Source organism: Dipteris shenzhenensis, chromosome 10, assembly GCF_047967505.1.
Source record: "Dipteris shenzhenensis isolate YYH24624 ecotype China chromosome 10, Dip_SZ_1.0, whole genome shotgun sequence".
NCBI classification, from domain to species: domain Eukaryota; kingdom Viridiplantae; phylum Streptophyta; class Polypodiopsida; order Gleicheniales; family Dipteridaceae; genus Dipteris; species Dipteris shenzhenensis.
Genome location: NC_141605.1, coordinates 13,682,592 through 13,826,770, shown reverse-complemented (window position 1 = coordinate 13,826,770; position 144,179 = coordinate 13,682,592).

Here is a 144,179-nt window from a genome sequence, read left to right as displayed (position 1 = left end):
TCTTCTATACAAAACACTAGCAATGACTAGGAAAGGTCTGCTTTGTAAAACAAGTTTCTTTCTCTGATCCCTAGTTAATGTTTCAGGGATCAAACCATCCGTAAGAAAGAACAACATTTTATCATACCAATTTGGTGGTTCTTCAATTCTTACCATGAAAATGCCTGCATCAAGAAGTTCATCTGGTATTCCTATTAGAGCTTCTCATGATAGCAACTTGCTCAAGTAATCAGCAATGGCATGTTGCTTTCCAAGCCTATGCACAATACTGTAGTCAAACTCCTGCAACAAGAGCATCCATCTGACCAATCTTCCTGTTAATTGCGTTTATTCACTAAGTAAATGAGAGCTTGATGATCCACATGAAAATGCACTTTGTTGCCCAATAAATAATGCCAAAATTTGTGCAATGCATAAAATCATTCCAAGTGCTCCCCTTTCTGTGACTGCATAGTTCTTTTCATGCTTGGTTAAGATTCTGCTGGCATAGTAAATTGGTCTGAACTACTTAGGTGTTGTTTGTTGCATAAGCACTACACCTATTGCTATTGCATTAGCAGCATCAACAAAAACCTCAAATGGAAGAGTCTAGTTAGGGGGTTGTAGTATAGGTGCTATCATCAACATTTTCTTCAGGATATTAAAAGCATATTGCTGTGCATCACCCCAAATGTATGGCTCAGTCTCCCATGTGAGTTTTGTGAGAGGAGAGCATATGTAAGCAAGGTATCTAAGAAATTTGCAGTGCCATTTAATCTGGCCTATAAATCTCTGAAGCTGCTTAATGTTTTTGGGTGGTTTGCCATGTTGAATGGATGACACTTTGTTTGGATCTATTTCCATGCGATCTTGTGAGATGATGTGTCCTAGGAGAACTCCTCTACTTACAACAAATGCACATTTGGCTAGGTTTAAGCTTAGACTAGCCATTCTACACTTGGCAAAGCATAAACTCAAGTGTTGTAGATGTTCCACTCTTTTCCCAAATACTAAAAAATCATCAAGGAAGACTTTCATGAAAGATGTAAGATACCCAGCAAATACCTCTTGGATGTACTTTTGAGAGGGTAGCATATGTAAGCAAGGTATCTAAGAAATTTATAGTGCCATTTAATTTGGCCTATAAATCTCTGAAGCTGCTTAATATTTTTGGCTGGTTTGCCATTTGAATGGATGACACTTTGTTTGGATCTATTTCCATTCCATCTTGTGAGATAATGTGCCCCTAGGAGAACTCCTCTACTTACAGCAAATACACATTTGGCTGGGTTTAAGCTTAGACTAGCCATTCTACACTTGGCAAAGCATAAACTCAAGTGTTGTGGATGTTCCACTCTTTTCCCAAATACTAAAAAATCATCAAGGAGGACTTTCATGAAAGATGTAAGATACCCAGCAAATACCTCTTGGATGTACTTTTGAAAGGTTGGAGGAGCATTCTTAAGACCAAATATCATGACATTAGAAGCAAATACTCCCCATTCAGTGAAAAATGTTGTCTTGTCTTTATCTTTGGTGCCATTCTTATCTGGTTGTAGCCACTGAAACCATCAAGAAAACTATAGATTTCATGACCTGCTACATGATCTAGTAAGGAATCACAAAATGGTAGAGCAAAAGGGTTAGTAATGGTTGTAGCATTGAGCTTTCTGTAGTCCACACATATTCTGAGTTTTCCATTCTTTTTGGGCACAATGACAATAGGTGATAGCCATGTAACATGGGTGAGAGGATATATAAAACCAACTCTCAACAACTTATCAATTTCCTCTTTGACTTGTTTTGCATAGTTGGGATTCCTTCTGTATCTTCCTTGGATCATTGGGACAACATCTTGCTTTAAGTTGATCCTTTGTTGATAGAACTTAGGGTCTACTCCCTTCATATCAGTATAATGCCAAGCAAAGAAATCCTTATACTCTATTAATAAGTCTTTTAATGCCATTTTGAAAGGTGGAGGAAGACCTGTACTTACCAAAACTGTCTTGGGGTTTGTCTGGGTCTCCAAGGTTCATCTCTTCCAAGTCATCTTGTCGGACTTTGACACTGCATATGCTCTTAAAATCGAGTTTTAGCTTCTAGGATGGCATGTGCATCTGATCTATTTTTCAACCGTGGTGGGATGTAGGTTGGGTGGTTTTGTTTATTGATTTGAGCATGTATACCGATCAATGATTTTGATTACATAAATTTCAAATATGGGGAAAATAGTAGGATTTATCCTAAGGAAAATTTCCTCCTCATCTTCATAAAATTCAACTGTCATGTTGATGCCCTTTGCTTGTAGTGGCTGAACTTGTTTTGGGAAGCTTCTCTTTGAAGAGAGATTGATTTTAAACTTCCTTTGCCACTCATGATTGTAATTCTTTCTGATCCCCAGTCTTGTTTTACTTTGGCAGCTCTCACCCATGGCCTCCTAATAACATGGAATAGGCACAATCTCTTTCCTCCATTCTGAGTACTACAAATGTAACTGTGAAGGATAGTCCCATAATGGTGATCTCCTATCCTTTGAGTATTCCATGAGGTTGTATCCTTCTTTGGTCAGCCATTCGGATTTGAAATGGTGCCGGTGCAAGTTCATTGCAACAAAATTTCTTAAATAGATCCTCATAGAGGATATTGACTCTTGACCCTCCATCTACCAATACTTCTGGGATCCTTTACCTTTTATAATCCACATGTTCAATGCTTGATGTGTAAATGTTGGGTGTTTCCTCTTCATCATCACTCTATGGGTGAGTTGTTGGTTGAGGAATGCCAGTAAAATGCAAATTCTGACATAATTGATTTTTGAATGTTGCAACAGGATTCAGAAGTTGATCCAACGTTATTTGAACTTTGGAATCCAAAAGCTATTTAAAGAAGAGCGTGGGGTCTTCATGTTCATGTTTGGCCTTATCTTGTATGTGACTTCTGTTCTTCAGTGTGGTGTCTGCAATTGGAACGGCTTGCTCCTCTTTAATTTCTATCAGCTTGACAATGTCACCACTATTTTTCTATTCTACTAACTCTGATCTGGTTCCATCCAGCAAATCATTTGTTTCTTTTGGAATATATCTCCAATTGGAAGAAGCTTGTCATATTGTGTGTGTATCTAGAGCCTTGTTAAGTTGTTGGATGTTGCCTTGCTAAAGTTGATTAGCTGTAGGTTGACGTTAGTCGTTATCTGTCAAAAGACTATCGAACTGTGTTTGGAGTTGTTCGAGGTCGAACGAGCTGAGCCTTACCCTTGTTTTGGAGCTGTGATGTTCTTGCTTTTGTTCTTGCATTATTGTGTCAAGTATTTATTGTAGAGCTTTATTTTTAACCTATGCTTGATTAGGCCAGTTCATTGGTTTTGTTGTCATTCTTGGTGCATCTCCAAGGCCGGGCATGGGCTTTGTAGCTCTAGATCTGGTCACTACTAGTGCATGTATATTACCTTGACTTCTTTGATTTTGTTGATTGTCATCCTCATTTATAGGATCCAAGTACACCATGTGAACACCTGGTGGTGGTTGCTGCTTCTGATTTTAATTACCTCTTGGATTGTAATTGATGATGTGGATTCCTCTTTCTCCTCTGTGCTTGCACCAAAGCTCACATTGAGGACCTTGTCTGTGGCCTTCCATGCCACATGCTTGATCCTGGTTTTGTTCTTGTTGATTTCCCCTATCCTGTTGATTGGGTCTTCTTGGTGGTGCATTGTTGAATATTTGTTGTCCTTGCCTCCCTACTGCAATTTGATTACCTGCCACAGGTGGGGTTTGGTTGTTTGAGTTTCGTACATGAACAAGAACTCTCCCCCTATAATTTGGATTATACTAGCATCTCTCTTTCTCATGATTGTCCTTCCCACAAAATTCATAAGTAACTTTGGGCGGGGGTATTTTTAAAGTTTCCAATTGCTCCTTAATCATTTGCTCTAACTTAGAGAGCTTGTTTGTTTTCTTCTTGCCTTTTGATTTTTATTTGTTCTTGCTCTGTCTTTTCTTTTTCTTTGAGGTCTCTTCCTCTTCACTCTCATCATCTGATGTGTCATCTTCTATAGCATAACTTTCCTCGTCTTCTGCATCAGTATCTGTTTCTATTTTAGAATCTGTGTCAAAGTCAGAATGCCTTTTCTTCTTTTGTTTTTTAGACCTTGACTTTGTGTTGAGTCTTCGTTTTGCTCTTTGTGCAGCATCAACCATGTTGTTAAAATCATTTACTCCTCCAAGTTGATCTTTGCTAGCTACTGCTGTCCATAATTCTTTGTTTAGTCCCTTACAAAAATAATCTCCCAACTGCTCAGCAGTGGGTTGCTAATTGTTTTTCAAGCTCCTGTTCAGAATTTTGAACATTTGTGCATAGTTTTTAACCAACAGATGTTTTAGTTTCATATTGGAAGTTTCTTGAGTATGTGTTTTGGAGTTTTTTCTTTACAAAAACAACTTACAAATGTAGTTTTCAATTCATCATAAGATGCAAAATGAGCTACACCATATTGAGAGTGCTCTCAAGAGAGTGCTCTCAACAGAAGCAGAAAGGAAGAAGGAGAGAGAGAAACAGAGAGCCACACAAGTTTTTGGTGGGTGCAGAACACCCTAATTTTCTTTTTCATTCATTTATATATGTGTTTGAGTATTGTACATAACTGAGGTAAAGGCAGAGTGACCTTTAACCCCCACAACCTCCCACTTAAAAAACAATGTGCCTTTAAGGGAGAACAACTAGTGAGCATACTATCCAATGCCCATAAATGCATGACAATACTTAAACCACTGACTAGGTAAACTGTTCGTCAGCATATCTATAGGGTTATCGTCTGTATGAACCTTGACAAGCTCTATGCGCTTGTCCTCAAGTACCTCCTTGATGAAATGGTACCTGACCTCAATGTGTTTGGTCTTTGCGTGAACGACCAGATTCTGTGCTAGCTGAATAGCACTCATGGAATCACTATGCAATATCGGTACACCTATATGAATCCCCAAATCTCCCACTAGCCGATCAAGCCATATAGCCTCCTTGCAACCCTCTATGGCTACAATAGACTCAGCCTCTGTGGTAAACAAGCAATGCACTTCTGTGCACGAGACATCCATGACACTGCACCACCTGCAAAGGTTAAGACATAATCCCTACTATCCACATGCCTTGGATAGCCTGAATCTATGTACCCAAGTACATGCATGTCTCCTCTACCAAAGTAGATGCACATCTCCTTGGCACCCTTCATGTACCTCATGATGCACTTAACTGCCTCCCAATGCCTCTTTCCTGGATTAGCCATATACCGGCTAACAACTCCCACTGCAAATGCAATGTCTGGTCTAGTAGCTATCATAGCATACATCAGACTCCCAATCGCTGATGCATAAGGAACCTTGGCCATCATGGCCCTCTCCTCATCTGATTTGGGACTATTTGTATGACTTAGTTTCACATATGGAGGCAATGGAGTACTCACTGCCTTTCCCCCCTCCATATTAAAACGTTGCAATACTTTTGTAACATACTCCTTCTATGAAAGCAAAAGGAGTTTTCTACTCCGATCATGCGTGATGCGCATACCAAGAATATGACCTGCAAGTCCCAAATCCTTCATATCAAAGGCCTCATGCAACTTGGCCTTTAATGCATCTAGCTCATAAGTATTCTTGCTAGCCAATAACATATCATCCACATATAGTGCCAGGAGTATCAGGCTATTATCCTTAGCCCTTTTAGTGTAGAGGCAGTGACCAATTTCACTCCTTCTAAAACCCTGGGACCGAATGAAAGCATCAAACTTCTGATACCATTCTCTAAGTGCTTGCTTAACTTTGCCCTTTTCTTCAAAGCCTTCTGACTACACCATGTAAATTTCCTCATGCAGATCCCCATGCAAGAAAGCTGTCTTGACATCCATTTGCTTAAGCTCCATATCCTCTGCTGCCACTAGGCCAAGCATGCATCTAAGTGTGGCCATCTTCACAACTGGAGAGAATATCTCATCAAAGTCCACACCCTTCTCTTGCTTGAACCCTTTAGCGACCAATCGGGCCTTGTACCTAGGCACATCATCACCTGCGACCTTCATCTTGTAGACCCATTTACATGGCAATGCTTTCTTTCCATGTGGCAAAGAAACCAAGTCCAAAGTCTTATTCTTCATAAGTGAACTCATCTCTCATTGCATAGCATACTCCCACTTGCATTGATCCTCGTGCATCATAGCCTCTCTATAGTAAGAAGGCTCCTTGCAATCAGTAAGCATCACATAGTCTACCCTTGGAACAAACCTATAAGGCGGTCTAGACACTAGATGATTTTCTGAAGGGCATTTCAGCTTGCTGTCCCACCTGCATATCAGCCACATTTGGCTCATCATTTCCACCAATAGATGATCCATCATCTATACTTGATTGTATACCTATGGGAGTACTGGGTGGTACCATTTCTTGCACATTTGGTGCATGGATAGCTTGCTGTCTATCAACATATGCAAGTGGATTCACATCTTGGAAAGTGATTCTCCTCATTTCCACATCCCTCATGGGTGCCTTATGCATCTTCTTCTCATTAAAGGCTACATCGTGGCTACGTATGATCTTCTTTGCTTCTAGATCCGAGAGACGATAGCCCATCTCTCCACTTTCACCATAACCTCGAAAGATGCATTTCCTAAACTTAGGATCTAGCTTCTTTCGAAGCTTTTTTGGCACATGTGCGTATGCCTCACACCCAAATATACGCAAATGAGAGTAAGAGAGCTTCTTGCCACTCCATGCTTCTTTAGGAATACCACCATCCAAACTCTTACTAGGTGATCTATTGATCACATGCATTGCCTCAGCCCAAAAACCACCAAAAAGACTTGCATTGGAAAGCATACATTGAAACCTTTCTTGAATGGTACAATTCATCTTTTCTACAATTGGATTTTGCTCTAGAGTACGAGGGGATGTGAGCTCCCTCTTAATCCGACGTGTATCACAGAAATGCTAAAAGTCATGAGAGAGATACTCTCCACCATTGTCAGTCCATAGGCATTTAAGCATTCTACCTGACTGATTCTCAACCAAGGCCAGACATTTCTGAAATACCTGGAACACATCCCTATTTTGAGCTATAGCATAAGCCCACACTTTCCTGGTTGCATCATCAATGAATGTCACATAGTATTCAGCCCCGCCTAATGACTGTGTGTAGGCATGGGACCGCATCCGTCTGAATGCACTAAATCAAGCTTTTCAAACTCTTTCTTTCCCCTTCTTTTATGAGCTGATTTAGTCTGCTTCCCATAGAGACAGTGCTCACAAAATTTAAAATCAGAGAAACTCAAATGCGGTACATAACCCAAACGGCATAAGAGTTTCATCCCATTTTGGCTCATATGGCCCAACCCGCAATGCCATAAAGAAGTGCTTGGTTGCTTGGTTATTGCAACAACATGATCAAACACCCCTGATACATGTAAGGGATACAAAGTCCCACACTGGGCACCCCTGGCCAAAAGCATAGAGCTTTTTTGAATTTTCCAACTCCTAGAACCAAAGATGGTATGAAAACTAACATCATCTAGCTGACTCGTTGAAATGAGACTCTTGGTCAGCTTAGGCACATGTCTCACATTTTTCAAAATAAATGCAAACTCATTTGCAAAAGAAAACTTTATGTCACCTACTCCCACTATGTCACATGCATAGTCATTTCCAAGATGCACATAACCTGTCTTTCCACTGTCATAAGTGGAGAACCATTTCCTATGGGGAGTAACATGGAATGAAGCACCAGAATCCAAAATCCAATCCTGGGAATATGCATCATCCGAAGTGGTAAGCAACTCTGTAGATAAACTAGACATGAAGAGAATGTCATTGTCACTATAATGTGTGACTGCATTGATCTCCTTGATCTTCACTTTTTCTTTGTCCTCCTTGGACTCTCTTCCTTCTGATTTGCACCCCAATTTGCATTCTTTTTCTTATCCTTTGCTCTCTTTTAAGCTTGTAGCAATCCTTTTTCATGTAGTCCTTCTTGCCAGAATAGTGACACTCAATGTTTTGTGCCCTGGACTTGCTACAAGACTTCCCTCTTTCTTGAAACTTCCCCCTGGACTGTGATCTACCCCTTTGTAGATTTAAGGGTGCATCCTGCTTGTTGATTTCCATTGACTTCCATCTAATCTCCTCGGCCAACAAGCTACCAACCACATCATCAAAGTTCAATACTACACCAGGTGCAGAGTTACTGATAGTAGTACAAAAAGTATCCCATGATGATGGTAATGAGCATAAGAGAAATATTGCCCTCATTTTTGCATCGAAATTCAGCTTTTGAGCTTGAAGCTGACTAAAAATGATATTAAATTCATTCAAGTGCAAAGATATGGATACTCCCTCCTTCATGTGCAGCTCAAATAATCTCTTCATGAGATAGACTTTGTTTGAGGCAGTCTTTTTCTCAAATGTAGCACACAACTTTTTTTATAAAGCTTTCGTAGTCTTTTCAGTGACTACTGTGAAATAAACTGTCTCCCCAAGATAAAGTCTAATGGTAGACTTTGCCAATGCATCCAACTCATTCCATTCATATGTGGACATAGCAGTAGGCTTAGCTACAATCCCTAGCAAGGGTTTTATCTGCTTCTTTTGAATAAGCACATCCCTTATCTATTCTTTCCACAAAGAAAAGTTTGTCCCATCAAACTTTACAATGCTAAAAAACTAGACGTGGAAGAGGATGCCATGATGCAAATAAAGCAAAATCCCAAATGCTAGTGCCTACAAGAGAGAATCACACCAAATACCAGGTGCACCAAAATGTGTATGCCACAATAGAGTGAAATATCACCAAAACTCAAAGCTTAAAGCATCAAAAGATATAGCTGACTCATGTGCATGTACTATGCATCCATATGAGCAAATCTGGCCCAAAAGAAAATGCCAATTGCAATGGCATTTCAAAATGCCAATAAGTGCTAAATGGCTCAAGAATAAATACCATCCATGGGCATATGCATCAACAATATCTCATCCAAGAGAGCATAACACTATCAGTGCATCAAGTGCAATGTGTCAAAGCTGTCCCTCAGCATAAAATAGCATCCATGTGCAAAGCGTCCATAAAAGTAGCATCCTACAAGGAAATCTGGGCCTATCAGTGCATCCAATTAGGATCACAATGCATCCAAATGGCTTATAAATCATCCATTGCAACCCAATACGGAGTCTTTGTCATCGAACGGAACATGGAAAAGCTCAAAAACGACTTTTTCTTTGAAAACACTTAACATGCTCTCAAAACCACTTCGCAAAACCAAAGTGACTTTTCCAAAGGTTCATTCAAGGTCTCTGTTCACTCGGATGCAAGTAAAATCACCCATAGAGCCTCCCACAGAGCTACTTCTTCCTCCCACAAAGTTGCTGAGCTTCTAGGAATTCACGCATGCTTAGCTAGATCACCTGAGCTCTAATACCAGTTGAGAGTGCTCTCAACGAAAGCAGAACAAAAGAGGGAGAGAGAGAAATAGAGAGCGACACAAGTTTTTGGTGGGTGCAGAACACCCTAATCTTCTTTTTCATTCATTTATATATGTGTTTGAGTATTGTACATAACTGGGGTAAAGGCACAGTGACCTTTAACCCCCACACATATTGCATAAGCCAAATCATTGCCTTACCATTAAAAGTTGCTGCAAACTGCTCTTTTTGGTGAGGTTCGGAAGTTGTTCGAATTTGCTTGCAATCCACCTTGTTTCAAATTGTCTGACATGATTGTTTGGATTTTGTCCTTTCTCAATGGTGAATTTAGCTGACTTCACCAAAGGATTATGCATTCTTGGTTATTGTTGTTGTCTTTGAGCTCGAGCTTGTTGTTTCTTTTTTGGAGGTGGAGGTAGAGGATTAAAGTCGAGTTTCCTTTGAGCCTAAACAAATAAGTGTGCTGCAAAATTTGTCACAATACTCCTCTTGATTAATTCTTCAGTAGGTGATTGCACCATCAATTTGCTAAATTTGATTTGAACTACACTTATTTCCATGCCATGCACAGAGTTATGAGAAGGACTTTTTCCACTCGATGTGTAATCTAGATTGTGGAAAATGTCATCTTGATCATCTATTTGTAAGCTTGCTTCCAATCTAGCATGGTTTCTTGCGAAATAAGCGTAGCCAAATCGGCAAGGTGATGTTTTCTCCTGAGAGTTATTTGATATGGACCATAGAAGTTCTCTCTGCAATATGGTCTTTGCAATAATGCGTCGTTGTGGATTTGATTTTCTTGGAAGTTGTTGCGTTTGCTAGTCTATTTTTCTTGTAGCAATTGTCGATCATATAGTTTTCACTCTTTTGCAGAATTGCTATGTGTAGCAACAACCGACAGTCAGAGTTTGAACGCAGTAGAGGATCGCCAATAGTGTTAGTGGTGTCTCCAAAAGACTGGAAAACACCTATACATATCCACTTCTAGCAATGGAAATGCCAAGGTCTAATGTTGGAAAGAGGAAAAGATAGTACAAAACATACAAAGAACCGAGACAAATGTTTATAGAGTAGAAATGTTGCTAATAGTTTGTATTTTAGCATATCACAACAACAATCCTCATGTAGGAGACGAAGATCAACTTATAACATCATCTGACTTCAGTCGCGTGACAGTTAGAAATAGACATAGTTCAAAACATGATGTGGTGGTTGGATAAGGCCACTAGTACTGGTTTTTAGGGACAGCTATAACTGTCCCTACAGTTACAAAATTATCCACTACTCACTAATGTAACTTCCCTTTACTAGGGGTCTGCTAACCCTCCTTGGGTGAGGTCCACGTGGGTGGAGAGGTCTCCCTCAACACACAGCAAGCATATGAATATCTTAGCAAGCCTCCCCTTGACTAGGAGCCACTAGTTTATGATCTTCCAAAGGAGAAAACAAGCCTTCCCTAAGACACATACCTTCCAAATTTCCTTGAATCTCTTCTTCCACCAACCTAGACCTCTTCTTAGATCCCATTTCTTATTTAGATCAGCCACCATCAAACTAGAACCCATAAGACAATGATAAACCTACCTCGACCACACTTTACAAAGAGGAGTATTCCCTTCCAGCCATTGATTTGTGATTCATTCATGAGATGGAATGCAATTAGTCGGCCATGATGGTGGAACTCTATCCAAAATTGCTCAAATCAAATCTATCTCACCTTCATTCATCAAGTACTTCAGTTTAATTTGCATGTGTGCTTTGTAAATATCATGCAGTCCAAAGGGTTCTCCTAGCCTACCAAGAGGCTTACCCCACCAAATCCCATCCAACAGACTCACAAATCCATCTCCTCTAAGGCGTGTCTCCCTTTCCACTTGATAATTCCACAACAACATTTCCAAGCGGTGACCAAACCACTCACTGGATCCATGATCCTGAAGTTCAAAGAATAAATTAAAGAAAATCATGTCATACCATGAGAGACTACTCCGTCCACCTGCACCTCTACTTTTACCTCACTCAATGATGAAAATAACTATCTCAATCCACAATGCACTCCCCCCAAAGAGTTTGGGAAGCTAGTTACTAATCAAGGCACAATTCTTTAACCCAACATCAAGGCTCCCCAATAATTGGGATCCTTCATGGGCTCCTAAGACACATAATGCATCCACTCACCACTTTCCTCGATCCGCACAAAAGCGCAAGAGAGCCTTTAAATCTCTTGCATGAGTCCTATGGAAGTTCCAAACAGAGGTGACAAAGGTTGTAGAAGTGTTAAAGACATGTTGCACCACTAGAAGGTAGGAATTCCAGCCTAAATTCATGCCATGCCAACCTTTCAACTTAGCCTTCACCTTTTCTTTATGTCGCTCAGACCATTGTCAATGTGTTAAATTTGAACCAAGAGGTGCCCCAAGGTACCATATGATCTCACCTCTTAACTAAACTTGATTTGCAACTCACTTACCCATGGAGGGGGAGGCCCAAAGTTTGCTTAAGGCAAAGGACTTAGGTGTGTTGCATATGGAGCCCAAGACACCCTACATAACTTTTTGATTGTCGCCCAATAGTTAGCAGACCCCTTCATTATCCTCTTGAGAATTTATGCAATGCAACCATTTGTAGATGGTTGGGAATTCAACTTCTCTCTTGATGGAAGATTTATCGTTTTGATCACCCCTTTTGATCAAATGTACCAAGAGAACTATACCTATGGCAAATAGTAATGGGGCTAGGGGGCATCCCTACCTCACTAATCTTTTTAAGCTAAAATTCTTGACTGCACTGCCATTGAAACAGAGAATCATGGAGGCATTCCCAAAGAGACACCTGACTAGATTGTAGAATCCAGATCCAAACCCCAACTTGCTCAAGACTATCAAAAGGTAATCCCACCATTTACAATCATACACCTTATCAAAATCTATACCAAGGAGAACCACTTGCTATCTACAAGCATAGGCATAATCAAGAGTTCTTGAGATGCTAAGAATATTCTCAAATATGTATGTTCCCTTGACAAAGCCATTTTGTTCTATGTTTACCACAATCCTACAAACATATCTAATCCTAATGGCAAGATCCTTTGTAACTATTTTGTAGGATGTGATAAGCATAGTGATATGCTACCAGTCTCCAACCTAAAGTTGATTTTGACATTCTGAAAACAACTTCATGAGGCCTACATTCACATTCTCTGATAAGAATCCTATGAAAGTAGCTACATTGGCCATGTTCGTTAAATCATTTCCCAGGAGATCCCAGAAGGCTTAGTAGAACTCCGCAGTAAGGCCATCCGATAGGAGCCTTGTCATTAGTAATGGCATTTAAAGCATTTTCAAGTTTAGAGCATGTAAATTTCCTAGCGATCAGTTCCTTTGGTGCTCAAATATACAGTAATCCAGGCCATGCAGTTGAAGACACTTGCCATTCGCCAAAAGTTAGTGACTAAGTTCCCTTGGCTATCTTCCACTCAATCTATCTCCTCACGCTGCTACTTCCTTTTCAAATATCGAAGAAAAACCTTTGATGGGAGGCCACCCACCTCCAACCACCATAGCTCTACTTTTAAGGAGAGCGGCGTCTACCTCCTCTAGTTTTCATCGATGAATGGCTTCTTCAACTTCCAAGTGGAGCGTTGAAAGGACAACATTCTGAGAATTACTAACAAGAACAACACATAAAGATTTCCTAACCCCTCCAAGAGCAGTAAAGGTCTCTTTCCATTGCCGCTTGCCATCACAATCCCACTCCCTAGCTAATAAATGGCAGCATCCCACAACTAACATGGGTCTACCTTTTTCAAATCGTCTTCCCTCCAGGATTTCCTAACTTGGTAGCAAATTTCTTTAGAGGCCTGATTTTTTTTTGAATTTTAATGGAATATCCAATCACCTGCCTGACTCGTCCAACAAGGGATACAAAAGCATCATATTAGTGGGGTATGATCAAACAAATAGGTTGAGTGTAAGCATGTCCCCCCCATAGGCCCCCTCAACCACCATCCTTCTTCTGAAAAATAAAAACGATCCAACGTAGCAGCACAGAATTCCTCACTCAACCTACCATTGTTCCATGTAAAACACTTTAAACCTCCTTCATCAAACTTTGTAGCATCCACTGTCCTTGATTGAGGAATAAGTCATCCCATGCTTCCCCTTTCACATTAGCATCATGTGCAATTACATGAGACATGTCCTCCATAATCGTCATGGAGTTCCACTTTCCCCCAAGTATCTAGTGCTCACTTGCCATCACATCTAAGCATTCAAAAATCTCCAACACCTTGCCCTTTCATGCAATACACATCTTTAAATAACTTAAACCTATTTTCCTTACCGAGATTGACCCCTAGCAAACTTCTTAAGCTACTTGGAGAGACTACAAGTTGCTGCGCTTAGCCACCATTTTTGATATGTTCTAGAGGATGCCTTCCTTGTTTCTTGTCTTCATGCACTCGCTTCCTATGGTTCACATCCAGCATCACTTCCTCACGGGCCTCATTAGAAGTACCTTGTGTGAGTTGTTGGGAGCCAGCCAAATTACTTTCCACACCAACATCCTGAGCCTCAATAGACTTGGCTGAGGATAGAGGTACCTCTCAAACCAGTTGGACTCTGCATGTCGATTTGAGATGACCTTGTCCTCTTGTCCTCTAAGATTCCTTCCTAGGGGTCAAATCATCATGCTTCATTGGTACGGGGGTCTGGCACCCAACACCTTCCACCCACAAAGAAGTATGAGTAGACAATTCCTAGGAGCCCTGGTGCATGCTGGATCTCTACTTCAGACCCAGACCCTCTAGGGACTTCCATAATCTTTGGCCTTTCACCTTGTGCGAGGACAGTATTCGTGGCCTTGTTCGAACATTGCCTTGCAAAATAGCCAAGCTTCTTGCAAACAAAACGTGCATCGGGAAAGCGTCCAAACCTGACTTGTTGCATAATTACCGAACCTCCCAAAAAACTAATCTCCACGAACTCTGGAATTGTCTTTAGGCTCCAATCCCAAAATATCCACGCCCTACTACAATATTGATCAGCTCACCTAGATGGAGGCACCAATAGAACTATCCCCAAAGATGAAGTGATGATGTAAACCTTCTCCCCAAGACCCTTTGGAAGGTTGGAAAAGTCGATGCATACTAGGCAATTGTGAAACATGAACTCATCCCATTGAGAAGGTTGGGCTCCATGGGATAACTAGAATAGAAGCACCCACAAACATGAATGAACAGCCAAGAAACTCATCCTAGACCCTACCTCGGACACACATTGGATACGGGAAACCCCTTTCTCAACAAACCTCACAGTGTACTAATTGCAAGAAGATCACACTTGTATTCCATGAAATGCTCAAGCTCAACCATAGAAGGGACATGTCTACACACTGCTTTTTGGGTTCCTTGACATCATCCAGTTGCAATTCACATACCATCATGTGCCTCTTTCCAGACTCAAACTATGGCTTACATTCTATTTCTCTACACCAGATTGCCACCTCTGCATGGAGAATCTTTTCATCTCCTCCTGAACGAGGAGGTAGTCAGAAAGCCGAGCTGCCAAAAGCGAGCCAAGTAGAAAGCCGAGCCACCACAAGCTATGTATAAGCACATAATAAAAGTTTTGAGCCTTTTCATTATTCTCAAATTCTTGCTATTAATTGTACTTCCTACCAAATTCATTAACTTCATTGATTGAATTAGTAGCATGAGTGACTTAATAAATTACGTTATTATCTTCATTCCCATATCATGAACTTCAATGAATTAACAAACTACTTGAGTGACAATATATTTCATGACTAAATTCTATGCCATAACAGGGATATACAACCATAATACTCAATAAGGAGATTAATGAGAACCAAAAAATGTCTTTCAATAGGACAATTTTAAATATTCATCAAATAAAAACTTTGTACAACGTCCTTTGGAAATCAAAGCAATGAAATTGTTTCAAAGAAGCCAAAATGAGATGTTTTCTAATGAGCAGAAGGTGAGGTATGTGCTACACCTCAAAGCATTCATCATCTATGAACAAGCATTGAACAAATTTCTTGTCTTTTATCCTTCTATGATACTTGCTACCTACCTCCATTTGCTTTGCCATGTCTTCCGCATAGAATGGTAGGAAGCTACAAAAATCAACATAAGAGCCCAAGTCAACTTGACATTACAATAAGCACAAGCTTTCTTCAAGTTATGGATTATCAAACTACCAATATAATCTTCTTGCTCACAAAAAAAATTACTACAAATTCTTAAGCACTATCAAGACATCATATCACATATAGGCCATATGGATTTGCCACTCTCAAAAAGCATATTTTACTTTTTTAAAGTTCTCAAAATATGAAAAGAGACAACATTACTTCAGAGGTCTCAAAATATCAAAAAAAGAAATATAGAAAAATGTTTTATCCAAGTAACCAGTGTCTCACTATGAGTCATCATATGGATTGGTGGTAGGCATCATGGCATATTCAGACTCATCCCCCTCTTTAGTACCTACATCCAATCTAGCTCTCTTTGCACATGATGCCTGCACAAGGGGATCCACAATGGAATGCATGACACTACTATCACTATCAAAAGAAAAGCAAGAACGACTAGTAGCCTGGCATGCTCACATAAGTGGTGCTATTCCACATCCCATCTCCATGCAAAGTCCACCTGTAGGACATAGCAAGCTCAAAGTACAACCCACAAAACTAGTGGACCTCTTCACTAATCCTCTAGCATGCCTACTCAATGAAGATCCTGCCATCTTCTCTGCATCTGGAAGATAGCCCATGAGTCACTCCTCTACTTGATGTGAAGTTTGTTAAATAATATTTGGCTCTCCTCGTAGAACATGAGTGGTGTGGATGATGACCCACACGTCTATAAAATACAACCATGAAGGAAAGAATCTACATACAAACAATAAAAGTTTGAATACATCTAAACTTTTCTTACACATTGTGATAAATGCAAACAATAGAAGAAAGAAAACCAACCACCAAATCCTCTCCATTCCCCATGACATGTCCATAAGGCACTCTGTCCCTCACGACTACATGCCATGCAACCTCCAAGCCTTGAACATGAATGTATTTCTCCAACTATGTAATGCAAGTTCCTTCAGACCATAGATGATGCCCACATGTTAGAAAGAACAAACTCAAGCAAAATCTCATTCAATTGAGAGAGTATGTTTAAATTTCTTATACCTGCAACAAGAGGACAGAAGAGAACTATCCATTAACATCACCGAGTGTAGCAGCCCTGTTAAATTACATGGTGCAGTGGAACAAAAACTGAACAAAGAATAGAGAGTACACAGCAAACTAGAGACGAGAACAAATTTTTCCTTCAATACTGATGTAGTATAGATGATGGTTCCATCCCCCTGTGCGCTCCCATAGTGGAGCTTAGATGGCGATCTAGATAGTACTAGGTGAAGAGCTACTAGCTAGAAGATCTGATACAATGGACTGGGAAGGTCACCTCTTTATAGCTATGAGGGCGGTAGTTGGATCAATGTAGTCGGTGGAGGTGACCAGTCAACCTAGTTGGTGGAGCCGACTAGTTGACCTAGTCTAGTGGAGCCGACTAGTCGTCCATGGAATATTTAGGGAATATTCCCTATACCTTTGCCTCGAGGGCTCTTGCCCCCGAACCCCCACCAAAGGGGACACTGGCACCCCTGGGACCCTCCAGACCCTAGCGAGAGCAAGGGTCTCCCACACAATCAAGACAATGTGCCTTGTACTACCAGCTTACCTACCCTGACTAGTCCATAGGCTAGACTTACATAGATCACCTTTCTACCATCAACGGTCTCATTGATAGACCTCATCTGACATGCAAGTCTGGATCCATCTAGTGTCTTAGGCTCACACATGTCTTCTCCTCATATGGGGGCCTTACAACTTGAGCAGCTTGGACCACTGGTGGTTACTAGGAGGTGGGACATTGAGCATATCTAAGAGCAACTGCTACACTAATACCATATCTAACATGGTCCTTTGTAACCTTATTCCATGTGGGAATCCCAACATGTCCCTCCATTGCCAAACCTGTAGGGAAGTCTAGTAGTATAAAGTCTGCAGCCCATTTTACTTTCCTACCCATCCTAGTATAATCCCTCCCTTTGCTAGCAACTCCAAGAAAGAACTCATGTACCTTTGTGTAAACATCATTCTTCTTGGCAGTTACAAAATCTAAACCCATGTTAATGTAATCACCTATTACTGAACCAAACATAAACGTGTCCCCATGGCCATCTAAAAGTGATGGGGGGTGATATGCAAATGTGATAAAATCTTTTACCAATTTCTTCTTTCCTGCAATTAACTCAAATGCTTTAGTAATAATCTTCACACTTTTAAAGAATACAAAGTTGAGATTTCTACTTGGAAGATAAAACTCAATGTTTGGTTCCTCATCTCTAGCCTCACGAGGTGGAGTTTCCACATCCTCTACTTCTACAAAGTAGAGATTCCAATCTTTTAGAACTGTAACTTCCATAGTTTTTTTCTACCAACTAGGCTACAAAAAATTGATGACATACCTTTCTCTTTGTTGTTTGTTTAGTCCGACTAGAGGACATTCTCTTTGGAGTATCTGCTTTACCAGTATTCTTAGTTGTTGAGTGCTCAGCAAACATATCTCTCTCATGTGTAAGTACTTGCCAAGTTGGAAAGTCAATCCACCATGGGCAGTTACTAAGCTCCCACTTAGACAATCCATGCATCGAACTAGGGTACATGCAAGTGCTGGGGTTCCCTATCTCAAGCTAGCACTGAGTAGGCATCTCAGTCAACTTATTCTCCTTTGCAAGGTGCTTCAAGTACCTTCAATGTGGTAGAATTTTATTACTTACCAAATGGACAATATATAGTTCTCTCTAAAAGACAACACTTATAGATCATGCACAAGTACCTAAACACAACTCTTTGTGCAGCTTGATTGATCTCTATCGTCTTCCTTGGCGCATGTCCATCACCTCTCTTTGAACCTTTGATAGGGGATTTATTGTCACGTGCCTTCAAAGAGGAGAACACATGCTTCCTACCCTCTAGCTTGATGTCCTCCATGTATTGTTGGAGTGTATAATATGGAGGCAATACAAGTGGATTGGTCATGGTAGTAAGGGCACACACATCCTCAAGTGACATGAAAGAGCGTGTCTCTATCTTCTCAAGGAAGATATCCCTTGCATAAGCCACCTAAAAATGATGCACAAACCAATAGTCACCATCTTTCATTACAAAACAAGACAAGAAATTGAGCATAAAGAAACACATTAGCCTCTAAAGTTGTTGTCTCGTGAGGGCATGAAATACATATCACTCCCTTATGTTTGCTTCAAGAAGAGACAATATCATTAGTCTCTTCTCCAGCCTCATATTTGCATTCGCTATACTCATAAGCTTCGCCAAAGCTACACTAGAGTCATGACTCTCATATCTCATGTTGAATACTCTTGTCTTCCACACATCTCTTAGTTTGGGATCTAGACAATTAAGCACCCACAAAAAATTGAATGGAAGAAATTTTATGAAGTACAACACACACCAAGAAATTAAAATCAAAAGTTCACATACCATTCCTATCATGTCATAAAGCTTCTTATGAATTCTCCCTCTTTCCTTGTGTTTTGCTTCTCCTCTACTTTCCCTTGGTATTGTTTTTGCCACATATCCAATGCTTGCTTTAACTCAGTGGTGAAGTCCACCTTCAGTAGAAAGAAAAAGTGTGAAGATTTCACATGAGATTAAGCAAAGTAATCATAATTCTTTTGAATGAAATGAATTTTAAGTACCTGAAAGACAAGACGAGATAGAATTCCTTTGGACAAAGGAAACCATTGCTTCTTCTCCAATGCATCCCTTGATTTGGACTTTTTAATCATTTGTTGTTGCTCCTTTGTCAGACTATTCATGAAGAATGTTGGATCACACTCGTAGATCTTATCTTTATTGATAAGGGTATCACAAAGGCTTGGCTTAATGATTGCATGCTCATTCAATCTAAAATTCAAGAAGGAAGAAAAACATTTTACTTAAACATGAATCCCAAAAAATGAAAAGCAAGTGCATCCAATCTAATAGTCCACAAAAAAGGAATACATTTCAATGGAACATGAATCCCAAAAAAATGAAATACAACTCTAAGATCCCAAAAAATCGAAACATGAATCCCCAAAAGTTAAAAGATCACTTACGAATTCATCCGTTGCAATCCAACCAACAATGCAATTTCAGATGTCCTCCAGGGGTCTATCAATGTGCATATCACTCTTATGTGTTTGGACCTTGTCTCCATGTAAGCCTCAATATAAGCTCCATCCATGTAGTTGTCCTATGATTTCCCTCCCATACATAGAACATGTTTTTGGGCATAAACTTCCACTTACTCTTGCTTGCAACCTCCTTCTCAAATTCACTATCCACCTCCCTCCATACTTGTGACCATGTATTCACAATCACATTTGTAATAAGACTCTGCTCTCCTATCACACTTGCACAAGGATACAATGAATGCCTGTTTCTCAGGCAAGTAACCCTCATACTGAAAAGCACTCTTTAGTGCAGATACGTCACTTCTCAAGCCCCAAACCTGAGCATATGGAATCAACCTACAAAGGGGGATCCTAGGAACTTCATTAGACCCAATAAGTCTACACTTTCCAATCACATCTCCACCACTTACTATCTCCATGTCCATCTCAGTAAATTCATCCTCATCTTCTTTTGCTTCACCTGAATTCCCAACCTTTGCAATTGAATGTTCTTGAGACACTTTTTTCCCCTCATTTACAAGGATATTAGAAGGTTGAACACTTGAGCCCATGAGAACTTGCTTCCCCCTATCGTCACAGCATGAGGTTGAACATCTGGCTCTATAGGATCATGTCCTAGTTTTAGAACCCTCTTTCTTGTACCTTTGGGTGGCATTGTTGCAACATGTGTAGAAAAAATGAACACAAATCTATCAGCAAAATGATTAATCAAAGTATACCAAAATATGAACCAAACATGAATTGGGGGTAATGTATAGAAGTCAACACTACTTTTCCTACATTTGGCCTTCGTAATACCCTCTTAACAAAGCTACTTTATTAGTAATGTGTAGAATAAATGAACACAAATATATCATGAGTGATGATAAATTAGAGTATACTTAAACCAATGAAAGAACAATAACTAAATAAAAATTACCATGAACCAAATATGAGTTGGGGATAATGTATAGAACTCAACACTCCTTTGCATCCATTTGGTCAACACTACTTTGCACCCATTTGGCGTCAACACTACCTGGCCTGTTTTTGGCCTCATATCAGAAAAGTACGTCTTTTCCATCTTGGTTTGTTCATTTGACATTAGGGCCTCACTTATTATTTAGAACTTTAGTGCAATTTATACATTCAAACAATAATGCTCATATTATTGCTACATCCTTGCTCTACTAGAGGCCAATTTACCAGAATTGTGGAATATTCTTGTGACTTAAGTTTATTCTACTAAATGTTCAAGGCTAACATGCATAGGATTCCTTCTAGAGCTCAACAAAGCAGGAGCACTGTTGGAACTTGTGGACTCTGACAAGCTAGGCTTTACATCCCTAATAAGACTAGCCATCATCTAAGACACATGAACTCATTGCTTCCTACTCTTTTTTCCAAATAATAGCATCCCCAAAGCATAGTCTAGAAATTTGTCACATTGAGAGACATGGAAGTAGCTTAATTGTGTGCAAAGAAAACTTCTAGGATGCTTGGGCAAGAACATGCCAAAAGCATGCTCTTTGCATGCTTTTGGACCACGTGTTAACACGTAGTCCAAAAGCATGCAAAGAGCACGCATTTGGCCCAAGATATTGTGGCATTCATGGTCATGCTCAGGAGCAAATCATTGGGAATAGCTACCATCGAGTAAATGCCCTATGGCCTAAAAGTATATGTGAGATGTTTATAATGGTTAGTATGGTGCCATCACTGAAGGTGTAGGTGATAATATTGTTGAGATATCGAGCTCCACTCGCGATATGCCAGGGTGACCGTTGTGCATTTATGTCACCGACTTGTTAGCTATAGATGCGGTTGGTACACCGCCCATGAATAATAGCTAGATGATAGCTATCCTTATCTACACTAGTTCGTGGCTCAGTTAGTATGCCACCTTAGTTAGTTGAGTTTGGTTTGAGACCCACATATAGGGTTCTTCTATTTCTTTATACTTGAGTTCTTTTTGGCTTTCACAACTAAGACGAGGAAAACTGTTTTCAGCCTCCACCTTTGTGTGTATTCCCCCATTGTGTATGTGAGAAAGCTGCAAGTGAGACTCCTTCCCTCTCTCCCACTATCTTCACATGGTATCAAAGCCTTGTTCGTGGTAAGGAGCTCAAGAAAGCAAACCAAGTTCGCAGTGTCCTGGTAAGAGGACTAGTGTTGCTTTCCTTTTTCGAGTTTGGGAGCAAATCTCTGTAGGTAGCACAGCCGAAAGTGCAAGAGTGCACTGTCTCAGATTGAGACGCCCTTCGCGGTGTAGCGAGAGGGCATTATATGCTGCAGGAGATGGCAAAGCCCTTGGTGACTTTATTTTTTTGATTCGAGGTCATTTCGGGGCCCGTTTTGGAGGCGGAAGTTCTCCGCAAGCACTCAGAAAAAGGCCCTATTTTTGCTGTGCGACCACTGTTCTGCAGGTTGGTGAAAAGTTGCCGCAGAAATTACATCGTATGCCTGTGCGCAGAGATATTGGGAGTTGCAGAATCATCCTTATTGCCTGTTGATGCAAAATCGTCACTAGGAAGTGACTGTGTGGTAAAAAAAAACCACTTTTGTTAGGTTTGCAGATTTGCCCTTGGGAGGCAAAAGCTATGTTTTTTGCAGTGACAGAATATTTTGCAGTGTTTTGTAATGGCGTCTGATTCTCTTTCACAGATTGTCACTGAAAAGCTTGCCAAGAACAACTTCCAAGCATGGAAGATTAGAATGACGAATTTCCTTATGGGAAAAGGCTACTGGGAGTTCATTACAGGATATGAAGAAGAACCAGTTCTTCCTAATGTTCCCAATCAATAGGAAATGTAGGCATTTAAAGGATGGCATGAGAGAGCCAAAAAAGTTATGTATTGGCTGTCTATCAGTATTTCAGATTCAATGATTGTGCATATTCAGGATGCAAGTACGCCAAAGATGGCATGGGATACTTTGGCTAAAATGTACAGCACAAATACGCAGGCCAGGAAAATGCAGCTCAAGTAGGAGCTGCACAATGTGCAGAGAGAAAATATGAGCATCAATGACTACCACATGAAGGTGAAGAAAATTGCGGATGCACTTGCTGCCATTGGGTCGCCAGTGGATGATGACGATTTAGTTTCTGTGACCTTGAATGGTCTAGGAAAGGATTATGCACAGTTCCTGACATCCATTGCCGTCTGTGAAAAATTTCCTGATTTTGAGGAGTTGATTGCTCTTCTAATTTCTGAAGAGCAGAGAAATGGTGGTGCATCTTCTTTAGGAGGAACCTCAAAAGAAACTGTCTTCTACTCAAATGCTAGAAGGGGTAGAGGCAGAGGTAGAGGAGGCCGATCTGGAGGCCGTGGTAGAAATCAGAATATGCAGCAAACTCAAGAAAACCAGTCCTATGCAGGAGGACGTGGTAACTCTAGAGGCAGGGGGAGCCAAAGAGGTCGTGGTGGATGGCAGAGAGGCCAAAATGCAAACAGTAATGTTGAATGCTACTACTGTGGTAAAATTGAGCTAATAGTTTGTTATGATTAAATAAGCATGATTATGTGAGCTAAGAGTTTGTTATGATTGCTTTGAGGAGATTCTCCTGATCTCAATCTACCTATCCATGGCGAAGTATGTGAAGCACTGCTAGAGGACACTGTAGGTCCACTGATATTTTGTGATTGCTGCTGTGAATTTTGTGTAGCATTACCATTTTGTGCATCTACATCAATCATCACATTTACTCATTTATAACAGCTGCTCATCTCATCAAAAACAACATCTCTGCTCACTGTGAACTTACGTGTAGAAGGGTTATAGCATCTATACCCTTTCTGCTACAGAGAATAACCAATAAAGATGCACTTCTCAGCCTTTGGATCCAACTTGGACCTCAACTCATCTGGCACATGAACATAGGCAATGCAACAAAAAATTTTCAAATGAGAAATGTCTGGTTTTCTACCAGTATACATCTCCTCTAGTGTCATGCCATGTATTGCTGCAGTGGGAGTCCTGTTCATTATATAAACTGCTGTAGCAACTGCTTCAGCCCAATAATAATCTGGTAGATCTTTTTCATTTAGCATGGCCCGAGATACCTCTCCAATATGCCTGTTTTTCCTTTTTGCAATTCCATTTTGCTGTGGGGTATGACTGCATGAATATTGCTGCTTTATGCCATGCTCCTGCAGGAACCTTGCAAACTCATTTGAGAGGTACTCTCCCCCTCCATCTGACCTTAGGCATTTTATTTGCAGGCCTGTTTCTTTTTCAACCATAGCTTTAAAAGCTTTGAAGTGCCCAAACACTTCACTTTTCTTTTTCATAAAATACATCCAAAGTTTTCTGCTGAAGTCATCAATTAATGTGACAAAATAGTGACAGCCTCCAATAGATGCAGCTTTAGTAGTCCACACATCAGAGTGGATTAATTCCAATGGCTTTTTACTCTCTTGAACATGCTTAGGAAATGGTTTCCTTGCCTGTTTTGCAAATTGACAGGCTTCACACACCTTATGCATTTCTAAAACCTTGAATTTAGGCAATCCTGCAACAATATTTTGGGCCTGCATTGATTTAAGTCACTGTACATTAACATGACCAATGCGTTTATGCCAAATATCAATATCTGCAACTACACCGGTCCCATGTGCAAACATTGTTGCACTCAATTCAGGCATGTCCGCATCCAGCGTAAACATCTTGCCTTTCTTCTTTCCTTTTGCTATCAAGCGACCATTATTTTTCATATCCTCAACAAAACATCCATGAGGATTGAATCTGACCTGCAAGCCCTGCTCAACCATTTGACCAACAGAAACCAGGTTCTTGGTGATGTTCGGGACATAAAATACATCAGACAAGTATTTCTTTTTCCCATCCTGCATAGACAAAGGAATTTTGCCAATCTGCACAATAGGATGTGCAGTATCATCACCAATCTCCACAAAGCCTGGTTTTTCCATTTTCCTTGCATCCTGCATCCATTCAGCATGACCTGTCATGTGGTTTGATGCACCTGAGTCAACATACCACACATCATTGCTTTCTTCTGCACTTGTCACAAAATTTGTCATATGCTGTACCATAAACAAATGTTCATTTCTGTCATCACCCTGTCTACTAGGATAGTGGTACGCAGGTATCACGAAAAGGAAAAGAGAAGGTAGATCAGCCCACGTTTGATGTGAATGCAGGTCACTCTTATGTGGATGGTGAATCCAGTGGCTCAGAGCAGAGCATTAATGATGAGTTGGGTATTCCTTCTGTTGTTACACCTGGAGTAAGGAAGACCAGGGATGTTTTGAGAGCACCTGGAAGTGAGCCTATTTTGCGCAGGTCTACCAGGGTTAGGTATCCTATGGATAGGCTGAAATATTATGGATTTACAGCCATTCACTATGCCTATATGGTCAAAGTGATATAGGAACCAGAACCCACTTCTTTTGAGCAAGCCATGGGAAATGAAAAATGGGAGAAAGCCATGGATGAAGAAATGGATGCCTTCGATGCAAATGCTACATGGGAATTGGTGCCTTTGCCTAAAGACAAGAATGCAATTGGCTGTAAGTGGGTTTATAAGATCAAGCACAATGCAGATGGTTCTGTGAATAGATACAAGGCAAGATTAGTTGTCAAGGGGTATGCACAGACATATGGCATTGATTATGAAGAAACTTTCAGCCCGGTTGCAAGGATGGCAACCGTAAGAGCAGCCATTGCTATGGCTGCATCAAAGGGATGGTCTTTACATCAGATGGATGTAAAGAATTCCTTCTTGCATGGTGATTTGCAAGAAGAGGTCTTTATGGAGCAGCCAGCAGGTTATGTTCATGCTATTCATCTTGAGTTTGTTTGCAGGTTGAAGAAAGCCTTGTATGGCTTGAAGCAAGCCCTAGAGCATGGTCTGACAAGATAGGATAGTATCTTGTCAGTATTGGCTTTCAGATTTCCAAGGCAGATTTCTCACTCTATGTGAGAAAAACAGAGAAAGGGATTATGCTGCTTGTCATTTATGTTGATGATTTGATCATCACAGGTGATAGTGATGAAGATATCCTTCATGTGAAAATGCTATTGAGGCAGAAGTTTGAGATGAAGGATTTGGGAGAGCTGCGTTATTTCTTAGGCATTGAGGTGATTAGATCACCAAGTGGGATACAGCTCTTGCAGAGGCAGTATGGACTGGACATGCTGTCCAAATATGGGATGACAGGCTGTAAGCCTATTTCAGTTCCTTTGGAGCAGAATGTGAAGCTGAGCACAGATGCAGGTGAGCTTCTGGAAGACCCTACTATGTACAGACGCATAGTAGGAAGTTTGATTTACATGACTATTACCAGGCCAGATTTGAGCTATGCTGTTGGGTTGGTAAGTCAGTTTATGCAGGCTCCAAGGAAACTGCCTTTGGATGCGGCTAGACGCATACTCAGGTATGTGAAGTCCACATTGCAGTATGGACTATTTTATGAGGCTGGGGTTCAAATACAGTTGCATGGATACACTGATGCTGATTGGGCTGGTAGTATTTCTGATAGACGATCTACCAGTGGATATGTGCTCTCTTTTGGGAGTGCTGCAGTCACTTGGAGCAGTAAGAAACAGCCTACAGTTGCCTTGTCGAGCACAGAGGCTGAGTACAGGGGTGCAACAATGGCTGCATGTGAGGTAGCTTGGTTGCATAAGCTACTCTATGATATGCATCAGTCTACAGATGGGCCAGTTGTCATTGATTGTGACAACATGAGTAGTATACACTTGGCAAATAACCCAGTCTATCATGCTAGAACAAAGCACATTGAGGTGCATTATCACTATGTGCAGGAGAAGGTTTTACTAGGTCTTATTGATCTAGTTTATGTCAGCACAGAGGATCAGGTAGCTGACATATTCACGAAGGCATTGGGTGCAGAGAAGCTGCCCAAGTTTAGAGACCTGCTTGGTGTGTAGGAATTGGGATTGAGCTCGAGGGGGAGTGTTGAGATATTGAGCTCCACTCGCGATATGGCAGGGTGACCGTTGTGCATTTATGTCACCGACTTGTTAGCTATAGATGCGGTTGGTACACCGCCCACGAATAATAGCTGGATGACAGCTATCCTTATCTACACCAGTTAGTATGCCACCTTAGTTAGTTGAGTTTGGTTTGAGACCCACATATAGGGTTCTTCTATTTCTTTGTACTTGAGTTCTTTTTGGCTTTCACAACTAAGAAGAGGAAAACTATTTTCAACCTCCACCTTTGTGTGTATTCCCCCATTGTGTATGTGAGAAAGCTGCAAGTGAGACTCCTTCCCTCTCTCCCACTATCTTCACAAATGTATGCTATGAAGTCTCGGGCAAAAAGTATGCTCCTTGCATGCTTTTAAACCACATGTTAACACGTTGTTCCAGAAGCATGCAAAGAGCATGCTTTTGGCCCAAGATATTGTGGCATTCATAGTCACGCTCAGGAGCAAGTCATTGAGAATAGACAATATCGAGTCAATGCCCTATAACCTGAGAGGTTTTTAATAGTAAGTATGGTGTCATCACTGAAGGTGTTTGTGATAATATATGCTATGAGTTCTGAGTACAAAATCATGCTCTTTGCATGGTTATAGATAGTGTGTTAACATACAGTCCAAAGGCATGCAAAGAGCATGCTTTTGGCCCAAGATATTGTGGTATTCATGGTCACGCTCAGGAGCAAATCATTGGGAATAGCCAATATCAAGTCAATGCCCTATGGCCTAAAAGAATATGTGAGAGGTTTTAAATGGTTAGTATGGTGTCATCACTGAAGGTGTTTGTGATAATGTATGCTATGAGTTCTTGATCCAAAAGCATGCTCTTTGCATGCTTTTGGACCGCGTGATAACACACAGTCCAACCTCGCCTCTCCTCGCCTTCGCCCTTGCCCTCGCCACGCTCTCGCCTCGCCTCTGCCTTTACTCGCTGCCTCGCCTCGCCATCACCCCCTCTTCTTTTGCCTCGCCTCGCCTCGTCTCGACTTCTCCTACTCCATCTCACCTCGCCTGCCACAGCCTCGCCACAGCCTGCCCGCCTCGCCCCGCCTCGTCTCGCCTCACCTCCTCCTCCGCCCCGCCTCGCCTCGCCACTACCCCCCCGTAGCCTCACCTCGCCACCGCTTCGCCGTCACCTCGCCTTGCCGCTTTCTCATCCACACCCAGGCTCCACCCCTCGTCTAACTCCTCCCTCAAGCCACCTTGAGTAAAAAAGAGATATTCCAAGCATTGTCCCGCATTCCTTGAGGTTTAGTTTTGGAGACTGTACTTTCATGATGGTCAATAGAAAATGGAAGTGCTATTATAATAATCCTTTTTCCATGAGGATTTTGAACCACAAAAATAGTATTTTTTTGAAGACTGAACCTTCATGATGTTGAATACCATGATGGTCAACAGAAAATGGAAGTGCTATTATAATAATCCTTTTTCCATGAAGATTTTGAACCACAATGTTTTTCGAGCCTTTTGCATTTCTCCTTGTGTAAATTTTTGGTTTGTTTCTCTACTTGTTGATAATTTTGGTAGGACGCTTTGTAGGATGATTCTGCAATCACAAAACTTTCAATATGTCTTTTATGTGATAAATCATGTCTTCATTTATAGTAATGTAGGTTGGAAACTTATTTGAAATAACATGAACTCAACACAACTTGTAGCAAAATACCAAACTATGAGTAAAATATTGACTGAAAATTTGGCAATATTTGATACATTTCCTTTTGTACCTTGGATTGGATATTAGAAATCCTTTTTTCCATAAGTAATTTGAACCACAAGGATAGTGTGCTAATTATTCTCCACTTGATAATTGTGGTAGGACATTTTGAAGGATGATTTTACATCACAAAAGTTTGAACATGTCTTCTATGTGATAAATCATGTCTTCATTTTCATTTGCATAGGTTGAAAACTTATTTGAAATAATCTGAACATGTATTGGAATATACAACAAATAACAAAATAGAAAATATTGTGAGTGTATTTGACTTAAAATTGGGCTATATTATTTACATATTACTTCGATGGATAGAAAAGATGATATTTTTGGTCACCAAGCGAACTTGAGTACAAAAGAGATCTTCACAGCACTATCTTGCATGCCTCAAGGACTGGTTTTTGCAGATTGCACACCTTCATGATGTTGAACAAAATTTGAAAGGACTATTATAATAATACTTTTTACCATGGAGAGTTTGAACCACCAAAATAATGTTTTGGAGTCTTTTTCATTACTCCTTATGGAAACTTTGGGCTATTTCTATACTTGATACTTGATAATTATGAGAATTGTGTTGGGACACCTTGTAGGATGATTTTACAATCACAAAACTTTGAACATGTCTTTTAGGTGATAAATCATATCTTCATTTGTAGTGATGTAGGTTGGAAACATATTAAAATTGTCAATATAGAATAATTAGAAAACTATGAGTGGAAAATATTTTGACTTAAAATTAAGCTAGTGTAACAAAGATGCAGAATACTGAATTTTGCTAAGGTCGAATGTAATCTTTTTTTTTTTGTGGACTATACATCCCTTTCAATCAAAAAAGGAGTCTAGCAACTTCAAGATTTGTTTTTTGGTTATTGGTTGTTGTGGTTTATTAGTTTACAAGGATAACCACTTCTTTTATTGAGCAATATGGACCCTTCATTTACAAAATGGTTTCATAATCATGGCCTCATTTCATGAACTTCAAGAGTTAGAAAACTTATTTAGTCAGAAATGAGGATATCCATTTCTTTTCTTAAGCGATATGACCCATTTATTCACAAAAGGGGTCCATACACTTGGATTGTTTTCATAAACTTTGAAACAAAAAAACTACATTCTGGTCCAATTTGCTCAAATGCTCAAATGGTTTTGCTAAAAAATTAGAAATCCCCCCGTTTTGAGAGCGTCGAGCTTTTTCTTCTTGGAGTATTTCTCGCCGACCACCGGCAGGTTGAAGGCTACCCGTACCACATCCTAATTGATTTGGTAGTGGTGGGGATTGACTATTGCATCTCGCAGGATGCCAACATTGGTGTTGCTAATGTCTAGGTGGCATGGGAGACGGCTGGCCACTCTACTCAAGCCTGCAAAGCTGAGTGCCTCCTCCACTACTAGTTCCTAGAAGGCTATGTATGCTGCTGCTATATGGTAGTGGAGGGTGTATTTGTGGCCCTTGTATGCAAAGCATGAGTGTATAACGCAAGCATCCAGTACTTGGAGCTATGCTTCTCCAAGTGGTGAGTGTGCTTGGGAGCACACGACCTTGTACTCGCTTGCTATTGGCACCGAGGCGCGCTTTCTTGACCTCGAGGGAGACATGCTTACCGCATTCGAATCCTCTTGAGTGGCCTACCTAGTGGATGTTTCTTCGCCTTGCAAGTTTTCCAAGGGGATTTTGGAAGGCATGCGGATCATGGCAGACGGAGTGCTTTGGGAGTCCAATGGCCTAGTGGCTTCTAGGATAGGGTGAGGGTGGAGCCCCAGGTTTGTTTCGAACTCAAAGAACTCTTGTTTTGGCTCCATCAAAAATAGGGATGGCAATTGAGTGATGAGGGAGTCAGTGGATGAGGAAGAGCAGGAGGACATAAACAGGCTTTTCAAAGATTGTCAGAATTTTGGGCAAATTTTGCAAGATTTTGGGGGCAACTACTATGGCGACAATCAGATGGGATAAGCCTATTTATATAGATTTCCTATCCCCCCAATCGACGAGATATGGGTATGGTGATGGTCGGTACGATAAATTGAGGGCGGCGGCCAGTGGGGTATGGCCAAGATTACGACCAGCAGGGTTTGAGATGGTAAAGGGCGGCGGGATGTTGGGATCATGACAGTTAGTGGGATACTTCGTTGGCAATGACTAGTGTGATTTGTTGATGGCGATGATTGGCGGGATGTTGGGATCACAACGGTCGACAGGATACTTCATTGGTGATGATCGACATGATTTGTTGATGGCAATGTCGATGATTGACGGGATGTTGGGATCGTGATGGTTGGCGAGATGTTGGGATCACAATGGTCGACGGGATACCATTATGGCAATGACTGGCGGGATACTGACTATGTAAGATGAGTAAAATAAAGAGGGAGTGGTGTGTGTGGGGGGAAAAAAAAGGCTGAGTGAGTCGAGTGCACTTGTATGGTGTAGATGTGGTAGTGAGGTCAGCATGCAAGATTATGAACAAATGCAAAAATGGATTCTAATCACCTGGTGCAGACCGTGTGTGTTCGTGTGGTGTGTTTGACAGGGACTATAGGTTGCGGGTGTGTTGGGTGAGATGCCTACTGTACTAACTCACCTAGACCTGGACTCGATGATTATGATGAATGCGGTGTAGGCGGATGTCGTACTATGGCATAGCATGTAAGGAGCCCTGTAGAATACACGTCCAGCTTGATTTTTACCATGGATGACAGGGGCATATTTGGGTTGGACTTCGTTGTTGCAGCATGGTCTGTCTTCTTGGGAGAAGCAAGCTTTTGTGAGTCCACCCATGGGGCTGACCCTTGCTCTCATGCGTAGGATGGTACCATTGGAGTGGGTACATTCTCCATTACCTTTGAGTGTTGGTCCCTAGAGGGAGGTTCTTGTGGAACTCTTCGTGGGGGAAATCGGTTCTTGCAGAGTTCCTCGACTGGTTGTGGCGATACTTGTGTTGAGTCGAACCATTCATGGCACTGGTGCATATTCGGTATCTTGGGGGTGGCCTGCTTCGTTTGGTTTGTCGGTAGGTTCTTGTGCTGTAGCCTTCGATGCCTTCAGGGTTTGCACTATCGACTTCTGGACCCATGCGACTTTCTTGCCTTGGCCGCCCAAGCAGGTGGTGTTGATCGAGTTGTTGACGATATGTGGTGGTGGATGAGGTGGGGGCACGGGCAGGCGGTGTGCCTTTCTTCTTGTAACGAATGGGTTTGGAAGAGGTTTTCTTGAGGCGATCAGAGCATTCGTTGTTGCTACTTTAACGTTCTCTGGGAGTCGGGTTCGATCGAAGCGACGTTGGGCATAGAGGATGGCATCTTGTACTTGTAGCTCACGAATTTCTTAGGCAGAGGATGGTGGTGTCAGTCGAGCGAGCAATGGTATTGGTTCACAACTATGGCTAGCTTTCTTCCCCTTTCGATTTTAGACCTTAGGTGGGGCGCTAGTGGGAGCTGGGGCTTCTGGTCCACCCTATTGTGCAGCTTCGTTATCATGGATCGGCAAGGTCAGAACTGAAGTGGGGGGGCTTGGTCCACATAGTGGAATTATCACCGTTTGGCCACCATTGGTGAGTGAAGTAGTCCAGGCATGCTAGTCAATTTGACAGTTTACGGCATAGCATCAGGTTCTTCCTAGCATAATCTGTTCTTCAGTTTCTTTTATGGGGAGAACATAAAATTGTATATCCATTTCTTGGCAAACAACCATTAGAATTAAATTCACAAAACCCAAATTTTGTAGGAGTTGGCTGTTTATAGCTCTTATTGAAGCGACGGTGAGGGTTAGGGGTACCGGTAGCTTTTCCCATACCTCTTGGGAGAGGAAGTTGTGGCTCGCTCTTGGATCTAGGAGTGCTTTGATGCACAGGCATGGGATCTACAGTTGAACAAGCAACTTGGATAGCTCTACTGTTAGCTCATCTGTTAGTTGCACCTATTCAATCATTGCCTTAAGAAGTGTCATTTGCCTATGTTGTCACAACTTGGCATTATAGATTCTGGCTTCCTCGATGGCGTTTCATCTTGGCCACCTCGGCCTTGAGTTCTTTTTCTCTATGCACGGCTTGAAGGGTGGAGAGAGTGAGTGGTCCGTAGTATCTTTTTAATTTGCTCCCATTTAGGTAGCCATCCATTTTTGTCCCATCAAGGGTGGCTATTCGGCATGGCCCCTGGGGAGTGATCTCAAGTACATGGTAAGGACCCATACCTTGGTACTTAAGCTTGCATTTAGTATTACAGACACTATATAGGAGCACCAAATCTCCTTCTACTAGGTTCTTGTTCTTGAGGTTGCGGTCGAACCACTTTTTACGTTGGGCCTTTTCTACCGGAGAGAGTAGGCTAGGGGATCACGAGTTGGATTCTCTTATGCATTGCATGTATCAGGTGTCCAAGATAAGATGCTTATGATTAGTAAGTAGCCATTAGTTAGTTTATGGTATGCCAGACTTGGACATATGTCTATTGTAGGTATGGAAGCCCTTACAACATAGAGATACATTCCTGTTATGGATGTCTCTCAAATTTTATGTCATGATTGTGATGATGATCAGCAGCCAAGATCCTATTTTGTGAGAAAGACCATCAGTGAGAGGTACGTTGAGCCATTGCAGTTGGTTCATAGTGCAATTTGTGGGCCTATGCCTACCGTTTCACTGGGTGGTGCCTCTTACTTTGTGACATTTATTGATGCTGCTACAAAGTACATATGGGTATATCCGATTTGGCAGAAGCATCATGTATATGATAAATTTCAGCGCTTCTTGGGTAATGCTGTAAATCAGTCAGGAAAGAAGCTATTGAGCTTGATGACTGATGGTGATGCAGAGTTTACTTCTTCTAGATTTCAGCATCTATGTGATACACTTAGTATCAAGAGGGTGTTGACCACTCCTCATTCTTTTTGCTCACGATGCCTTGGCAGAAGGCATAAATCATATTGTGAAGATTGTGGGAGAGAGGGAAGGAGTCTCACTTGAGGCTTTCTCACAATCACAATGGGGGAATACACACAAAGGTGGAGGCTGAAAACAGTTTTCCTCTTCTTAGTTGTGAAAGCCAAAAGAACTCTAGTACAAAGAAATAGAAGAACCCTATATGTGGGTCTCAAACCAAACTCAACTAACCAAGGTGGCATACTAACTGAGCCACAAACTAGAGTAGATAAGGATATCTGTCATCCAGCTATTATTCGTGGGCGGTGTACCAACCGCATCTCTAGCTAACAGGTCGGTGACATAAATGCACAACAGTCACCCTGGCATATCGCGAGTGGAGCTCGATATCTCAACACTCCCCCTCGAGCTCAATCCCAATTCCTGCATACCAAGCAGGTCTCTGAACTTGCGCAGCTTCTCTGCGCCCAATGCTTTCGTGAAGATGTCAGCTACCTGATCCTCTGTGCTGACATAAACTAGATCAATGAGACCTAGTAAAACCTTCTCCCACACATAGTGATAATGCACCTCAATGTGCTTTGTTCTGGCATGAAAGACTGGGTTCTTTGCCAAGTGTATACTGCTCATGTTGTCACAATAAATGACAACCGGCCCATCTGTAGACTGATGCATATCATAGAGTAGCTTATGCAACCAAGCTACCTCACATGCAGCCATTGCTGCACCCCTGTACTCAGCCTCTGTGCTCGACAAGGCAATTGTAGGCTGTTTCTTGCTGCTCCAAGTGACCGCAGCACTCCCAAAAGAGAACACATATCCACTGGTAGATCGTCTATCAGAAATGCTACCAGCCCAATCAGCATCAGTGTATCCATGCAACTGTATCTGAACCCCAGCCTCATAAAATAGTCCATACTGCAATGTGGACTTCACATACCTGAGTATGCGTCTAGCCGCATCCAAATGCAGTTTCCTTGCAGTTTCCTAGCCTGCATAAACTGACTTACCAACCCAACAGCATAGCAGCTCAAATCTGGCCTGGTAATAGTCATGTAAATCAAACTTCCTACTATGCGTCTGTACATAGTAGGGTCTTCCAGAAGCTCACCTGCATTTGTGCTCAGCTTCACATTCTGCTCCAAAGGAACTGAAATAGGCTTACAGCCTGTCATCCCATATTGGACAGCATGTCCAATCCATACTGCCTCTGCAAGAGCTGTATCCCACTTGGTGATCTAATCACCTCAATGCCCAAGAAATAACGCAGCTCTCCCAAATCCTTCATCTCAAACTTCTGCCTCAATAGCATTTTCACATGAAGGATATCTTCATCACTATCACCTGTGATGATCAAATCATCAACATAAATGACCAGCAGCATAATCCCTTTCTCTGTTTTTCTCACATAGAGTGAGAAATCTGCCTTGGAAATCTGAAAGCCAATAGTGACAAGATACTGTCCTATCTTGTCAGACCATGCTCTAGGTGCTTGCTTCAAGCCATACAAGGCTTTCTTCAACCTACAAACAAACTCAGGATGAGTAGCATGAACATAACCTGCTGGCTGCTCCATAAAGACCTCTTCTTGCAAATCACCATGCAAGAAGGCATTCTTTACATCCATCTGATGTAAAGACCATCCCTTTGATGCAGCCATAGCAATGGCTGCTCTTACGGTTGCCATCCTTGCAACCAGGCTGAAAGTTTCTTCATAATCAATGCCATATGTCTGTGCATACCCCTTGACAACTAATCTTGCCTTGTATCCATTCACAGAACCATATGCATTATGCTTGATCTTATAAACCCACTTACAGCCGATTGCATTCTTGCCTTTAGGCAAAGGCACCAATTCCCATGTAGCATTAGCATCCAAGGCATCCATTTCTTCATCCATGGCTTTCTCCCATTTTTCATTTCCCATGGCTTGCTCAAAAGAAGTGGGTTCTGGTTCCTGTATCACTTTGACCATATAGGCATAGTGAATGGCTATAAATCCATCATATTTCAGCCTATCCATAGGATACCTAACCCTAGTAGACCTGCGCAAAATAGGCTCACTTCCAGGTGCTCTCAAAACATCCCTGGTCTTCCTTACTCCAGGTGTAACAACAGAAGGAATACCCAACTCATCATCAATGCTCTGTTCTGAGCCACTGGATTCACCATCCACATAAGAGTGACCTGCATTCACATCAAACATGGGCTGATCTACCTTCTCTTTTCCTTTTCGTGATACCTGCGTACCACTATCTGCATTGCTTTGAGGAGATTCTCCTGATCTCAATCTACCTATCCATGGTGAAGTATGTGAACCACTGCTAGAGGACACTGCAGGTCCACTGATATTTTGTGATTGCTGCTGTGAATTCTGTGCAGCAATACCATTTTGTGCATCTACATCAATCATCACATTTACTGGTTTATACCAGCTGCTCATCTCATAAAAAACAACATCTCTGCTCACTGTGAACTTATGTGTAGAAGGGTTATAGCATCTATACCCTTTTTGCTGCAGAGAATAACCAATAAAGACGCACTTCTCAGCTTTTGGATCCAACTTGGACCTCAACTCATCTGGCACATGGACATAGGCAATGCAACAAAAAATCTTTAAATGAGAAATATCTGGTTTCCTACCAGTATACATCTCCTCTGGCGTCATGCCATGTATTGCTATAGTGGGAGTCCTATTCATTATATAGACTGCTGTAGAAACTGCTTCAGCCCAATACTAATCTGGTAGATCTTTTTCATTTGGCATAGCCCGAGATACCTCTCCAATATGCCTGTTTTTTCTTTCTGCAATTCCATTTTGCTATGGGGTATGACTGCATGAATATTGTTGCTTTATACCATGCTCCTGCAAGGACCTTGCAAACTCATTTGAGAGGTACTCTCCCCCTCCATCTGACCTTAGGCATTTTATTTGCAGGCATGTTTCTTTTTCAACCATAGCTTTGAAAGCTTTGAAGTGCCCAAACACTTCACTTTTCTTTTTCATAAAATACACCCACAGTTTTCTACTGAAGTCATCAATAAATGTGACAAAATAGTGACAGCCTCCAATAGATGCAGCTTTTGTAGTCCACACATCAGAGTGGATTAATTCCAATGGCTTTTTACTCTCTTGAACATGCCTAGGAAAAGGTTTCCTTGCTTGTTTCCCAAATTGACAGGCTTCACAAATCTTGTGCATTTCTGCAACCTTAAATTTTGGCAATCCTGCAATAATATTTTGGGCTTGCATTGATTTAAGTCGCTGTATATTAACATGACCAATGCATTTGTGCCAGATATCAATATCTGCAACTACACCGGTCCCATGTGCAAACATTGCTGCACTCAATTCAGGCATGTCTGCATCCAACGTAAACATCCTGCCCTTCTTCTTTCCTTTTGCTATCAAGCGACCATTATTTTTCATATCCTCAACAAAGCATCCATGAGGATTAAATCTGACCTGCAAGCCCTACTCAACCATCTGACCAATGGAAACCAGGTTCTTGGTGATGTTCGGGAGATGAAATACATCAGACAAGTATTTCTTTTTCCCATCCTGCATAGACAAAGGAATTTTGCCAATCTGCACAATAGGATGTGCAGTATCATCACCAGTCTAAACAAATCCTGGTTTTTCCATTTTTCTTGCATCCTGCATCCATTCAGCGTGACCTGTCATGTGGTTTGACGCACCCGAGTCAACATACCACACATCATTGCTTTCTTCTGCACTTGTTACAGAATTTGTCATATGCTGCACCATAAACAAATGCTTATTTCTGTCATCACCCTGTCTACTAGAGGATGCATAATTGCCTTGCTGCAATTTTCCATTCATAATGTCATTCTGCTTTTTATAGTAGTCCTTAGCCATATGACCCATTTTGCCACAATAGTAGCATTCAATATTGCTGTTTGCATTTTGGCCTCTCTGCCATCCACCACGGCCTCTTTGGCTCCCCCTGCCTCTAGAGTTCCCACGTCCTCCTGCATAGGACTGGTTTTCTTGCATTTGCTGCATATTCTGATTTCTACCATGGCCTGCAGATCGGCCTCCTCTACCTCTGCCTCTACCTCTGCCAGCATTTGAGTAGAAGACAGTTTCTTTTGAAGTTCCTGCTGAAGAAGATGCACCCCCATTTCTCTGCTCTTCAGAAATTAGAAGAGCAATCAACTCCTCAAAATCAGGAAAGTTTTCACGGACGGCAATGGATGTCCGGAACTGTGCATAATCCTTTCCTAGACCATTCAAGGTCACAGAAACCAAATCGTCATCATCCACTGGCGACCCAATGGAAGCAAGTGCATCTGCAATTTTCTTCACTTTCATGTGGTAGTCATTTATGCTCAAATTTTCTCTCTGCACATTGTGCAACTCCTGTTTGAGTTGCATTTTCCTGGCTTGCGTATTTGTGCTATACATTTTTGCCAAAGTATCCCATGCCTCCTTTGGTGTATTTGCATCCTGAATATGCACAATCATGGAGTTCGAAATACTGATAGATAGCCAGTACATAACTTTCCTGGCTCTCTCATGCCATCCTTTGAATGCCTGCATTTCCTGTTGACTAGGAACATTAGGAAGAACAGGTTCTTCTTCATTTCCTGTAATGAATTCCCAATAGCCTTTTCCCATCAAGAAATTCGTCATTCTAAACTTCCATGCCTGGAAGTTGTTCTTGTCAATCTTTTCAGTGACAATCTGTGAAAGAGAATCAGATGCCATTACAGAACACTGCAAAATATTCTGTCACTGCAAAAAACATAGCTTTTTGCCTCACACGGGCAGATCTGCAAAACTGACGAAAGTGGTATTTCACCACACAGTCACTTCCTAGTGACGATTTTGCATCAACAGGCAATAGGCATGAATCTGTAACTCCCAATATCTCTGCACCTAGGCATACGATGCAATTTCTGCGGCACCTTTCCACCGACTAGCCGCGCAGTGGTCGCACAGCCAAAAACAGGGCCTTTTTCTTAGTGCCTGCGAAGAACTTCCGCCTTCAAAATGGGCCCCGAAACGGCCTCAAATCAGAAAAAAAAAGTCACTGAGGGCTTCGCCCCGTCCCGCAGCATATACTGCGCTCTCGCCACACCACGAAGGGCGTCTCAATCTGAAACAGTGCACTCCTGCACTTCTGGCTGTGCTACCTGTAGAGATTTGCTCCCAAACTCGAAATAGGAAAGCAACACTGGTCCTCTTACCAGGACACCACGAACTTGGCTTGCTTTCTTGAGCTCCTTACCATGAACAAGGCTCTGATACCATGTGAAGATTGTGGGAGAGAGGGAAGGAGTCTCACTTGAGGCTTTCTCACAATCACAATGGGGGAATACACACAAAGGTGGAGGCTGAAAACAGTTTTCCTCTTCTTAGTTGTGAAAGCCAAAAGAACTCTAGTACAAAGAAATAGAAGAACCCTATATGTGGGTCTCAAACCAAACTCAACTAACCAAGGTGGCATACTAATTGAGCCACAAACTAGAGTAGATAAGGATAGCTGTCATCCAGCTATTATTCGTGGGCGGTGTACCAACCGCATCTCTAGCTAACAGGTCGGTGACATAAATGCACAACAGTCACCCTGGCATATCGCGAGTGGAGCTCGATATCTCAACACATATTCTATTGGACAAGATTGGTAGCATGCTACGGTATGCAAGTCTTATCGAATGCTATTGGGCTGAGACATGTAAGACAACTGCATACTCGCTTAATAGGTCACCGAGGAGATCTTTGAATGGTAGAGTGCCATTTGACTTCTTGACAGGTAGGGCACCATGTTATGAGCATTTACGTGTGTTTGGCTACGAGGCTTATGCTCATGGTTCCCAATCAAGGAGGTGTATCTTCCTTGGATACAGTGAGTCCAATAGGGACTACAGGCTATGGGATTCTTCAACTAGAGAGTTGATACGCAGCCATAATGCTATTTCAGAGAGGATGCTATGCTTGGACAGCCTAGGACTATGGATAGCAGGAGAGTGGTGTTCCAGGAGGGTGTAAGTGCATTGATACCTCCGAATTCTATGCAAGGTCGGTCCATATCCCTTGGAGTGGGAGGTTTTTCCCACAGTGAGTAGGTTATAAAGTTGGGACAGCCACGATTACTTCCTGATTTTGGTCAGAGATGGTCAGATGCCTCTAGTATTCCACAGGTTTATACTCCTATAGAGATTGTTGATGCATCTTCTATGGACAGTTACAATTTACTCCCAGGATGCGGAGTGCCTCTTGCAGATGAGGATGAGGCTATGCAGGGTGAGGAGGATACCTTGGCTAATGATGCCTGGTATGATCCATTGGCTGGTTATGCTAGGACAAATGTGGTTTCTGCAGTTATTGACTCGGGTCATATTGCGCATGGGCAGGAATCATTGATATGTTTGCTTCGTAAGTGCCTCCATGGCCAGAAGCAATCCCCTCGAGCTTGGCTTCATAGGTTTGATACCGTTATGAGAGCTCAGGATGTGATGCACAGTGAGACAGGTTATGGTCTCAATATTCAGGAGATTGCTATCCTTCTGAGGTTACTTGCCATATGGTTCCTTATGGACAGGGATGCTTTGCAGTGGGAGCTGCAAGGTCTTGATGATGTTTGTCAGATACTTGGTTGTTTCAGTATGGAGAGGGGGAAGTTACTGAGTACTCCACTACCTATATTGGCTTTATACTTGAAACACTACAAGTTCGACGATCACAGATCAGTTGAGTAGCAAGTTATGGTTGATATGGCAGCCATAGTACTTCATGCATCCATGACTGTGTTGAGACTTGGTTCTCACATGTTTGCCATTGGGGCTACACTTTTGGTTCTTGCTTCTGTTGCAGTGGGAGTTAGTAGCATGATTATGGCAGATTTTGGCAGTAGGGAAGCGATTGTGGACATCAGGTCCTTATGCTTCTAGGAGCAGCATGCAGGTGATGCAGGTTGGGGAGACCAGTAGAGCTCTATTGTAGGGCATGTGCTCTTGGTCACAGGTGGTGTAGAGACATTTTCTTTGCACAGTGACAGTTTGGTTGCTATGGACTTAGCACAGGAGCACGTGGTGGTGAGAGTTCACTCTCCCAGTGAGATCTGGCATGAGATCTTGGTTGACAGGCATCTACAGCTTGTCATTTTCTATCCTGCAAACCTGATGTCTGCTAGCAGCTTATCCTCTATGCACTTTGCACATTGTAAAGTGCCGATGGGCATAGGATGACAGTCTGGTCATCTTGTTTTTCAGCCTATGGCTGATTGTATTATATGTGTACTATACTCCATTAAAGACACACTGCCTTTAAGTGGGAGGTTGTTGGGGTAAAGGGCAGTGTGCCCACCCACTTGTATAGTGCCCATGTATACTCATATATATATGATAGAGGAATAAGCTAGAGTAGCTTTTGCTCCACCACTTTTGGTGTCTCCTTAACCCTTTATGTGTGCTCTCCTCTCCCACAACTCCAACTATTCCCCCTGACCCTTTTTTAGCCTTGAACAGACCTAAGAGAGGATTTCTTATGCACTTTCAATTTGGAAAAGTTTGAACATATGATTGTTCAGGAGTTGTCCAACTGATACCATGAAGCCTGGTGAAAGCATCTCGAAGATGTACACAAGAATGAGTGTCCTGGCCACGAAGATGTCTGTGACACCCAATGATGCTATCATGAAGGGGTGGTTTTTGAAGGCGTTACCTTCCCCCATTGCTATAATGCTAGTTGAAAAAATCCCTAAGTATGCCTCACTACAAGACTTCCTGAGGGAAGGAGTGAAGATGGAACGGTCCCAGTTAAGTTTTTCCTCAACACACACTTTGAATGCCCATCTTCCCAGAGAAGAGGGCTCACCGGCATGGCAGCAACTCAAGAAGGAGTTAGAAAAAATCAAAGAAGGTCTGAAAGACAAAACAAGCGTGGATGGACACTGACCCTTTGAAGATTAGATAAGAAGTGGTCTATAGTTCAAGGGTTATGGCCATGGCTACTGGGAATGTCCCTCGAAGCATAAGATCCACTTCGACCTCCTTTTGCACATTTTGTGAAATTTATGGACATGATACCTCCGAGTGTAGGTATCTTAAGGTGTTGAGGAAACTTCTACCAGAGTATCCGACTTGGGAACCCATGGTGGCTACACTCATCAACAGAGCTACCTTGACCACTTCGAGGCCAATGCCCCTAGTTCTTGCCCTTGTGAAGGCCCTACCTCTCCTACCATTCCTTGATAATCCTAATTTTCTCCAGCTCTTGCTCCCAATTAGATTGGGGCTCCATACTTCTATCCTCTGCCCTACTATGCACATTATCAACAACCACCTATGTTAGAGGGGTGGATATGGATCCCCTTATCAATACGGTCGATGGGGTGGGTCTGAGGTAGACGTGGAGGTGCAGGTAGAGGTATTACTTCTGCATACCCATCATGTACTACAGATGTGGATAATATGGCCACTACCAAGATGATTGTACACAACCCTTTGGGGGACCCTCTTGTACACAATGCAACACAAACTACCACTAAACTAGAGATTGTCCCAATAAAAGAGGGGAATCAACATCTCAAGTCAACATGGTTGACGTAGTAGTGGTGGGGGAGGTTGCCAGATCCCATTTGATTGGTACATCATCGAGAGTTGTGATAAGGTCAAAAACAAAAGGTGACAATAGTAAGGTGACTCAACATCGACATCAGAGACCTCATCACCCACCAATTACAACGTAGTGACTAGAGGTGCATCTCTACCTCCTTCCTCCAAGGTGGACAGCGGGCCTAGGAATGCATCACCCTTGTCCTCTTCTACTAATGGATCATAGAGAATCCGAAGGGCTTCACAACCATCAATGCCTATCACTAGCTCTAAAAGTACTTCAACTCCAAGTGAGCAATCTATGCCTTCAAGGTATAAGGAGGTGGTTAAGAGTGCCACCAAAGATCTTCAATCTAGTTCTAAAGATGAAGGCAGCACACCTCATTTTCCTTCGCGCATGTTGAGAATAGTGAGGTTTGCAATGGCGGTGACAACTCTAGGATAGAAGTGTGAGAAGGAGGCACAAGCAAATCCATCCAATTTCTCCTCAACAAGCACACCCAACAAAGAGAAAGAGATGGGGGTGAGGCCCAGTGGTGCTCAGGAAAAGGGGAAGTAGGTGATGGAAGAGACACCATAGGAGACACTAGTTCATAATTCAGAGTTACATTCTCTTCCTCACGTGAGCTTTCACCCTCGACTAGAAGCTTAATGTGGATGAGGGCACAAAAGGCTACTACTTCTGTCTAGCCCTATTCTTCGATTGAAGATCTGATGGACTTTAGGCCCAACATCACCCTACGACAACTTTGTCTACTGTCTCCACAAATCAAGCATGAGACTATAGCATTCATGAATCGCATGCCAAGAGGTCAACAAAGAGGATCTGTTCAAGGCAGACCCACACTAAATACAATACCTGTTCATGACGGGCTGATGCCAGATCACTGCTCAACCTATGCTGCTCTCACGTATGAACAAAGTCCCAAGCTCATGGTGGAAATCAATGGGGTGGAGCTAAGAGAAGCCTTCTTGGATGGTGGGGCACTTGTGAACATCATGCCAAAATGTACGCTCCAACAACTAGGTTTTAAATTGACAAGTGACATTCATTTTCAAGTGTGCATGGCTGATCAAAGGAAGGTTAAACCTATGGGAGCAGTCAAAGGTTTTCATGTGAAGATTGGGGAAGTTACATTCCTGTCTAGTTTCATCATACTTGACATGATGGAGGGTGAGGAGACATATCCTCTACTTCTCGGTAGACCATGGTTGCGGTTAGCAAAGTGTTGAAATATAGACCTTAAGCCCCTTTGTACCCCTTGTGGAAATGTGCAGATGAAGGGCTTTGGGCACTAGATTGCACATGTCATTGGTGGAGCTATCCCATATGCAAACTGGCATTGGTGATCTCCTTAGATATAAGAAGGTACATAGACCCCTCTCCCATATCACACTGGATCTTTTTGGGAGTGGGAGAGGGCATGCATACACTATGGGGCCATGGTGTGGGACCCCTCGTACCCCGTGCACACAACATGGACATGTGGCAACTTCTATGCACCAACATGATATTAGAGATGTTTTCCTAGTGAATTGTGCACTGTCATGAGATGTGACAAATCATGGTGGCTTTTCGTGCTATTTTTGTGATCTATGCTACGAAGATGTCATGATTTGCGATAGACTATAAAGTGCAACTCTACTACGAGGGGTCGTGATTCATGGCAGACATTTTAAGTGCGACTTTGTGTGGTGGCGGCTACATGCATCTGCCTCATTGTCACTTGTTTAGCACTTTGGGAGGAATTTGGTTTGTCCTACCCCATGCGGTTTTGTGGCCCCCAAGTTTGTTGGTTAGATTGGCCTTTGGTTTGGTCAACTCACCTTTGATGGTGCTTAGCCTATAGGGGGTGTTGAAATATGGGCCTTAAGCCCCTTGGTAGCCCTTGTGGAAATGTATCAATGAAGGGCTTGGATGACATGTGTCATTGGTGGAGCTATCCCATATGCAAAGTGGATTGGTGATCTCCTTAGATATAATAAGGGACATAGACCCCTCTCCCATATCCCATCAGCTCTTGTACCTCATGCACCCAGTGTTGACACGTGGTGCCTCCTGCGCCCCAACACAAATGCCATTCAACATTGGTCAAGTGATGAAGTTTGGTTGCCCTTGGGATCCACATACCTGGAAATAGATATGGTTATTGGTAGGGCTCATCTAGTGGAGCTTGGAGAAGAGGATTTTGACGAAGAGGCACGAGTAAAGGAGGAGCGATTGGCACCTGTGGATCGGCCCATACGGAAAGAAGAGTTGGTCTACATGGAGGACTCACCCTTCCAAGATAAGACCTATGCAACAAAAGCCCAAGATGGTGGTGAGAGCTTGACGTACTTGTTGGAACATGTGGGAACAGACAAGGAAGAAGCTGTCATCTTGGATTGGTGGATGGGGGCCCAGGATCCTTATCCATCAACATGGTGGAGTTATGCCCACAAGAGGATCTTGAAGCCCATTTTGGTACTTCATAGTGGATAGTGCAAGAGGTAAGCCATGAATAATACTTGGTTTGGCTGATCTAATGTATGAATGGATGCCTTTTGGTATTTGTAATAATGCCCACATGTATTAGTGGATGATGACCACAAGTACTAGACAAGGTGGTGGAGACACACGACATGGATGCCTCATACTAGGAAAAAGACCATGGTGCAAGAACAAAGGAAGAGGAATCTAATGAGACTAATAGTGCTATACAGGAGAATGATGATCTCGATGAGCACATTTATGGTACTGCAAGAGAGACTCATGGTACTGCAGGAGACAATGATGGTACTATAGGAGACATTCATGGAACTACAGAGACCACCAACCCATGGGATCCCTCTGATACAGAAGAGGATGACCACATATTGATTGATGTTACCCAAAGGCAAGTGGTGCCAAAGATGACTCTTGGAAGGATAGTTGACTCCATTATGCATACTAACTAACCTAGGAGGGTCCAGGAGATTGGACAACTTGGAGGAACCATTCACACACACTGAGTCTAGAACTTTAGATGTGACAGGCAAGCCCACAGAATACAAGGAGAAGAAGATGTCACATACCTTGCCCTACTCGACTTAAAGTTGTCAGAAGCTAACCTTCCAATGACACAAGAGGTTCCCAAAACTACATACGAGGTGTAAGGACTACTATAGAGAGGAATGATCAAGCAAGCACAAAGAGGTAAAAAGAAGATGGCTCCAAGTGCTGCCTCCACATCTCAACCATTTCAAGAAGACAACCATCCGTCCTTTTCATGGTCTTGGATGGAAGAAGTAGCGGGGTATTTTCCTTTGGTGATACTCCTATGCACCAGGAAGTGGGAGCAGAAGAACCGAACAACTCCACATCAATAACCGTACCTCCGATTGACCATGCCCGGGATCTCGGTGGTACCTCAACGTTGGGGCAGAGGACCCCAACCGTGATATCTCAAGGTAGCTAGTTGGGTCTAAGAGTATGATTTTCTCCTTGCTACATTGTCTGACCTTTTTTTTAAAGTATGTCGATGTCTTTGCGTGGTTAATAAGGATTTAAAGGGAGTCCATGCTGAGTTCATGGAACATCGCATCGATAAGTATTCGAAAGTAGACCTGGTTATTAGGGGACCATATCACATGAATCGTAACTATGGCAAGGCTTTCCAAGCTGATATTTAAAAGATGGAGCAAGCCGAGTTGATCTACCTTGTTAACTACTCAGATTGGGTCAGTGGCATTGTAGTGGTGCCCAAAAGAGGGACTGGCAAACTCCATGTTTGTGTCAACTATAGGAGTTTGAATGTAGCCACATATCAAGATAAGTTTCCTCTCCCCTTCACTGATAGGGTTAGAAACTGTAGTAGTTGGTCATGCTCTATACTCCATGAATCGATACAATGGGTACAACCAGGTTCTAGGTTCTAGTCAGAGAGTAAGATCAGTTAAAGACTACCTTTGTCACCCAATGGGGGATGTATGCTTACCGGATGATGCCCTTTGGTCTATGCAATGCGCAGCAATATTTCAACGTCTTGTCACCAAACTTTTCCAAGAGAACATCGGGAAGTTTCTTGAGGTATTTGTGGATGACTTCTCGGCTTTCAATGGTAGGAATGCATCTCACCTCGAACCTATTGTTCATACTAATCACATCAATATGTTGAGGTGGGTTCTTGACAAGTGCAGAGAAGCCAGGTTGTGCTTAAATCATGATAATTGCTTCTTCCTTGCCTTGCGAGGGGTTCTCGTTGGCCACATTATCTTGACTGAGGGAATGATCATGGACCCAGTGAAGGTGGAGGTGATATTGACCTTGCCTATTTCTCACACACCTTGAGAAGTCGTCCTATTTGAGACATGTGGGTTATTGAAGAAGACATAGTAGTGCATTGACAGAACTCCTTCACCAGGAACAGTCCTTCGTCTGGCCACACCTCAATAACTAGAGTTTGACAATCTCAAGGACCATCTAGTGAAGGCACCCATCTTGCGGCAACCCCAATGGGATGTAGCTTTCCATGTACATGTAGATGCAAGTGGGCTGGCAATTGGTGCAATATTGGCCCACCAACCAGATGAAGAGCACAAAATGGACCTACCTGTGTACTTTGTGAGTAGGCAACTCCCTTGGTCACCTTGCTGTCGGCCCTTATTGATGACCCCTTGTTCACATCTTGGTCACTCCTTGTTCACCGATGTTCACCCCTCTATCACCCCTTGTTCACCCCATGTTCACCCCTCTGTTCACCCCATGTTCACCCTGGGTCACTCCGAGCTAACCCCTAGGTCACCCCTTGTTCACCCCTCTATCACCCCATGTTCACCCCTGGGTCGCCTCTTGTTCACCCCATGTTCACCCCTCTGTCACCCCTTGTTCACACTAGTTCACCCCTTGTTCACAACTAGGTCACCCCTAGTTACCCCTTTGTCACCATGTTCACACCCAGGTCACCCCATGTTCACCCTTGTTCACCCCTTTACCACCCTATATTCATACCCACATCACCCCATATTCACCAAAATCCATCACCTCGTACATCCTGCCACCTAGCTATTTTTGGTGAGGGCCTTGCTATTTTTGTAAGCCCTTGGCTACCCTACTCCAACCATCCATCTCGTACTCCCACCTACCAAAGTTATGTGGATCTTGTAGACCTTATTCCCAAACACTATTTTTGGAGGACTGTTATTATTAGCCATCCACCCCATCTTTCTTCCTTGCTGCATTTGGATTGCTCCTTTTGTGTTTCTATTCATGTGCAAGTTGGCCAATCTCTTCTACTCCAATTGCCACCACCTCCTTGCTTGTTGCCTCTAGTCTCCATGCACTTGCTCCCATGCTCTTGGTATGGTGCAGATCGCCACCCCCTCGGAAAACCTACTGCATATCAGTGCCCTCAATTGCCCCCTCCCTGAAATGAATCACCATATCTCCATCCTCTTGGTTCCGCTGCTACAAATCACCCTCCCTCTTGCCCACACTCTAATATAAATCACCCATGCACTAGGTGCACTGCAAATTGTCACCCTTTTGGTCAACCTGGTGAAAATCGGTCCCCTCATGTGCCTACCCCCTGCTATGAATTAGCCTTTGCAAATCGCCACTCTCTGGTCCCTCCTAGTGTAAATCGACCCCCCTCTTGCCCACACCCTACTTTGTTGTGCCCTTTCGTCCCCTTCACTAACTGCACCTCCTATCTTGTTGCGCCAACATGCCCTCCTCTCTTTAGATTTTCCCACCCTTCTTGTGCACTCTCCTTCTCTCCGTCCCCCTACTTGCATAATTTGTTCTTCAAGGATTTTCCCCTCTTGTTGTCACAATCAAGGGACTCCCCTTCCCTTTGGCCATCCCTCCTTGCTCTCTGCTCCAAATTGCCACCTCTACCTCCCTACTTACAAATTGCCTCTACCATCCATCTCCCCTTCTCAACACCTCACCTTACTTTGCCCATCAAGTCCTCTTCCTCACCTGTGCAAGTACTTCTTGCTTCACCATTAGGTCCCCTCCTTTCTCAACACCTCTCCTTGCTTCATCATTAACATTGCCAATATTCCTTGCCTCTCCACCATCAGCTCCCCCTCCATCAACCCCCTAGTGCTTCGCCACCATCAGCTTCTCTCCTCTCGTGCATAAACCTCCTTGCTTCACCATCAAGTCCGATCTTCACTTGCTCAGTTTGCCCTGCCCCTTTTTTGACCTAATCACCTTGGTTCTCCTTGTTTGCTGTGATACTTCATGCTTGAGAAAAGGCACAAATATAAGCCACATTCGCATAGAGATAAGCTTTTTGCCCCTTTATATACCACCATGATGTCACAAGAAGCCTCTACAATGGAGATACCTGTTACTAAGTCTACAACAATGGACACTTCATGAGTGGTGCCTCTAGCAACTTAGGGACTCAGAACAAAAGGTGGAGCATACTCATCCTAGCCTAGAAGTACCTTAATTAATATGAAATAGTGGTGCAGTCTCGAGTTGAAACACTTTTGTAGAATCTATTTGTTCTATAATATAAATATATTTACCTTTATTTAGATTCAACATGTTGGCAAAAAAGTTGTAAATCGGTGCTTGCAAGATTCAATCTTTTGTGGGAGTGTCCACATGACACATCTATCTTGTTGCTTAGTGAAAGTGTTTCCCTCCTTGAGGCAATTGTATTTTATTTTTTAGCATTATAACATGACATATATTCTCACAAAAAAAATCTACGCACGATTTAGTCAAAAAAATCAATTCATATGATTTATTATTTGTCTTTCATCTTGCACAAATCAACACGACTCCTTGAACTGTGCATGCAATTTCAAAATGTGTTGGTCAGCATGAAACTAAAGCTAGCCAAAAATTTCTTTGAGGTTGCATGTGTGCAATGGAGGCACTATGCTCCAATGGATAGCCTAGATGCATGGCAAAAAATAATTACAAATTCTTGGAAAGCTACATTGTCCCCTAGACTGAAATTCAACTTGTGGTGATTGATCCATGCTAAGTTCTCAATCCATGAGAGAGACTAGGCAAAATGGACCAAAATTACCTTGCTATGTACGTGAGAGATTGGTGAAATGGGCTTAAGAGACGAAAACCCGGTTTCTTTTGTTAGAATTAATGTTCTCTAAGTTTCAAATCACTTTATTAAGAAGGAAGCTATTTATCAGGTGTCCTTTGTTGCTGTGATTTTTGTCTACTTCACTTTATTCTTTAAGAGAGCATTTGATGTAGCTACCTTTACATTCATTAATATATCATGTTCTTTCACAAAATAAAAAACAAATTGTAAAATGCATGGATATGTCACCAGCATTCATTGGTGGCTATCGATTTGTCTTGTGTAGCCATCAATAATTTACATGAACCACAAGATTTCAATAGCTGTCTTAGGTAGTGCTTGGAAACATAAGGCTTGATAGTGAAACCTATGTATCCTAACTGTTATAGAAGGAGCATAGCTTCCTTCCATTACATGGAGATATTCCAACATGACACATATTCGCTAGACCACATAACAGTGTAACATCTATTTTAGGTACATAATATTGGTACCCATTTTAAGATTCCCTAAAAAATTCATTAAAATATAACTTTAAAAAAAAAATCTATATTTTGCGTAGTCAAAAACTAAAAACTTATTGAATTCATGCATTTTTCAAACATCATGCCTACAAATTAAAAATGACCTCCACTATATCGCATTATATCTTTTGATTTCTCTATTCTCAAAGTCTTAAAGTTTTTTCCTCCTCATGACCTTTGTATTTCTCTCAAAAAACAACTTTTATTATCTTAGCTTGTTGCACCTAATAGCATGTTCTACTCATTATTATCCAAATGAGACTTTTCACTCTCTTTTTAAATCAGAATGGAAAACTTTTGTTTGAGTGAGCCAAACCTCTAAATTATTTGAGAAAATTTCAAACTTTCTTAATATGCATAGTTTGAAACTTTTGACATCATAAATGAGCTCAGAATGCCCCAAAACCCTAAAAAAGACTGTAATTTTTTGAAAAATCCCAGATGGGAAAGCATGTGGCCAGCTCTCAATTGATGATATCATCAACTTGCCACACATTTGGTCGATGATATCATCGACCACAAACACACTGTGACAAAGAAAGAGTTGTCTACCATAAAATAATATGCTACACTACTCCATATGCAATAGAGCCGAGCCATAATCTTTATCTATCATCTAATAGATTCCTCTAAATTTTTGTCTTCAAGAAGACACACATGTCATGGTGATGCTGGAAGTGTGCCAATGGAGCTCCTCACTCCTGTTCTACTCCTTGTGGGAGCCTTGCATATACTAAAGCCTTCACTCATGTCAGTCGAGTGCCTACCAGATCGTTGTAATGGGGTTTCCACTGAGAAGAAGAAAGTGAGAAAGAGAGAGGGAGGGGGAGGGAAGAAGGAAAGGGAATGGATAAGGATACAAGGGTTAAGGGGAACTGTGGCAAATACCAAAGGAAAACAAGGAGAGAAGGCAAACCTCAATCTCAACACATGAGCAAGAAGAGAGCTCGTATTTCTCAAAAGTTGCATACAACAATGAAGACAAAAGTCAACTACTTGGCCTTTTATACAAGTCACCTTTTGAAGGGAGGGCCGACCCTATTCCTTATACCACTTTCTCATGCCAAATACAGACAAGGGTGGTGCAAGTTGAGTACCCCCCATACCTTGCTTCTGGCGGGCTACCTAGATGTGCCAAGATGTAATGCTGAAAATTGTCTAGGGAGAGCCTCAAGAATGTTCTAGTGATCCACTCCAAGTTTATGAGATAGACTTGTCTCCCCTCTTCCAGCTAGGCCACCATATTTCCTTTGGGATAAGGGTAGCTCTAGAAGTAGGCCTCCGTCGGCCAACAACCATATAAAATAGGAGATCTTTCTCAAGTAAAGGCTAGTCTAAAAACTAGGACCAAAATTAGTGAGGCCTCCAATATATACTACATCTCTGCCAAATGCAAGTGGTATATGAAAAGAACTCCACCTCCGCTTTCCTTTCTAAGCTCACCATCCTAGGCCAAAACCACTCCCCAGGATCCTATTAAGTTCCCAAAGCCACAAGCACCACTGAAAGAACTCATCTATACCGTTACGGTAGCTCCTTCTTCATCTCCCAACCATTCTAATTCTCTAGCCCGTAGTTCTCTCTCTCTCTCTCTCTCTCTCTCTCTCTCTCTCTCAGTGGCATCTTACCTTGCATGAGGGCCTTAGGCACAACCCTAGGCACACCTAAGGATCTCAAATCTAGATGCACCTAAGGTACCTTCACCCTCATCTCCAACCCCCCTGTTACAACCTCTAGCAACCACCTCCTTCCGCCACAGTTTTTCAATGCATCTAAGCAATAGGACAACAGGTCAAACAGTAGCAGTTGGACAAAGTAGTAGCAACGACCACCTTCCTCCCCCTTTCTCAAAGTTGTAACACTAGCGGCAAACTTAACCCTAAGATGGGTTCAAACCCCTTGCCCACCTCAAGGGTTAGTTAGCTTGAGGTCCAACACAATGTTCTTGATGGCTGATATCATCGACCAAATGCACACCAAGTCGATGATATCATTGACTTGGCACATGGGTGCACACTTTCCTATCTGAGGTTTTTCAAACAATCATTTGAAGGTACCCATGTTTGCAATCATGTTTAGGATTTTGGAGTCTTGAGAGCTCATTTATGATATCAAAAGTGCCAAAATATGCATCTACAAAAATTGGTAAATTTTTCTCAAATAATTTAGAGCTTTCAAAGGTTTTGGCTCACTTGGTCAATGATATCATTGACCAAGCATATAGCTTGGTCGCATAAAGCTAAACACCTTTGGAAGTCTAGCGAGTCTTTATAATGTCCTATTTCTTTGATAGCAGATACCAACTTCTCAACCAACCTACTCATCATGATATATTAAAAAAACTTAGTGTGTTTATTATATAAGATACATAATATAGAAGTAACAATAGATTAATAGAATACTTATATTTGCAATGAGCCATGAAAGCCTGCAATCGAGTTGACAAACCAACAATAGTTGTCTTTAGGTCCCAAACCACTAGATCCAATGTTCCCTACACGAATAATTAAGAACCATTATTATTTAACACAATGTTGCCAGTATAAGATGAAAATAAAGGTTGCGATGATACTTACATCTCGTGATATGCCATAAACACGGCTCGCATGCCATCTAAATGTAAGGCTGTAACCATTTACAAACATCGGTTGTCGTCTTACTGCTATCGCTAAGTATAGGAGAAAGGAGGGAATCCAACATATACACACAGTTTTGTAGTGATCTACAAAATCGTGAGATAACTATACTGCACCAACAAATAAATGAATATTAGCTTATTAGATTTAATCAAAATATTGAATTATCAAGCGTAGAAAAAGTTTGAATAAACCTGAGAATGTCCATCATAACATTATTATTGACCTCATTTGAAGCTCCAGAGAGGATTGAAATCTCCTCTCCACCAAATTCAAGATATTGAGGTCTATGTTGAATCATAACCCTAACATTAAAAGAGCTTCCCAATTCTTCCAATGAAGCCACATTTGTAGAGTTGAGGTCTTCTATCTCCTTTGACTCTTTGACAGCATTCATTTCACACTCCTTTGAGCCCATTATCTATTTGACTTATGGGAGGGTCCATAATGTTACCCTTAATGATTTCTCGAATGGTACATGCTATAAATGCATAGAGATGAAAGTCCATATATGTTGACAATGTGATGTCATTCTGTATCTCAAAAATTTAATCGAGTGCCAAAAAGAAATTGTAGCCCACCCTCCATCCACAATTGTAGATGTGGCTATCCTCTTGATGTGATACCTGACATGTTATATACTCTATTTGTTGTGCCAAGCCACGTTGCCACATTACTAAGTTGATAGCACCTACCAACTTTTGAGCCGATCTACACATCAAAACATATAACAAGAGTGAATATGTGCATTGCATATCAATCTACATGTGAAGAAGTGACAACAAGTATAGTCTATACTTACTCTAACACAGTGCCATGGACAAATGCCATTGAGTTGGCAAAGAAGCACTTCTTGGAAAAGATGTCCATGACCACCAAACTCCAATGTGAGCTGCATTATTAATAAAGAATAATTACTGTGTTTGAGACAATTCTAGCAACGCAATAGAAAAAACAAGTAGGGTTTGCTGCTTACTTCTCATAATATGCTGTAAAGATAACTCATGTCTCATTCATAGGAACATGCTTCAATCACTTGCAAACATCCTCTATGGTATTTTTTTTATTGCTAAGCACTTCAAAAATAAGAGGATTGAGCATATATGAAACTCTTCATATATTTTGAGGAAAATCTGCTATAACATTACTACCAAAAAAAAAAAAGTATTAGCTTATTGGGTTTAATCAAAATACGAAAGTATAGAGCCAAAGAAAAGGTTGCATCAAATCTGAGGATGGTTGTATTGACTTTGACATCAACATCTTTCTTAGGATTCAAGAGGATTAAAATCTCCTCTTCACCAAATTCAAAAGTATGAGGTTGTTGTCGAATTAACAACATAGTGTTGAATGAACTTCCAATCTGCTGCAATAGAGTCATATTTTCATGACTCATCTTATTAAGAGAGTGGTCCACATCGTATTCTTCTTCACTTGCTATGTCTTCTACATCTTCCTTCTGTTATAAAAATATAAAAAAGTTATGAGATTTACACATCCCAAATAAAGGCTTAAGAACATCCTTGAGAGAATAGGGAAGCCCAGTGAGAAAAAAAACCCATTAAGTATTAACAAGAGCGTGGACACACAACAGTTGCACAATTAAGCTAAGGTGGTAGGTGAAATGCAAGTTAACATATGTTTGGAGTAGATTAAGCTATCTGAAAGTCTCTACACTGACATTGGGCAGCTATAGATACTAGCTACCAGAATGGCAAAGAATCAGATGAGGGCAGTGGGCAGAGAGCTACCTAGTAGCACTAGAGAATATATTGGGCATAATACTTGGGTGTAATAGTGGCATACATATTGCCTAAACTACTTTGTGAGCCGATTGCGAGAAATAGTTTTTGGGATAGGAATTTGTATTAGTTGTGTCAATCCAATGCGAATGTGGAATGCAAAATGAGGGGCAAAATTACAATTCAAGTGCAACATATGGCATGGAAATCCAATGCAGGAATGTCAAGTTACAAAATTTTTTATGTTCTTGAAGCCATTACAGATGTCTTTATAGAAAATATTTACCAAGAAGATGTTAGATCCCTCTTGGGAGGGGATTAATGCTTAGACTAATAAGGGTAATAATTTTGGAAACAATGTGTGTGTGTGTGTGTGTGTACATATACATATACATATACATATACATGTACACACACATGCACACACACACACACACACACACACACACACACACACACACACACACACACACACTTTCTTTTGTGAGAATACACACACACACACACACACACACACACACACACACACACACACACATGTGCATGTATGCATGCATGCATGCATGCATGTATGTATGTATACACTTAGTCAATTTTAGGGACATTGAAAAAGAATATTAAAAGGATTACAAATGTAGGTAAGAATTAAAAAAAAAAAAGCGATGGTGCTATCATACAGGTAAGATTAAAAAAAAAAATTGAGATGGCGCTATCATGGTTGAGATACTACAATGCATAGACTACATCATGCTTGAATAGGAATACTACCTAGGACCTTAGACATTTTCTATTTCTAGGATATAACATAAGCTAATAATGACCATGGTTTATAATGAGGATAGACTATACTACAGGGACTTAGGACAACAAGATACTTGAGATCTTGGTAAGCTGAGGGGTAGCGAACTAGACAAGTGGCAAGAGAATGGGTAGCTAACTAGACAGGCTTTTGTGCTTTAAACTTGAGTCAGTTTATGTTTCTAATACAATGTTTTTCTTTACAGCATATTCTTTACGCACATGCACCATGGTTTGTGGAGCAATGGGGCCCTCTGTCCAATCGGAATACTCAAGAAATGGAGAAATCACACTACAGAGCAAAGGCAACATACTTCAAGAATACAAGGCATGGGGGTAGTATTGTGCAAAGCAATGCACTACACGAAATGTTTGATTGGTTTTATAGATGTCTAGAGGCTAGGACTCTCAAGCGCGATAAGGTAGAGGTCTCAAGTCTCGCAAAAGCGGTTCAACATGTCAAGAAAACAAGGAGATGTGTTGCGCTTTGGTTGCAACGTAGAGTCAGATAGGGGAGGCGTTGGGTCCTAAGAAAGCCCCAAATGTAAAATGTTTGATGAATAAAGTTAACACTATTTTGAGTCAATTATAGATTCCCAAATTCACATATTTGTTTGGAAATTACAGAATTGCATGTGTGACATGGCAGGGCAGAGGGGTGAGTGGGTTGGGAGGGAGGGTGGTGAAGATTAAGTATTACCGAACTAGCAACAAAAGACTAGGGGGGAGGAGGTGCACTCAAAAAAACCTAATTTAAAAGAAAAACCCTAAAGTGCTTTAAAAAAGACTATATAAAGCACTTCAAAACCCTAAAATCCCTCATTTCTATGGCACGATTTAAACAAACTGCTAGACCCACTAGACGCCGTTTAGACGCTACATGTTGTCCTCCTCACAACGCCATGGCCTCCGAACACACTACAAGCCCCAGTGGCCAAGAGGGCAATGATCACCAAGGATTTGAAGGCGGTTCTCCTCATCAAGAGTCCAAGCAACGCGAGTCCCCACCATCCGACTCTCATGGGGGATCCCAGGGATCTCAGCACCATGAGGAATCCCAACACGATGAAGCATCCAAGCATGATGAGGGGTCCTCTCAGTCCTTCCACACAACTAATCGTGGAAGTAGAGAGGTCTCCCGAGAGGGGAAAAATAGTCCACTCAATCCTGATCAACTGCCCCTCCCTCCTCCGTGGGGTCCTGGCGTGGAGCATCTAGACCAACAAGGGGAGCAAGAAAGGCAAATAGAGGAGATGGAGAGATTACAGGGGCCACAACAAGAGGAAGTATTTGGTGGGCTCGCAGATATAATGAACCTTGGCCCCAATCCTCCAACCAAGCAGACCGCACGGAAGAGCACCATCAACCCTCTGTGCCTCAAGATGATTAGATATGAGGAGCCTCTAGTACGAGCTGAGCACGAGCCTCAGCCTACTGTCTCACAGCCTCATGAAAAGGAAAAGAGACCAAGGACAAAGCAGACCCCTAGGCGCGAGAGGCCACCTCGAATGACCCAGCAGACACAGGAAGAGGAGTCTGAAGAGGTGGTTGCAAGGGAGGAGAGGCGAAAGAAGTTCAAAGCAGACAAGCGGCCATAGAGCCATGTCCAAAGGCCAGTGCAAGGTCCCCCAAAGATTAAGAGGTGCAAAAAATCAGGAGTGAAGGTACTTCAGGAGAACCGCAAGTTCCAAACCACTGTGAACAATCTCATTCCCTGTGCACCCTTCCAGCGTGTTGTACGTGGAATAGCACAACATTACAAGAGTGATGTGCGTTTCACTTCAGGCGCTATGGGAGCAATTCAGAAGGCAACGGAGCAGATGACAGTAGGTCTTTTTGAAGACGCAAACTTATGTGCTATCCATGCCAAAAGAGTAACAGTGATGGACAAGGACCTTCCACTCGCCAAGCACATCTGCTCCGATCCCTGCCTTAGGCCCTAGATGTTGTTTAGATTCATTTGATGTAACGTGAATCATTTTGTAAATATCTTCCCTTTGAGGCCAATGAATAAAAGATATTTTTATGTTCTATTACTGTTCCCATGTTATTATACATGTTACGTGATGCTTTCCATCAGTTTATGCAAGTTCAGTGTGAATTTGAGTGGTCAAATGATGTTTTTTCACCGTGCAACAGAAGGAAAATGTGTTTGGCATCATGCGGGGAGCCCAAAAAAGGCAAAACCCGCTATCTTGGTCAAACAGGTCCCATACGCACCATAGCGGGTTTTGCCTTTTTTGGGCTCCCCGCACGATGCCGAACACATTTGCCTTCTGTCGCGCGGTGAGATTCTTATTGGATTGCTCAGAAATGACCATTAGAAACAAATATTTATATGATCGCATGCTGTTGAACAGAATAGTGAATGAAAATATTAATGCCAACAACAATTGAAGTTACAAAATACAATGACAGTATAAAATAAATTTTGTAAAAGAACACAAAATGGGGCAATGTATAAAAAGTATAGTTGTATCCATATAAAATAAAATTTCTATACAATAAGGCTCCAGAGCCTTTCTCTCTTCTCTAAAACACTAAGAACATTTGGCTTTGAATTCCCAAATACACTCCTAGCTCTAAACCTAGTCGATAGAGAGTCATTGCTATTGTCGTTGCTGGCCAGGGACATGGCTGCTGCCGTCAATGCGATACTTTGAAAATTGGTTCCAAAGGCATTGAGGGCAGCCATGCGGTTCACCAAAATGACCTTGTCAGCATTGTGATTGATGTCAGCATGACCAATCACTCTTGACAAGGCCTTGTACTTCAGAATGTCATCAATGGCATGTGGAGAAAACTTTTTGTGGATAACCACAAAGTGCCCTTTTGCTTGGCCAAGGTAATGTGCCAGTGAGTGATCTCGACCGAAGCTACTGCGAACAAGGTGTGGCCGAGATGAGAATAGGTCGACCTCAAATGCCTCCTGCAACAGTCCAACATTACATTAGAATTCCATTAAAGCAAAAGTATACCAAGAGAGAAGAAATTTAAAGCTCATAGTTTCTTACCACTATGGAGTCATCATGCTCAATCCCTTCCTCTTTGTCAATGAGGATGGATCTAGAGGCCTCCTACTGTCTGGAGTGAGATGTGGAGGCTTCTTCTAGAACATCAGGTAGGTCGGAGTAGATTGATGTCTCTGCATCTTTGATTTGGGCCAGTGTTAAAGCAAGAACCTCTTCTATTAAATCATCTGCTCCCAAAAATCCAGGTTCTTGCATAGTCGTATCCACCTCGTATTCACACAGGATACCAAGATCTTCATCCTCTCAGAGACCAAACATAACCTCTATGTCATGGAGAAAGAGGTATTGTTCTCCATTGACAAGAAGGGGAGCAAGAAACCATATCATTGTTGCGGAGTCAACAGAGGTGGTGCCCAAGGTGGATGGAATTTGAGAAGTAAAATGGGGTTCAGGAGGTCACTGGAGCACTTCGAGGGCCAATGCAGCTTCCCGCTCCTCAGCTTCTTCATCTATGGGCTCTTCATTGTAGATGTTGGGCTCATCTACAGAAATAAGAGGATTGGAAAGGGCAGGGGCAGGGTCAGGGCTTGAGGTTGAGGCCTCCTCTTCCATTTGTCCCTCCTAAAGAAGGAAAATAAAGGTCATTTCCCAGGATAGGAACCTATTTCCTGTGTTTCCAATGACTCCACATGCTAGGAGGTCATCAGTGTCCACCTCCCTAAACCCTAGGGGTGTGAGCTGGGCTCGAAAGCGATCTAAATGCTTCACGAACTTGGGTTCTTGATTGAACAAGTACTTCCAATAATCAATTGGGACCCATCTTTTTGTAGACTCATCAAGTTGATATGCAAAACTCGCGATGTAGTCTTACATGTACTTGATGAGGTCCTTAAAATCATCTCGGGCTCCCAAGTAGGTGCCTAGGACATCTATGCTCTTATCAAAGACTGGAAATAAGTCCTCCTCTCTATCAATTAATGGAGTACGGGAGATGAAATCATGGAAGGCAGACTTAGCATAATCCATGGTAGTTTGGTAGCTAGGAGAACTATGGCTATTATAGTGAAACTTTGAAACTAAAGTAACTTTATAACCTATATATACCCAATGTTCTAAATATAAAAAATAAAAAGAATTATAAAATTTTTAGGAAAAACTTGACATTGACATGAAACAAAACCATTCAAAACATCAAAATTAATTGCACCACTATTAATTGGAAAATGTCAAAATCCACAATTGTTCCACACCACATTTTCTAGACAATCTTCAATATTGTAGGAGGGATAAAAGTGGCATTGAAACATACATGGCATACATGGCATATTGTTCTCACATACATGGCATTGAAACAAATCACCCTTTTATTCACTTGACTTGCTTTCCTAATTCACCCCAAGCAATTCCTCAAGGGCATTCTCATGTAGGCACTTGCATGACCACATGGTTTTTGTTCTGTGCATCTGGATATTATGAAAACAAGAAGCAAAAATGTGCAGAGGCATAAACCAAGACAACCTTACCCATTTAGAGCCAAATGTAAACTTCATGGCCATGCCCACATCCTTTGCAATCTTTTCCTTGTATGATTGCATTGTTCTTATGTCCACCATGCTGTAATCCATGTCTTCAAGTTGTGGTGTTGCAATGCATTGAAGATGGCCATAGCCTGATGCCGTCCTTGGAGTAATGTACTTGGCATTATACCAATAGATATTTCTATGTTTCAAAGCAGAGGACTTCTCTCCAGCATGCATTTGCCTTCCTAAATCCTCATGAATGGCAGTAAACTTACCTAAGAAGCACTCGACTGGTTCCCACTCCTCAAAGTCTGAAGGAAATACATCTGCTATGCACAAGTGCTCTTTCAAAATACAAATTCGAACTGACTCATTACACTGGTTCTACTTCAAAATACAATTTCAAGCTGACTCATTACACTTCAAAATCTTACACAAAATGCAGACTTACAATGCAATGGTATTGTCGATTGATTGCTTAACGGAGGAAGGCGCATGTCCTTCCCCATGTAGATGTGTTGCACCTTTGCAAGCAATCCTTTCTTCCCAAGCTTGAACTTGATGATGCGGCCCTTCCATTCATGCAAAAGATCACCTCTTTTGCTCTTGGGAAGCTTATGTGGACCCTTGGCAGATCCTCTCATGATATCCAATCATTCAAGTTGTAGGTGCAAGGCACCCGTTCACCCAGTGCATTTTTGCTCCTGTGGGACACAGAGTACATGTATGGTCTCCTCACCATGCTTGTACAGAGGTCACAACAGCAATAGTGGACTAGAAAGTGTAGCTTGGAGGGAGAGAGTAGCTCCGATAGAGGGAGAGAGAGGGAGAAGGTATAGAGGGTGCAACTGAAGCTTGAGAGAAGCTCCAAGAGGTACTGTAGCTAGGAATGGAGGGAGAAAGAGTAGAGGGGGATGAGCAGCTACTCCAGGAGGTGTTGTAGCTAGGAATGGAGGGAGAAAGACCAGAGGGGTATGAGCAGCCACTACAGGAGGTACTGTAGCTAGGAATGGAGGAAGAAAGAGTAGAGGGGGATGAGCAGCTACTGCTGTAGAAGGTGTTGTAGCTAGGAGTGGAGAGAGAATGAGTAGCTGCTACAGGAGGTGCTGGAGAGGGAGAAACACAGTGGACCAGAGCAGGATGGGGCAGAGAAGATGCCAAATGCATTCCCACATTTGAAAAATGGAGGGAGAATGGAGCTGGACTAGAGAAGAGAAGGGGGCAGGCCTGTAACAAGCTGAGAGGGGGGAAAAATTCACCCAGAAGGCCCGCCTCTTGAATGACTTGTAGGTTTGTTTGGGGGAGGTGCATATGGGAGAAGGGTCAAGCATGGGTTGAGGGGGGGGGATGGTTTGAGTGGTCCCCGGTGTAAGAGGAGTAGCCAATAGGGGCTGTTTGCAGGTCTGCCCACCCTCCACCTCAACATGGCATTGCCCCACAAAAAGGAGCACTCCCATTGGTACACCTCAAATACCTCACTAATCCCTTGAAATTAGGAAACACTAATTGGGGGCCCTTTGGAGATCCCAATTCTCCCGTAATGTGTCCTTGCCACATACTTGGGATGTCACGTTGGATTGGGTATGTCTTCAATTATAGCAGTTTGCTCCTGTTTTGGAAAGCATCAAAAGGAAACTTATCTTTTGGAGTACTCCTAAGCTAGACCTTGCTTCTACTGTGGTGGTTGTAAACCAAGTGCTTTTATGTATGTTCTTGTTGGTGCCGGTCTATGGATTTGTATCACTTAGCGCAAGAGACCTATCAGAAATTTCTTATGGAGTGAACTAGATGGTACAGCAGATACCACAACCATAGTGGCTTGGGATACTTTGATTCCTCCTACACAGGAAGGGGGCCTAAATATTATTGACCGTGACTTGCAATGCAAAGCTTTACTTTGCAAGGTTGTGGTGAGAGGACTTATGCTTGGGCAACCCCTCTTATACCTTGGTCAGTATTTGGACAAATAGTATTCATACATTGATGGCCATTTGGGCTAGCATGCAAGGAGACTCACGGGCTGCCACTTCCAAGAGAGCTAGTTTCCTTAGGGAATGGAGGGGATCCCCCTTCTTTTCTATATCTTCTACAGGATTGAGATAGCATTTCCGACCACAATCTTGGTTATTTACTCCTATAGTTTCAGTAGTTTTTATGACCTGTTTAGGTCTATTTCCGTCTGGAGTTCTCTCATACCGGGTTTCTTTCATACTTAATAGAAGTCTTTTTCATGAAAAAAAAAAGAGGCAAAGAACAAACTCAATCCATTACCTCTCAAAACTTACTCATGAGGTAAGAGATAGCTCTCAAGACCCTCACAACATGTCAACAAAAACAGAAAACAAAACTTGCAAAGACTTACACAAGGGGAACCAATAACCTCCAACGAGTTGTACCTTCCCCCCACTTTCCACCAACGTGAAGAATGAGCTTGAAACCATTGAGGTAACAAATTATAGTCAAGGGTGTAGCTAAGTGCCTTAGCACATGGATGGGGCTAGCATGGGTTTAGGATGAGAATCTTTTTGTCATCATTACTCCCATCCTAGACCAAGTGGTCTAGGATGGATTTAGAATGGAAGTAGTCACTTTCACTCCCATCCTGGACCATGGCCTCTAGACCTTGGCAACAAGAATGGGTTCCCCTTTTTTAGGGATTCAAAAACGTGGACGGATGACATGGGTCCTTGTCCCCATGAGGTCCCCACCTCCTAAACACATGAAATAAGGCCATGTGTCCTCTTCCACCTAAACCCATCCCTAGTTCTTTTTTGGTTAGGATGTGGCGAGATGGGAGTAGGATAGACATATGAGTGGGACAACCTGGGACCATTCCCATCCTATTTCTTCCTGTGTGCTAAGCCCCTAAATGAACTGCTCCCCAAAAACCTCAAGCCAATATGGTGATGGGAGTGGTGCTGCCCTCCAATGTCACAGCCCAAGAGCATTAGCAAGAAGAAGAGGGCAGCATCTTAACACCTAAGAGTAAGGCTGGAGAAAAGGTAGGTTGTTGCCAATCGACAAACACCTAAGAGGAACGTTGCAACCACAGAAGGGGAAGGGGGTGGCTCATGCTAGATCTTGGCTGTGGTGTTGTGCTATGTCAAGGAGATCACCTGAAAGTGACGTGTTGTTGGAGGGGAGAACGGGAGCATTTGATCAACGTGCAAAGTAACCGAGTAGCAACACGTGCATCCACCAACTAAGCTACATGACCAGCAACCACGATTGTGGGAACATGGTGAAGGAGAGCTGTTCAGCTGAGTGAAAAGATGCACAAAATCTGAGGCAAGCTGAATCTTGTTTTTTTTTAAATGGTTGAATACAAGCCCCATTTCATAGACTGGGCTCAATCTTATCTTCTCACACAAAAACTCATACTTTAAGGAGGTGGCACTAATGGCTCGTCCACAAGGTACACTCACGCCCACACATTGTAGAACACGCTGGGCCTAGTGTTCCCACACCTTTGTAGGAAACTAGCAAGAAATTGCATAAAAGCAAATTGCTATCTATGATGAAGCATATCCAAAACGTAGATATTTGAGCAATAGTATTCCCAAACCGAAAATCTTGGAAGATACTTGCAATTGAAATAGAAGCGTAGGCTTGGAAGGAACTCACAGAGATATCATTCCAGAGAAAACGTAAAGTCTGTTGTAGAAAAGCAAGAAAACAATCATGGTAGATCCATGATAGTCTCCTCAGGCATACGACGAAGTCCTCTGCGTAGGAAAGGATATAAAGCCACCACATACTGTGTAGAAGAGGAATGAAGTACCACCAGGAGAGGTCGCCATAGAGGAACGTAACTTTCCAGTACGAGATTCATGCTAGATAGATCCAACCACTCCACCTAATTGATCCTTATCGAACTACTACACCTAATTGATCCTTATCCATCCAAGCATCCTACATGAAAAATCAACACACAAAACCATCTACTGGTTTGCAATCACCAACAATCCCCCCCTCAAACTAACGATGGGGAAGATCAAACAAAACTGATATGAACCAAATGACTGCCTCTGATACAGCTCCAAACAAAGGAGCAACCAAAACAGAAACAAGTCCAAAGAGTGGAGACATAGAAACTGAAAGCTTTCTCAGAGCAAAAGAGAGTTGATTTCCCAAAGTAGATCTACCCAAACTGCCATATCAATAGCCAAATGATTGCATCCTCTACCACACTCGAAAAACAGGAAAAACTGGAAATTGAAGGAGTTCAGAACACAAAGTCCTTGCTCCCAGCTTCACCTTCAACCTGCAAACTCTTCAGCAACCATATTTGCATCATCCTTCTTCTAGGTTTCTTCCTTCTTCTCAGCTTTAAGCAAAAGCTCTCTTTGTGCCCTGGCTTGCCACAGTAGTTGCACTTGAATTCATTGCTCTTAGTGAGATAGGCCCTCTCATAAGGTACAGATCCTTGTCTCCTGTCTTCATCTAGCAAAGTGCATATCATCTCATTGAGACTCATATCCCTGCTAATACGAAGCACTTTCAAATCATCTTCATCTACCTGAACTCCAAGATCAGTCAACTGCTTGGTGATAGAACGACGCTTGTTGAGATGCTCACCTAGCTTGATGTCTCCAACCATTACCTTTGAATTCTTCAGTCTTGAGCCAAAGAGTGTCTCCAAGGCCACCCAGTTCTCGCTTGCCAGCTTTGTCAGATCGAGATGATGGTTGTATATGCTCCACAGTGCTCTCCCAAGGATTCCCAGGGCTTTGTCATTCTTGGCTTCCCACAGATGAATCTCCTCGCTTCCCTAGTCGTTGCTTGGCTTCTTCTTTGTGCCTGCAACCACTTGCCACAAGCTCTTCTCCATGAAAAACAGTCGAACCGCCAATTGCCATGCTGGGAAGTTAGAACCAGTGAACTTCTCAATCTTGGACGAATTCTCTGAGGTAAACTCCATGAGCTCTGATACCACTTGTAGGACACTAGCAAGAAATTGCATAAAAGCAAGACGAATTGCTATCTATGATAAAACGTAGATAATTGAGCAATAGTATTGCGAAACCAAAGACCTTGGAAGATACTTGCAATTGAAATAGAAGCGTAGGCTTGGAAGGAACTCACAGAGATATCAATCTAGAGAAAACGTAAAGTCTATTGTAGAAAAGCAAGAAAGCAATCGTGGTAGATCCATGATACAAAGCCACCACATACTGTGTAGAAGATGAATGAAGAACCTCCTGGAGAGGTTGCCATAGAGAAACGTAACTTTCCAGCACATGCCAGATAGATCGATCCTTATCCAACTAATCCACCTAATCGATCCTTATCCATCCAAGCAACCTGCATGGACAACCAACACACAAAACCATCTACTGGTTTGCAATCACCAAAAACCTTCGGCTACGAAATGTCCCAACAAAACCCCCTTCGGAGCAGAAGGTGGTGTGACTGAAAGAAAACCATAACAAGGTCTACGATTGGTCATCGGATTGTGCAATGTAGGAACTAGACATGGCTCCCATTCTAACTCAGAGGCTGAAGTCTGAGCATGGTTCAGAGGTCCGACTGAGCACTCTCATGGATTTACGTCCCAAACAAGACTCAGAGGCTCATGTCTTAGCATGGATGCATGACCAACTCAGAGGTCTAGGGGACTGCACCAAGATTCTGGGAGTCACATGCTAGGCCTAATAGAGGAGAACCATCCACAACCACAAACCAGTTTCTCTAGTCTATCCCCCCTTACTCTGAATTGGGTAAGGCTCACACAAGAAAAGAGAAAATACAATCATTTGAGGGGAACTTCCCAGGAAAGAGTACTCTTATTGACTCAGTGAAACATTCATTTTATGCATAGTAAGGGCAGAGAATCCACTCACACAAACTACATAAATGACAAAATGTATATCTCTCAAAATGAAAGATGTTCTTCGTACAGCTTCTGCATACTAAAGTATGCACATCCTGCATCCGAATGTCAGTGAAACACTTGGCACGAATGTCCTCGAACGATGCGTTAGTGAAGTCCATAGGAGCAGCTGCGTGAGGCAATTTTAGCCCATGGCTCTCAAAATGTTGGGTTGGTAATCACCAATGCCGGGTTCCATGATTTAATCTCCCATACTCCATTAATTGATAGAGAGGAGGAGTTATTTCCATTCTTTGATAAGAGCATAGATGTCCTAGGCACCTACTTGGGAGCCCGAGATGATTTTGAAGACCTCATCAAGTACATGCAAGACTACATCACGAGTTTTGCATATCAACTTGATGAGTCTACAAAAAGATGGGTCCCAATCGATTATTTGAAGTACTTGCTCAATCAAGAACCCAGGTTCGTCAAGCGTTTAGATCGCTTTCGAGCCCAGCTCACACCCCTAGGGTTTAGGGAGGTGGACACTGATGACCTCATAGCATGTGGAGTAGTCGGAAACACAGGAAATAGGTTCCTATCCTGGGAAATGACCTTTATTTTCCTTCTCCAGGAGGGACAAATGGAAGAGGAGGCCTCGACCTCAAGCCTAGACCTTGCACCTGCCCTTTTTGATCCTCTTATTTCTGTAGATGAGCCCAACATCTACAATGAAGAGCCCATAGATGAAGAAGTTGAGGAGTGGGAAGCTGCATTGGCCCTGGAAGTGTTGAGATATTGAGCTCCACTCGTGATATGCCAAGGTGACCGTTGTGCATTTATGTCACCGACTTGTTAGCTGGAGACGTAGTTGGTACACCACCCATGAATAATAGCTGGGTGATAGCTAATCTTTATGTACTCTAGTTAGTGGCTCAGTTACTATGCCACCTTAGTTAGCTGAGTTTGGTTTGAGACCCACATATAGGGTTCACCTATTCTTGTGTACTTAGAGTTCTTTTGGCTCACACAACTAAGAAGAGGAAAACTGTTTTCAGCCTCCACCTTTGTGTATATTCCCCCATTGTGTATGTGAGAAAGCTGCAAGTGAGACTGCTTTCTTCTCTCCCACTCTCTTCACATGGTATCAGAGCTCGGTTCGTGGTAAGAAGCTCAAGAAAGCAAACCAACTTCGCGGTATCCTAGTAAGAGGATCAGTTAGATTGTCACTGAAAAGCTTGACAAGAACAACTTCCAAGCATGAAAGTTTAGAATGACGAATTTCCTTAAGGGAAAAGGCTATTGGGAGTTCATTACTGGAGTTGAACAAGAACCAGTTATTCCTAATGTTCCCAATCAATAGGAGTTGCATGCATTTAAAGGCTAGCATGAGAGAGCCAGAAAAGTTATGTACTGGCTATCTATCAGTATTTCGGATTCTATGATTGTGCATATTTAGGATGCAAGCATGCCGAAGAAGGCATGGGATACTTTGACAAAAATGTATAGTACAAATACGCAAGCCAGGAAAATGCAGCTCAAGCAGGAGTTGCATAATGTGCAGAGAGAAAATATGAGCATCAATGACTACCGCCAATGGAAGATGATGATTTAGTTTCTGTGACCTTGAATGGTTTAGGAAAGGATTATGCACAATTTCGGACATCCATTACTGTCCGTGAAAAATTTCCTGATTTTAAGGAGTTGATTGCTCTTCTAATTTCTGAAGAGTAGAGAAATGGTGGTGCATCTTCTTCAAGAGGAACTTCAAAAGAAGTTGTCTTCTACTCAAATGCTGGAAGAGGTAGAGGCAGAGGTAGAGCAGGCTAATTTGGAGGCTGTGGTAGAAATCAGAATATGCAGTAAATTCAAAAAAACCAGTCCTATGGAGGAGGACATGGTAACTTTAGAGGTAGGGGGAGCCAAAGAGGTCGTGGTGGATGGCAGAGAGGCCAAAATGCAAACAGCAATGTTGAATGCTACTACTGTGGTAAAATGGGTCATATGGTTAAAGACTACTATAAAAAGCAGAATGACATCATGACTGGAAAATTGTAGCAAGGCAATTATGCATCCTCTTGTAGACAGGGTGATGATAGAAATCAGCATCTATTTATGGTGCAGCAGATGACCAATTCTATGACAAGTGCAGAAGAAAGCAATGATGTGTGGTATGTTGACTCAGGTGCATCAAACCACATGACAGGTCATGCAGAATGGATGTAGGATGTAAGGAAAATGGAAAGACCAGGATTTGTGGAGACTAGTGATGATACTACAGATGCAATTGTGCAGATTGGTAAAATTCCTTTGTCTATGCAGGATGGGAAAAAGAAATACCTATCTGATGTATTTCATGTCCAGAATATCACTAAGAACCTGGTTTCTGTTGGTCAAATGGTTGAGCAGGGCTTGCAGGTCAGATTTAATCCTCATGGATGCTTTGTTGAGGATATGAAAAATAAAGGTCGCTTGATAGCAAAGGGGAAGAAGAAGGGCAGGATGTTTACGTTGGATGCGAACATGCCTGAATTGAGTGCAACAATGTTTGCACATAGGACCGGTGTAGTTGCAGATATTGATATATGGCATAAATGCATTGGCCATGTTAATGTACAGTGACTTAAATTAATGCAGGCCCAAAATATTGTTGCAGGATTGCTTAAGTTCAAGGTTGCAGAAATGCATAAGGTATGTAAAGCCTGTCAATTTGGAAAACAGGCAAGGAAACCATTTCCTAGACATGTTCAAGAGAGTAAGAGGCCATTGGATTTAATCACTCTGATGTGTGGACTACTAAAGCTGCATCTATTGGAGTTTGTCATTATTTTGTCACTTTTATTGATGACTACAGCAGAAAATTTTGGGTACTTGGGTTTCTGGGAGGAGATGATTCAATAGAAGAGGTTCTTGCTTTAACACTGGCCCAAATGAAAGATGCAGAGACATCAATCTACTCCGACCTACCTGATGTTCCAAAAGAAGCCTCCACATCTCACTCTAGACAGCAAGAGGCCTCTACATCCATCCTCATTGACAAAGAGGAAGGGATTGAGCATGACGACTCCATAGTTGTAAGGAACTATGAGCTTTGAATTTCTTCTCTCTTGGTATACTTTTGCTTTAACGGAATTCTAATGTAATGTTGGACTGTTGCAAGAGGCATTTGAGGTCGACCTATTCTCATCTTGGCAATGCCTTGTTCGCAGTACCTTTAGCCAAGATCACTCATTGGCACATTACCTTGGCCAAGCAAAAGGACACTTTGTGATTATCCACAAAAAGTTTTCTCCACATGGCACTGATGACCTCCCGAATTGCAATGCCTTGTCACGAGTGATTGGTCATGCTGACATCAATTGCAATGCTGACAAGGTCATTTTGGTGAATCGCATGGCTGCCCTCAATGCCTTTGGAACCAATTTTCAAGGTATGGCATTGATGGTAGCAACCATGTCCCTAGCCAGTAACAACAATAGCGTTGACTCTCTATCGACTAGGTTTAGAGCTAGGAGTGTATTTGGGAATTCAAAGCCCAATGTTCTCAGTGTTTTAGAGAAGAGAGAAAGGCTCTGAAGCCTTATTGTATAAAAATTTTATTTTATATGAATACAGATATACTTTTTATACAGTGCCCCATTTTGTGTTCTTTTACAAAATTTATTTTATACTATCATTGTATTTTGTGACTTTAATTGTTGTTGGCATTAATATTTTCATTCACTGTTCTATTCAAAAGCATGCTATCAGATAAATATTTGCACTATAATGGTCATTTCTGAGCAATCCAGCAAGAATATCACCTTACGGCAGAAGGCAAATGTGTTTGGCATCGCGATTGGAGCCCAGAAAAGCAAAAAACGTATGGGGCCTGTTTGACCAAGCCAAAAAAGCAAAAATTTGCTATGGCACGTATGGGGCCTGTTTGACTTGGTCAAACAGGCCCCATATGCGCCATAGCGGGTTTTTGCTTTTCTAAGCTGCCCGCGTGATGTCGAACATATCTTGGTCAAACAGGCCCCATACGTGCCATAGCGGGTTTTTGCTTTTCTGGGCTCCCCGCGCGATGCCGAACACATTTGCCTTCTATGCCACGGTGAAAAAACATCATTTGACCACTCAAATTCACACTGAACTTGCATAAACTGATGGAAAGCATCACGTAACATGTATAATAACATGGAAATAGTAATAGAACATAAAAATATATTTTATTGATTGGCCTCAAAGGGCAGAGATTTACAAAATGATTCAAGTTACACCAAATGAACCTAAACAACATCTAGGGCCTAAGGGAGGGATCGAAGCAGATGTGCTTGGCAAAGGTAAGATCCTTGTCCATCACTGTTACTCTTTTGGCATGGATAGCACATAAGTTTGCGTCTTCAAAAAGACCTACTATCATCTGCTCCGTGGCCTCCTGAATTGCTCCCATAGCACCTGAAGTGAAACGCACATCATCCTTGTAATGCTGTGCTATTTCACGTACAACACGCTGGAAGGGTGCACGAGGAATGAGATTGTCCACAGTGGTTTGGAACTTGCAGATCTCCTGAAGGGCATGCACGCCTGATTTTTTATGCCTCTTAATCTTTGGGGGACCTTGCACTGGCCTCTAGACATGGCTCCATGGCCGCTTGTCTGCTTTGAACTTCTTTCGCCTCTCCTCCCTTGCAACCACTTCTAGTCCCTCTTCATGTGTCTGGTGGGTCCTTCGAGGTGGCTTGTCATGCCTAGGCATTTGCTTTGTCCTTGGTCTCTTTTCCTTTTCATGAGGCTATGAGATAGCAGGCTGAGGCTTTTACTCAGCTCGTATTAGAGGCTCCTCATATCTGATAATTTTGAGGAACAGAGGGTTGATGGTGCTCTTCCGTGTGGTCTACTTGGTTGGAGGATTGGGGCCAAGGTTCATTATATCTGCGAGCCTGCCAAATACTTCCTCTTATTATGGCCCCTGTAATCTCTCCATCTGCTCTCTTTGTCTTTCTTGTTCCCCTTGTTGCTCTAGATGCTCCATGCCAGGACCCCACGGAGGAGGGAGGGGCAGTTGATCAGGACTGACTGGACTATTTTGCCCCTCTTAGGAGACCTCTCTACTTCCACGGTTAGTTGTGTGGAAGGACTGAGAGGACCCCTGATCGTGCTTGGATCCTTCCTCGTGCTGGGATTCCTCATGGTGTTGAGATCCCTGGGATCCCCCATGAGAGTCGAATGGTGGGGACTCGCGTTGTTTGGACTCTTGATGATGAGAACCACCTTCAGATCCCTCTTGATCATTGCCCTCTTGGCCACTGGGGCTTGCAGTGTGTGTTTGGAGAGGCCATGGAGTTGTGAGGAGGACAACGGGTAGTGTCTAAACGGCATCCAGTGGGTCTAGTAGTTTGTTTAACTCGTGCCATAGAAATGAGGGATTTTAGGGTTTTGACTTACTTTATATAGTCTTTTTTAAAGCACTTTAGGGTTTTCCTCTAAATTAGGGTTTTTTGAGTGCACCCCCTCCCCCCCAGTCTTTTTTCATCGCCAGTTCGATAATACTTAATCTTCACCACCCTCCCTCCCAACCCAGTCACCCCTCTGCCCTGCCTTGTCGCACATGTAATTCTACAATTTCCAAACAAATTTGTGAACTTTGGAATCTATAATTGACTCAAAATAGTGTTAACTTTATTCATCAAACATTTTACATTTGGGGCTCTCTTAGGACCCAACACCTCCCCTGCCTGACTCTACGTTGCAACCAAAGTGCAACCCCTTGGCTCCCTGTTGAGGACTTCCAAGCAGCACATCTCCTTGTCTTCTTGACAGGTTGAACCGCTTTTAAGAGACTTGAGACCTCTACCTTATTGCGCTTGAGAGTCCTAGCCTTGAGACATCTATAAAACCAATCGAACATTTCGTGTAGTGCATTGCTTCGCACGATACCACCCCCATGCCTTGTATTCTTGATGTATGCTGCCTTTGCTTTGTAGTGTGATTTCTCCATTCCTTGAGTATTCCAAATGGACAGAGGGCCCCATTGCTACACAAACCATGGTGCATGTGCGTAAAGAATATGCTGTAAACAAAAACATTGTATTAGAAACATAAACTGACTCAAGTTTAAAGCACAAAATTTCAACCTAAGGAGGATTACCATGTAACATGTAATATGTGACTCCCCCCATGCTTCTACCATCAATGATATGAATTCTCCCAATGCTGTCCTGAATCTCTCATAATAAAGCTCATCTGTTTGACCTTGTTTAAGCAACTTTATAAATGCATCAAGCTTTGTCCACAATTTTGCTCTCAAAGTAGTACTTCGTGGATGTGAAGCTTGATTTGTAGTGCACTCACACAGCTTTCTAGTACTCCCAACCTAGGGTGCTTTGAGCCAATGTATGTTTTTCTTTATTAGCATTGTGGTTGGACAAGAACCTCCTTGCCTTTCCTCCACCCATGGACACTTTAGCAGGAAGATTTTGTGTCTTTCTTGATTGTTTCTTGTCCTGCTTAAGCTTCACATTGCCTCCGTGAAGTCCCATTAGTGAGAGTAGTTCTTCAGCTTTTGCAATGCATTGTGTAGATACTTACTGTGGCCTCAAATTCCAAGCATAAACTAGATGGAGATAGAGTAACTTATCAAGTATACACAGTTGAGCATGCAAAGTACACACGTGTACCCGCTCCAATGGAATTGGTAGAATGGGATCCCACTTAGGATCCTTTTTGTGACAATTTAGGGCTGCACTTTGGTTGCAAGAAAGGATGCCATTTTCCCACTGTAGACTTCCCTTTTGCATTTTCTAAGAGTGGGTGCAATACAAGCATGTCCATTTTGCATCTGCACCTGTATCACAACCATACAAGCACTTGAGGGTCTTCAAATCACCAGCTAGATGCTATTCAACTTGAAACGTTCCATGCCCATCCACTATTAATGTTTGCCTTGCCTCTTGTCTTTGAATAATCGACAGGATGCCGGTTCTCTCCAAAACCCACTTCAATGTCTCGTGGCACTCCTTTGGGGTCTGAAAGGCTGCAAGCCACCATATGTCTTTCTCAGATTGGACTGAGAAACCTTGCTCATCCACTTGAGCAAAATGCAAGGTGTCGTTCATAATACAGATGCTCACCCTCTCTAGCTTGTGCTCTTTTACCAACTGAGCTTCATCCATTTTTATAACAAATACTAGCTTGCCATTTGTACAATGAAAGAGAAATAAAGTAAGGATATAGAAATGAGAAGAAATAAAGTTGAATATGAAGAGGGAATTTCTCTTACCTTCTTCTCTCATCCCATAGAATTTGACCATGGCTCTTTGCAAATTCTCTACATCCACGTAAACATTATTGAAAGCATTCATCTCAAACGTTTGGATGCCAGATTTCTTTTTACTCTTCCAAGCCATTGTGCCACTTACACAATGGTATCCTCCAAGCTTTTCTCTAGCACATTGGTTTGTTTCTTGACGTGCAAGCCTTACAGACCACGGTGTTGGCAATGGCATTGTAGATATCTTATAATTTTTCTCCATAGCAAACTTAAAATTTTTAAAAATAAAGTTGTAAGCTTCATGACTTACACCAGCAGCATCACAAGCTCCAAGCACCTCATTTGCTCGCACGAGGCCCTTGAAATCCTTCATTACCTCTCTAGCAACTTGTTTACGTAACCCTTTTTGGCTAGGGTCCTTGAACACTTCCATGACATCACTTGGCTTTATTAAACTTCATACAATATATGAAGGATCACTATCATCCATTTCCATTGCTCCAATCACATCCTCTATGAAATTCCTAAAGTAGACTACAAATGAGTCTTAGTGGAAAGAATGCAACGCTACAAATATTTTGGAGTAAGAAATTTCATTGAAAATTTGGGAAACTAACCTTGCAGCCCGTATTCTCCTCTTTCAGGCACCACTATTGGTTGACAATGCATCCATAGATTGCAATTGTCTTTTCCTCTCCTTCAGTCCCAAAGGTGTTCTCTTCAACTTTTGTACTCGTTCTATCGACTTCTCTCGTTCCTTCTCCACAGCACATTGAACTTGGCCATAGATAGACCTTTCCAAATCTTGTTTACTTTTAGTGAGCTTGTGGATTGATTCTTCCAATTCATGTCGCTCCAAGTCCAATGCATGTGCTTTGTCACTGAGTTCTTTGTTCTGCAATTGGAGATCCTACATACTATTATGCATTGCCACAAGAGTAATATTTCCCAAATGTGGAAGTTCTTCTACTTGGGCTCTCTGCACCTCGCTTGCTTACATAGCCAATGTCTGAGAATGGTTCAATCAATTGCAATAACCGAGCAATCCAGCATGTCCCTTGCCAACAAACCGAACAACATCATGCACTGTATGAAAAGGAGGACTCTTTTGGGTGGCAGGGTCTAAAGGATATAAGTTTCCATCCACCCAAAGGTCAAGATGCTTCTTCCCTTGCAATCGAAGACTATGGAGCACACTTTGAGGAGTTCCACTATATCCCAAAGAGTGTATGCTTGCATATTTTGCCTCCAGTTGTAGGTTCACATGGTACTTGTTGGATATGTCCTCGAATGGTGCCATGAGTACTCAAAGAGAGGTATCAATGATGCAGGCTAAAATGTAGGGGAGAGCTGGCAAAGATGGAGCAGTGAGAGAGAGAGAGTAGAAAGGAAGAGGGAGGAGGAGAAGCAAATGAGGGAAAGAGGAAGATGAGGAGGAGAGTGGGGTGACAGGTGTAGAAGGGAGGGAAGGAGCTGCTACAGAAGGGAGGAGGAGGGGAGAGATGCTATAGGAGGGCGGAGGAGGGGAGAGATTCTACAAGAGGGAGGAGCAGAGGAGAGGGAGCCTGGGCAGCTGGAGAAGGAGGGAAGAGGAAGGAGGGAGGAGGAGCCAGAAGGAGGAGGAGGAGGAGGAGGGGAGAGGGAGGAGTAGTTGTACTTGAATGCATGCCCTGCTGAATCTGCCTCCTTAACATGTGCATTGCCAGTTCTTTTTTCTTTGATCGTGGCTCCCTCAGCAGATGTTATGATCTACATTGAGATTGCATCCTTATCCCCTGATTCCATCAACATCTCTATTGAGCACAGTTATGGTGTTTGGAATAGATGTCTATTGTTCCTTTGTGCCACTAGTTACTCCATCATTGTTCTCTTGATCCGGCTTACACGATGCTTCATCAACCCATGTCTTATCTTCATACATGTGGTTGATCATGTAGGCTTCAGTCCTATCATATTTATGCCACCTATTTGAAATCTCGTGTGCTCTTCTATAAATTAGATTTCTTCTACTGGAACTACACCATCTATTGAGGTGGTAATTGGCTCACTAGCTGCAAAATTGACATTTCAGGACATACTTGATGCATTAAAATTTTGGAGCTTTTCTGATTTTTGCCTTTTCTAATCACAATTGAATCTTGCATGATGTAAATATTGGGGCTTTTGTCAAATTAGTACAAATTCATTAGTGATTTGTACATATACTTCGGGATTTTGCTACAATAAGCAAAAGTGACCAAATTTGGGTCTTCTAAAAGGGGAATGGGCTCCTAACAAAGAAGGCTTGACCGAAGTGGAAGTGAGTAGCATTATTCACTATTAGAAATCAAGGATTTGAACTATGAAAAGAAAGCATGGATACAATGTGGAAAAATGCATCACAATTCCAGATAGTAGCTTCAATTATATCAAGTATCATTTGAACAGGCTTGATTCATGCCAAAATGAAATATCAAAGCACATCTCTTCTTGGCATAACATTCCTTTTGAAAGTGCCAGGTTTGCCACAAAAGTTACATTTCATTTTGCTCTTTCCCTTGAAGTTGCTTAAGTTGCTTCTAGCCAAATATGCCCCTTCTTTGTAATCGCTTCTTTGTTTGATCTTTCTCTCCTCTTCCAAGAGTGATGCTTCAATTTCTACCAGACTTATCTCTGGAATATTGGTGAGTGGTTACAATAGTGCCATATTCTTCACTGAGACTTCTAAGTAAGATGGCAATTACAATATCTTCATCAAGGTTGAATTTGATGCTAGATAACTATGTCAAAATGCTCTTCATTGAATTTAGATGTGAAGAGATGGACTCCCCTCTATCCAATTTTAAGTCAAAGAACTTGATAAGCAAGCTAAACTTAGAGCATCTTCCATGTGCTTCAAACACATGCTCAAGATGAGTCCATGTAGCATGAGCAGTCTCACATCCATCAATGTGATGAATAAAGAACCACTCAAACCAAGAGCAATTATAGCAAGTGTTTTTTCATCTTTTGGAAGCCATGAAGATTCTCCTTTTCTAGTTGTAGGTTTAGTTTCTTTTCCATTTGCTACCTTCCATATTCCCGTTTTCATGAGAATAAACTTCAGTTTTGTTTGTCAAGTGTGGAACCCCTCTCCTTCAAACTTATCTATTTTTAGTTTGGAAGCCATTTTGGGAAGGTCTTACCAAATCCAATCCCTTTACAAAAGGTCAATCTTTTTGAACAAAAAAATCACCTTCACCATATAGATGCAAATTGCAAGATAAGAATTCTGAAAAACCTAATTGTTTGGCATAGTGTCTAATCCCTTTACAAAAGGTCAATCTTTCTAAACAAAAAAATCACCTTCACCATATAGATGCAAATTGGAAGGGCGCCCTAACTAGGGGAATCTACACCTGAAAGGGCTGGAGTAATGGTGGCTTGTAGGAGGAGAATGAGCTTAAGGAAATTCATGGAAGGAAAGAAGAAGAAAACTCCGTTTGGGGAAGAAGAGAGAATCTAGAGGGAATCTTCAAAGAATATCTTCAAAGGCACTAGGATCTTCAGCAAGCTTTGATACCACGTGTGAATCCATGGAAGAAGCAATGAGGCACAAATGTAAATCTTTATTCCAAGAGTGGTTACGTATATAGGCAACTGCCTCCATGTAGGTAGATCCCAGATCCACATTCATCTCCCTGATTATCTCAATCAATCACCTCCTATGATCACTTACTCATCACACCAACCTGACACACCTAACTAGAACCTTGTAGCATACCTACACTCACACACTTCTTGCATAGGACTCAAAGCCCATAGGCACACACACACACACATCAATTTGCCCCTTCAGATACATTTCCAACAAATGGATCTCAACATCTATCACAAATAGTAAGAAGAACACACTCAACACAAAGCAAAGGTGTCATAGCTCAAGTTGAAAGAGACAATGCCTGCAAGGAGCTCAAGCAGGAACAAGAAACAAGAAGACTGCTTGAGGCAAAAGTTTAGCAATATTAAAGTAGTGAAGCATCACTCAAGCTCAAGGTCAAGGACCTTGAGAAAACTACAAGGAAGTAGACAAAAGTAAGGATCTTGAGAAGCCTGAAGCAGATACAGGAAGAAAATGACAAGGCCACAAAAGACATCGAGGAATATAAGAACAAAATCAAAGATTATGATGCATTCCGGCATGCAGGAGAGAAGGACAATAAAAGGATTTTTTAGTTGGTAAAGGAATTTTGAGGCATCATCACAAGCAAGGACCAACAACGACTACAAATACACTAGGAATTAGAAGTAGCAAAGGGAGCCCCTCCATCGACCCTGAAGAAGAGACTTTGTACAAGCAAGAACATGAAAGGCTACTTGCTTAGGCCACTGAGTTGGTGACACAAGCTCTAAACCCATGCATAGTAGAGCAAACACTCACGTGCCACTATAACTCCATCATAGCTGCATCAGTCCAACATGACATCGATCTCACCATTCCCTTCCAACTACATAGATCCTGACACTTCTTGAAAATCATTATTATTACACACATCCCATATTAGCCATGGCATATTATAATGGTGATTATTCTTTACAAGATCTCACTAGTATCTACCATCTTCCACAACACCCCATAGTATTGAACTTCAGAGCATGGTGTCAAGTCATACAAGAGTCATCTCTTTTCCAAACTCCAACACGATTTTGAACCTAGCGAGCCTTTGCTTGCCTAGCCTTGCCATCTTGATGTGCTCATTGAGAGCCATTTGTGGTTGCAAGAGCATGGTCGATAGAAAGCTATACAAACAAGAAGATTTTTGCAATACAATCAAGTCACCCAATATCACCCTAAACACCAAATTCAGAATTTTTGGACTTTTTCTATTGTTTGTACTTTTTTCCCAACTTAGTCACCTCAACCCCTATTCACCCCCATACACTCAAAAATTGGTAATGTTGGCACACTACATAGTTCTACTTTGTGCAAAAATAGCATGCTAAAACAATCAAAATGGGAGGTTGTTGGAGAGAGTGTTGAGGGGTGCAAAAATATTTTATAGGCATACTATTTTGCAAAAATAGCCCACTAAAACAATCAAAATGGAAGGCTGTTGGGGAGAGCGTTGAGGGGTGCAATAATATTTTGTAGGCATACTATTTTGTATATTCAACTTCACATTTTATGAATTCATTTTCTTTTTTCTAATCTCTCTCTCTCTCTCTCTCTCTCTCTCTCTCTCTCTCTCTCTCTCTCTCTCTCTCTCTCTCTCTCTCTCTCTATCACCTTGCCTAAAATATAATGGTTTGAATAATTGAAATAACATTTTCTCATTTAATAATTCTCTCATTTTATTTCTTTAATACAATTTATTGATATAACACGAGAGTTGTTCATACCAACATAAAGGTGGTGTAAAGATACATCATTAGTTTCAAAGGGGGACATGAAACCTTTTCATATGCTTCACAGCCAATCTTGTTGAAAAAATAGAAATTGAAGAAGAAGAAGAACCAGAGAATGTCAAAGCTCTCACTGCTTACAACACCCAAGTCAAATCTGACAAGGGTAAGGATCCATATGTTTTCTAAGTTATGTGTGTGTGAGGTTAGTAATGGTTCTCTGCCATGGATAGTCCATCCTTAAAGATTGTTAGTCTTTTGAGATTTTTTCCTTGTTGGACTCATTGGGCTTTACATACATAGTCAATGTCTATCTCCTAGTTGTAAACCAAGAATCCTAAGAGCGAGTCGTAGGTTGGGGCCATGAGTGTTGCCACATGATGGTGGGCAAGCGATGGAGCATCCCATGTACTACTGTTGAGGGATGAGGTCATCAATTTGTGGGGGGGAATGAGGGGCAAATTGATGTGTGTGTGTGTGTGTGTGCCTATGGGCTTGGAGTCCTATGCAAGAAGTGTGTGTGTAGGTGTGCTAGAAGGTTCTAGTTAGGTGTGATGAGTGAGTGATTATAGGAGGTAATTGATTGAGATAATCAGGGAGATGATTGTGGATTTGAGATCTACCTACATGGAGGCAGTTGCCTATATATGTAACTGCTCTTGGAATAAAGATTTACATTGTGCCTCATTGCTTCTTCCACGGATTCACAATATCAGAGCCTTAATCAATTGAGATTCATTTACCTCTACCTTTTCCCCTTATTTCTTTTTGTACTCATGATAGCCTTAGTGAGAGGTGTAATTTTCACTCGAGCATGCCACTACCGCTTTGAGTGACTTAAATGCATTGGGACCTATAGCTTTAGGGAACATCTTTCCTTCACCTCGTATTGATGTGAGCATTATTGCAGCAAGGGTCTTATGTGTCACATGTGGCTTTGGTGTGGTTGATGTTGTAGGTCCACCTCTATATCAAGTAGATCTTGAACTTGTTCCTCTGGCTCTTCTTGTGGTTGAGGCTTGAGCTACTCCTATAGTACTTGTTCTTGTTGCTTCTTTGTTCTCCTCTCCTAGTTTTGTTTTTCCTTGCAATGTTCCTTTACAATTTCATCCCTTTTTCTTTGGATTCCTTAGTCTCTTGCATCTTTTCTTCCTCTATCACTTTGCTTGGTTTTGTTTCCCCTTCAAGTGTCCTTGTGTCTTGACTTTGGGTCTTCATCCCTTCATGCTTAGTACCTTCTTGTTTGGCCTTCTTCTTAGGCATTAACGAATCTGGTTGTCTTGTCACCATTAACGAATGTGGTTTGATCTAGTTTCCATGCTTCAAGATGATAAATTAGAGGCAGCATGAAGATCATCAGATTCATTAGCTTATCTTGATGCTTCATGAATGCACTCCTTATTGCATTACATAAGAAACCTACCTAGTTGATCTTTTGTTGTTTGGGCTTGTGTAGTTGGGCTGGTAGAGATGGGTTGATGACATTATGATGGTCATAAGCTCAACCTGAGTGAATAGTTTAAAGACCCTTTTGGTCTCATAAGTTCTGGCTTAAGGATGTCCATGAAGGGAATACCTCCCTTGTGCTTTTGTCTATCATACTTCAATGATCCCCATGAGGACCTTCTCAAGCTATCTTGTATTCTTGTAAGGTTCTCTCACCACTTCAAAGTTGTAGGCATTCCTTACTGCATTGATATCGACTATGAACTTATTTATCTCACCCTATTCTCCCTCGATGTAGGTCTCATTAGTGATTTTATTGAAATTCCCTAACTATGCCACATACTTCATGTCAAACATGGTAGCTTGGGAGTTAAGCTATTGAGATCAAGGCCTTTTAGATGATTTTGGATATCAGATTACTATAGAACCTTGTAATAGTTGGCACTCTGGCCTAGTACATAGACTGTAGGGGTCCTTGCTGAAGAGGTTTGGCTACTTATGGGAGGCTATTTAGTGGGATCTTATTGCTAGAAGGCTGATTCAGTGAAGGTCATTTTGCCGATTTTGGGATCAAGGGTGACAAGGTTGGAAACCGAGTGATCCACCGATCCCGATGCCATTTCTATTGGTTTGGTTGCAGATTAGAGTGTTCATGGAGTGTTTGCAAGTGGTTTGGTTAATTTAATGCTTAATTCAAATTATTAAAAAATTGGTAGAGTTCTATTAAGAAAGGTAAAGCGGCATCCTGCCATCTGCTACTTTCTAGGGGTTTGGCAGAATAAAACAACACTCTGCTTTACTACTTAAAGCAGTGGCCTTGAAGAATCATGTCGTTTTGGTCCAACTACTAGCCAAATGACATCACCTATCCTTCATTTATTGCCTTAAAGTGCTTTCCAAGCTATGCATTGAGGCTCATTACCTTAGATCATGTGCCAATTGAGAGTAACTTTGCCTTAGTGCTACGGTAGCAAAGGTGTTCCATTCTGATCTAGATGATGGTGAGAATATCATTCTATGAATTGTGGGTCCCATCAGTTTGTTGTCAAAGGATTGACTTCTGGTTTGACTGATACCTTGAAGCTTAAGGCGATGCTCTATTGGAAAGGTCTCCCCGTGGTGGTCTAGCTGTCAAACCCATGTTATAAATGTTCCATTGGGTTGCCATCATCCTGTTGTCAAAGGATTGATTTTTTGTCTATTTGATGACTTGAGGCTTAAATCAATGCCCCATTGGAAAGGTCTCCCTGTGGTGGTCAAGCAGTCAAACCAATGTTATAAATGCTCCATTTGTATACTAACTACTTGTTGTAATCCTTGACATCATCTTGATAAATGAAAATTCCATGAGATTTCCACAGTATCGATGCCTTAGATAAAGCATTAACCTGCTTGAGGTGCATCTACAACATGATCCTAGTGATCAAGATTGTTCCCTTTGGTGTTTCGTACATATATGCTTGTGATATATGCCATCTGGGTGTTGATTTAACCTCCTACTAAAGCAGTGCACTACTTTAGCAAATGTCCTTATTGATGTTTGCTTTAGTCGAGAAGTGATGTGTGGACTCCTTGTGATGTAAGCATGACACTCTAAAGATCTAGTAAGATTTGAAGTTGTGGAACCTGACTTTTTTGGAGGGCTAATGACTTAGCCCCTATGGCAATACTGTGTGCATTTTGATCTCTTATTGCATGGATTGAACCACAGAGTGATAACTAAGCTATGTGATAACATATTTTGTGAGTGCTCAGACTCTTGGTTGGTTTATATTGGATTAGTGGCATGATGAATCCTTCAGACTGTTGCCATATGTTTAAAGCAACAGTGTAGTGGTTTAATGACAAGGACATTATTGTGCATGAGGTAAGGATTTCACTGTATCTAGTGGGTATATTGAAGTCCTGGCATGATATCTTTTAACTACTAAATGAAGAGTGTCAAAGTCCCTTTTCAAGCATGTTGCTACCATAGTGTGCCTTAGTGGTATTTGACCTATTAGACACTAAAGGTGGTAGACACGTGACGGCCTAGGCTTTGACTTTGACCTAACTAGGACATGGACTCATTTCAAGCGATTGAAATCTTGACATTGAGGTTATTTGCATGACTTAATTCTCATTAGACAAGAGTGGTGTAGCTTGAGTATAGCCATGTTGAATGCTTTTGCATTGATTCCTCGGCTTGATGCTTCACCCATCCTTGTGTTGCTGGAGATAGAAGCTTGATGGTGAAGTCCATCAAAATTCTTTTGGGTACCCAAATTGATCCAATGGTAGGTAGTACCTATTGATAATCATTGCTCACTACTTGAGAGGTAGTTTCTTGTGGTTCTATTCCATTTTTTGGAATGGGTTCTTGTGGCTCTACCATTCGAGTAGATCAACGTGTTGTTGATGTGGATAACCCCAATTGTTGCTTCTTTTGCCAAAGTATTTGCCGTGATTGGCTATCCGATTCTTGAAGTGAATTATGCAAATTTTTTTCCAAGGTAGGTTCTTGTGTAGTTGTCTTAGAAGCCATATTTGGGAGGTTCTTGTGTAACTAATTTTCCTTCATCAAAATGTTTTGTCTTGGATTTAGGGAATCGAGATACTTCTTAAATCACCTTGGACAATGGTAGCCTTGATGATTGTACTGGAACTCAAATAGAGGTGTTACCTTTATAATAGCCTTGAGTCTTCAACATCATTTTAGGGATCCATCGTCAGTTGAACTTGAGGGATTATTGACTCTCCTTGTGTTACCATTTAGTGACTTTTATCATACAATTTATAAAAGAAATCTAAAATATGGCTCAGGAGGTAAAATCAGTTGGACAAATTGTGAAGGACTGACGACAAGATCCCTTTAATACTGATGTGAACTATATACAGGTGAAATACAATACATACTAAATGGATGGCAACAAGTAAGTTGAAATCTATCCTAATATGACAGTAACAATAGGCCACAGCTAGAAAAGTAAGTCTAATTATAAACTAGTATGAAACCATTTTATGGAATGGTGCCATAGCTAGCTACTACTGATTCACCTCATTAACTCAAGAAACACTCGATTCTATGGAATGGTTCAATATCCAGCTATTGATTCACCTCACCAACTCAAGAACCACACTTAAGAGCAAATGGGCATGGAATGAAGAAACCCCTTATTAATCAGCATTGATTGCACTTTCTTGATATCTCCATGCTAGTTAACTACTAACAATACTAGCTAATCTACTAACTATTACTACACTAACTATACTAAGTGACTACTATAATGATTGTTAGTATACTAACTCTACAAATAGATGCTATTGTTACTAATATTTAGTATACTGACTGAGTTAATATACTAATTGATTGCCATACTAAAGACTCATGTAGTAACTATACGAACTAAAGTACTAGTAGCTGTGTACAATGATCTTAACTAATAGTACTTGTACTATTTATTTAGTATACTAGCTATTATTAACTATTACTATTCTAACTATTAGTATATTGATTGATCTACACTAACTTAATATATAGCAGCAGGTATATTAGTCGGTTATTAGTAACTCTTAGTACACTAACTAACTAGTAATTCTACTAAAACTAGCTATACTAACTTACAATATACTAACCGATTGAATGGTTACCATAGTACTCATTGCTAGAAATAGTGTGTAACCTGTGGCAAGCCACGGGCCCCGCATTCTTGTTTACATCGCAACCTACATACACCTTAGCAAGATCTCTGGGGAGAGTGGAAGTGGCATGACATTTGATGTAGTTTATCTGCAAATTGGATTGCCATGGCTGATGATGAGCTTGAGCCGATCAATTAAACACATTGAAATTAGATTTTGACTCAGATCATTATCACGAGTACTTACCTCTTCAACTTTTGGTACTTCTGCATCTTTCAAAACTTGTTTGATGAGGAATTTTACATATATTTGTAATACTTGGACGGCCCATTGAAAGTGTTGGGCTATGCTCTTATACCAATTTCTTACCTATGCTAGCTGATCACGCTACAACAATCGTGCTACAATGCCACACCACAACAACGATCTTTAACCGCTTCTCAATTAGACTCGTCATTCATAACGTTCATGCTCTCAGTGTTTTCAACTCAAAGGAGTGACACATGTAGCTACCTCCTAGTCATTTGGCCACCTCTCTTCTATATACACATGATCAAGACAAGCAAAGAGACTCTAGCACTGGCAACACAAGTAGAGAGACTATTCCATACGATGGCTGTGACACAAAGGGAACACATGGACAGTCCTCGACTCTACCCTATCTGCACTTTGCAAAAAAGCTAATAGTATGAGTCCTAAGTCATAAGGTACAATCGTTGGAACTTGGACATGTTATCTTAGGTATGTATACGGTAGTACGTCTCTGTGTATGGGAAAGCAAGAGATGGTCATAAGACTTGTATTAATTGTGGGGTCTTAAGGACCATCCATGCAAATGAGGGTTGCCCCAGAAACCCAGATGCTACCTCCAAATGCTTCAAAATTTGTGAGAGATTTGTAGAGGAACACCCATGATGGAAATTCTATCTCAAACCACTTAGCCTAATGAATTGCACTACGCATAATACACTTGCAATTAAAACCATCTGCACAATTTCATGTCTCCCCACTCCAGGTTGACGAACCCACATTAGTAGTCTCAGAGCTCTAGCTATGGCCCTCCTCTTCTTGGCTTGCTTCTTCCTCTTCATCACCCTTTCGCTTGCTAGTTCCTCCCCCCCTCCGGCTTCATCCCACTCCACTTCCTTCTCCACTGCCCATGTTTGGCCGGTTTGTTTTCTTTTGGAATATAAAATTTAGACGTTTTCTTGGACTGCCAGCTTGCATCTCCAGCTGTTGATATTATGCCTGAATGCATGCACTCATTTGCTTTCCCATTGTAGCATCTCTGCTTCTATTACAGAATTGTATTTTTGATATTTCTTGCTATGGAAATTATTTTATTTTAGTCAAGTGTGACTATGGCAAAGTATTCCATAGGAGTGCACCGGACACGACATGGGTCCTAGTGGATGCTTTGTGGGGTTTAGTTGGGGATGCCTAACTACTTGTGTTTTTGCCAAGCTAGATGGTTAGTATTGTGGGTGATTCCATGTTAATACTAATGTCGCAAGTGTTATTGGTGCTATTGCAATTGGTCGCAACATGTGTATTTGATGTCTGTATATCAAGCATACAATTGTGTTGGGATTAGTTGGTATGATGATTCATCAATTGATTGTAATAACTAATGCAATTGGTGGATTGAGTACAGATGATGAGTTGGATAACAAGGAACAGAGATGGTGAGGGTGATTTGGATTGATCGAAGTATCTACTGGTTATCAAAGGCCATGGGCCATTTTGTAAAGTAATAAAATTTAAGCCATGGGCTAATTTATTTTATTAATTGTGGATGAGGGCATATTAAGGCTTGTGATATTTTAAGCTCATGGAGCTATGTTGAGGAATCCCTCTAATTATGGACAAGGGATGCTTTTGGATGTACTATTATTGGCTCTTTGCTTTTTGGAATTACAATTATAAATACTCTAGATGGGAAGCAATAGCAACCATCTAGGGGGGGAAGATTGGACCCCATTTAGTGTCTATCTCTCTTTCTCTTCTCTTCCCCACTTGTTTTCTTTCTCTTGGTTTCTATGGTTTTGGTAAATCTTGAATTTGTGAGCATGTCTGATTTTTAAAATTTTTGTAACAGTGGTATCAGAGCTTGGCTATGCTCTAGCTTGACTGCGGGAGGCAAGTGACATCATTTTCTCCAATCTGATGACACAGTCATTCTCATAACGTTCTTTCTGATTGTTTTGACTACTTGATTGCTAGGTTTTGAGTTTGTATGCAAAAGTTATCAAATATGCTTTGAAATGTGACGGTACAGTTGCGATTGACAAAAATGGTTTGCATTGGCTTGTTCAAAGGGTATGCACTAGTTTGTTTGAGTGGTTGGATCAATATATTCTGACTTCAAGTAAGAAATTTATGGTTGTTTATTTTCAGTGCTTACTGTCAAATGAATTGGTAGAAGCAATCTTTGGATATAAAGATGAACAGCCATGACCAAAGATGACTTAACGTTATGGCATGAGGACAATAAAGATTCATATGCTTATAAAATTAATGATATTTAAAGTAATAGTAGCATCATGATGTGATTTCAAGAATGGAAGTCGTATGAAAATTGCAACCCGGATGTTGCTCCCCTAAGGGAAAGACCATGGCTATTTAATTTGGAAGAAAGCAATAGGACTAAATTAAGAATCGAGAGCTACAGATATAACAAGTACAAATAGATGCACTCTATGCAGGTTATTGCTTCGATAACAATCGATAATTTCTCTTGTCAGCTTAGTAGACACAATCAAGCATACAAGCATTGTGATGAGACAACCAAGGCATCTCTTATACTTCTTTTATATTTCTTCTTTGCTTTACTTAATTGCTTTTCTTAAGTTGCATATGATGAGGTCACTATGAAAGAGAGACTCTATAAGGAATTTCTTTTGAACCACAAAGTTACGACGATTGAACGGGAAGCAAAAGAAAGTTGATTGGGGCTCAATCAAGCAAGCAAAGATTTGGAAGGACAAAGAAGATACGTATCTATTCTCATATTTTTGTTTTCCTATATTTTTATTTTTCTTACTCTCATAGAAATACTTAGAGACAAGAAAGAATGGTGTGGCCATGGAAGGGAATAATTGAATTTGAAGAAGAGTGATAAATCATATTAAAGTAGCACGAAAAAGAGAATTAAATATGATAACCTATATAAGATATAGGATAATCTAAGTAAGATAAGAGTTTTTTATGATTAAATAAGCATGATGATGTGCATTAATAAGGATAAGAAGATGTACATTCTGTGGTACGTATGAAATAAGAAATACAATTACTTAGAGGTCTTGATTCCTCATAGCTTGCTTGAGTAGATGCCAATCCTAGCTTAATTGTAGACAACAAAACTATTATTGTGCGATACATATGGTATGCTTCAATAAAGTGTGTTTTACTAATGTGAACTGAATTGAAGAAAATTAAAGAGAAGAAAAAGCATATGACATTTTTGCTAACCAAGAGGGAAGGCACGATTGCTCGGTGGTGGCAAGCTTTTTGCTTTAGTAGTTTCTTTATAGAATTGCTTTTATAGATAATGAAAGACAATAGGTATGTCAGATAATATCTTCTATGTATTTTTGAGCAACTGAAGAAAATACATATTAGATTATTACTAGCTACCAACCTAAATCAGAAACTTTGATGTGTGATTAAACAATGACGTACATATACCCTTCTATTGATCACAGAATAGTATATGTCACTTATTGCTACTCACATCAAAAGAAAAAAAGAATTATGCTTTGTATTTGTTATTATTTCTCAATATGATACTGGTATGGGATAGTATAGATATTGAGGAATATGACAAATATAATGCTTGAACCTGTAAACCAAAACATAAGCAATGAATAGATGTGGTATAGTAGTTTCTCTTGGTACAAGATAAGAATAAAAGTAATCTTTCATAAGTCTTGAATTGGCTAAATTCATTATCTCTTGGTCAATGAGAGCTTAAGATCTCTTGAAGAAATGTTTTTCCATGATGATACTTGATGAATATCCAAGAGATTACTCTTCACATCTCTACTCGTTGACTTCGAAAGTCAAATACACAACTGAGGTCAGTTGCAATCCAAGCAAGAGGGATGTTACAAAATTGTATTTTTGATATATTTGCTATGGAAATTATTTTATTTTAGTCAGGTGTGACTATGGCAAAGTATTCCATAGGAGCGCACCGAATGCGGCGGGGGTCCTAGTGGATGCTTTGTAGAGTTTAGTTGGGGATGCCTAACTACATGTGTTTTGGCCACGCTAGATGGTTAGTATTGTGGGTGATTCCATGTTAATACTAATGTCGCAAGTGTTACTGGTGCTATTGCAATTAGTCGCAAGGTGTGTATTTTGATGTATGTATATTAAGCATACAATTGTGTTGGGATTAGTTGGTGTGATGATTCATCAATTGATTGTAATAACTGACACAATTGGTGGCTTGAGTATAGATGATGAGTTGGATAACAAGGAACAGAGATGGTGAGGGTGATTTGGATTGATCGAAGTATCTAATGGCTATCAAAGGCCATGGGCCATATTGTAAAGTAATAAAATTTAAGCCGTGGGCTAATTTATTTTATTAATTGTGGATGAGGGCATATAAGGCTTGTGATATTTTAAGCTCATGGAGCTATGTTGAGCAATCCCTCTAATTATGGACAAGGGATGTTTTTGGATGTACTATTATTGGCTCTTTGCTTTTTGGAATTACAATTATAAATACTCTAGATGGGAAGCAACAACCACCATCTAGGGGGGGTAGATTGGACCCCATTTAGTGTCGATCTCTCTTTCTCTTCTCTTCCCCACTTGTTTCCTTTCTCTTGGTTTCTATGGTTTTGGTAAATCTTGAATTTGTAAGCATGTCTAATTTTTAAATTTTTGTAGTAGCTTCAATTGGTCGTCTATCCTGGCTTTCATTGCTAGTTTCCTTGGGGTTGCATTGGGTAGCGTAGGTGGGCTGGGGGGGTGGTTCCACTTTTGTTCGCACGACCAATCTCATCATCTATCATGCAAGAGACTATGTCGTAGGTGTTTTTGCAATGTACGTAGGCAGATTACAATTCTTTGACAATGGCTTATGTAGCATATTTCAACGTCATGAGTATTTTCCAGTAAGCGAATAATATCAAAGCAAACTTGGAACTTGCCTTACCTTAGGCGTATGGATTGTTCCATTGCCCGTACTTATTTTTTCTACAACTTCTTGAATTCTTGTAGAGCCACAAACCTTCAAATATTACGATCATTCTCCTCACATCCACCATCTCATGGCCGATTTCAAGAGTAGATTTTTGGCTTGCTAGCTCGCAATTCCTTCTTTGGAGACACCATGCCATCCACAAAAAATTGCAAGAGGTCCAGTTCATCGTCTTCGGCCTTCATCTCAAATCCATTAGTGTTTGAATACATGAGGTTGCAAGATTCAAGTCTACAACCATGGCTAGAAGGGATTGGGCATTAGCCATACAAATCATACAATTAGAGCCCAGTGAGGAGTCAAGAAACTGCACGCGATGGGCCAATTAGAATTAGAAGTAAAATGGTAACTCGTCGCACGCAATAAATGCATCGAAGGGTACCCAACACTTTTATTGAATCTGACAATCAATATTCTCTCCATGGTCCCATTTAGTATCCTTAATGTACTATAGATAGTAATAAAAATTTTGTTAGCTTGTTGTTAGTTTAGTTAGAATAATAACTATTGTTTGAATACAAACTGTTAGTAGCTAGTAATAACTAACAATTAGTAATCCAATTGTTAGCAATAGTTATTGTTACTATTGGTTAGAGACTTCTAATAACATGAGTAGTTAGTATTACTTAGTGTCAGTGTAATAACTATAGCGATAATACTAACTAGCTCTTAGAATAGTTATTATACTTCTTGCTCGTATACTAACTAGTTGTTAATGACTATAAAAAATTTCTTTATATGATAACTAACTAGTATACTAACAAACTAACTAACTAGATATACACCTAAGTACAATTAGTAAACTAACTAAATGGATTTGTAATTTACTTTTGCTTGGGGATCTATTATGTCTTGTATATTAGAGATCTGATATGATCCTTTAATATAATCTAAATGCTATAGCTAGAGGCTAAAGCTAGATCTACATTGAGCTTTAGCAGAGGTAAGGCATCTTGGAGTTAGTGTCTTGGGATCCTAATATAATCAAGCCATCTTGTAGTGCTAGCTAGTTGTAGTCAGTAGTGAGGAGTTGAAACAACTCTCACTCTAATTCTTCGGCAACCTGTGCCTATATTTGCATGCTTCATGCATCTTTGTCAGCCCACCAATCATTCAAGGAAAGACATATTTTTTTTCCTAGAAGTATACTAGCTATACTAATAGTTTGCATAGATACTAATTGCTACTAACAATACTTGATACCAACACTAATAGAATACTAACTATACTACCTATTACTATAGCAATAGTACTAGCTATCTCTTAGAATAGTTATTATACTTCTTGCTAGTACATAACTAGTTGTTAGTGACTATACAAAATACACTAACTAACTAACTAACTATACTAACTATCAATATAATAACTAACTAGTATACTAACAATGTAACTATACTAGCTGACATTTAAGTATAGTTAGTAAACTAACTAAATTGCTTTGTAATTTACTTCTGCTTGGGGATCTCTAAATGATGCACCTATAGGCTAAAGATACATCTGTAGTGAGCTTTAGCAAAGGCAAGCCATCTTGGGGTTGGTGTCTCAGGATCCTAATCTAATTAAGTGATCTTGCAGTGCTAGCTAGTTGTAGGTAATGAGGAATTGAAACAACTCTCACTCCAACACTTGGGCAACACTAGCTTATATTTTGCATGCTTCGTGCATCTTTGTTGGTCTGATTTCAGCCCAGCAACAACCATTCAAGGAAGGCAAGAGATTTTTCCTGGGAGAGGCCGTGTCAGTGTGGCCTCTCTTAGGCAAAAATTTTTGCCTTTCCTTGGATGATTGCTGGCCTGAAATTGGGCCAAAAATGATCCAAATAAAGGTAAATTTTTTGCCTAGGAGAGGCGATATATTTCAAGAAAGAAGGCTTGGACAATCCAACAACAACCTTGAAAAACTTGAAGTGGAAGATGCAAAGAATGCCTGATACCTTCTTGCTTTTGAGCTTCCATCTTTGGGTAGGAGAGATGAAATTGTCTCAAGCACAGTTACAAGAAGGCACAGTGGAGATGGAGGAAGAAGGGGGCAATTTGGAGGAGGACGTCCTAGAGAAGAGGATGACAATTTGGAGAAAAGGTGACCTGAGGAAGAGGAGGGCAACTAGAGTGGGGCGATTAGGTGAAAGAGGAGGTTGAGAGGAGAAAGAGTAGGGTGACCTGAAGACTCAGGGTGATCGGGAGGTGGGAGAAGAAGGAGGGCAATTTAAGTAGGAGGATGGTTATGAGGGAAGGTGGAGGGTTGTGAGGGAAGAAGCAACAAAGTGAGAAAAATGGATGAAGGAAGAAAAATAAGAGAATGTTGAGAAAATTAGGGCAAAGAAGGAAGAGGGCAATGCATGACATGAAATTTCGCATTGAGTGGAGTTGAGATTGTGGGGTGATGAGGTGGTGCCCATCATTTCAATTAATGATTATGAGGACAAATATTAATGATAAGTGATGGCATGTGAAAAAGGAGTTAGGCATCATGATATATTGGTATTTGGCCTGAGCCTCACACAGTGAGAAATTTAAGGCAGTTAATGTTATTATGCCAGGATCCTCTGGTTGCCATGTTAAGGGACATGGACATCACTTTAGTAATTTTGGATAGTTAGGGATAGCTAACCCAACCCACACAGGAAGTTGGGGTCTTGGAGCGGGGAAAGTATATCCCGCTCTACAAGTGTTAGCACATGTACAATCATTGTCATTGTAGTATAGCTCCCTACCACCATAAGAACATGTCTAACTCGTAGTTTATACATGCCACAGGGGTGTCAATGGGTATCCTACAATGGTGAATTCCAAGCAATGGGTGAAGCTATAATGTGGTATCAATGCCAAGAAGGACATACCATGAGGGACCCTCGGCCAACATCCTCATCAAACTTGCTAGTCACAAGGAGAATGGTAAGCACTGCATCTCTCTCGATCAAATGCATTGGGGAAGATGAATCATCCTCGATGGGAATAGCGTACTCACGGAGAGAGAGAGGGACATTATCCATGGCCCTACCTAGTGTCTTCTTGAAGTTAGCACTCTGGTCAAAAGAGCTCAAAATATCCAATGAAACCCATTGGTGAGGGGAGTTAGCAATCACGGCAGATTGCCCATGGATAAGTCTATCAAAAAATTGAAGAGAGGGATTATTAGCAGGATAAACCTGATCTGTAGAGGCATGGGAATCAGTGGATGAAATCCACTAGTCAAAAGCCTCTCTAGGGGAAGCCATGAGTGTAGGAGGATGCTCGAGAAGACGAAAGAGGAGGTTGTGGAATGCAAGGTTACTCAAGAGTGGGAAACTGATCATTGAACTTTATTGTGTGCAAGATGTGCAGAAGACATCATTCCATTTCTTGTAACACCATGCACAATCACATTTTCAAAGGCCAAGTTTACAAAGGAAGTGCCATGCCAATACTCCAAAATCTAATTGGACAATACCACAAGGATGTAGAGAATAGAAAAACAAGAGGACTTGCTCTTTGCCACATCGCATTAAGACATAAGATTGCAAAGATATCAAAGGATTAGATTTTACACACTTGACAGTGGTGAATTTACAAAGGGGCACCCATTTTGGCCACAGTACTAGTCTAAGCAGCCACATAAGTAGAAAGAGAGAAAAATGAAGGGGACTTGCTTTTACAGTTTTGCTTTTGGATGTATGGATAAAAAGATATAACCAATTGAAAAATACCATGTATTGAAAGTTCATAAGCAAAATCCTTCCTTGAAAGGGCCTAGGGAAGTGCAAGGCCGGGGGTTTATGAAAAAATAAATCAAAATGCTAATTTTTTGGTTTTTTTTACTTGCCACATGGTGAAAAGCTGTGCACCCATAGATTTATTTACGCTTTTGCCACCGATATCATTTTTCTAAAACTCGCAATATTTTGTTGTCCGCATCTCCACTCTTTCATGATGCCTGCTCAAGATATGTGCTCATCTACTATGCATACTACTTGCTCACACTACAATAAAACTCTTATAAACAAGCTCTCCTCTTTTTACATCCCAAACAGGCTCCGAATGTCTCAATATTTTACCATAACCATATCATGATGTACAAACAATGCTTGCCAAGAAGCTACAACTGCCCAAACGAGAGAATTACATCATACTTTCCTTCTCTACACCTCCATCAAGGCTCCCTTCTTCTGTGAAACAAATTTGCTTAAGTTTTCTCTACATTAGCATGGGGGTAGGTGTTTTATGCAAGGAAACAAAGTGGATCCCAATAGAAAAGCTAGCTGCTACGAAAGGCTACAATAGGGTGTGAAGAGTAGCCCTATCCCCAAAACCACACATGCCACCTCGGAAACCACATATCCACACCACCAAACCATCCATCCTCCACCATGGGATCTTGGTGGGCTATGGATGCTCACCATGTGGCCATTCCCTTATTCTCAAAAAACCACTCTCCACAACCTCGAACATCAAGACAAAAAAAAAACGCTTTTCTCTCACGCTTTACGCAGAGCATCTGTGCACCTGTAACTCGGAATCTAGTGTGAAAAAAATCAAAAGTGTCCACCATAATGAGAGATCCACAAGCATGGCTAATGATGACTCATGCTACTGTCATAAAATCCACATCACTGTTGAAGTGTGAGAAACTATAACCTACCAAATATAGCCATGCTCTGACACAACACAAATCCCAAGAAATCTCCACATCCGAAGGTCGGATCAATACATAATGAAAAGCAAAGCTGATGCTCTCTGAGTGCCCCATGTAATGGTCACAAAAGCCCCATGAACAAGGTTGTTAAAATGCTGCTAAATCAAACATCTACCAAACTTGGAGACACCTTCGCCATGTACAAATCCTCTTGTACCTCCGCCAAAGTAGCTTAGATTACAATGTGAAAAAAAGCCATATCAACAAGCTCTATAAGATCCACATAAATGCAATTAAATCCCCACCATATAGGTCTCTGCCATGTGGTAACATAAAAAACCCTTCGAAAATGGCTTGAATATCGATGTGACCATGCCAACCCGGCACCAACAACCATACCATCATGAAGACTACTGCAAAGTACATCTATGAATCACATCACGCACATAAGATCAAAGCTTAAGATGCCCATATACCAGCCATAGACCATTGAAAATAACATGGCAATCAATGGCAATACAAGGCATCATAATGCATCATAAATCCGCATGCCCATGCATGGCATCAAATCATGGCACCCTGCATATCTGCATGGCAACCAGCAACGACATCACATCAATAAAAGAACTTGTTAGAATACCATGCCCTACTGCCATACTACATAAATCCACAACATCAAGACATGCATAATGGCATAAATGCATATCTCCATAACTGCATCCCCACATCATCCAAGGCATAAATCAAAGCATCTGCATATCTCAGCTGAATCCACGTATGATCCATGTACCCATTAGCAGCCACTACTACATCAATCCTAGCAAAACTACTAAGGTCTCAATCACACATGTGAAAAAGAGTAGAACCCAAATCGAATAATGCAAGCCTATGCACACATATGCATGCAATGTTCCCTAAACAACATGAATATGATATGCCCAACCAAATGAGAAAAAGCCCCAGATCATGATGTGCATTGTGCATGAAAGAATGCAATCACAAGGGATTATGCAATGCAATCACAAGCAATCATGCCTAATGTAAAGAGAGTGTAAAGAGGTATCAATGAGTGAAAATGCAAACATATAGATTGTTGTTGATGTCGTGATGTAGCCCACTCCACTCATCTCACCACACTCGGCTACATATGTACAATGGATGTCTCAAGATATCACCCCATATGCTTACCACACTCATCTAGTAGGTTGAGTCACCCATAACCTCACAATCATGGCTCATCTGTCTCATTCACATGAGATGGTACCTCTTTAGCATAATATCCAGATAGGGGTGATGTATCAAAAGAAAAAGAAAAATGTGCATGTGAGTGATTGCATATGGCAAGTCCTCTATATGATGGGTCTAGTAGAGACCAAGACGAAGTCCACCTTGTCTCTCCCATTTGGAGATGTCCAAGAAAAACCATGCAAGTGAGTGCGCAAAGAAACACTACAAATAAAAAACATAGAACAACCCTTCCTAAGGGAAACCCAAACTACTGCAAATGTCAGCAAAAAGTGTTTGGATCATGCAAAAAGAGTGCAAAGTTGACATCCAAAGGACTTGAGGCCCCGTTCTAAACTTAAGAAGAAAAGTAGGTACCCTTTCATTCACAGTGTCTTGTTTTCCCAGGACAATTAGCTACTGTTAAGCATCAGCCCCATGCATTCAAAATGTCCACCAAGGGTCCTGGTAGTGGATTGGACCTGGTTAATAGGATGAGACCAGGGGGAAATTTATAGAAAATGTGGGTGCATTTTGATCATGTTCAAAGAGTCCTTGGCTGGCCAACAATGTCAGTGCATGTTTATGATCCTTATGAGCATGAGCTTTTGAAAATTGTGACGTGTGAGTTCGAAGTTGAAGATATATTTGCATAAGCTGAATTTTAGAGGATGCTCAATGATGTGGTTAAGAAGAATGGGTTTGTAAAACCCAAGTTTAGAGGTTTTATGGGCATGATGAATCTAATGCTAACTAGCTTGTAGTGCGCACTGTGTACTTTGTAGGTGAGAAAAAAAAGATCCAACCGAAGAAAGAATTTCAAATTGTAGGAAATGGAGAAATGCCCCATTTGCAAATGCTATTGAGGTTTTCAAGAATGAGGTCAAAACATTTTGGCATGTAGGTCAGGCCATGTAGGCAAGATTCTAGCATTGGAAACATGGTTAGCTTGGTGATATATGAGAACTTTCAATTGGGGCTCTTGTTTTGCTTCACAAGATGAATCTAGTGTATTTGTCCCTACTACAAGCATATAGAGGATAAGCATGCGAGCTTGAGGGCAAGTGTGGGACACAAGGATCCTATTTCTCTATTCGAGGCTACAAGTGACAATTTGTCATTACCAATCTTTTAGAGTGTTAAATATAATGCATATCTCAAAAGGGTTAGATATGGTTGAAGCAATATACTTGTTATTGTCTAATAGGTGAGGTTTAGACCATCAGGCTAAACCATCCTGGTGGTTGAAACTATGAGAGTGTCCTAACCCATCTCAGTGGTTGAAATTGTGGCTGTCCTAGACATGTCCTAAACCAACCTGGTGGTTGACTATCCTAAACGTGTGCTAAAAAAACCTAGTGATTGAAATTGTGGCTATCCTAAACTAGTGCGATGGTTGAAAATTATTTTGCTTCATTATATACTTTAATTAGGCTATGTATATAATGAAATCTGATGGTACTAGTATAAAGGGGGCTCATTGTTCTATTGTTCATGCATGTTGGGTTAGCAGACGAAGTTGTATCTCAAGTTTGTGGATGAAAATCCGAACATTTCGATTGGGCAGAGGAGCTTTGAGCATTGTAAGCCTTGGTACGTCAGGAAACTCAAAGACAAGAATGTTTGTTGTTGCAAAACACACATAGACTTTGACTTGGCCAAGCAAGCTATGAATGACTTGAGATCTGGTCATGTTGGAGCATTGCTCCATGGGGATCCCCTCCCCAATGAATGCGTAGTCTATAAGCCACCTGGATCCTCATTAGGTGTTACAAGGAAGGGCATGTTTTGTAGCCTGTGGCCTGTGTGGGAGCTAGTGGTTTGTCCAAAGGGAGACCGTGAGTGGCACAGGATTGAATGCATTCACGGCACATGCAAGCATTGCAGTTTGAAGTTGAAGAAGAAGACATTCAATGTTTGTCCAAATTAAATGAGGGAAGACAACCACATTGCTCTAAAATGGAGGAGATTTGAAAATGTAATGTTGAAGGATCCAGTAAAAAGAGATCGCTATTATCATATAAGAGCACCCAAACAATGCCCTTTAGACCGTTTATCATTTGGTTAACCGTCAGATTTCATCCCATGCGTGCTTTATATCCCAACAACCACAACACTAGTTTTCCATAACGAATCCATTCATCTTGTAATAATAGAAGCAAACCATCACATTGGGGGCTATTCATATCCTAGTGCAACCAACCACCATGCTGACGATAACTTATCCTGCACTACTACCATGCTATGCTACATTACGGCCATGCTATCCTAAAATTTGTTGCACAGTGCTAGTGCCCTTTAGACTGGTTATAGTGAACCGTCAGATTTCAACCACCAGGCTACTTAAAACATTTAAGTACTAACATGGAAGCAGGTTGATACAAAATTAGGTATTACAAGCACCATGAGAATATCCACAAGTTTAAGAAATGCGTGCAAGATTTTTATTATTTCAAAACACAACATTTTGCTTTTTCAAGGAAATTCTAGACTCCCAACTATCTAATCAGCCTCTGTATAGCAAGCATCTCCTAGCTCTTGAGGCTAGTCTATTGCACAATGGTAGGCCACTTCACACACTTGGATTACACACTGCTTGCTTGACTCTATCGACTTAAATGCCCATAGTAACTCCTCCTTTTTTTTTGTGATCTATACATCTTTGTGCCTCTATCATGTCCTACCAAAAGAAACCTACATCATGAGCTTGACAAGTACCTTAAAGGAGCAAGAAAAACAAAAGCCAATTAATATTCATCGTCTGTGCTGACTCCAAGTAATACACACACCATCGAAGCATGTCCTCCTTGCAACTATTTTCCTCCTTCTTCTCTGCGTCTGTTTCTATGAGGATGCCATCCAACATCATTTTTAGATAGAACAAAAGCATTCCCAAGTATTTTGGGTATGCCATAGATTCACAGTAGGTGGATTGGTGTACAGAGTTTTGGGCTAGATTTTGTAATGGGCTCTTAGTTGTGTCTACACTGCACTTAAATAGGGAGAGAGTTCATTGAGCTCAGCCTTCTCATTCTTCAGTCTCATGTTAGGTTTCTAATCTAAATCTTTCATCTCACATTAGTTGTCTAATCAAAATCTTTCACCTCACATTAGTTGTCTAATTGAAATCTTTCATCTCACATTAGTTCACTAATTAAAATCTTTCAGTCTCACATTAGTGATCTAATCGAAATATTTTAGTCTCACATTAGTGATCAAAGAAATATTTCGTCTCACATTACTTGTCAAATTGAAATATTTCGTCTCATTATTATAACCGCACTGGCATGGATTAAAGGACACTATCTAGTCACATAAAAACATTGCCTAAATAAACTTTAGAGAAGATTAAAAATTCAATAGATTACACACATATTACATAGATTACAATCTCAAAGACTCCTTTACTTAAGATTACATCTCAAGGAGTCCTTGTTGAGCTCCCAATTACAGGCTCAGCCCTCCTTGCTCCGTTCGAGAATGGGGCTGGTTCCTTCATGCAGGGGCCCGGTCCCTCCCTTCATGCTGCTTCCTCTTTCCTTGATTTGAGCTTCTTGGTTGTAGGCTTGACCCTTCTTGCTCCTTTCCTGAAGGGTGCTGGTTCCTCTCTTTAGGCTCCTTTTCCTTGCAGCTCGATCTTGGCCTTCTTCAATTTGAGCTCCTTGCCTTTAAGATCTTTTGCCCAAATGGCAAATTGAGCTACAGCTTCTACTTTCTCGTTGTCATAGATAGTTGTGGCAGGTAGGCACACTTGATCTATCCATGACCTGGGCAATGGCAAATGGCATTCTCTATATAGCGATTTTGTATGCACAAACACTCCAAAGCAAAAAACGTGCACAGGGTGGTAGCATGCAGGCCATCGGATACAACACTCATCTATGATGGGGGTAAAGAAGCAAAAAAGAAAGCTAGAGATATTCACCTCTTCTACTGAGTTCAAATCAAGCAGCCATGTGTGTAACATATCCTCGAATGATTTTCCCTTCATGGGTCCATACAAAAGGGATCTAAGACATAATTTGAGTTCAATAAATGAAGTCATGTAGTAACTAGCCATTGTCTTAGAGGGAAAGTGAGAGAAGGAGAGTGAGGGAGTGATAGTGAGGGAGCCGCCCCTCCTTCAAGAGTGATAGAAAGTGAGGGAACAGACAATGACGTAAAGTGAAAGAAGAATACAAGTTAATGAGAAGGACTATGATGTAAGAAATAAGAGAGTGTTTGTGGAAGGACTAGGATGGAAGAATACAAGTTCACTAACGCACGATGTGTTCACCATGATAAGGATAAGGGTTGGAATAAAGTGAGTGAAGCATTGGGAATGCTCTACTTTAAGTGAGTGTAGATAGTCCAACTGACATTTTAACCAATAGTGTGTAATGAAAGGTTTGGAATAAAATCTTGCAGAGCATTGGGAATGATGTACTTTAAGTGAGTGGAGCATTGGGAATTGATACTTTGAAGTGAAATATTACAAATAATTATTATGTTCTTCTCATCACACATTTATTTTCAAATAGTCACACATTCATATCATAATTCTCATCACACAAGGCTATATTTCCAAATAATCACATCATCACACATTCATATCATAAAATTGTGTGCATGACACAAATATATAAATATCATGAGTAAATGTAATAAGTCACAAATTGTTGTATAATCAACAAAAGCAACATCGCTGCTAGTGGAGGCTGTGGTGCTCTAGGTGTACACTGAGTCTCTACTTCTTTTGTAGTGTGTACTTCTTCTGTAGTGTGTAGTGCTTTTGGGCTAGACTCGGTATCCTCTTCCTTAAATGCAAGCAGAGGCTATGGCAACTCTTTTGATGCTTCCAGTGGAGGCTGTTTTGCTCTAGGTGTACATTGAGTCTCTACTTCTTCTATAGTGTGTAGTGCTTTCGCAGTACACTCAGTCTCCTCTTCCTTAAATGCAAGCTCTGATATTGCTTCACTTGCATGTTGTATTCCAATGGCAGCAATTAGGTCTCGAATAATTTCAGCCCTAAACAATTGTGTATCCTCCTCTAAATATTTGAGCTCCAAAGAATCTTCCGATGAGACCTATGGCTTAAGTGAGAAAATTTATTTGAAAATCAACATGCAGTTATAGGCAACTCTCCACCCACAGCTATGTCCATCTTCCTGCTCTACTACTAAACGCCTTTGGAAGTCTAGCAAGTCTTTATATTGTCCTATTTCTTTGATAGCAGATACCAACTTCTCAACCGACCTACTCATCATGATATTTTAAAAAAACTTAGTGTGTTTATTATATAAGATACATAATATAGAAGTAACAACAGATTAATAGAATACTTATATTTGCAATGAGCCATGAAAGCCTACAATTGAGTTGACAAACCAACAATAGTTGTCTTTAGGTCCCAAACCACCAGATCCAATGTTCCCTACACGAATAATTAAGAACCATTATTATTTAACACAATGTTGCCAATATAAGATGAAAATAAAGGTTGCGATGATACTTACATCTTGTGATATGCCATAAACACGACTTGCATGCCATCTAAATGTAAAGGCTGTAACCATTTACAAACATCGGCTGTCGTCTTACTGCTATCACTAAGTATAGGAGAAAGGAGGGAATCCAACATATACACACAGTTTTGTAGTGATCTACAAAATCGTGAGATAACTATACTGCACCAACAAATAAATGAATATTAGCTTATTAGATTTAATCAAAATATTGAATTATCAAGCATAGAAAAAGTTTGAATAAACCTGAGAATGTCCATCATAACATTATTATTGACCTCATTTGAAGTTCCAGAGAGGATTGAAATCTCCTCTCCACCAAATTCAAGATATTGAGGTCTATGTTGAATCATAACCCTAACATTAAAAGAGCTTCCCAATTCTTCCAATGAAGCCACATTTGTAGAGTTGAGGTCTTCTATCTCCTTTGACTCTTTGGCAGCATTCATTTCACACTCCTTTGAGCCCATTATCTATTTGACTTATGGGAGGGTCCATAATGTTACCCTTAATGATTTCTCGAATGGTACATGCTATAAATGCATAGAGATGAAAGTCCATATATGTTGACAATGTGGTGTCATTCTGTATCTCAAAAATTTAATCGAGTGCCAAAAAGAAATTGTAGCCCACCCTCCATTCACAATTGTAGATGTGGCTATCCTCTTGATGTGATACCTGACATGTTATATACTCTATTTGTTGTGCCAAGCCACGTTGCCACATTACTAAGTTGATAGCACCTACCAACTTTTGAGCCGATCTACACATCAAAACATATAACAAGAGTGAATATGTGCATTGCATATCAATCTACATGTGAAGAAGTGACAACAAGTGTAGTCTATACTTACTCTAACACAGTGCCATGGACAAATGCCATTGAGTTGGCAAAGAAGCACTTCTTGGCAAAGATGTCCATGACCACCAAACTCTAATGTGAGCTGCATTATCAATAAAGAATAATTACTGTGTTTGAGACAATTCTAGCAACGCAATAGAAAAAACAAGTAGGGTTTGTTGCTTACTTCTCATAATATGCTGTAAAGATAACTCATGTCTCATTCATAGGAACATGCTTCAATCACTTGCAAACATCCTCTATGGTATTTTTTTTATTGCTAAGCACTTAAAAAATAAGAGGATTGAGCATATATGAATCTCTTCATATATTTTGAGGAAAATCTGCTATAACATTACTATCAAAAAAAAAAAAAGTATTAGCTTGTTGGGTTTAATCAAAATACGAAAGTATAGAGCCAAGGAAAAGGTTGCATCAAACCTGAGGATGGTTGTATTGACTTTGACATAAACATCTTTCTTAGGATTCAAGAGGATTAAAATCTCCTCTTCACTAAATTCAAAAGTATGAGGTTGTTGTCGAATTAACAACATAGTGTTGAATGAACTTCCAATCTGCTGCAATAGAGTCATATTTTCATGACTCATCTTATTAAGAGAGTGGTCCACATCGTATTCTTCTTCACTTGCTATGTCTTCTACATCTTCCTTTTGCTATAAAAATATAAAAAAGTTATGAGATTTACACATCCCAAATAAAGGCTTAAACAAGCATAGATGTATGAAGATAAGATTTCATACATGCTGCAATGTAGTCATATTTTAAGGTAATGCTCAATCGACCATGCAATGAATATCTGATGGACACAATACTTTACTTGCACCTCAACCTAGGTGGTATTGAATTTTTTGCAAAGATGCACACCCATCCGATAAGTACTTGGTCAAATAACACACCTAAGAGCGTGTTTTTTACGGATGTGCATAACACTAAGGAAAAAACGGTGTATAATGCGTGGTCAACCATGCAAATCATATCCGATGTACATAATACTTTGCACGCACCTCAATCTAGTTGAGCTTGATTTGGGTGCAAAGTGGAGCCCCCATCCGATAAGTACTTGTTTGAATAACACACCTAGGACCGTGTTTTTTTATGGTTGTGCATCACACTAAGGCAAAAACGGTGTTTTATGCTTGATCAACAATGCAAAGCATATCCGATGGGAACAATAGTTTTTGCACACCTTAAACTAGGTGGAATTGACTTACATGCAAAGTGGTGCGCCCATCCCATAAGTACTTATTTAAATAACATATCTTTATGGTTGTGCATGACACTAAGGCAAAAACAGTGTATAATGCGTGATTACTTATGCAAAGCATATCCGATGGGAACAATACTTTGCATATGCCTCAACCTATGTGGTGTTTAGTTTCATGCAAAGTGAGGCACCCATACCATAAGTAGTTGTTTGGATAACACACCTAGGAGCGCGTTTTTTGACAGTAGTGCATACCACGACGACGAAAATGGTGTATAATGCATGATTGACAATGCAAATCATATTCGATGGGCACAATACTTTGCACACACCACAAATTAGTTATTATTGACTTGGGTGCAAAGAGGTTCTCCCATTCGATAAGGCAATCATGCATTATACACCGTTTTTGCCATAGTGTCGCACAACCGTAAAAAAACACGATCCTAGATGTGTTAGTTGAACAAGTACTTATGGGATGGGCGTGCCACTTTGCATGTAAGTCAATTCCACCTACTTTAAGGTGTGTGCAAATTATTATTTCCATTTGATATGATTTGCATTGTCGATCAAGCATAAAACACCGTTTTTGCCTTAGTGTGATGCACAACCATAAAAAAACACGGTCCTAGGTGTGTTATTCAAACAAGTACTTATCGGATGGGGGATCCACATTGCACACAAGTCATGTTCAACTTGGTTGGTGTGCATGTAAGGTATTGTGCCCATCGGATATGCTTTGCATGGTGGATCATGCATTATATACCGTTTTTTCTCTAGTGTTATGCACATCCGTAAAAAAACACGCTCTTAGGTGTGTTATCTGGCCAAGTACTTATCGGATGGGTGTGACTATTTGGAAACAAGTAAATACCACCTAGGTTGAGGTATAAGTAAAGTATTGTGTCCATTGGATATGCATTGCATGGTCGATTGAGCATTAAATACCATTTTTGCCTTAGTGTCAAGCACATCCCTAAAAAAACACGCTCCTAGGAATGTTATCTGATCAAGTACTTATCGGATGGACACGCCGCTTTGCATGCAACTCAATAACACCTAGTTGAGGTGCTTGCAAATTGTTGTGCCCATTATATATGCTTTGCATGATATATCACGCATTAAACACCATTTGTGCCTCAATGTCATGCACAACCATAAAAAAACACGCTTTTAGGTGTGTTATTGGACCAAGTGCTTATCAATTGGGTGTACTACTTTGCATGCAACTCAATACCATGACTTTTGAGGCAAATACAAAGTATTGTGTCCATTGGATATGCTTTTCATGGTCGAGGAAGCATTAAATACTGTTTTTGCCTTAGTGTCAAGCACATCCGTAAAAAAACACGGTCCTACACGCACCTTAAACTAGGTGGAATTGGCTTACATGCAAAGTGGTGCACCCATCCCATAAGTACTTGTTGAAATAACACATCTAGGACCGTGTTTTTTTACAGTTGTACATGACACTAAGGCAAAAATAGTATATAATGCATGATTGCCTATGCAAAGCATATTTGATGGGAATAATAATTTGCATATGCCTCAACCTATGTGGTATTGAGTTGCATGCAAAGCGATGCACCCATACCATAAGTACTTATTGGGATAACACAACTAGGAGCGTGTTTTTTATGGTAGTGCATAACACAAGGACGAAAATGGTGTATAATGCATTATTGACAATGCAAAGTATATCCGATGGGCACAATACTTTACGCGCACCTCAACCTAGGTGGTATTGACTTGTGTGTAAAGACATGCCCCCGTCTAATAAGCACTTGTTCGAATAACACCCCTAGGATCGTGTTTTTAGATGGTTGTGTATGACACCAAGGCAAAAATGGTATTTAATGCTCCCTCGACCATGCAAAGCATATCCGATGGGCACAGTAATTTGCATGTGCCTCCAACAAGGTGGTGTTGAGTTGCTTGCAAAGTGGTACACCCATCCGATATGCACTTGGTCGGATAACACACCTAAAAGTTTGTTTTTTTATAGTTGTGCATGACACTGAGGCCCAAGCGATGTTTAATGCTTGATATACCATGCAAAGAATATCTAACGGACATAATACTTTGCACAAGACCCAAAATATATGTTATTGAGTTGCATGAAAAGTGGCGTGTCCATCCGCTATTTAATGCTCAATCGACCATACAATGCATATTCGATGGGCAAAATAATTTTACCATGCGTTAACCTAGGTGGTATTGACTTGTTTTCAAAGAGGTATATCCAACCGATAAGTACTTGGTCGGATAACACACCTAAGAGCGTGTTTTTTTACTGATGTGCATGTCACTAGAGAAAAAACGGTATATAATGCATGATCGACCATGCAAAGCATATCGAATGGGCACAATACTTTGCAAGCACCTCAACCTAGTTTAAATTGACTTGTGTGCAAAGTGGAGCCCCCATCCGATAAGTACTTGTTTGAATGACACACCTACGACGGTGTTTGTTTATGGTTGTGCATGACACTAAGATAAAAATGGTGTTTATTCTTTATCGACAATGCAAAGCATATCTGATATGCATGATACTTTGAACACACCTTAAACTTGGTGGAATTTACTTACACGCAAAGTGGCACTCTCATCCCTTAAGAGCTTGTTTGAATAACATACTTAGGACCGTGTTTTTTGATGGTTGTGCATGACACTAAGGCAAAAACGGCGTATAATGTTCCCTTGACCATGCAAAGCATATCCGATGGGCACAATACTTTGCATGAACTTCAGAAGTTTTGGTATTGAGTTGCATGCAAAGTGGTACACCGATCCAATAAGCACTTGGTCGGATAACACACCTAAAAGCGTGTTTTTTTATGGTTGTGCATGACACTGACGCACAAACGATGTTTAATGCACGATATATCATGCAAAGCATATCCGATGGGCACAGTAATTTGCATGCACCTTAAACTAGGTGTTATTGAGTTGCTTGCAAAGTGGCGTGTCCATCCAATAAGTACTTGATCGGATAACACACCTAGGAGCGTGTTTTTTTACGGATGTGCTTAGTTAAAAATAGTATTTAATTCTCAATCGACCATGCAATGCATACTTGATGGGCACAATACTTTACCTGCACCTCAACCTAGGTGGTATTGACTTGTTTTCAAAGAGGTACACCTAGACCTAAGGGTGTGTTTTTTTACGAATGTGCATAACACTAGGAAAAAAATGGTGTATAATGCGTGATCGACCATGCAAAGCATATCCGATGGGCACAATACTTTGCACATAGCTCAACCTAGTTGAACTTGACTTGCATGCAAAGTGGAGCCCCCATCCCATAAGTACTTGTTTGAATAACACACCTAGGACCATGTTTTTTTATGGTTCTGGATCACACTGAGGCAAAAACAGTGTTTTATGCTTGTTCGACAATGCAAAGCATATCCGATGGGCACAATACTTTGCACATACCTTAAACTAGGTAGAATTGACTTACATGCAAAGTGGCGTGCCCATCCCATAAGTACTTGTTCAAACAACACATTTAGAACCGTGTTTTTTACGGTTGTGCATGACACTAAGGCAAAAACGGTGTATAATGCATGATTGCCTATGCAAAACGTATCTGATGTGCACAATACTTTGCATATGCCTCAAACTATATGGTGTTGAGTTTCATGGAAAGCGACACACCCATACCACAATTACTTGTTTGGATAACACACCTAGGAGCACGTTTTTTGACAATAGTGCATATTACAAGGATGAAAATGGTATATAATGCGTGATTGACAACGCAAATCATATTCGATAGGAACAATACTTTGAGTACACATCAACCTAGGTGGTATCAACTTGTATGCAAAGAGGTTTCCCCATCCGATAAGCACTTGTTCGAATAACACACTTAGGACCGTGTTCTTTGACGGTTGTGCATGACACTAAGACAAAAATGGTATTTAATGCTCCCTTAACCATGAAAACCATATTTGATGAGAATAATACTTTGCATGTGCCTTATAAGTGGTGATATTGAGTTGCGTGCAAAGTGGTACACCCATTCGATAAGCACTTGGTCAGATAACACACCTAAAAGCATGTTTTTTAATGGTTGTGCATGACACTAAGGCACAAACGGTGTTTAATGTGTGATATACCATGAAAATCATATCTAATGGGCACAATACTTTGAATACACCTCAAACTAGGTATTATTGAATTGCATGCAAAGTGGCGTGTCCATTTGATAAATACTTGATTAGATAACACACCTAGGAGCATATTTTTTTACACGTGCTTGACACTCGGTGTATAATGTGTGATCGACCATGCAAAGGATATCTGATGGACACAATACTTTTCACACATCTCAAAATAGTTAAACTTGACTTGCGTGCAAAGTGATGCCCCCATCCGATAAGTACTTGTTTGAATAGCACACCTAGGACCATGTTTTTTTATGGTTGTATATCACATTAAGGCAAAAACAGTGTTTTATGCTTGATCGACAATGCAAAGCATATCTGATGGGCATGCAATACTTTTCACACACCTTAAACTAGATGGAATTGACTTACATGCAAAGTGGCGCACCCATCCCATAAGCACTTGTTCAAATAACACATCTCGGACCGTGTTTTTTTACGGTTGTGAATGACACTAAGGCAAAAACGTGTATGATGAATGATTGCCTATGCAAAGCATATCTAATGGGCAAAATAATTTGCATATGCCTCAACCTATGTGGTGTTGAGTTTCATGCAAAGTGTTGTGCCCATACCATAAGTACTTGTTTGGATAACACACCTAGCGTTTTTTGATGATAATGCATATCACAAATGAAAATGGTGTATAATGCGTGATTGACAATGCAAATCATATCCGATGAGAACAATACTTTGAGTACACATCAACCTAGGTGGTATTGACTTGTGTGCAAAGAGGTGTCCCCATCCGATAAGCATTTGTTTGAATAACACACCTAGGACCGTGTTCTTTGACGATTGTGCATGACACTAAGGCAAAAATGGTATTTAATGCTCCCTCGACCATGAAAAGCATATTCGATTGGCACAATACTTGGCATGTGCCTCAAAAGCGGTGGTATTGAGTTGCATACAAAGAGGTACACCCATCCGATAAGCACTTGGTCGGATAACACACCTAAAAGCGTGTTTTTTAATGGTTGTGCATGACACTGAGGCACAAACAGTATTTAATGCGTGATATACCATGCAAAGCATATCCGATGGGCACAATATTTGCTGTAGCTTGCTTGCAAAGGAATCTCACACAGGAGATGGCTATAGATTTTGTTTCAAGGATGGATGCGATTTTATGTAGCAAAAGAGAAGTAGTTGCATTTGCTACAATCCATGATAGTGATCCCAATTCAGTTTGCCACTTTCAAAGACTTGGCGAAGATAATGTGGCAGTTACTATATCAAAGATTCTTAGCAGGGACATGTTGAGCTAAAGTATAAATGTGGAGATATGGAAAAACTTGGAGATGTTATGCCCTATAATACATCCAACAAATCATTCATAGCATGGGATAAAGATGAGACTTATGCAACAAACATTATCAAGAATACAAAGTGCACCACCTTGGATTTTACTATACAAATGAGGTCATTTGCAAATAAGAATGTAGCAGAAGGTGAAGTATTGGGATTTGAACAAGTGGAGCAATGGTCATTTGCACAGATGAGGATTCTAATAGTCACTGATGATGGTATGGTTGATAACATAACATCCTTATGTGATCCCTATTATGGGGTAGGCAAGAATATGAGATGGAGCATGCAATTTTTAAACATGAGAAAGAGGCACATGGTTTTCAATGATAAAGATAAGGTATACTACAACATCAAAGGACCTAAAAAGCATGCCCATGTGCCAAGCTCTATCACTTCAAACGTGGATGATTTCAATGTACTTAATTATAGAAGTGACATCTTATCTCGAGTGGGGATGAGTTCATTGGTTCCAAGAAACAAAAATATATTAGAACCAAAGCCTTATTTGGGGTGGATGAATTCTTGCATAGTGAGAAGGGCAAAGGTTTTAATAGCGATATCTTGTCAGGTGTGAATGAGTTCATGCATATTAACAAACTTGGTGTTAATCAAACTTGTGGATTTGTGAAAGCCATGCAAGATGTCCCAATGAGCGATGCTCTCTTAGGAGTGGAAGAGTTTCAAGGTTCTCAATACTCTCATAGAATATTGAATTCATTGAATGGCCCTAAGAGTATGTTAAAAATGAGGATGAGATCAACAGAGGATTATTTAGTATTTAACTTTGATTGTGATATGGCCAAGGATGCAATGACCAATCATGGATGATTGGTTACAAACAAACGTGAGGAGAAGAAGTGCATAAATACAGATAATAGTTGTTAGTTGCTCGGTGAGCTCCCCCTTGCTGCCCGTGGTGGCCTGTAGGCTACTCGCGGCTCCTGGCTGCTCTGCCCGCTATCCTCTCTTCTTTGTCACCCCTCCTCCTTGCCTCACCCTCGACCTCACCCTCACTCTGCCTCGCCCCTCCTCCCTCTCCACTCTGCCCTGCCCTCCCCACTCCACCTCTGCTCCTTGCCTTGCCCCTGCCCCGTGTCTCCTCCCCTCGCTGCTCCCCCGCCCTACCTTCTCCCTCGCCCTCGCATCAGTGCCCCTTTCTCTAGCCCCTACTCTGCCCCTGTGGCACTGCCCCTTGCTCCGCCCCTGTGCCATCGCCCCTTTGCTCTGCCCCCCGCCCTTCCTTCTCCCCTACTCCACCCCTCCTTCTGCCTCCTTGTCTCCCACTCCTCCTTGCCTCTGCCTCCCCCCTCCTTCTTCTTCTCCTCTTCTCCCGCCTCTCCTCTCCCTCCTTCCTCTCCTCCCCTCTACTTTCCATGCTGCCCTCCCATTCTCTCTCCTCTGCCTTTCTACCTCACCTCGCCTCGTCCTTCTTTCTTTTCCCCTTTTTCATTTGCCTCCCTGCAACGGGAGCATTTCTGTTTGTTATCGAAAAAGAAAATCTTGGTTAGGCGACCTTTGGTCTGGCCAGAGGGACTCTATGGCAACACCCTCGACTCCCACAACCGTCAAGGTTCTTCTTTCCCCAGTTGACAAACAACAGGTATAGCAGGTACTTCAGTCCCTCCAGGACAAGGCGCTTGTGGGCAGAATTGTGGGCCTCACGCCTACACAGAGATAGGTGCGAGAGTGGATCCAGGCGAGCTTGATATTAGAGGACGACCACATTCAGGAGGTCACCATCTATGGACGAGGCATTTTTCTCATCCAGCTAAACTCCCCTATCACCGCCTCGACACTTGTGGAGCAGAGTCCCATACTCCTTGGCCCACACCTTGTCTACCTTTTGCCTTGATATCATGGGTTCATAGTGGAGGACATGGATATGACACACCATGTTCCACGGCTTCCAGTTACAATCTGTTTCCCAGGGCTCCCCAAGGAGTATCGAGCCATCCTCTCTTCCATTGGCCGGGCATTTGGCATGGTACTAGAATCCCGCTAGAGATGACCACCTCCGTTCTAGCAGATGATGGAGTCCCCAAGATCAGATTGGTGGTGGATAGCCCGGAGTCCCTCCCAGAGCTGATCCTTCTCGAGACCCTAAAAGGGGGCACACTTTGCCAGAGGGTGGAGATCTCTGAGTTACCAGGCTAGTGTCTTCAATGCAGACATATGGGCCACCTGGTCAGAGATTGCCCCCGTGGCCTCCCTCACGCGCCTCCTCCCCCTCCTCCACATAGTAGGTAGAGTCAACAGGATTGAATTCATGCCTGAGTTCAGTGCCTTGTTAGGCAAGAGTAGTAGGAGTCTCAAACCCCATGGGTTACCCCCTTGGAAGGGAACTGGACACAGGTTCAAAAGAAAAAGAAAACAAGCAAGTAGGCTTGCAAATGCCGCAGATAGAGGGCCAACTGCAGGGAGAGGGATAGGGTTGACGGAGAGGCCTCGCAAGAGGAATAGCAAGAGCCCCCCTAGAAGCTGGAGCCTCCGTCCATCCAGTCGATCCTCCAGCTTCAGAAACCCAGCCATGGTATCCACCCTTGCAGGCAATAGAGAGCTCTAGGAGCTCTAGATGCAGCAATGGTGGAAGCCACAGTCTTGCTAGCCCTACGAGGACTGTGGAGGAGCTGAGATCTAGAGCCCCGACGAGCCTGATCAGTAGGGGGGATTGAGGTTGCCCTTTTCCCTCCTCCTCCTCCTCCCCCCTGCCTCGACCCCTCCCCTTCCTCCTCCTCACTTCCCCCTCCCCCTCCAGGGTTCCCCCCGCCCCCTCCCCCCCCCTCAACCCCCCCTCTGATGGTCACTCTCACCACCTGTCTCGACCCTCTATCCCAGGCATCCCGACCTCCCTCTCTCACCACTCCCCTCTCCGCTTCAGTAGCAGATTCTTTCGCTTTGACACCCCTGCCATCAGGCAAGGTAACGACGATGATGCCCCCTTCTACCTCCTCATTGGAGCAGCAGGTCCATTTAGAGAGGGATCCTAAGAGACGAGGCTTGTCCTCTTGGCCAGTAGCTCCCAACCTCCAGCCTGTTCACCCCTTACCGTGGGACTTCTGGAGGTTAGGACCCTAGAACTATCTGGAGATTCTGGACTCATACCCTCTACCATTGGAGATCATGCTCATGGTCCTTCAGCCCCGCAAGGGGGGTTTGATCAGTGCAGTGGGATCTCAGATACACCCCATTTGGAGATTTCCATTTGTCTCCATAGGGTTGGAGAAGTGGTCCTCAGAGGTGTTTGATGCTATTTTGGGTAATCAGCTTATGCTCATGATGGACGAGTGGATGGGACCACAGGGACTAGATCTTTGGTACACCCATGGCATGGAGGTGAACTTTCAGTTGAGCTTCACGCACAAGGAGCCGGTGTGTGGTTTAGCAACGGGAGTTATCAGATTGCCAATGGAGGCAAAGGTGGACCAGGCACACTTTTGGCCCCTGTAGACGTGTGCAGACTTGTTCAAGTAGAAGCCTCCTTCATGATGAAGTGGGCACGGAAGATCGGTATTGAGCCGGTATCCACCCTAGTACGACATCGCACATACACTGATTACTTGCCCTCCAAACCCCTAGCAAAATCACACAAGTTAGTCTTTCTAGGACAGGCACCCACAGACAGGAGAGCCTTGTTTCCGAATTCCCTGTCCTCATAAATTGGACCATCGTGAGTTGGAACATACACGGGCTCCACAACCATGTTCGTAGCTAGCCACAGTACATGATGCTCCGACAGGAGTTGTAGAGGGCATTGGTAGGGCGTGTAGTGGACATTCTCATGACTCAGGAGCACATGTTTTCAGCAGCAGACATCAGACGACACCATCACGTTCTTCCAAGGAGAGGTCCAGAGGAGTGGTCTCCCGCAGTAGGATGGAGCGGAGGGGTCTACATCTCAATCTCACAGACCTTGGCTCCAGAGGTCTATGATGAGGGCGAGCCATTCCAGGACCGGCAGTTTGGATGGGAGAGTCTAGGATAGGAATCTTGAACATGTATGCCCCTGTGTGTAGATAGCATTGCTTGGACTTTTGGAGGAGGCTGTTAGAGTGTATTCTGGATGTTTACTCTTGGATTATTGGAGGGGACTTCAACAACCTGGAGTTTGGGCAAGACAAGTAGGGTGGCGCCTCATTCTCTGAGATGCCAGCAGCAGAGCATAGTACCTAGGAGTAGTTCATTTTCATGATTAGTGGCAGAGACCCATGGAGAGAGCCAGAGTTCAACAGGACTCCTGGCAGCCTTCGCTTCTCCTTTGGACAAAGGAGACACGTTGGATTGCTTGAGAGATTAGATTGCTTCTATGTTGGGGATTAGGCATTACACAGAGGCAACGCTACTAGGATTCTGGCAGGTACCACGACATCCGACCACTCTCTAGTGGTACTTCACCTGGATCAGCCCTGTCGAGGTCTTCCCCAGAAGGGATCTGCATCTTAGAGGACCTCTTGTAGGATGAGGAGATTTAGTAGGTTATGGCAGAGATCTAGGAGCACTCAAAGATGGCACTGAGTGAGGGTTAGGTGGCATGGGTTGCCGATACAATTCAGAGGAATAGTGTGGAGTTGCAAGCTCATGCCCTCACGTGGAGGAGGACCTTCCAGGAGCACGAGCGGGCTTTAAGGAGAGACCTCGCCTCCATTGAGAGGATCGGGGAGCAGGACCCACCAGTGTCTCAATGGCTTAGTGATAGATTGGAGAGCACTCGTCTCAAACTTTAGGACACGGATCTACGGTGCACTGAGTTCTCCTATAATTCCTCTTGGGCCCGATGGGTACAGTAGGGGATAGGATGATGAAGCAGTTCTTTCATACCACTGGGCCCCGATCGACTGGTACATAGCTACAACATCTTCGAGACTCACAGGGCATCATGCACACTGACCCACAAGAGATTCTTGACATGACCACCGGTTTTTATAGCCAGCTCTTTTAGACAAAGAGGATGACCCTAGCCGGTCTTGTGGCCTGAGAGCTTGTTTGGGATCACATTCTGCCAGTAGTCTCGCAAGACCTATGCAGCAGACTTGAGGAGCCTTTTACAAATGAGGAGCTCTGGGAGGCCCTCAAGCCTCTCCCAACCCAAAAATGCCCAGGGGAGGATGGCTTGACTCCGGCCTTCTTCTAGAACTTCTGGGAGATTATCTCCACCCCTTTCCGTTTAGCTTGCAGGGAGATTTTCAACACAGGTCTTCTCCCTCCGTCCTTGTGCAGGGGGTGGATTTGTTTGATCCTGAAAGGGGGAGATAGGTCAGATATCTGATAGTGGAGGCATATCACTTTGCTTGATACTACATACAAGATCCTCGCCAAGGTCTTGAGTTTGCGATTATGGCCTCATCTTACCATCATCATCCATGATACACAGACTGGGTTTGTCTAGGAGCGCAGCATCCTAGACAACATCTTCACGTTTTGGGAGGCAGTGAATTGGTCTAGGGAGGAGTCACAGCCACTGGCCATCCTTCTTTTGGACTTTGAGAAGGCCTATAACAGGGTGGAGTGGTCTTTCCTCGAGGGCACTATTAGGAGATTGGGTTTCTCAGACCAATGGGTCAGAGGAGTTTCAATGCTATACGCAAAGAGCTCTAGTCAGATGATTATCCGAAGGACACTCAGGCGAGGCCTTTCCTCTCTCTCGGTCGGTCTGCCAGGGCTGCCCACTAGCTTCCTTCCTCTTCTTGTTTGTAGCATAGGCTCTAAGCTACTACTTGAGATCACAAGTGGCAGGTCTCACACGGTTGTGGCTCCCAATCAGATAGGAGGAGGAGCCCCTTGACTTAGAGTTTGCAGATGACACGGCCTTGTATGTTGAGGGCACCACAGCGAGTCTAGAGAGAGTTAGAGGCACCTTGGCTATCTATTGTGAGGCCTCAGGGGCAGGATCAACTAGACAAAATCCATAGGCTTCTTCATGGGCTTTGAGGAGACATAGGAGATCCATGAGTGGGGGAGTGACTTTGGTTTTAGATGGATACCGTGGGGCCAGACAGTAAGATACCTTGGATGCCAGGTGGGTATTGACATCACAGTAGAGCAGCAGATTGCCCCGGTCCTTGAGAGTGTCCGGCACTCGTTCGGCACAAGCTTCTATATTGGAGCTCAGCCAAACTCTCCCTCACAAGTCATGCCTTAGTGGAAAACCAGGTCCTTCTTGCCACTGCCTGGTATATTGCCTGCTGTTGGTGCTTTCATAGAGGATGCATTGGGTAGCTCCGACGGTTGGTATGGAACTTCCTCTAGTCAGGTTCAGACGACACAAGGAACACTAGGGCCCAAGTAGCTTGCTAGACGGTGATCATGCCACAGGCACTGGGAGGCTTGGGTATCATTGATCTGGAGATGCAGAGCAGGGCCCTTTTATGCAAGTTGGTGGTTCGTGGTCTCACCCCAAGTGCCGAGCCTTCGAACCTCCTCTTACAGAGAGGGCTTTTGAGGAACACCCCACGCACTGGGGGACAGTGGTAGACTTCACATAGATGAATATTCTCAGAGGCCCCCCTTACAGGAAGGGCTTCCCCTTAATGAGGAGCCTCCATAGGGTTTGGCAGAGACTAGCAGGGGGCCTCATCCATGTTTCGCCCAGATGCAGAGAGGAGTTTAAGGGCCAACCCCTTATGTAGCACCTAGAGGTCAGAGATCAGGAGGGTTGTATGCTTGGGCAGTGGACTCACATTGGCTAGGCACAGTGGGACAGTGGTCCAGCAGGGTCTTTTGGTCACTGGAGTAGACTACCTATAGAGGCAGAGGAGGCTTGATGCCATAGTGCATCTGAGAGGGGCAGGGCAGCAGATGGGCGAGATCAACTTAGCCATTCTTGAGTCCTGGTGGGAAGGACTTCACATTTGGAGAGACAATAGATGGTTGGGGCAATTTTCCCATATTGGTGTTCCCTTAAGGATTTTGATGCAGCGCGGCAGCATGTACCCCGGCTTCTTCCATGTAGGACCTGAAGGCCTACTTCAGCCCCTTACTGGGAGTGACCTTGAGATGGATGGGAGTCTTGATGGGATACACTGGTCGATGATCAAAGTGGTAGGACACTTGGGAAAGGAGTGGCACATTGATCCCACTATCTTAGAGTAGGACGCCTCTCGATGGCGCCTCTGGCTTTGGGAGGTTAGACCCTTGAGGGAGGTCTAGTGGGACACAGGGGAGTGATTCTGGCCCTCCAGGGGCAGCCTAGCTGAGATGATAGATGAGGTGCCTTTCTTTTCCTACACCACACGGATTGGTAGGAGACTTCAGATGGACTCGTCAAGGTGGACTCCCTCGAGGGAAAGACATTGGGTGACCCAAAGAGTGCCCCAGGATGTTCGCTCCAGGTTTTGGATGCGGTTGTGGTCCAACTTGTGGCCAAGGAATATTTCATATTTCTCTTGGCTGGCAGCCCATAGAGACTTGCCCATCAGCCTATGGTTGGAGCAGATGCGAGTGGAGGGGTAGTGCCACTACCTTTTAGGTGGTGGTAGATGCCACATAGGATGATTGAGAGATTCTAGGAGCTGATTGAGGAGATGATTGTGGAGCTTGGTGGCTCATGTAAGAGGTGCCTACATATGGACCTCACTTTATTCATTCCATAAGCAAGCAAGCATTCTCATTTTGTGTTCAGCTTCATGCTTTCCTTTCACTTCTTCAACATGGTATCAGAGCACTATGATCCTCCTTGAGCCCATTCATGCCATGTCATCATCATCATCTTCTTCTTCTTCTTCACCTTCCTCTCCATTTTGCCCCTTTCTGCCCAACCACGTGGAGGGCTGAGTTCTCTACCTACAAGCAACCATTCCCAGGGTCCTTCTTGTTGGAGAGACCCTTCATATGGGTGACCTTCCACGTCAGACGAATTAGACAATGGTGTCCATGAAATTGCGCAACAGTCGCCTTCTTCCTGATGCTATTTCCTGCAATGTGACTTGTTGGAGCAGCCATTCCAAAATTCCTCTAAGCCAAGATTGCACAACAGTATGAGCTAGCTCTTGTCCAGATTTGAAGTGAAATAATCCACTAGGGAGGGAGAAACAGGCAAAAAACCAATCGACTTTCAAACTACTGGCTATGGCAATGTGACACAGCATTTCGCTTCTCTTCTTCAGTGGCTCTTCTCTGGTATACCAGCTTTATTTCAACCTAGAAAGCCCTCTTTTCTTTGCTTTGAAGAGTGAGATACAAGCCCTCCAAGTTCAGGCCTCTGTTTTGGACAGTTTTGACAATGTTGTGAGTTTGATGCTACATTTTTTTTTTGCCGAAAAAACAGTGCTAATTATATTACTTCGAAAACAAGATACAAGAGGTCAGCATTGTAGCTGACGGGCTGCGTTCACAAATCGGACGCAGCCCAAAAAGGTAACAAAAGTAAAGCTCTCTCTCACGGAGGGATAAGGCGAGTGTGAATGAACAGCCAGAGAGGCGGTGAGTAGCGCCACCGAAGGCCCTGCGAAGTCTGCTCGAAGAAGAGGCCCTGTGTGTCCCAAACCCGGATGAAGCGTCTCCGCTTCTCTCGACTGGCCCGGGAGTCCCCCTGTATCTAGTCCCACTGGCCTCTGAGGGTATGTATAATCTCACTCCAAATGTCAGTCATGATCTGGGCAGTCGATAAGGAGGTGCCACCGAGGATCTGCGCGTAGCGCGAGGTCCAAATGTGCCATCCTGCGATGCTACTAATAATCTCCCAGACTGGCTGCCTCTCCTGAGCTCCTGTGTTAGCCTCTGCCAGGTGCTGCGGGATACTCTCGAGCGGCCCCCACATCCCCTGTGTGATAAGGAATGTGGGGTCCTGCTGACATGCCTCGAATAAATGATGAAAACCAGGTGCGGTGCTGCACCAACAGAACGCGCCCCAAGTGATCAATCCTAGCTCCGGTGCTGTGCGAGTAAGAATCCCGAAAGTCCACCTCCACATTTCCTGGGCGCGAGTGCAACTCCACAGGCAGTGTTTTGGTGACTGCTCATCCTCATGACAGATCTGACAACGTCCGTCCTGGCCTATCTGCCGCAACCAGCTCCCCACTGGAAGACCTTTGTGGGCAAGAAGCCACAGGAAGTAGGAGATCTTCCGCGGCCGCCAACTCTCCCACAAGGCCTTCCAGAAGGCTCGGGGGGGTCACTCATCATATGTAACTCTATCACGTGAGTTCAACAAAAGGATATTTTTTATTTCTAAAATTTACAGAAATAAATATACATAAGGGACTATTTTAAATAGTTTTGGAAAAAAATTACAGATTTGTATAGAAAAGGGATACATTTTATTAATGAAAAATTTTACAGATAAGGGATATTAAATATAGGCCTTGAACGCACATGATATAGAGGGTTTATACATAGTGACCCCCCCGAGCCAGAAGGCTTGCAAAAAGAACCTGAAAATACCCTGTGCATACCAGCTGGGCCGCTAGGTGGGAGGGCGGCTCTGCATCCTCCCAAGAACTCGCCTGCCCAATGTCGTGCTGTAGGCAAAGAAAGAGGTCGGCCCCTGCCCTGTCACAATCTCTGGCCATCTCCACTCTCCTGGGTCCCAATCAAGCTCTGATAAGGCCCGCCCCTCCCAGAGCCAGAGTCGCCAAAGCTGCAGTTGATCCTGCTCTATGCTAGGATCGGTCCGCCAAACCTTCCCCATGAGGCCTACGACCCGAACCCTCTACCATGGGAGTAGGGGGTCGATGAGTGCATCCTCTCTCCTGAGTCGTCCATCCCCCATAACCGCGAAGAAGGAAACAGAGGAGTCGTCCATCCGCCCTGCGACCACCAGTGGGATGCCACGGGGGGTGAACTGTCCCAGCCAACGGTCATCACCAGGCATGAGGATCTGAAGCTCAGGTGGAACCAACCAATCAGTTGGAATCGCGCCGTCGATCTCCGTACGTCTCGCCTGGGCTCCACGGGCACCTCCAGCTGCGTCTACAAGATCAGCCATCTCCAAATGTCTGTACGTGTCCCTCCAAACTCGAAGGGACCGGGCTGGCCCCCGCATCCAGCCATCCCACCTGATGTGTGATCTCTCCCCCAACTGAAGGCCCTCGGCATCTCTGACCTGATCATTCCAGATAAGCGGCTGGCGATCGATCTCCTCCTGATAGCTAGGAGGGGACTGAATGAGACTGAGGCGGAGCCGCCTCCAAACCATGAGGAGGCTACGAACGAGTGGGGAGTGGGGCTACGAACGAGTGGGGAGTGGGGCTGAGTGAGCGGGGCGGAAGTGAATATCCACCTGAGGGATGGAAGCCACTCTCCACCTCGGCGCGGGACACAAGAACCGACGCCCTACTGAAGTAACATCTTCCACGTCTGCCCCCCCGGGGTCAACAAACCGCGGATGACTAGCTTGCCTAACAGGGCCTGACTCTGAAGCTCTAGATCGATGACCCCCAGGCCACCCTCAGCCTGCAGAAGAATGACTGTCTGCCAAGCAACCCTGGCTCTGGTATCTCTAAGGCCATCCTCCCCGGACCAGAGATGAAATGTGGAACTGAAATTATTGCTCTTGAACAGAAAGTGAAGGTAGAAAAGAAAGATAGGAAATATGAAAAGACCGAAGTACCTAGTTTTGGTAGCAGCACAGTCGACGGACTTCCGGACCAGATATTAGAGAGCATCACTTGTGCGAGCACGTACAGAGATCAGAGAGGGATTTGAACAGAAGGATGAAATACCGTAAGAAGAGAGAGCTTTCTCAAATTCTCCACTACTAGTGTCCATAGTCTCCCGAGCCTAATGATCCATCGTCAGAAGCGTTTCCTCCACCCTTGACATATTTTCAAGCAGCTCTTCACAAAATAAGCACGTCTCTAACACACGGACGTAAGAGAGAACGATCCAAAATTTGGATGCACGAATGATGCAAAGAGTGCTCTTTTTATATGTCACCTCATATGGGAGCCGATCAGTCTCATTTTGGTAATCTGATTGAGATACAAGCTTGTTGCTTTTTGTGGCACGGATTAGAACCCATACCTTTCCTTGATGATGGTCACGTACTTGGTCTTCTTGGCCCATGCTTTCTGGAGGATTGTATAAGGGTCCAACAATTTGGACGCATCAACCACCTCCATGTATGCAATAAACCAATGGACGCCCGACAAAACCTCTGGCAAAATTGTGGACAGTGACTCGCTGCTGGCAAACTCCCTTCATATAAGCTGTGTGGTGATCGATCACGCGGACACAAACTATTGCGGGTGACAAATCAAAATCCAATAGTTCACGTACCAAAATCAATAGCAAGGTGACAATACAGACTGCTGGTAGCACGTTTCCAAATAAGATAGCATGTCGTGAATGGAGCTCTCTTATCCCTATTTTTGGGTGGTCTCCGTGTGGCCACGAACTTCACTAATCATCGTAATTTATGACGTACAACGAAACTGAATATGGTGCGCGTAGTCGTCAAACGCGCAATCGCGTTCAAAAATTATGACTTTGCATGCTTAAAGTTGCGAATGCCAGCGACGTAGTGCATTGTGGTAATGACCTACAGTTGTTTTGAAAGGAGGAGACGCGATCCATCATGCGCAACAATTTCAATTCATACTAACCATGAGCGTCTGAGAAGACCTGCTTGCTTATAGCTACCGCCATTGCCAAGGATGAAGAGGACGGGAACGCCAGAGAGCTTGAACGGTTGCAGATTGTAATCGATCTTCTTCCAACCTTCGTGGTACAAGTAAAGCCTATACTTAGAGATGGAAGTGTTGGGCAGAGAGGGGAGGTGGATATAGGTAGGATACATGTAGGTCATGACGCAACCGATGGGGAAGGAATTGTAGAGGCCGAGAAGGTGGATGATGCCAACGAAGAGGAAGACAGAGAGGATGAGGAGCGGGACCACAATTGCCTAAAGTGGTGGACCATTGACAACAAACTCGTCGATGTTTCGATCGAGGAGGAGTAGACACTAGAGATTTTTGATCCAAAGCTTAGTAGAAAGCATGCATGCAAGGAAGAGATGGTGCAAACGATGAAGATGGTGAGTGAGTTCCTTGTAGTAGAACGAATGACGATGCAACACGTGGACACCCTTACCAGACACATGCAATCCAGGTGCGGAACTAGAGCAGGACAACCACACCATGGCCGACAAGTGTCCTAATTTAATTCAACCAAAAACAAAATGCAATTCGCTTTCAAAAAGTAAATCGGCTTCACCTGGTAGGCCAAAAAAGAAATAAGCCGACACTAGAAAAGCTAGGAGATCAAAAAACAAGATGACACCCAACACGCTTGTTCAGCCTCTTTTGTTTGTGAGTTTTAAAACTTTGTGAGCATCTTGTTACAGGGTTTGTTGTCTTTTAAAGAATTTGCAAGTTTTGTGAGCATTTCCCATCGCAGTGGTATCAAAGCAAGTCAGTCGATAGCACGGGAAGCTCCTAGCCTTGCAAGCAAAAAAGCGATTCTTCATGTGAAAACAACAAATCGGAAGAAGGTCAGACTATATAGGATTGAGATGAAGCTTGGAGCACAAAGGAATGAAAAGATACGAAGAGAAGGTAACTACGTGCTCCCAAAATAAAAGAAACATGCTGACCTCACGAGAAGCCAGGAGCTAAAAGAAACAAGCCAACACCCAGTACGTGTGTCTGCACGCTTGCTCAATATTCTCTTTCTATTTGTGAGTTTTGAAAGTTTTTGTGTATTTTTTCATAGGATTTGCTGTGTTTTGAAGGATTTTAGGTTCCACAATCATTTCCCATTGGAGTGGTATCAGAGCAAGGATTCACCGGTCCAAAGCATGGGAAGCTCATGGCCTTGTAAGCAAAAAAGTGATTCTATGTGCAAAAACAACAGAGTGGAGTCAGAGCACAAAGCATTGTGAAGATGCAAAGTGAAGGGAATTGCATGGCGCAAGAAAACAAAAAATCAAATTAAAAAAAACAAGCTGAGACCACAAGAAGCCAAGAGCTACGACTCCAACGAGAACCATAAACATAAAGAAAAGGGGAACCCCACAGAAAAAAATAAAAATAAGAATTAAAAAAATAAATTATAATAAATAATGGCCTCCACTAGCGATGGCGGAGGAGATAGGGTATCCGCTAGTTTGGCTGCCAAAGGCGATGGTACTAGTCACAGAGATCTAGGGGCATAGGGACTCATGAACAATCATGTAGTGGACACCAATAGTCATGCTAATGTTGGCATGCAAGGAACTAAAGAAGGAAGTACATATAGAGCAAATCTTGCACCTGGGCCTCCCTAGATTCACCTTACACCTAGTACAATTGAGGCTGATGCTCTCAGAAAAACTTTTGATAGAGTCTAGGGAAGCACCAAAAAACTTTTTCAGCTTTTGATCAGGGTGAGAGAAGAATACAAATGCAATGAAGGTTCAAACTTTCTGGTCGTTAAGCTAGAGTCGCATGCCCAATGGAGCCCCCAATTCCTCCGTCATGCATGAGAATTTGTAGAAAGGGAAACACGTGTTGGAAGTGCCAGTGAGGGGGGTCCTATGCTAGCGTCATTGTACAAGGAGGAAGCAAAAGTCTTTTTAAATCCCCTCCTGTCCTAAAGCAAACAGCTTGGGAGATGCTTACCCCTCGAGCAAAAAAGGTCTTTCGGAGCTCAGACCAATAAGACATGGATGTCCCTAAAGGAATTGGAATGCTCGAAAAAGATGAAGTAAGTATTTGACAAGATGGAAAGTTTGGTAAAGGTAATATTTGCAATGGTATGCTAAAGAAAACGACAAAATGGCTTTGCTCTTGTGCTGTCATAGGCTATATCCATGGTTTGCATCCTCTAGTAGTCTTTTTGGGGGGATGGGTTCATAATATTTGGATGAGGAAGGACTGAACGTCATGAGCATCTATCTACTGTGTAATGTCTATATGGTCTTTGTCTTTGAAAAATAAAAAATGGCGACTGAAGTAGTTCAAAATGACACTTGGACTATTAGAACTCAGCCTCTCTCTGTTAAACTATAGGATCCATCCTTTAATACCAATTTTCCTCCCCCTTGAAAGACAACATATGGGTAGAGTTCTTGGATCTTCCTCTCTCGCTTTTCCACTAGATTGATTCCCTGTGCGCCCTGCTTGGCTAGTTTCTCGATTTGGAAATTGAAATATTTGTTAGTCCAAGGGGCAACACTTCGGCGTGTGTCCTGATGGACTTAGCTATTATTGACCCTTCGAATGCTATTCAAGTCCTCAATGGGGATGGATGTGAGTTAGTCGAGAAAGTATTTTTCAAAAAACATCTCGAACTCTTGTTTTCTTTGTAGATTTGGGGGGCATTTTATTAAAGAGTCCCTAGCTAGGGCCACAGTTGGAGAAAAGAAAAGGAGAACATTGAGAGTCCTTCTCAGGAACAAAAGATGGAGTCAAAGGAAGAGAAACACAAAACATGAAGGAAAAATAGACTACTCGAAAAAACAGACTAAGGCTGAAAGCTGTGGAGTAGGGGAAAAGTGCTTCAGTCCATGAGAAAAAAGATGAAGTAATGATGGTCACTGATGAGAAAATGGATAATAGCTCTAATGAGGATGAGGAGTTTGTGGTCAATACCGAGGACTTTGAGCGAAAATTGAGCATGCAACCGTGGAAAAAGACGAGTCGCCCTTTACTGTTATTAAGGGGATTCAGAAGAAAATTTGGGCAAAAAGGAAGAACTAGCGAGCAAGCCCCTCTATCAAGAATCCAAAAGACAATAGTTTGATGGAGAGAGAAAAAGAAGGTTGTTGCGAGGCTTTGCCATCTCCCCTTAGCACGCTTGTCCAATCTATTTTGTTTATGAGTTTTGAAAGTTTGTGTTTATTTTTGTATAGTGTTAAAAGCAAGTGTTTCCCATCACAGTGGTATCAAAAGAAGGATTATTTGGTCCATAGCATAGGAATCCCATGGTCGTGCAAGTGAAAAAGTGATCTTCTATGCAAAAACAATAGACTAGAGGAAGATCAATGCATATAGGACTGAGAAGTAGCTTAGAGCATAAAGGATTGCAAATCTACGAAGCAAAGGGAACTACACAGTGCCAAGAAAGAAATTTCAAAAAAAGAAACAAGCTGACACCACAAGAAGCCTAGAGCTATAAGAAACAACCGGCACGCTTGTCTGCACGCTTGTTCACTCTCTTGCATTTGTCAATTTTGAAATTTTGTGCAATATCTTTGTACAGTGTTTGCCATATTTCAAGGATTTGCGGTGTCATTTCCCATCAAAGTGGTATTAAAGGAAGAAATCATCAGTCCATAGCATATTATTCTTACGGCTTGCAAGTGAAAAAGTGATTCTCTATGCAAAAATAATAGATTCAAGGTAGGTCGGAGCATAGAGGATTGAGATCAAGCAGCTCGGAGCACAAAGGATTGCAAAGCTGTGAGGCAAAGGGAACTGCACAGTGCAAAAAAATAAAAATTAGAAAAAGAAACACGCCGACACCACAAGAAGCCAGAATCTCTCAAGGAGTGCACTATTTAAAAACTCTAGATACAATGTGCATTCAAGGGGTACCTCTTACCTATGAATTTTTCTTGGATTAAGAAAGCCTTTTTCTATACAAACTCGGATTTTTTTCAAAGTTCAATTTAAAAACCCCATATGTAAATACATTTCTATAAATTTGCCCAAATTTTTTAATCTGAAAAAACCCTCCATTCGAACCCATGTTGTATATTTACATAATTCTAGGTGAACCCCAAGGGCAAAATTTGTGACTCTGACCCTAGCTCTACATAAGCGAATGAACAAGGTGGCAAGCAAGGCATAATCCTTGGCATACATGGCACTAGCTATGCACGAGAGAGCCTTGTGAGATAGCTATCGAAAGTTCCTTGGAGGTCATCAATCTTGGGATTGTTACTCTGCCACTTAATATGCTTACTTTTTAATATTCTTAATTTCATTGTCACAGTTGGGGGGGGACGCGACACCTCCAACCAAAATTTGCCAAAAATTATAGAATGATTTACTCTCGAAAACTCACTACAACCTACCATACAAAAGTTAGGAGAAGAAAAAACACTTCAAAGTATCAAAGTATTTTGCCAAAAGTAATACACAATTGTTTAATGAATGGGATTTTTTCACTCATTAACCACGATAACTCTCCTTCTATTATGATTCCTACCAAAGATCTTGGTTCAATATAGTTCTTCACCGTGAATTAGGTTTGATAACTTTAGTCCCTTTGAAACCAAATTTGTCTCCCAAGTAGCTTGGTTTTCAAGATCTATTGATTGTCAAAATTCAGCTGTCAAAAGGTTCCTCACAACTCATGTGGCTTCAATTACTAAAATACTAGTTAAAGAAATGGGAATTCACACCATCACGGTCGTAAAGACGCCTTCGTGTTATTTGGTGTATGATGACCTGGAACCTAGGAGAATACTGATGGTAAGACCAAGGGTACCAGTGGTAGTTTTAATGAAACTGGTGGTAATATACAAGTCACCAACAGTAATTCATATTACCACCAAAAATAAACACACTATCACCGGTGCCAACCAAACACTAACCTTGGCTCCAACGAACCTCTTCCTTCTTCATCGACATCCAATCCTTTCTCTTCCTATACACCCACTGTTCCACTTCCTAGCCAGATAGATCTGGAAGACATTCTTCTGGGGTTACCTCCTCAACCTCTTATTTGATTGTTGGCATCTGTGCTTTTGGTCTCCACAATCTTGTTGCAATGGATTTAGGAGGGGGTGTAAGAAGATGGGCCAGAGTGGCCTTTGTTGATGGGTCTGTAAGTAGGCACTAATATTGTACTTAGCAAGACCCCAATTAACCTTACCAGCACCTCAAGTTCCAACTAGTTCCAAACGTCAATGGTACCTTTGGGCGCTGCTCTAGCACTACTAGGTTAATATAGACCTCAAAGAGTAACTTTGCCACTCCTTTGCCACCACCTGCGCTAGGACCACAACCACCACCACCGTGCATTACACTAAGGAATCAAATCTTGGTGGAAGAAGTTCTAGCAAATTGGATTGAAAATGGCCTAGAGTTGGAACTTAGGACCAATTTTGATGCCATCAGAAGAAGATAACTCTAAGGGTGTAAGCTACTTAGTCCTTACATCTTACATGGAGACCAACACATTTTGGTGTATCAAATGGTGCTTGCAAATCCAAAGGAAAGGGATATGAATTCCTTGAGCAGAAGGGTCTAATTCAAATGTTATCATTGTCATGACCCTCATAAGGAAGTGAGTGTCCTTTTTGGATAGGAGGTATGCGACCTATTGCCTATAATTATGGATGCCAAGGGCCATGGTATTGGAAGGATTGTCCACATTTCGATGTGACTACTGCACCAGTGGCTATACCACCAAATAACACCTATTTCATTAATTTTGGACTTTTTTTGTTGTTTTTGGATGAAGCCCAAAAATCCTTCCCAAATGAAAAGTTTACAAGTTTGTGAAAATATCCTTCCCAAATCAAAATTTTACTTTGTGAAAATATCCTTCCCAAATCAACAGTTCACTTTGTGGCACTATCATATTCACATAAAAAACTAATTTTTTCAATCTATACTTTTACACTAACATGCAAGAATTTGAAGCAATCCTTTTAGAAATTCTAGCTATTCCTAAGTTATTTATTAATTTAATTATTTTTAGCGTTTTTCCTTAACGTGATAAATTTATAAATCCATGAAAAGAGAATTAAATAGTTCATGTAAATAACATTGTCACTCACAATATGCACAAATTTAAAACTTTTATTGAACCAAATAATTATAATAGCAATTATATCTATCATATGTTTACATTGACAAACGTTGCTCTCAGTTGGAGTCTTTGTATAAAATGATATAGATTGAACATATGTTTACAAAATTGTTGCTCTTAAAGAGCATGAATTTATGCCATCTGCATTGACTCCCCATTGTCTTATTGCTCAATGTGACAGTAGCTTGCCAGGTGCCATCTACATTAACTCCCTATAGTCTTGCCAAGCCTTGCCCCTTGGTGACATCCAGTGCATAATTTGACTCTCATTTGACATAGGAGGTGATGACTCAGTATAGTTGCACCTACAAGTCTAATATATGATTATAATTATCAATTGGCTTCTTGCCTAGTACCCAAATAAAATCCTTCAATGGACTTCAATACAAAGCTTTAATCATGGACATTCTTCATTTGCGTTGTCTCCTTCTACTTCCTCCATGGCGAGCATCCTTAAAAATTCGTGTATATGCAAAATACTTTGCTGTGGTATTTTTATTTTTCCTTCTACCTCATATCCCATGCGCTTCTTTGATTTCTTTGCCCTTGAATGCCAAGACACTATGATTGTCTCCGTCGAAACTTGTGAGGCTGGTTCATCATTTGGGACCCAATCCTTTGTTATACAATTAGTATACAGTGTGTTGTTATCCATATTCTCCTTCCTACCCTTTGGCTCATACCATACCGTTGTAAATGTTGTAGCTCTCCCTTGATCATCTCTTTCCACATCAAGTACTTTTGCAACCCAAAACGTCACATTCTCATATTCATCATCCGATGGCCAAACCACAACAAAACAATCGACCTCTATATCTACTTGTGGATAAAGTCTCTCTTCTTTGGTCCACAATATGGATGTGGGAGTAATGATACAAATTCATTTTCAAAGACTAGAGTTGGGCACAAATCGTTATGAACATTTGGCCAAGGTCCTTTGAGCCTCGCATTCTCTCAAGGTCCTTTATTAATTTTAATGTCTTGTTAATTACAGTGATAGTGTGTTCTCTCCAATAGGCTATGAATTGAGATATCTCCAAAGCATTTCCTCTTTGTATGTAATAAATGCTTTTAATCCTTCTATTTCACAGTTAGACCTCTCACTGAATTCTTGTATAGGAGCTCATGTTGGATACCTCTCCTTGCTAGGAATTGGAGTTAAGAGACTATAAGGTTCTTTAGGTTCCCATTTTGTATCATGAGAATACTGTTGCCATTGCATTATTGGTTTTTCATCCTTTAAAAAAAAACAAAAGTAGTGTGGATTGGTACGACCTGTCAATGTATCACCACCCATTTGTATGAAAGGTAGAATGAAGCTCTTCCAATCATACACTCTTTCGAGCCTCTCACACACCATACTTTCCTTATGACCACCAACTTGCCTCCTCCCACATCTTCTTACCAAGTCATCTATTGTCTCCACATCCTTGCATTTAAGCTCTCTTGAGATTGTGCTAAAAACCTGATCGATATCCTCATGTGTATGCCCAACATACAAAAATCCACATTCGACCTCATTGAAGATTCAATGGAGCAACTAGCATTGAGCAAAATGAAAACATGAGTACATTCTTATTTTCTTACCACAACAATTATCAGCTTGTATTCTCAAAGTTGGTGTAGGCGACCTTTTTCTACATGTACATTGTGAATTGCCTTCATAATCGATCTTACAACTTGATTGCTATCATGTAGATGCGTAAAATCAATCCATATATCTGCAAAAAACTTAATTCCATGCACTAACACTCCACATAAACCTCTTTGGTATTTTAACATATCCAAAGTTCTTCTTCCAAAGAGTATACAAAGAAAGAGAAGAAGCCACGCATCCCCTCTTTGCCTTTTCTTTTCTACAATAGAGTCAAATACTCCGAGCTTTGTCAAGCCCATTGGAAGGTCCATTTCAATGATTACATCACCGTTAGGGAGTTTGGTAGATATATGGGGTTGAGGTAGATCATTTTCCTATATGAAGTCTTGCAAAATTGTTGTTGCCTTGAAAGTTGATATTCTTGATCTGGACCTTCCTCTATTACCATGAATGCTAAATTTTTTGCTGCCCTTTGCCTTGGTGACTAAATCCTTATAAGTACCATGGGATAATCCATTAATATTGCAGTATGCCTTATTGCAAATCTTTTTTCCATTTACAAGAGGTTTTACCTTTTGTCTTGAACTTAGCCTTTTATTGCCATTCTAAAGAAAGCAAGAGAGACTTGTGAGAAGGTATTCATTTCTTTTGCTTCCTCTTCTTTGCCACATGTGTCCTCTACATTCCCTGATGTCTGCAAGAAGATCAATGAAGCGCATACATCTTCGCTTGCAACATAGATATCCTAATGAATTTAACATGTTCTCCTCTTTCATTACTCTCTTCCTCTTTGGTTGCTTTTGTGGATCTTCCTGGATTTGCTTTCTCTTCATGAGTTTGTATGACCATTTTTGTTCCTCGTGCACGTTGTTATCTATATTTATTTATTTTTTTCAAATAAAGGAACCTTCTATTAATGCTTGAAAGATTTCATACAAGACAATAGCCCTGAAGGTGCTGAGTATGCAAAAAAAACAAAAAAAGGCTAAAAGAAAAACCAGCCTATTCCAGAGAAGCCCAGCTCACTGCCTAGGGGATCTCTGGAACTGGGGCTAATAGCCAAGTGGGGGGACTATACAGCCACCGAATCCCTCATGGAGTGAAAATGTAGAAAATGCTTGCAGGCCAAGCCTTGCAAAAACGAGCACACCTCTCAATAGTTGCCCTGGAGCCTGGAGTCCCATGCTCCTAGGTGGACCATAGAGTGTAAATGATATCCTACTAGATGACAACCAAAGTGGCTGAGGGTGGAACTGGGTGCTCTCCCGTCATAATACTACACTGAGCCACCCAAATGTTCCAAGCCATGATGTTGGCTACCACCTCCCAGACACTGTCCTCCCTAGGAGAAGGAGTAGCTAGGGTGTCAGGGGAGACTACCTCATGGAGTGCAATCCTCTGAATGCTCTGACCCTATATCCGGTAGGCTGGGGAGATCTCATCAATCTAAAATGTGTGTCCTCCCTCTGTCAACCAAGCCACCATCCTCCAAGTGTAATCTCTATGTATACTTTGCATGCGTGTCATGATTCTGAGGGCTCTCATCTAGATCCTTGCTGTGCTACGACAGCTCCGTAGGCAATGCAGGATAGTCTCTAGGCCTAGTGCTTGGCTTAGCCGATCGCAAGATTGTATTTCAAGGCACCGCTGATCAGACTCTTGCAAGTAGGTTGCACATTCTCTGATACTGATGAAATTAGACGTGAAATTAGTCAAAGTGCATTATCAAGAAATAGAAGGTCATACATTAGTAAAAAATATAAAAGGGGATGTACAGATTTGAAGGACTCTAGACAATAAATGATAAGCAAAACAGGATGAGAAACCACCTACTGCAAGGAAGAGGGAGAATATCACGAGGTTGCTACATAATTAGCGTTAAATTGATCGAGATTGTTTCCTTGTCAGAGGTCTCCAAGGAGATAAGAGTGCAGAATACAGTTGCAACTTTTTGAAAACACAAAAAGGAAAACGTTTGTTGTCCTAGAAGTTTCTCATTCAAGTCTTTGTATTCCCGCCTCAGTTTTGAAATCTTTGACTTCTTCATTAGTGATCTCCCTCTAAAGGCGAATCGCTCGATTGCATTGATTCAGTGCTACAAGACTGTATGGAGGGCAACCGTTGGGATCAATTCAATGGTAGGACTATAAAGAATAAATTTACTGGTGGGATTGCCAAAAGATTAACAGACTGGCAACCTACCGCTCCCCTTCCAATTTAGAATGAATGGTTTGGTCTACAAGTTCCAAAAGTGCCTTTGAAGACTACTAGGGATAGATACAAGTACTTGGTAATCAGCCTTTTCCACAAATTCTTCATCGATAAAAAACCTCACACTAGAACCGTTTTAAGTAGGCAGTAATAAGGATCATTGTTTGCTTGGGTGTAGCCATTTTTGGTGAGGTTCAAGGACTTTTCTGTATATGGGTATCTTGCATGATCCATAACTTATGCATTGCTCAATGGAATTCGGCAAACTTTGTCTTCAAGTTGTAGTACACATTCCAAACTTGAACATGAGAGCAAAAATTTATGGAATAAGGATCTCGAACGAGACCATTAAAGCATTACAAGTGCTATGTTGGATGTGAAGCATGCATCCTAAAGACTATAGGATATAGCAATTTATTCAAAAACATCAAAATTTTGTTCTATACATACATGCAACCAAGTAATCATTCTAAAGTACACTATGTGACTTCTCCTCAACCCAAGGAAACACCTAGATGAGATCATTATGCATGGGTTAATGGGCCTCCAATGTTGTGCTAAAGTGATACATACCCATTTGAGGGCACACTCCATAACTTTCTTTTGATTTCTTGAAAATCAAAACGGATTGAAAATTTAGAATTCAAACTATTGGGACTAGTGCATGGTGGTCCTAAAACATTAATAGTTGTTGTCGGTATTGGTATCCAGATTCACCCTAAAATGGAAGAAGTTGGAAAAGTGCAATTTGTGCATGTGCAAAGATATTTTAATAAGTCCAACACTATTTACAATTTTGAATTTTTTCAAAAGAGACCATCTTGAAGGGGAAATCTATGTTCATTAATGAGGATCACACTCAAATACAAAAGAAGGTATTTAGAAAGTCTATGCATGGTTTGCAAGAGTAAAGTCAAAAGTAGCCACAAAGCATTCTCATGGGTGCTCTATTGAATCTCAGTGAGAACCAAAAGTAGTTACTCATGGATCCAAGTAGTAAAAAATAATCTCAAAGCAATTACTCACTTCTCCAATTAGTGTAAAAGCAATCTCAAAGTAGTTTGAAAGAAGTTCATGATTGCTCTAACCAGCCAAAAATAAATCTCAAAGCAATTACTCTCTACTCCAACTAGTCAAAAAACCGATAGTGTGCCCTTTGGACTATTTGTGTTTTGAAGCATTTTAGGCCACATTGCACTTGTTTGGGATATCCGATTCTATGATGTGTATCATTGAAGCGGGAAAAAATGGCGGCTGAAATATTACCACTCCCACAAATTTTACATTTTCACACCTCCCACCCATCAAATCTTGAAAGATTAAGTACCTGCAACCTGCCCCAATCCTGCAAATGCCTTGCAACCTGCACACACACCTCGATGTGACCTTGCACAGACTTTGGTTTGCCATTGTCTTCTTTTAAGTAATGGCAAATTGAGCTATAGCATTTACTTTCTCGTCATAGAGATAGCTATAGCAGACAGGCACATTTGATCTGTCCATCACTTAGGCAATGGCAAATGGCATTCTCTGCAGCTAGATTTTGTATGCACAAACACTCAAAAGCAAAAAACGTGCACAGGGTGGTAGCACACAGGCCATCGGATACAATAGTCATCTATGATGGGGGTATGGCAGACCATGCATTTTGGACCCTACTGCATAGCAAGATAGGCATCCGATTTAACTATTGTGGTAGTCAATACCACAGACTTGCTCTATACATGACGAAGTTGCTTCTTTATTCCTTCCTCCCTCATCCTAAGGCTACAGATGTTCTCCTTCATCTCCTCCACTTTCTGCTCACTTTGTGTAATAGCTTCATCTGAATCCCTCAGCATCTATTGAACCTATATAAATTGTTGAAAAACATCTTCATGGGCAGTTTCCAACACTTCCACTCTAGTTTGGAAATCTTGAGGACAACGGACTGCTTTTGATAACTGTCAAAAGCCATGGCAAGCTTGTGATAACATCTATCATGATCTTCTTGCAAGGTATTGTAGCTTGCTCTTTGGACTTCCAACAGTGTTTAAAAAAACAACCCTCATTGTGGTTGCTGCAAATTTCTCCACCGTGGTGGTTGGAACTTGCTCCATCGTGGTGGCTGGAACTTGCTCGAACTTGATCTACCGTGGCTTTTCTCTGCATCCTTCCTGGCCTGGGGAGGTGCCTCGTTGTCTTCTCCACCCCGGCTGCTCTTTGCCCCATCCTTCCTGGCCTTGAAGCTCCCTTGCAATTCCTGCATCACCTTTCTAGTTTCTGCATTCCCCTTTTCAGCTCCTCCATCATTTGGTCTTTTTCAATGTTCAATGCGTTCTGCATGTTGCAGAGCTGTTTGTCAAGACCCTCCTTTTAGGCTCTCTGATCTTTAAGGTCCTTTCATATCTTTTCTAGCTCCCTTTCTGCCATGTCCCCATCATTTCTCACTTCTTCGAGCCTATTTGGGAGCACCTTCATGATCTTCTCTGCTTCTTCTCTGCTATGCCTTTCCATGTCGATCAATTTTGTAGCGGCCTCAGCTTGCTCTTGTGCTTGCAAGGCCATCGCTTGTGCCTCCTCTACCTTGGCTTCTTGACCTTCCCTGAGACTTTTCTTAAGTTGCTGTGCCTTTGCTGCATCGGTGGTTTTCTCTTGTATAAAAGTCACCTTTTGAGACATCTTCTTCTCATATTGCTCAAAAATCCCTTTGAGGGTAGATGTCGTTAGGTGCATTGCAATCCAGCAAATTGAGATGACAATTGGGATTTGCCATCCACGCAATTCTTCAGGTTGGTTAACATGCTCTTGGAGATCGTCCTTGATAAAGATACATTACGTCCTTTCTCTACTACTACTTGAAACTGCCAGAACTTGCAGGTTCCTCTCGTATCAGGAAAGAAGTGAATGGTCTTCTTCAATACATCTTGGAGGTCTGTTGGCAAGCTCAAAATCTTGACTCCACCATCTTTACTAATCTGAGCGTGGGGGTATACCTCTATAATATCATGTCTCTTCCACTGCTTCTCAAAAACGTGTGCTTGCAATCTGCCTCCAGAAATTCCTAGAGCATTTTCAATCACGCTTTCATTGATGGTAATCTTCTGACTTTGATAGACTAGTTGCCCCTCCTTCACATTCACCTCCTGCACCATCCTAGTGAAGTTTTGGAGAGCATCCAAATTGGGCTTTTGAATAGCGAGAGAGGAGCTCCCATACGTCACAATTTCAAGATCAAGGGAGGAGGGGATGTCGCACTTTGCTGTAGAGGAGGAGGTAAGATTGTGTGAGGAGCTCTCGGACTCTACAGGGTCCATTGGGAGAGGGGACAGAGAGTGCAAGGAAGAAAGAAATGGTCGAGAGGGATAGAAGATGAAGCAGTGAAGGAAATGGAATAGTGGAGGCTTGAGATTGCAAGGGAGAACAAAACGTTCGAGAGCGATAGAAGAGGAAATGGTTAAGGGAATGGAATAGCCTGACTACACTGTCAAGGTGATAGCAACCGTGGTGGTTGTAGCCTAACTACTGTCAAGGTGAGAGCCACTGTAGTGGTTGGCCCGAATTTTGAATAATTCAAGATGGAAGTACTAGCTTGCATGGTAATGAATGATTAGAGGTGTTGGCATCTAAAATTCCCAGCCATGTCTGTGGTGGTGGCTAAGATCCACTGGATTGGTAGTTAATTACCAACCACCACAGTGGCCCGTAATTACTCAGTTTTCAGTTACCACCACCGGGCTTGCATGCATGATTACTACAAGTGCAATAAATTATGGTAATGAGGGATTAGAGGTGATTAGGCTTCATGATTTACTTTTGTGAGAATTACTGCCCGATGGTGGTGGCTGTCATCAGCCATGTCTGTTGTGGCTACTGTGCATGCATGATCACTATGAGTGCAATAAAAATTACTAGTCACCAGGCTCGCACGCTCACTAGAGAACTAGAGTGCATGGTAATGAGTAATTGATTAGACATGGTAATGAGAATTACTGCCCGGTGGTGGTGGCTCTCGTCAACCACGTCTTTCGTGGCTAACATTCCAGCAAACTGGCAGTTAATAATTACTAGCCACTGGAGTGGCACCACATGGTATCTTCTTCATGATTACCAACCTGTCTTGGGATTCTGACGTGCAATTAATATGGATGGAACCCCGGGCTCCCGCCACCACGGTGGGTGGCTCAAACTTTATAATATATATAAGATCCGTGGCATTTGGCATTTTACTACGTTGCTCTGATCCCACCCATGCTCTGCTATTTTGGTCCACACCCCTCTACTAGCTCTTTTTCGCCCCTGCTCTACTTTGCTCCATGCTCTCTCCTCCAACTCTCCTCTCACTACATTTACTTCCCTTCTCATCTTCTGCTCACCCACTCATCTTCAACATGCCTAGTACCACCCTACCTCGATGCTCTGTGATCCTAATAATATATGCCTTCTCATAAAAGGTGATTGCGTTGCACTTACCTGGAGTAGAAATGCTAGCACTAATGGAGACCCTTCGTTCCCACAAGCGATTCCCCAAACATCTGAATCTCATCACCTTAGATAACATGCTCACAAAGGGCCTGTTTATGGCTGTGCAAAGTACTCTCGACTTGCTGGGGGGGCCATAATTTGAGTCCTGGCAATGTGCATGGTCCTCGGCCTCTCCATCGTATCCTCCTTTGGCTCCCTAAAAATTTTTAATGCAACAAGCTAGACTAGTGGAAAACTGAGTTGTACAAATCCCTCTTACTTAGATGAGGCTCTCAGCGATGGCTCGATGTAATCTTTTGGGCTCTCAATGATCTTTTGGCTCACTAGATGTAATGTTTTGGTCTCTAAGACATTTATGTAATCTCTTTTTGTTCAATTTGAGCGTCTCAGTATGCACTGTTGTTAACTTTTATATTTGTATTTGAATGGTTATGGTTTCTACTTGTAATCTTTTGTTTAAGGCTCTCAGCAATTGTCGGGTTTTTATAAATGTAAGATCCTCTGTTCAATTTTTGCTCGGTATAAGTTGATAATTTTTATATAACCTGTTATTGGAAGTAGATGTACATTGTAATCCCTTTTGCTCAATTTTCATTCAATAAATTGTACTTTTTTCCTCATTTATATTTACTGCAACAAGGACTAAAATACCAGGAAAGAAGAACTACAATTGATTTCCTTGGTTTATGACCAAACTAGTGATAAAATAGTTCCAACGACCCCACCATTGTGGTTGCATGGAGATACATCTAGAAAATACAATTAAACTTTCAAAAAATGCAATTGAAGATATGGCCCTTGAGGGGTCCCCTCTAGGGGCAAGGGCCATATTGACATGCATTATACAATATCCAGGATGTGATTGGACAGAAATGGCATGTCGATATGACCCTTGCCCCTCCTCAAGGGCCATATAGTCAATTGTATTTTGCTTGGTTGCACAATCGAATACATTTTCCTTAGTACACAAATATATAACTCCAAGAACCAGCGTGATGGCTTTCATAGATCTCCTTCTGTTTGCCACAGCACTGGTTGTCATAGACCTCCTCCTGTAATACATAAAAATAGGTAACGGAGCTACAACTCCAAGAACCAGCGTGGTGGTCTCTCCAAGACAACCTTGAATTCTGGGTGATGACAAGGGGTCAGGCCAGCGACTGCACTGAGGCGATGCTCAAAATGATAGATTTCGTCTCATTATTATGACAAAAACTAGTGCGGTGGTCTCTCTAAGCCAACCTATGATTTGCATGGGCTGCGGGTAAAGAAGCGGCAAAAGGCTACATGGTGACAAGTGGCTATGCTACGATGGTGTTCAGAATGATAGATTGCGTCTAATTATTACAACAAGAACCAGCACGGTGATCTCTCTAAGCCAACCTTCAATTTTAATGATCTGCATCGATACGTGCCCAGTGACAGGTGACAAAGCTGCAGCAAAAGGCTGCACGATGATAAGTGATCAGGTAGTGTAGGCCAGAGACTGCGCTATGCAAAGCATTACATAGATGCCATGCGTTGAGCTATGCGGTGTTCTGAATAAATAGATTGCATCTCATTATTACACTAATGCGCCTTCATGACGTTGGGAAAATTTTTGATGAAAGCACGGGTCCGCGCAAAATTCAAATATTCACCCAGAAGCGCATCGCATCGCGGCTTTAAAATGGCCCCAAAAGTAGTTCCATGTTTGGCTACACCCAAGCAAACGTTGACCCATAAGTTTGGAGGCTACGTAAACATGGATTTGATCAGTAAGCAGCTAAAGAGAGGACCTAAAAGCTTACCCTTGCATTAGATCCTTCATCATAAGGTGATGGCGAATAGAGGGCAAATATCTTCTGTGCTTGCAAGCTCGAGTTCATGCTGGTTTTGCTCTTCTAATCTACAAATGAACTCAGCTTCTTCGAGAGTAGAACATACCATACGATTTTTAGTTCAATTATATTTACACTATATCTTTTAGAGAAACCTTAAGACCTTTTTTGATGATGAATTTTGTGATCGCCTACCTATTCTTATACCAGTTCACCTTGTATGTTGAAAACTTGTTCATGCATAGCCAAGGAATGAGCTCATGATCAAACGCAACCTTGAAAGTAATAGATTCTCCTTTGTGTCTACAATGGGAATGAAAATACCTTTGTGTCCTTACTTTGCAATGGTGGGAGGGCCTATCTCTAGGAGAATGCCAGCATTCAAATGAAGGAATATTCATTCTCCTTGGATCAGATTTTGCTCTTCCAATCCAACCAAGCCTCTTCTTTGTCTATTGTTGGCCTCAGCTACAAATCACATCCATTGTCAACTGAGGTTTGGAGGTTTAAGCAAGTTGAGCACCTTTTCCTTAGAAGTTATCATCTAGTGGGGCAAAAGCATTATGGAAACCCTTCATTTTCTGTGTCAGTGGAATCTGGCAAGAAAGGGGAGTGACTCTGTCCTATGATTTTCTTGCATTAGATAGGCATATGATAAGAGCAAGGGATTTGCAACCTCAGAGCTTCCTCCATAAAGGTATGAAAATTTTTGAGTAGATGAGCAACGTTTTCAAGTGTTGAAAAGCAATTGGAAGTGAGAGAAAATGGCAAGAATGAGGTAGCAAGGAAAGAAGAATCTCAAATTTTGTGGAGATGGTGCCTGCAGTACTTTTGCATACCCTCAAAACTTGGCTAGACTTACGTCGCTTTTGGATAGGGGCGTAGTGTGCCACTAGACGTGCCACTAGACAGTGCCACTAGACAGCGGAGAGGGGAAGAGCTTACAGAGGAAAAAGGGAGAAGAGAGCTTACCTTTTTTTAAAAGAAAGTCTTCTTTCCAATGGAAAAATCCACCTTAGCAAATCCGCTTTAGACGCGCCCTAAAAGAGCAACTTTCTCATTGCTATAGCCTTAGTGGGGCAGTGCTAGCAAAGGCATACATGAAATGCAGATTCAGCTCGTTCTCTAAAAACTCGCTTGGAAATAAAATATTACTGAATTCATACCTTGTAGTGTGACATTGTTGAAAATGCATCCGTTTGTAGTCTGAAGATGCTCTTGACGGAGGTACCTTTGGCGAACTTCAAAGTGTCAACAATCCGAAATAGGTGGTGATTCAACGTGGCTGGTGAAGAGCGGTGCAACAAAGGGTGGTGCATGCTGGTTTCGGCCACCTCCTCCATCAAGTGCAGGGTTGGGACGAAGCTGTATGCAAAGGAGAGGATACCGAGGAGCTAGATATGACAGACGAGAATCTTAGTCGTGAAGCAACTCGAGAGATGTGGGCCTTGGACAAGATGCAAGTGCTGATGAACATAGGGCAGATGCAAGCCCCCGACAAATCCCAACATATGTAGAGAAGCTGGCTCAATAGCTTAGTGGCGGCTTCTTTGAGCTAGATGATGAAGTGGCCAGAAAGCTCATCGGAGCAGAAGCAGACCGGAGGGCTCAGGAAGTGGAGAGCAAGCCATGGTATGAGTCCAGGAAGAGACATGCCGTATCTTATAAGCTAGAACTGGAGGACCTCAAACCTGAGCTTACAAGACTGGAGGTCTTTACCTCTTCTTCACACAAGGAGGGTACCATCACTGGTGGAACTGGAAGAATTCATCTCTTTCGAATGTGACGTCCTTGCGTTGGGGTACTCTACGAGGTACCTGGGCAAGGGGTTTTTTCTTGTCAGGTTCGTCTCAGAAAGTCTTAGGGACGAATTGGCTAGCACGACTCTCATGTTCTCTAGAGCGACTATGCTGGGGTTATACCTTGGAGCCCGCCCTTTTGCATTAAGGAATTCCTTTACCACAAGTGCCCAATATGGGTGGACTTCCCCAACCTTCCAATGCTATTTGGGGATTTGGTGGAACGGATTGCTACAGCGTTGGGGAGAGTCCTTTTGGTTCGCCATCTAAATCCCTCTCAAGCCTCAGGAAAGCCTGGATCCTTTGGGATCGTAGTCAAGATCCTCCAGATTTTGTGGAGATTGATCTCCGAGATTGGAAGAAGGTCCCACAATAGGTTTGATTTGGTGCCTTCGCCAACTCTTGCTATATCTGCAAGGCGACGACCCATTTGGTTAGAAACTACCCACGAAAGGCATCGAACACGAAGCTGGCATAGGGTGAGCAAGGTAGCATGCAGCAGCTTTCTTCGTAGAATGAAGTTTCAACTGGCAATAAGTCAATATGGGAGAGCAAGATGCTTTTAAGGTGGGAGAGCAAGATGCTTTTAAGGTGGTCACAGAAGCGATTCATATGGAACCCAATACAAATGAGCCTTTGAAATGAGTTGGTCACAAAGGCAAGACAGTGGTAATTGAGGACGAAGGGACACCAGGTCCAGCATTTGCCCCGCTTCTAGCATCATCGGTTGGAGGATCTAACACAGTCGCTGAATAGCTGGAGACCCGCAAGTTGGAGATGGGCTCAAGAGTGCCCAAAGAGCAAGACGATGCTCGCCCAAGTGTACAGGTTGCCTCGAACGAGGATAACGCAAGGGGGGCTAAAGCCCCACTGGTGGATGTGGAGATGGTGGAGGCAAACCACAAGAAGAGGCTATCTGAGGAAAAGCAGCCAGCCAGGATACCCTTTGAAGCACTCGACCCAATTACGGGTGGCACAAGATCGATCTTGGATTAAAGAGATGGCTTGTTTAGTAGGGAAAGGGAAAGAGAACCACTTCAGCCTTCTCAAGGATGCTTACAAAGCCTTGGCAAGCCAGTAACATAACCCTGAGTTTGGGGAATGGAGGGTTGAGATGAATTTCCCTACTGCCATGGAACATTAGGGGTTGTTGCCTACCATCAAAGCAGTGGGATGCATGTCTGTAATCTGTAAATATAATCCCGATATGGTGTTTACTTCAAGTGCTCAAATGTGGAGAAAGTGATCATTTCTAGTTCTCCTTAGCTAGAGCAGGGTACATGGTGTTTGCTAACTGTCCGATTAGAGGAAGAGGAGGGACTGCAATTGCAGTGAAGACAAGTCTGGGAGCTATGGAGCTATTTAGAGATGACAAGGGTTGGTTTATTGCAGTGAGTATCCATGTAGAGAATACAAAGAAAATACAAAGATAAACATACTGAATATATATGAACCGAATGAATCCATTGAATGAACATGCTGCTAGGAGACCTTAAATCAGAATCTCTTGGAGGATAGTGGATTTTATAAAGAAGGAGATTGGAACTTCACCGAAAGAGGGGAGGATAGATCCCACTCCAATGGAGGAATTACAACAAGTGGATGCATGGGATGAACTTAGTATGAACTTCAGGTTAGTGGATTGTGCAGACACGGATGCTGAAGGTATTGGTGGCTTCTCATGGAGCAATAAAAGAAGGGGGATGCCTTTAGAGCAGGAAGATTAGATATGGTTTATGCCTTAGGGGATGGATGGTGGATGAGGGCCCCATTGGGGAGGGAGTATGAAGTAGAGACTAATGACTCTGTGCCAACATGAACTTATGTAGAAAGAGAATGTGATACAACTTTGTGTTACAACTTTGTGATACAACTTTATGTTACAACTTTGTGTTACAACTTCTACATACGACTTCTACATGTAGAAAGAGAATGTGTTACAACTATGTGTTACAACTTTGTGATACAAATTTGTGTTACAACTTTGTGTTACAACTTTGTGTTACAACTTTGTGATACAACCTTGTGTTACAACTTTGTGTTACAACTTCTACATGTAGAAAGAGAATGTGTTACAACTTTGTGATACAACTTTGTGTTACAACTTTGTGTTACAACTTTGTGATACAACTTTGTGTTCCAACTTTGTGATACAACTTTGTGCAGAGAGAGAAGCTCTCCAACTTGTATAAATACCCCATAATGGAATGAAGCCCACACTCTTTGGGGCATTGTGTTGAGTCTACTTTGGTATTCCAAGCATTTGTCTCAAGTGTCCATGCTTCCTTGCACTCCACGTCCAAAAGCATGTCTTAACCTTGCAACTCCTCCTCCCTTCTCCTCCAACCTTGCAACCCACCCTCTCCCTCTCCTCCTCCCTCCTCCTCTTCCCTCCTCTCTCTTATTTCCCCCATGCTCTTACACCTTCTTCCTCTCCCACTCCTATGCTCCCCTAAACCCTTTGTTCCTCAACCCTTAAAACTCCATGATCTATGAGGGAGATGAGTTCTCCACCATGTACTCTACCCTGACCTTCGAACCTCCTTCTAAACCCTCGAACCTCCTTCTAAACCCTGGATCCTTCGTCTAACCTTGGACTCCTAAACCCTGGAACCTCCTTCTAAACCCTGGAACTCTTTTTAAACCCTGGAACCTCCTTCTGAACCCTGGAACCTCCTTCTGAACCTGGGAACCTCATTCTAACCCTTAAACTCCTCTTAAACCCTACAACCCCCAATGAAGGTGAAAGCCTTCATTACCTCAACAAAGATGATTTACGTTCCTTTTACACATGCATGCACTTTGTTTGGTTACCACACTTAAGCCTACATCTCTCATCGGAACACGACTCGATGTCCTAAGCTACACATATACTACAACCGACAATCCCAATATATCTGTAGGTGACAAAAAGCCTTGGAACCTTGCAAACATAGAATACCCAGCTCTTCCTACGAAAGCAGTAGGAAAGAGTCAACATTTGGTGCTGCTGCTGGGGAACGAACCCAGGTCACCCGCGTGACAGGCCGGAATACTTACCACTATACTTCCTCGGCAGTGGCGCCAAATGTTGGCTCTTTCCTACTACTTTCATAGGAAGAGTTGGGTATTCTATGTTTGTAGGGTTCCGAGGCTTTTTGTCACCTACAGATATACTGGGATTGTCGGTTGTAGTATATGTGTAGCTTAGGACCTCGAGTCGTGTTCCGGTGAGAGATCTAGGCTTAAGTGTGGTAAGCAAACAAAGTGCATGCATGTGTAAAAGGAATGTAAATCATCTTTGTTGAGGTAATGAAGGCTTTCACCTTCATTGGGGGTTGTAGGGTTTAGGAGGAGTTTAAGGGTTAGAAGGAGGTTCCAAGGTTCAGAAGGAGGTTCCAAGGTTCAGAAGGAAGTTCCAGGGTTCAGAAAGAGGTTCCAGGGTTCAGAAAGAGTTCCAGGGTTTAGAAGGAGGTTCCACGGTTTAGAAGGAGTCCAGGGTTAGAAGGAGGATCCAAGGTTCAGAAGGAGGTTCCAGGGTGTAGAAGCAGGTTCCAAGGTCTAGAAGGAGGTTCCAAGGTCAAGGTACAGTACATGGTGGAGAACTCGTCTCTCTCGTAGATCATGGAGTTTTAAGGGTTGAGGAACAAAGGGTTCAGGGGAGCATAGGAGTGGGAGAGGAAGAAGGTGTAAGAGCATGGGGGAAAGAAGAGAGAGGAGGGAGGAGGAGGAGGGAGGAGGAGGAGAGAGGAGGAGGAGGAGGAGGGAGGAGGAGGAGGGAGGAGGAGAGGGAGAGGGTGGGTTGCAAGGTTGGAGGAGAGGGGAGGAGGAGTGGCAAGGTTAGGACATGCTTTTGGACGTGGAGTGCAGGGAAGCATGGACACTTGAGACAAATGCTTGGAATACCAAAGTAGACTCAACACAATGCTCCAAAGAGTGTGGGCTTCATTCCATTATGGGGTATTTATACAGGTTGGAGAGCTTCTCTCTCTGCACAAAGTTGTATCACAAAGTTGTAACACATTCTCTTTCTACATGTAGAAGTTGTAACACAAAGTTGTAACCGAAAGTTGTAACAGAAAGTTGTATCACAAAGTTGTAACAGAAAGTTGTATCACAAAGTTGTAACACAAAGTTGTATCACAAAGTTGTATCACATTCCCTTTCTACATAAGTTCATGTTGGCACAGAGTCAACATACTCCCGGATCCATTTTATTACCCGTCCTCGGGTTATGGCTTATTGCGATCACGTACCTGGGTTGCCATGTTTTTAGTCCAGTGGTTGTGGAACTTGTGTCATGCCAGTCGATCCTGGTGTAAAGCCTTAGCACCATACAATTTTTGCACAGTTTCCAGGTAGCCTGTATCCAATATTTGCTCGAACAGAGATATTTGGCGTGCCTCTAAGAAGATCACTCTTTGATAGAGTCGGCTTGTAATCTGAGCATCAATCCGTTCATTGGGATTAAAGCTGAGTGGAGGCAAATGGGAATCAAGGTAACATGGGACCTCCAGAATGAATTCCAATGTTTTACAAAATATGGCACTTTGGTGAAGGAAGCAATCAATGTTGCCACACATTATTTGTTCATGCTGCTGAAGTGCTCGGACCATGGTGCCTTGGATATTCCATTCTACACCAGAGTAGGGTTCGATTAGTGGCCAATTAATGACTCGATCTTCAGCTAAAGTGTGTATGTTGGCTTCCCATTTTTTACACCGTGGAACTGCATAGAACTTGGGATGGGTTCTGAGACATGGAGGTGCTCGTAAGTACTTTAAGAAGATTACATCAAAGAGCTTGGGACGGTGCCAATCAGGTTGTGGATCCAACTTGCTAATCCAATCTTCACTAATTTGACGCTGACGAAGGTTGGTAGGAAAGTTGTCTAGGGTCCATCCACCTCGAGTTTTCATATCAGGATATTTGCTCCAAAATTCCTTGATGGGGTTATCGAGAAGTGGTATCTCATCAAAATCATACCCATCATTGGAACTTGGCATGGGCGTATGAATTGGATTATCCGGATCCTGATATTCAAAATCAAATACTGTGTCATTTTTTGCTGATGGAAGCACCAGAAGTGTCGGAGGTGATGATGGGGCAGGGAGAGAATCGGGGGACATTGGGGAGAAATATGGTAGAGTGATAGTGGCCGAAGGGGGAGCAAAGGGGAAGGGGGGACGAATTAGGCAAATGGTTTGAGCAGCTTGGTAATCCTCAAGGGTAGGATTAGCAAGGGAGGGGAAAAAGCTAGGTGTTAGGGGCTCGTAAGTTTGTGACTATTGGGTAAGTTGAAAATGTGAGAGGCATGAGCAAAGAGACGATGGAGGGAATAGATGTTAGGATGGAGCTCGGGGAAGGTTAAGACAGTCGTAGCAGCAAGGGGAAGTGAGGTTATGATGTTGGCAGAAAGAGTGGTTAGATATGGGAAGTTGGATGTGAGACAGGCCTTGTCATCTTCTGACACTTCTTTTTGCTGGTGTGATGGGATGATCAGCTGCATGGGTGGGATGTCGGTTATGTCGTGCATTGCAAATAATAGGGATGGCCGTTGTAGCAATGGCAACAAACCTGCAATAACTCTGAGCGGAGGACTACCCATGAGGTAGACATATGCAATGAAAGCATTCGTCCTTAGTGTCTACACAAACTAACACCACTCTAACTCTCCTAACAAAGCTACATCCACACCCGCACTTGGGGTAGCGACACCCTTGGCAAATCACGCACAATCTACATGCAGCTACGTTCCGACCAATGTCTTCGAGTCCAACGCTCACCACATCTACATATAACTCCATTGCAACAACTGCCACCGCCAATCCTCTACCCCAAATCCCCCCCTGAGATTCAACCACTCCCTCTAACTCCTCCACGCCCCAACATGGCTGGACGCAGTCATGACAATGATGAGGATCTCGACCTCGATGCAGAGGCTGACAACTTCAAACTGGAACTTCCTAAATATAATGGTAGGGGAGACCCAGCCCGCTTCCTCTAGCATATTGATGCCGCATGTCGAGCAGGTGGCGATCAATCCCATGAAACCAAGGTGGCTTGGTTTCTAATGGCCTTAACTGATGAAGAATTAGAATGGTACCTAGACCTTCTCGTGGAAGAACGTGCCACATGGGACCTACTTCAAACCGAATTCAAACGATGCTTTCAAACGGAGAGGCTACAAGACGATCCCGCTCTCCAACTCAGCAAGATCGAACAAGGCCAAAGGGAAGATGTACGCACATACTTGGGAAAGATGAAGAGATTGATCGCCAAATGTGACCCACGCCCAGATGCAAAGTACCTCATGGCATGGTTCATAGCAGGTCTAAGAAAGAAAATTTGAAAAGATATGAAAAAGATAAGCAGCTATGAAACATACACTAGTAGTGATGACAGCAGATCAAATACACGAGATAAGCACTCAAAAAAGGGTAAATCAAAGGATACTGCCGAAACATCAAATGAAGATCGCCTAGAGGCCATGACCTTGAAGCTTAAAGAAGATATGATGCAGGCCATGGATCAAAAACTCCACTTGTCTCAGCCACCAACTCAAACATATCCACAACGAGAAAATGCCTGGTGTCCACACTACCTAGCAAATCATACAGCAAATGAGTGCCCGGTCCTCAGAGCTAGGATCACTACACAAGAAAATCCACTGCCACGGTTGGAGCACGGTTGTGGTGCCATATCTGCGTCGTCAGCGGCCATGATGAGAACAGTTGCATCTTCAACATGCGTAACAATCTACCTCGACCTCCACAATACCAAGCGGCAGCCATGCCAGTATACAGGCAACTGGCACTTGCACAAGCACCCCCAACTTCGAGGCTAAATCCTATTCCTGTTCGGACACAAATCCCACAACTACTCCGGAATCCGAATCCACGACCGTATCCAAGAGCACCAAATCCAGCTCCTCAGGCAATTCCCATACATCAATTACAAGCTGAGGAAGTAGACTCATTATTTGAGTATGAAGCAGAGTACCCAGTGTACTATGTAGAAGGTGCAGAGAGTCTAATACTAGTTTATGCAAATCAAGTACGACCCAACACATTTCAAGCACCAATTAAGTGCTACGGTTGTGGAGAAAATCACCGGATTGCAGAGTGTCCTCATCGTGGTAGCCCAGCTACTTTCCAACCCCTCTGCAGAGATTGTGGCATACGACATGCTTGTATGGATTGTCCCATGAAAAATAAGGTCCCAGAACAAACAGAGGTTAAGCCTGACATCCCCATCGGCATCATTGGGGTGGACCATCAAAGTCTAGGTCTAGCAAGTGTAAAGTCACAACCTGTCAATGTAATTACATGCCAACAGAAAGAGGCCACCAAGGACCCTAACATTCCAATCCAACCAAAGCGACTTCTAAAAAAGAAAGCACAAGTGCCTCCACCTCCACCAAGCAATGAGCAACTGAGCTCATCCACATCAACTCCTGAGCCTCAAATAAAAGAAGCCCTATACTCGAATGCAGAGGTGGGGAAGGATCGTTTTCAGGTACTTCAGCAATGGGTCCAAAATGAACAAGCTCAATTTGAGGCTGAGAAACAAGCTCAAGACCCAATCCATGACTTGGCCCCACAAAGTATTAATATTATACTCGAGCCTTTGTTCCAACAATAGACTCCACAACAGAATATACCGTCACGTCAACTTGAAGGAGCCGCACTCTCTAGCATCCTGAGTTGCCCTGTGTCAATTCCCATCGGAATCCTCTTACGAAATTGTCCCAATCTCTGGGAAACTTTCAAAGGATGGATTGAACTTGCAAATCCCCCTCTACCAATGAATGACATTGAAGATATCCCTGTGCGGATGGGTGAGAGAGATGACATACGCAACATTACTGTGCCTTTGATCCACAAGGCATATAATGAAGTCCAAGCCATAGTGGATGGTGGAGCAGGTGTCAATGTCCTATTAAAGGAGCTCTAT